Source organism: Danio rerio, chromosome 19 (assembly GCF_049306965.1).
Source record: "Danio rerio strain Tuebingen ecotype United States chromosome 19, GRCz12tu, whole genome shotgun sequence".
NCBI classification, from domain to species: domain Eukaryota; kingdom Metazoa; phylum Chordata; class Actinopteri; order Cypriniformes; family Danionidae; genus Danio; species Danio rerio.
Window position 1 is genome coordinate 8204255 of NC_133194.1, and position 130746 is coordinate 8335000.

General features: G+C 35.6%; 5 protein-coding genes across 44 annotated transcripts in view; 2 read left to right on the forward strand and 3 right to left on the reverse strand.

The window, feature by feature from the left end:
- Positions 1 to 3089: 3089 nt before the first annotated feature.
- Positions 3090 to 21291, forward strand: brd2a (bromodomain containing 2a). Of its 10 annotated transcripts, none has more exons than XR_012394461.1 (13): positions 3090 to 3741; positions 7588 to 7882; positions 8718 to 8855; positions 9037 to 9181; positions 9662 to 9864; positions 11482 to 11970; positions 12051 to 12179; positions 12769 to 12855; positions 14070 to 14291; positions 14408 to 14670; positions 16752 to 17074; positions 19550 to 19678; positions 19780 to 21291. XR_012394461.1 is itself a non-coding variant. In XM_068215022.2 (12 exons), the coding sequence occupies exons 2-12, from the start codon at positions 7610 to 7612 to the stop codon at positions 19908 to 19910; spliced, it is 2457 nt and encodes an 818-aa protein (XP_068071123.1). In that variant the 5' UTR covers positions 3090 to 3741; positions 7588 to 7609; the 3' UTR covers positions 19911 to 21291. The 10 variants fall into 10 exon arrangements, 6 of the variants coding, with proteins under 6 accessions (XP_068071123.1, XP_073786597.1, NP_571275.2 ...); XR_012394462.1 differs by having other exon boundaries at positions 14070 to 14303; positions 19780 to 19928; XR_012394459.1 differs by lacking the exon at positions 3090 to 3741 and adding an exon at positions 5113 to 5256 and having other exon boundaries at positions 14070 to 14303.
- A 3195-nt stretch (positions 21292 to 24486) lies between these two features.
- On the forward strand, positions 24487 to 30307 carry hsd17b8 (hydroxysteroid (17-beta) dehydrogenase 8). The gene is given in 9 exon segments (NM_001005292.2): positions 24487 to 24550; positions 24959 to 25161; positions 25250 to 25366; positions 27241 to 27336; positions 27463 to 27548; positions 27966 to 28050; positions 28521 to 28563; positions 29960 to 30034; positions 30157 to 30307. Coding segments are annotated over 9 exon segments (771 nt in total). The 5' UTR covers positions 24487 to 24504; the 3' UTR covers positions 30177 to 30307.
- Positions 30308 to 30357: 50 nt separating this feature from the next.
- col11a2 (collagen, type XI, alpha 2) lies at positions 30358 to 76108 on the reverse strand. 15 transcript variants are annotated; one of them, XM_068215158.1, is made up of 67 exons: positions 75825 to 75995; positions 75600 to 75713; positions 67227 to 67388; positions 65057 to 65267; positions 64226 to 64388; positions 62411 to 62533; positions 60139 to 60255; positions 56265 to 57035; positions 54994 to 55122; positions 52538 to 52759; positions 50178 to 50231; positions 49946 to 49987; positions 49596 to 49658; positions 49408 to 49482; positions 49145 to 49231; positions 48389 to 48445; positions 48187 to 48240; positions 47970 to 48023; positions 47796 to 47849; positions 47574 to 47627; positions 47383 to 47436; positions 47215 to 47259; positions 46975 to 47028; positions 46451 to 46495; positions 45692 to 45745; positions 45565 to 45609; positions 45414 to 45467; positions 45174 to 45218; positions 44943 to 44996; positions 44302 to 44346; positions 44121 to 44174; positions 43922 to 44029; positions 42955 to 43008; positions 42815 to 42868; positions 42656 to 42700; positions 42439 to 42492; positions 42293 to 42337; positions 42148 to 42201; positions 42006 to 42059; positions 41874 to 41927; positions 40873 to 41070; positions 40648 to 40701; positions 40431 to 40538; positions 40240 to 40347; positions 40096 to 40149; positions 39923 to 39976; positions 39687 to 39794; positions 39449 to 39502; positions 39275 to 39328; positions 39115 to 39168; positions 38963 to 39016; positions 38725 to 38832; positions 38588 to 38641; positions 38380 to 38433; positions 38248 to 38301; positions 37998 to 38051; positions 37800 to 37907; positions 37662 to 37715; positions 37346 to 37507; positions 36934 to 36987; positions 36769 to 36804; positions 36615 to 36668; positions 35930 to 36209; positions 35726 to 35838; positions 35272 to 35340; positions 33710 to 33946; positions 30613 to 32101 (listed from the first exon to the last, which is right to left on the reverse strand). In XM_068215158.1, exons 2-67 carry the CDS (start codon positions 75679 to 75681, stop codon positions 31955 to 31957), a joined length of 6183 nt encoding a protein of 2060 aa, XP_068071259.1. In that variant the 5' UTR covers positions 75682 to 75713; positions 75825 to 75995; the 3' UTR covers positions 30613 to 31954. The 15 variants fall into 15 exon arrangements, with proteins under 15 accessions (NP_001315194.1, NP_001073461.2, XP_068071259.1 ...); NM_001328265.1 differs by lacking the exon at positions 56265 to 57035 and having other exon boundaries at positions 30358 to 32101; positions 75825 to 76108; XM_005159443.4 differs by lacking the exon at positions 60139 to 60255.
- Positions 76109 to 95717: 19609 nt separating this feature from the next.
- Positions 95718 to 123901, reverse strand: rxrba (retinoid x receptor, beta a). 16 transcript variants are annotated; one of them, XM_021467983.2, is made up of 15 exons: positions 123768 to 123901; positions 123080 to 123216; positions 121318 to 121366; positions 120878 to 121107; positions 119350 to 119376; positions 118766 to 118919; positions 116254 to 116433; positions 113961 to 113984; positions 111364 to 111524; positions 109220 to 109349; positions 108915 to 109047; positions 103743 to 103784; positions 103185 to 103276; positions 101187 to 101292; positions 95718 to 100859 (listed from the first exon to the last, which is right to left on the reverse strand). In XM_021467983.2, exons 4-15 carry the CDS (start codon positions 121022 to 121024, stop codon positions 100712 to 100714), a joined length of 1344 nt encoding a protein of 447 aa, XP_021323658.1. In that variant the 5' UTR covers positions 121025 to 121107; positions 121318 to 121366; positions 123080 to 123216; positions 123768 to 123901; the 3' UTR covers positions 95718 to 100711. The 16 variants fall into 16 exon arrangements, with proteins under 16 accessions (XP_021323658.1, XP_009292297.1, NP_571350.1 ...); XM_009294022.3 differs by lacking the exon at positions 121318 to 121366; NM_131275.2 differs by lacking the exon at positions 119350 to 119376.
- Positions 123902 to 126940: 3039 nt separating this feature from the next.
- The window catches only part of sdha (succinate dehydrogenase complex, subunit A, flavoprotein (Fp)), a 16274-nt gene continuing 12468 nt past the window's right edge, over positions 126941 to 130746 (reverse strand). The window contains exons 13-15 of one of the 2 annotated variants that reach the window (XM_073930652.1): positions 130488 to 130618; positions 130087 to 130200; positions 126941 to 127544 (exon numbers count right to left, since the gene is read on the reverse strand). In XM_073930652.1, coding sequence (XP_073786753.1) covers positions 127458 to 127544; positions 130087 to 130200; positions 130488 to 130618 — 332 coding nt within the window. In that variant the 3' untranslated portion in view covers positions 126941 to 127457. 2 annotated transcript variants of the gene reach the window in all.

The following is a 130746-nucleotide window of genomic DNA, read 5'->3' on the forward strand; positions in this document are numbered from 1 at the left end:
TGTTCATCCTGATAAAAGACAAGTATAAGTAAAAACTATTAATAGCAACAAGAATTACTTAGTAAGAATAATAACTTGCTAAAACAGATGACCTCTTTTCATTCCCTCCATTTTATGCAAGATTTTATAACGAAAGAACGATTTTATAATGCCTTATAGATTGTTTAGATAAAAGATGCTTCCTTTTCTGATGTTGTCTGATGGTTTAACGAATTATTCATGTAAATGAACAATATTTCAGTTAAATAATCTTTAATAAAAGCAAAAATAAAAAGAGGCTTTTATGTTTCAATCAGAAAATGATTTGCTTCTTGGTTTTTATTATTTTTTTAAGAGATTATTTAAAATGTGTAGCTGGATTTTTTATTGTACTGTGATGATAATACTGTGATAATGCAACAATGCCTCTGAAATCTGCATACCAACACTTCACACCTGTGCTAAGCGAAGTCGCAGGGTTCATTGTGTCTGGGTTCAGAATAGAAGTGCAAATAGCTGTGAGAATCACTGTTAATAGCTCTACAATTATAGCATGATCTTCACAGATACGCCTATAGAGGAGCTCAAAAGATTGCAGCAGTTGCAGCAGAATGGCGTTAAGACACACCTTCTTTAAAAGACTGAAACTGAATCTGCAGAAAGGAATATTTATTGAATTAACAATTTAATTTATTGAATTTCATGCTTCAATTGATCAACAGGAAAACCTGTTCAATTCAAGACATTGAAGATATAGAAAAAGCCAAAAACAAACCCTACTAAATATTTAAAAGGGGTATTTTAATTTAAGGGAATATAGTTCACATAAATAATATAAATTCCATAAACTTGAGTTTATGTTGAATGCAAAAGAAGACATAAAGGATCAATCATTTCTCAACAGGCCGGAAATCCGAACCATTAGAAACACTTATTCTTCCTCTGATTCAGCTTCACTATCACTGTGGAGCTGCTGCTATATCGAACACAAAAGAAGATTTAAAGGAGATTGTTGGAAACCAGCTGACTACCATAATATTTATTCTCCTATGGATGTCAATTGCTACCAGTTTCCATCATTCTTCAAAATATTTAGATTTGTGTTTGACAGAAACAACAAACTTTAGCATTAACATAAATGAGTATATTTTACTTCTGGGTAAACTATCCCTTTAAATATAGATTATCAACATGAAACATTAACCCAGTAGTCAAGGTAAGAGTACATTTATATTTTTATTAGCATTCTGAGATGAATGTTTGCTGGACTAGTAACTTGAAATTACTTTAAAACACCAAGCATGTAAATATCATACACAATATATTTAATGTTTTTTGAGAGATATAAGGTTACACCAGGTATCTATAATTATTTTATGCATTTAATAGTTTGTTAAATTATAGCAAATTATAATGAAATTAAGTGACTCAGTTTAGGCCTCAAATACAACTAGTCCTTTGTACTATTATGTGGTCTTTAAAGGCATACAAAACACAAATGCAGTAACAAAGTTTTTTAACAAGTTCTTTTATATTTTATGTTACAATAATGTTAGATTTCAAAGTGTTAATGAGTATTATTTTAAATGCTAAAGCCTTCAAATTATACACAAACATGTTCAAGCATTGCCATCTAAAGTAAAGATGATAAAATACCAAAAATAAAACTACCCAAATAGCAACAAAAAAGTAGATCAACCATCATGCAGCTTTGTAAAAAAAATGTCCCCTTCAGCACAGCGTCTAATGCCAAGAAAAGCTTGCTTTTAGGAAAAAGAAAGAGAGTGTGAGCGAAGCCTCCATAGCAACGGTTTCCCCTGCTGGCCAAGTTGCCTTGTGACGCTGAGTCAGACTGGGTTAACGTTGCCTGTTTGGTTGTGCAGGTCATGAATGACAGCACAGGCTTGTGTTTTGCTTTCTGTTGTGCTGCTGATGTTGTTTTAGTACACCATAGTCAAGTTACTACCTGACCACTACCTTATATTTTTTTAGGTATATTATCTATTTTGCATTTTTAAACTATAAACTAACCTCTTGAGGCCTAAGCTGTTTTTTATTTCTCTTTGCTATGTGGGCTTATTGGAACCTAATGAGAATAAAACCTAAATATCAGCTTTTGATATGATGTGCTTTTAGAGAAAATGTATGTCCATATATGTGGACTTTTGGTCTAAATTTTCCATAAAACACAATATAGTCCTTTGAGTAATAGAATAAAAAACTCTTTATTTCTGCCTTGAACACAGCAGTTTTTTTCCTGACTGTTTTTAATGCATTAATAACACATACATATATTTTGAAAATGTTTGACTATCAGTAAAAACAACATTTTTGTCCATTTCGGACAGTTAAACGTGTTTGGGACATTCCATATGCTGCTAAACAGTTGCAGGATGACACTGTATGTATGTATGCAACAAAATATAAACCATAAGACATAAGTGTGAAAATGTCTTGTACACATTTGTGGCCACTAAGCCCAAGGATGTTGAGGTTGAGATCCATAATATGAAGATTTCTTTGGAAAAAATGTTTAAATGTGTAGATACTCCCTTTATCTACGTATGTAAACATTATTTTGTCTAAAAAAAATCTTCATATTATGGATCTCAACCTTAATTTATCTCACTCTAACCCTAAAAATACTGATGTAGCTGTTCAAATAGAATAATGTAAAAATATTAGTTGTTTTTATTGCAAAATAATGGCAGCAATAATAAATAATAGGTAACATACATTACCAATTTGCTATTTTAAGAATACCTAATAATATTTGACTATCAAACAACATCATAGTTGGGTAACACTTCTTTTATAAGTAATTTATTACAATCCTAAATAATTTTTTATTAAGTAAATGTGTAAGTTAAATTTTAAGTTTTATTTTTTTTAAAGATTGGTATATTCTTTATCTTAATATATTACTTTTTTACCCAACACTGAACATCATAATGATGTATTAAATATGTTCCCAGACTTATACTAGGCTATTAGTGTAGCTATATTTTGCAATAAGTAAAAATAATTATTCCCAAGAACAAATTTCTCCTTTTAGCTCACATTTGTCAATTGTGTGAAGTTTCGAGGGGGAAGGGAGCTGAAGAAACTGCACATGCGCAAAGGATTACATTCTGGGCAGATGAAAGCTATTGATTACATGGATTTCTGGTGCTCCTAATAAACTTTACGTCGCGCTTTTTGCTGAACTGAATTTTAATATTCAGAGCATTTGGAAGGGAGTCATATGGAATCGGATTACACTGTCCAAGAAGATAATCTAGGCGAAGAAATAATCAGGTTTATTTTTTGCGATGGCGCGATGGTTTGCGAGACACGTGATCGGCACTGTCCAATCATGGCGCGGCAGCGATAGCCATGTTTTCTTTGTTCTGGATTTATGAACATTGCTGATTAATTACGCTTTTACATGTTATGGATTTCACTGAATCAAGTCTTTAATCACTATGGGGATGCTCTTGCTATACAACGTATTTCAAAAAGAAGACGTGTTTTCTGGAATTCCCGCCTTAAAACCGGTTTTAAGCCACGCGAGTAGTTGTGTGGGTTAATCACATGACTCTCCCTCCCCCCACTTCGATCCAATGACGGGGGAAGAAGAAGTCGGACATGTTTGAGGGAAATGTGTTGAATAAAGAAACGTGGCTGAAGACAAGAAGAAATTCAGGATTTTTTCCCAACAATGAGGAGTTCGACATGTTTTGTTTTTCTTTTTTCTTTTCATTTCACTTAATCTGGATAGAGGTATATGTTAAGTGATACAGATTTATTTTATTTAGCAAAATTCGTTTTTTGATAAAATAGTAGTATTTAATGGTAAGCGTTTAATTTGAATTAATTTATTAATTACAGACGATTTGGTAATGTATTTTCTTCTACATTGTATGACATTGTTTCAAATCTGTAACCTTGGAAGTGGGGGATGGGCGGCTGTATATTCTTCTAAAAATGTGCTGTTTTACACCGTTTAAAGTTAAAGCTCGTTTAATTTATACGTTATTTAACTTCATCTTTTACATTTAAGCGTCTAACATCGTTAATATATCTAAATAAATTAATTTGATATGCGCAGCACATTGCTCTCTAAAAACACGGCTGTAAAAACTCGTTAAGTTTAAGTTGTTTTCTTCGTTTAGCTAGAAATATGGCAAAATCAAGCATATTTTAATTTTTGTACATTTATTTTGGGAGTGGTTTAAAGTTCCACGTTGGCTTTAATACACTCTTCCTTATTTCGCGTTGAAGTCTGTATATTATTAACCTAATTCGATAACTTAAATGATTTCTGGTCACTTTATTGTCTTTTGTACACATTTGTCTCTTTTATCGTGTTTTTACCAATGTGAGTCGTCGTTCGAGGAACCAAAGTTGCTGCGTCATTTCATGGCGGACACTCCTTGTAGGCCATGTTGAATCGACATAGAAGGACATCGCCTTTTCGCTTTGTCCTTTTCACTTCGTGTTGTTGGTTTTCTGTATGTTGTCAGTATAGTCAGTTTATATGTGATTTAAAAAAAAAACTACGTTTTTTTAGGTATCGGGCTGTTTTTTGTTCGGGAGAAATGTTGTATGTACTTATATCACGACGTTGCCTTTAGTCGTTAAGAGTTTTTGTCTGTTTTTTTAAAGTGATTTTTCAGACAGTCCATGAGGGACATGCTTAGCGAGCTGATCTGTACGTGTGTGTGCCGCATTTGTCTGTTGCGCGTGACTAATCGGGTGAGCCAATGGCGTGTTTCCAACCTGCACTGGATGATCGCGCCTTAGTTTTAGGGAACCAATCAGCGAAGCCTTCTGACGTAACACAGAACTCTTGAGAAACGCTGCATTTCTTGCAGTGTTATCGCATCCTTAGGTGTTCAAAACTTTTCACGAAATTGTTTTCTTAAATATTGGGTTCATAACTGAAGCAGTTTTGTTGCATAGACAAGCGGTTTTTGCTTGATAATCTAGCTTAAATCCGAAAAATCATGCTCAGGGAAGTGCATGGGCGTGGCCTGTTTGACTGACAGCTAGATTGGCCTGTAGAATACGCGTAGGCGTGTACGTATGGCGTTACAGCAGCCAATGGAGCCGTCGATGGGTTTATAAAAAGTCGGGCGGAGCCTCAGCGTCGCCATTTCATTGTAGCTCTGAGCTGGAGGATAGAGGAAGTCAGAAAAACAAGGCCGCGAAACTCGGATATTCGAGCGAAACCGGTTTATAAACAGAATCCGGATCCATCCCGATGGAAACGGCTCTTAGCCCGCCCTTTGACAGGTACCAGTTGGACTAAATGACATTACACTTGTTCTGTGAAGGAAAAATGTTGTTGGAGTATTGTCCTAATTCGGCATCTTTTGGAATTATTTTAAATTAATCACTTGTGACCTGTCGCAATAGCATCAGATGAAATGCCGGAATATTACACCTCCATTGACTTTTATTTTCAGGTGTCTGTGTTCTTGAGGGGACTAAATGTAAACAGCGTCGGTTTGGGATAGTCTTGAAGTTTTAAAGTGTGATTTTTAACGAGCAGCTGCCGCCTGCCGGTGTTTACTGCGCAGGCGCGTTTTCGCTCACTGACACGGCTAGTGGATAAAATGACGGCTATTTTGTTGATGTTCAAACTGACAAGTTAGACAAATACAAAGCCAGTTATATCTCTCAGATAGTTCGAACTGTAGTAACGTCTTGTCTGTCGTAAAACACGCCGGGATAGTGTGCGAAAGAGAAATTAGCATGCTTTGCTAAAGCTATCAGCGACCAGTCTCTTATACAGTCTCAGCAGTTGCTGGGTCTTTATTAAATACGAGTTGATTTAATATTTGTACAATTTTCGTTATCCGAGTGAAGGTTATGATACAATGCCTCCAATATTTCTTCCTCGACTGTTTTAGTTACTGTATTGATGTGAAGTTGGAACTTGGAATGTAAAATAGGTTACCGTTACCTTTAACGTTAGTCATTCTGAAACCCATGTTGAGTTGAGCTTCCGCCTCATACCACGTGGACTTTTGTCAACATTTAACGCGCGGAAGGCCGCAGCTTCGTGCTCGAGCCTGTAGATCGCATCTCGACTGCTTTTGTTTTCGACTGTCAATGATTTGTGAAATCTAATGGCACAACGCTGAATAATAATTCGTGTAATTGTTTCGCTTTTGGTTGCTTAGCAACGCGAGTCGTTAAACGAGCCGCATGAAGCCTGCCATCTGCCCCCTCCCAACCATCATAAACTAGAGACAGAGTAAATTAGACGTGTTCAATGTTTCATTTATTCAAAGATTGTTTGTAAACCAACATTTTTCTTGACTGAAAATAAAACGTTTTCTATGTGAACTGATTGTGATTTTGTATCATTTAGTAACTTTTTAATTTAAAAGAAATTGCATGTTTTAACTTTATTAAAAATGTGTGATGGATATGTGCAACTACAAAAGTGCAACAGCCTGTCTGCATTCAGTATTCTTCAGTTTGTTCTGTGTTCATCAGTCCTTACTGGGGCAGGTATGCAACTGTCTGGAAGGCATGAGAGCAGTAATATATGCAGCAAGAGTGAACATCTACCTCAAGTGTTGTAGTTAATTTTTACATTTCTAAACGTTATGTTTGCAATACATTTACAATTATTGCATCAGTATTGCTATCAGAGCAGTCCCAGTGAACACTGAATCCCAAAAGGATGCACATGAAAGATTGTGATGTGATATGAAGTTAAACAGTTAGGCTTCAGAAGGTAAGTTTACAGAGGAAAGAAGATTCTGAACGCTGGGATGTTGGGAAAAAAGCCAATACACTATGCTTTTGTTACTAAAAGGTATTGTCATTTTACATTAACAGTAAAATGTAGAAAGGGCATTTTAACTTCCTTTTTGATGCATTACTGAATATGTGAACTAACTTAATTGCAATAGCTAATTTCCTCTGGTTTTAAAACTAAAGGTCATCATTTTAATTTTAAATCTATATGCTTATACGAGATGTTTAATGCAAAATCAAAAGTTTGGGTAGATGTAAGACGAGGGTATTTACTGTCTTTAAAGGAACAAAGTAATGTTATATATATATATATATATATATATCTATATCAATATCATAAAATAAAACTCTTGTTTTGGTGGAATTGTTAGTGAAACTAAGGCTTCAGGGAATTGATTTGTCATTCATACTGTTTGTTTTAAAAGCCCACAGTCATTGGATAATGCCTCAGATAAACATACAAACACAACCCGATCTGGGTAATTAGGTCTATTGAAGGTCACGCCCCCAGTTTCCAGCTGAACTGTGGCGTATTGATCTGGAATGTTTCTCAGCAGAACTCATCCATGCCTGGACAGATAAACCGCTGTAGGGCCAGCTCACTCTTCATGGTTGTTGCTTGTTATAAGACAAACATGATTAGTCATAACCTTTGAGATCTATAAAGAGCTGCCGATCAGAGATGACTCACCAAGTTTCACATCATTAAATCATACAGCTGCTCTATTTATTGTTCATAAGTTCTATATTTATGGGTATACTTGGTGTCGGTATGAAACAATATTCCAATATGAATTATATACTCTTGGGTTTTCTCCGCGTGCCTCATCTCCATGTGCCCGTTCTCCACAGCTCCCTGGGCGGGTGCGACGGCATGCAGGGGCTCACCATGATGGAGCAGACCATCTCTGGACCCGGCAAACGCATCCGCAAGCCGTCGCTGCTGTACGAAGGGTTTGAGGGACCCGCTCTGCCACACATAGCTCAATCTGGACCCCCTCAGCCCGCTGTGCGGGACCCCTCAAGGCAGGGCCGAATGACCAATCAGCTGCAGTTCCTCCAGAAGGCTTTAGTGAAGACGCTGTGGAGGCATCACTTCGCCTGGCCTTTCCACGAGCCTGTAGATGCTGCCAAACTTAACCTTCCTGTAAGTTGGTTGTTCCAGAAAAATGGACTGTTCAGGGGTAGTTTGTTTGAATGATTTTAAATATTTAACAAGATGATGCGAGTTATACCTCAAGTGTCTGTGTGTGGTGGAGCTCATTTCAAAGTTTTAACCATAATAGTGAAAGTTTATCATTTGCATGTGTTTTTAAAGGGACAGTTCACTTAAAAAATGAAAATTGTCATTTACTTAACCTCCAAATTCCAAACTATTTGTTCTTCTGTTGAAAGCAAAAGAAGATATTTTGAAAAATATTGGAAACCTGTAACTATTGACATCCACAGAAGAAAAACTTAAACCATGGAAGTGAATGGTTACAGGTTTCCAACATTCTTTAAATATTTTTTTTTGTGTGTGTTAAACAGAATAAAACTAATTGTCAAACTGGTTTGTAGTAAGTGAACTGAGATGAAATTTTATTTATATATATATATATATATATATATATTTATTAATTTACTTGAAAGTAAGACACAAGAATATAACAATACTGTTTTTAATCATTTTATGATGAAGACTGTCTTTACATTTTGTTTATTCAACTCAACTCTCCAGAAAACCATAAAGCACAGTTTATTTCTTTAAAACACTCTTTAATTTTAGTTTTTAATTTATAAATATGCGCTCATCTACAATATCAAACATTTAAAATCATTCTAGAACAGTTAACTAAACAGAGCTGTTCAAGAATCTGGTGAAATCTGGTGTGTTCCTATAATTTAGAAAACCAACATATCACAATGTCAGTTTCCGCTACACTCTGCAGCTCCTGTGTGTGGTTTTTCTGCCATATTAAAGCCTCTTTTATGTCACGCAGGATTATTATAACATCATTAAGCAGCCTATGGACATGGGGACCATCAAGAAGCGACTGGAGAACAATTATTACCGCAGTGCCAGCGAGTGCATGCAGGATTTCAACACCATGTTTACCAACTGCTACATCTACAACAAGGTCAGTCGGTTAATTTCTGTTTGGATAAAAAGTTCTCAGACTTGTTTTGGTGCAGCCCTTGGATTTGTTCCATTTTAAGTCGCTCAGGTCTTCTACTCGGCCTGTTCTGGTGCGAGTTACATGCATCAGTGGTATTGTCTAGAGACTGTCATGTGATCTAAAAGTCATCTGTTTATTAAAGCCCACAGATGATATCGTCCTGATGGCTCAGTCTCTAGAGAAGGCTTTCCTGCAGAAGGTTGCACAGATGCCTGAAGTGGAGGAAGAGATTCCTGCACCTGTCCCCAGAGGAAAACAAAGCAAACCAAAAAAAGGCCAAAAATTATGTAAGGATGTGGTGAAATTACCAGATTATATTCTTTCTTTACATTCAGTTATATTCGATATTAATTTAAGGTTTCTATAAATTTTCCTATCTATCTATCTATCTATCTATCTATCTATCTATCTATCTATCTATCTATCTATCTATCTATCTATCTATCTATCTATCTATATCTATCTATCTATCTATCTATCTGTAGTTCTATCTGTAGTTCTATCTGTAGTTCTATCTATATCTATATTGCCTAATTCTATTTATGTTGTTCTATCTATATCTATCTTGCCTAATTCTATCTATCTGTCTATCTATATAGCCTATTTCTATCTATCTGTCTCTATCTGTCTGTCTATCTATCTTTTTAATAGTGTTAAACATTCATTGTGTGTTTTTAAGAAGATTCATATGAAATTGGGTCAAATGGTGCTGTTTGTTTATGGATGTTTGCTTTTATTTTTATTTTCATGTTTTGTCTCTGTTTTAGTCTCAGGTGGGATCACGACAGCTCATCAGGTTCCTGCCATATCTTCTCTCTCTCAGCTGGCTTACTCTCCTCCAACTCCAGACACCCCAGACTCAGTGCTTTCTACGCCACCACAGACGCTTATAACCAAGAACTTTCCTCCTCCTCCGTTACACAGCACGCCTGCGCTTTTGGGCCTCCCGCCTACACAACCCACTGCTAAGGTAAGGTTAACAGTTTCCTTTTGAATGCAATATAACGCCAACATGTTACAGGGTTTCTGCTAGGTCTCAAAGTGTACAATTTCAAAATCAGACATTTTATGCCTTAAAATCCCTTACGCAAGCTGAATGATTGAGTTCTAGGTCATTTTAAGGATAGTTCACCCCAAAATGATCTCCTGCCATCTGGTTTTAAACCTCTAGTGTAGAACAGAAAAGATTGAGTGTTGAACATGAAGGCAGATATTTTGAAGAGTACTGGCTGCTGACACCAACCAACTTTTATATTGGAAAGTAAGTTACTATGGATGTAATTTTTGGGTGTAATATTACTTTATTTCTGTATATTCATATTTCTATTGATATTATTGCTGAACAAAAGTTACTCACGTCCAGAATAAAAGTTTTTAACATGATTTAAATGTGTATATATGTATATGGAATATATGATACAAATTATATATAAATTTAAATATCTAACAAAATTGGTTTGTTTATATTTTTAATCACATGAGTGTCTGTGGGGTCTTAAAGTATTGTAAGTTGATAAATCAATGTAAAAAAAAAGGCCCTTATAAGTCTTAAATATTATTTTGCAAGGTGTTATATCATTTTTGATCATGCAATATGTGGTTGTATGTCAAAGTTTGCCGGAAAGAAATCTGTGAATATCAGGATGCTGTGTAGTTTATGAATCAATGAAATCCTGCTAGATTTGACCTCATGCTGATTTATTTGCTACAGTAATCAAGGCAACACCATTATTTCTGCAGATCTATAGGCGCCAACCTGCTGAATAAGCTAGATTTAATAGATATGTATTCAGTATATGAATAACCTTTTAGTTTTGGATTAGTTTCTAACATTAATATTCAGTAAATATACTGTAAGTTAAAATTGAGTGTTGAAAAGTAGTTTTAAGGTCTCAATGTATTGAAAGAGTTTTAAAAAGGGTCTTAAAGGTATTAAATTTCACTCTCTGATTCCTGTGCAAACTCTGCACATGTACATAATATATATATATATATATATAAGCACTACTATATACCAATTTATCTAGTAGTCATGAAATTCTCCAACAGCATGCTCAAATGATTTATAAGAACAGTAAACCACAAAAAGCCATATTATGACAAAATTAAACAAAGCACCTAAAATTATATAATGGCATTAAAACATTATTCTTCCGCTAAACAAAGTAGTTCCTCAGAAACGGTGGTTGTGGTTGCAACAAAATGGTTAAGCCATGCAGGCACTGCAGTATGCTCTGGTGCAGCAATGCTGATGTAATTAGGTCACAGGTGTGTGTTTGTAGAATATTTTACAACAGCTCAGTCTGCAGCTCAGCCAATCACGATCTAGCACTGGAGCTGTCTGTTTTATAATCAATTTTAATGTTTTGATTCTGTGATGTTTTCAGTTCTTTCACTATTTAAAGTATAGTTTGCTTTATTAACTCTACAAATAAGAAAAACAATGTGAAGCATGTCTGCAGTTTCATTTATAAATGATACTGTTTTAAATTTGACTTATAAATAAAAAAAAAATAAATAAATAAATAAATATTTAGAAATCATGTATTAGATGAGTTGAGCTAATCTTTCTCCATCTTTTCAATAGAAAAAAGGCGTTAAACGCAAGGCAGACACGACCACCCCCACCACCACAGTCATGCCCCTCACTTTGGGTGTAGGAGGCATGGGGATGGGTATGGGCATGGGAATGAGTATGGGAATGGGCATGGGGATGGGTCTGGGTGGAGACTCCCCACTCACCCTCTCCAATATGGGCATGGATTCCAAACAGAGCCTGTCCCTCAGCCTGGGCATGTCTCTGGAGGACAAAGTTCCAGCCAGGCGAGGTGGCAGTGGCCGGCCCATCAAACCACCTCGGAAAGACTTGCCCGACTCGCAGAACCAACATCAGCCAGTGCGGCGAGGAAAGCTGAGCCAGCAGCTCCGATACTGCAGCACCATCCTCAAAGAGCTGCTGTCCAAGAAGCATACGGCCTACGCCTGGCCTTTCTACAAGCCAGTGGACGTGTCTTCACTGGGACTCCACGATTATTACGATATCATCATGTATCCCATGGATCTGAGCACAATTAAGGTGTGTGTGTAAAGAAGTCTGAGTGTGTTGTGATGTTGTAAAATGAATGAGATGTTCATGTTTGTTTGTCAATCTTGCAGAGGAAGATGGATCATCGGGAGTACAGAGATGCACTGCAGTTTGCTGCTGACGTCAGGCTCATGTTCTCCAACTGTTACAAGTACAATCCTCCAGATCACGATGTGGTGGCCATGGCCCGGAGACTGCAGGTAGGGAGATTTGCATTTACAGCTGCATGATTGAGTTTTAAGTCTACTACACTCAAGATAGTTTATCATAGTTACACTCATTTGAGAAAGGCATTTCAATTTTTTCATTGTTAGCACAAATTAAGAAGGCTGGAATTATTCATATGATACATTTCTCTTAAGGTTCAATAACTATATAACGTGATAAAAAAGAAATAAATTCTGTAAATAATGTCTGTACAGATATAAACATAATGATAATGATAGGCTGTAGACATTTTTATTCAATATGGATCATTCTAGCAACACAAGCATGCCAACAGCCAGTTAGTTCATCTTGGTAATAAGCTTTCAGTACAACCCTTCTAAATAAAAACAAATGATTTAACTTAAAGTTCTGCAACAAATATATATTATAATGTACCTGTTTAAATAAGAAAAAAAAAAGTATTTTTCAGCAAGATGATTCATTATCCATTTTTTAACAAATGTATGCAGTTCTTTGAGTCATTTATCTAATAAAAATTTGTAATAGCATTTTTATTTCATTACATTTTAAAAGATTGGTTAAATTGTTTTAAAGCTTTATTCATCGTTTCATTTGATACAGTTCTGCTGATAAAGTTTTAATAAGAAACCAGAAAAACTGAATTGGAAAACACGAATAAATGGATTTGATGGGACCCTAAATTGAAAGGTATGCATGTAGAAACCATTTCCTCACGCATTAATTCTAAAATTATTATTGGAATAAATATAAATACTGGGGCGAAGCAGTGGAGCAGTAGGTAGTGCTGTCGCCTCACAGCAAGAAGGTCGCTGGTTCGAGCCTTGGCTCAGTTGGCGTTTCTGTGTGGAGTTTGTATGTTCTCCCTGCTTTCGCGTCTGTTTCTTCCGGGTGCTCCGGTTTCCCCCACAGTCCAAAGACTTGCGGTACAGGTGAATTGGGTTGGCTAAAATTGTCCGTAGTGTATGAGTGTGTGTGTGGATGTTTCCCGGAGATGGGTTGCAGCTGGAAGGGCATCCACTGCGTAAAAACTTGCTGGATAAGTTGATGGTTCATTCCACCACTAAGCCGACAAGAAAATGAATGAATATAAATACTGGATCATATGAGGAAAATGTATGATCATATTTTAACTAACTTTGACCAGATCTACAATCATATTTAAAAAAAAAAATCCTTTAAATCTTAAAATTGTAAACATATTTTAAATGTTAAAACACTGATATTGATTCCACAATTTGTTAACACTTTTTATTATATAAAAAAGGCAGATTTAGTAGCATTTGCTTCATTAAAACAGAATATCAAATGCAGGTCACTATGGAAAACTATGTTGTGCATTGCAAAAATAGTGCTCATTTGCTTCGTTGCCAGATTGAAAAGATTAATAAAACACACTGTGTAAAAAATACACTTTAAATGGACGAACAGCTTTTACTGTAAATGCAGAACTTATAAATGCTTCAAAATATATTAGAATAAATTCAGTAAACTAGCAATGGGGGCTACCATACTTAATTGACAAGGCAAGTTTACCTCTGTAGCACATGGTAATTCAAAGTGCTTTACATAAACAGGAATAGACAAAACATAAAATACAAATATAAGAACATAAAAAAAGAATAAAAATTATTTAAAACTGATTTAAATGTGTAAAAACGTTTTAAGGGCATGAAAAAGAAAAGAAAGACATAATGGTGCGATCTGTGGGACATAGCACAGTGCTCATCCAGTAAAGGCACAGCCAAACAGATGTCCTGACAAAGAAAGCTTGAAAAAGTTGCAACTAAAATCTGATTATTCAGGCAGCTGTAACTGCACTTCTATTTACACACATTTCAAACTGCTTGCAAAAAAAATCTATGCAGACCGAACATTAAAAATGTCTTCCCTCTGTAATTCAGGACGTGTTCGAGTTCCGCTTCGCCAAGATGCCTGACGAGCCCCTGGAGTCTCTCCCACCTGCATCCCTGGGCGGCGGTCTAGGCGGTGACTCCTCCTCTTCCTCCTCCTCTTCCTCCTCGTCCTCAGAGAGTGACGTGAGCAGCGAGAGTGAGAGCGAGAGCAGCCCGAGCTCTGACAGTGAGGAGGAGAGAGCGCATCGCCTGGCCCAGCTTCAGGAACAGGTGTGTACACAGGTAGCGGCTGAGCTTTCTTCCAGCACACATGGCTTAATCTGAGCGGTGTGGTGGCCGCGGGTATACAAACGCTCACTGACTCGATCACTCGCTTGTGTGTGCAGTTGAGGGCCGTTCATGAGCAGCTGGCGGCGCTGTCCTCCACGCCCATCATCAAACCCAAGAAGAAGAAGGAGAAGAAAGACAAGAAGAAGAAAAAGAAGCCGGAGAAGCATAAGCGAAGCAGGAGCGTGATTGAGGATGAGGTGGTCATGCGGCCGGCCAAGATCCCCAAACTCCCCAAGACACCAAAGAGCAGGAGCAACAGCAAAGCGGCGACGTCAACGCAGAGCAAGAAGAGCTCAAACAAGAAGAGCAACAAGAGCAAGTACGTCTCCGTTCACCCTATTTACCAGGGTTTTACAAGTCCGATTCAAGAGTAAAAATTTAGGCCTTCATTTTCACTGAAGTATTGTGTATAGGCAGTGGTGGAAAGGGTACTGAAAAAGCATACTCAAGTAAAAGTACCGTTACTTGCCTAAAAATGTAAAGCGAGTAAAAGTATCTATTGTAAATATTACTGAGTAAAAAGTAGAGCTGTCTAAAGAACTCGAGTAGTGAGTATTACACTGTAAAAAGCTGATGCGTTTACGTAATTTGTGGATGTGTAAACGTAACATTCTATAGTGCATTTAGTGTGTGCTTGCTGGGCAATAAATGTCATAAGACATTAATATTAGGTTAGATTTAGGTCATGGCGTCAGATGAACGAAATTCATCGTCTATCCAATGTCTATAGACAACATTATTTTGATGTCCAATAATTAAATCAAATGATGTTGATATTTGTTTGATTTTAGGTTGTTAGAAAGTTACTAAAATCCAACATTGAGCCAACATCTTAAACCAACGTCGTATTGATGGCAAATACTGACATTTACTTATCAGATACGACAACCAAAATCCAACATCTAATAGAGGGCATAGTGGTAACATCCACACAATGTCAAGCTGTAACATTAGTCGTTGATATTTGGTTGATTTTAGGTCGGACATTGACGTCGGCATGAAGTTGGGTTTTGAGGTCAACTGTATTTTCATTTCCAAACAAAATGCAACGTCTCTACTATGTTGGGGTACAATGTCAATCTAATGATGTGTGTCTGCTGGGTGTTTTAGGCCATTTTGATCATCATGCAGTAAACACTCGTCATCTTCTCATCAGTGATATGCTTCCAAACAGTTTCTAGGTGAATGTGTGCAAATCTTCATGGACACCTTTAATTCTTTCAAACAGTTTGCTGCAATTATTAATCGCACATTTCTTGAGGTAGTTCATTAAGATGCGATTTACCTTCCATGTGCTTATTACAGTAAAACTCGATGGTATAGCTGAGCACAGAGGAATTGTATATCAAATGGAATTTAATGGGTTACATTTTATGGAAAAAAAAATAACGTTTTGATTTATTTCAGGGGTACATCTTGCATTGTTTACTGATATTTTGACCAATTAAATTTAACAGAAGGCCTTTCAGGCTCATTTTATAGCAATAAAGAATAAGGTCACTGACCAGTGGTGCTGCAAACCCACCAATGACTGTTTGTTGCAGGGACATACAAAAGTCTAACTTAAGAGAGACGTTCTTTTGTAAATGTAATTGAATAATTTAGGCCACATTTTTATGCAACCAAGCAAACCACATGCTTATTATATTAATCAAGGCCATAATGTTTGCCAATAAGTGCAAAGATAATCCAGATGCCCCGAATATGAATCAGGCGTAATACTCAATTCTCCAATTCTCAAATTAAAACCTGCAGAAAGCCAGACGTGCTGAAATTTGAGTTTAGACATTTTAATCATAAAAATGTATTCAAGCCAGAACGAGAGTATAGTGCCTTGACATATCAGCCTAAAAAACAGCAAAACTTTTAATTGTCTGTCTGTCATGGTACACAATGTAACTACAGAAGAATCAGATTTAAATATTTAATAAATATAATTTTTAAAAAAATATTGAAACTCAGACATTTTTGAGTGAGATGCTAACGGTCTAATCTGATTCAATGATCTATGATAAGCTAAGCTAATAGTTCCCCCGCCAGATCCTGAGATCAGCTGAATGGGAAAAAAATGGTAAAACTCTGTTGTTTAACTGGGGGGCTGTAAAATGAGCCAATTTTCAGAAAATCAGGTTTAAGACTCCCTTAAATGCCCCAACAGTTCTTTAAAATATTCATTGTCTGAATATGTGTTGTATATATTGAGATGTAGTTTGTTTATTAGTCCAAATATACATTATTACAACTACAAACGAGACTAAAAATGTAATTCTCAATCTCAAATACTATTCATAAATAAATAAAGTTTTAAAATGGACTTGGTCAAGCCTGCAGAAACCCAGACTTGCTGAAATAAGTCAGTTTAGAAATCTTAATCACTAAAACTTATTTCTTTTTCCTCAGGTCATCAAAGAAAGCTCAGCCCACGTTTTTCCCACCGCCACTGAGCCACAGTGGCCTCACACCTCACTACGACTCCGAGGAAGAGGAGGAAACCAGTCCCATGAGCTACGACGAGAAGCGGCAGCTCAGTCTGGACATCAACCGTCTGCCGGGGGAAAAACTGGGCCGCGTGGTTCACATCATCCAGTCCAGAGAGCCCTCGCTGAGAGACACCAACCCTGAGGAGATCGAGATCGACTTCGAGACCCTCAAACCATCCACACTGAGAGAGCTGGAGCGCTACGTAATGATGTGCTTACGAAAGAAACCACGCAAACCCTTCGGTAAGAGTCAAATCCTTCTTGTGAGAGGAAATACAGCAAGCAGAAACACACTTTGGGCTTTTTGGCCTTTCATAACAATAGAATGACATCCATTAGAGGCAAAAATCTCAGAGCTTTTTTTTTTTTTTTTTCCAAACTAAAACATCCATTTTTGTGCCGCTTGATCAATTTGTGATTGTAGATTTATTTTACAATATATATTTTTAGAGATTGTTTATTTTCCTCATTCATTAAACTTTAAACCTCCACTTCAGCTGCACCAACATAAACCAAACTTATTAATGTCTAATATTCTGAAGGTTTTACAAAAGGGTTTGATCCTACAGAATTCACCAGATTATATACAGCTCTTATACTGTCTGTTTTGAAGTATTTTCTTTGTTTTCATTTATTTCTTTGTGATAAGTAGATTAAAGAAAAACTGATGTAAAAAAAATTAACAAACTTTATCCAATGTTCAGATTTTTGTGCTTAATCTATGCACACAATACATTCTAATTAAATGTTTCATCTGCATATTTAAACAAACCTAATGTTAGAAAACTAATGTAATCCATCGGCTGGGAAAGTATGTGGATAAATATTAGTTGTTTTTTTTACTCTCTTCTCCTGCCGTGTCTTGCCTTTACTGTATGCTTGATTTGCTTAAAAGGCTTGTTTGAGAGTTCTTAAGACGCTAACAGTAATCTAAAACTAGACTTTAACCCATAATGCACTGTGCTGCCGCGCCTTATGCTATTCAGCACACTTCACACTTAGATCATCTGCTCTTTACTCTTCCTGTGAACAAACACAATACTCTTCTTTCATTCCTTCACTGTGTGACTCACACATCAACATTGACTAGAGGTTAATTATATGACAACAGGAGACAATATGATGGCTTTCATAAGCCTGCACTTACTAATCAGAAGTATAATAAAACTGACAGATTTTAAAATGCTGATAAGAATTATTATTTTTTTTGTGTCACATGATCCTCCTTGGTGCTTAATTTTTTAATTTTATCTTATTGTGAAAAATTGCTTATTTTTTGGAATAGAAAGAGAGCAACATTTATTTAAACTAGACACCTTATATTAGTGTAAGAATAACTACTGTCTGTTTTGCTCATCTCTGCTGAATTTAAGCGTTCATTATTTGTATTGTTTTACTTTTCATTTTGTGAAACTTCATTGAACCTCTATATTAAACATTTATTATTTGGGTAGAATTCTGATGCTATTTACATGATTTAGATTTATGACCTATTTGTTGTTGTCATTACTCTTTAATGTCCACGTGAAAACAAAATTTACAATGTTTATTTTGCTGGCGCACTTCATTTGTCTCAAGTTTCAGTTCAACAGTTTAGGTGAAATATGCTTAGCCACGCCCCTCTTTAGTTTGCAGCAAGTGAAAGCTAGGAGGAGGAGCACAAAAGTAAAACTCCGCCCCCTACTCAATATTCTGATTCAGTTGGAAATACATCATCAACATACTAAAATTAGACTCAGGTTGATGCGCACTTTCATGTTTGAGAGAAAAAAATCTTTACTCTGATTTACTGCAAATAAAATGTATTAATTGAAAAAAAATTACAACAGAATATGTTTTACTAATAAATATCCACTTGGGTGGTATAATTTTTTTTAGTTGTAGTAGTTGTAAGTAAAGGTTTATTTATAAAGCACCTTTCCCAGACATTGACTCACAAAGTGCTTTACAATAAAAGAAAACAAGTAAAAGAACACATCAATAAAAGAAAATGTGTTAAAACATATTAAAACAAGTTAAAATCCAAATACAGAAACACTTATACTGGTAATTAAAAGCTTGACCAAAAAGATGCATTTTAAAATGTTGAATGTCTCAGTGTTATATTATTATTATTATTATTATTATTATTTATTTATCTTTTAATGTTTTGGGACTCTCTTGATTGGTTCACTGGATCACAAAATATGACGGCAAGATGTGTTTGTGCTAACAACTGTACCTGGGTGCCAATTTTAAAATCTAATTACATTTATTAATCCTTTTTTTGTTTGTTATTTTTTTGTACATTTTGGTACATTTATTGATATAGATTTATTTTGTTGTTACTTTTATTGAATTTTTTTATTTTGGGATTATTTATTCTGTTGGCTAATGGTGACATAACATACAGCAAATAAGTGGGTCTATTTAGTTTTGTAAACATTAATTAAAAGCTAAAACATATTTTATATATGAAGTTTTTAGTTGCAATACTCCTAAAATCATTCCGCATAAATCCGCAGATTTTTCTTTTACAAAATTCTGCAAAGTAAATGCAAAAAAAAAAAAAAAAATTGGCATATTCGGTCTGGCTCTATTTATGGATGTCTGTATTGTGAAGATTGACTAAATGGTGACATACAGCACTTCCAACAATATAAATAAAAAATCGACACTAAACCCTAGACACAGCATGGTAGATTTGACTGAATGTGTCTGTGAATGTGTTTCCTCTAGTGGCCATAAAAGGCTCTGCAGGTAAATCTCGTGAGGAGCTGGCTCTGGAGAAGAAGAGAGAGCTGGAGCGGAGACTGCAGGACGTCAGCGGACAGCTCAACTCCGTCAAGAAACCACAGAAAACCAAAGGTAGAGCCCCAGAAGATGAACACACAATCACTCACACACACACTCATGATCATGTTTAAAGCAGAACCGTGAATGACCTCTTCTGTCTTTCTGTATTTCAGCGGAGAAGCCGTCAGCGGTGGAGCCTCACGCAGTGGCGTCACGTCTCAGCGCCAGCAGCTCCAGCTCAGACTCTTCATCATCCTCCTCCTCTTCCTCATCCTCTGACACAAGTGAATCAGACTCAGACTGAGCAGATGATGATGATGATGATGATGATAGAAAAAAAAACATGCACTCCATCCCAGATCACGACATGCAGAGAGAGACAAATAAAGAACAGGCTTTCTCTTTACAGAGAATTCTGGGAAAAATAAAGGGTGGAGGAGGAGCTGATGGGGGAAATCAGAGCAGGGTGTTGTCTGATTGGAGACTGGTTTCCATTAGTTCATCCTCCTCCGCTCTGTGTATATACCTGTATAAAGATATATAAATATCTATTTTTCTTTTATAAAGAAGAATTTTAAGCAATTCCCTGGTAGGGAAGACAATGATTTTCTTTTTGTGAATCTTTTATGTTGCTTTCTTTCTCTCCTCCTCTTTTTTTCGTGTAAACTATGAATTATTTGTCCTAAAGAAAACAAAAGGCTTGGAGTGGAAACTGCTGTCACTTGTGTTTGCATGAGCGAGAGAGAGGGTGGGTGTGTGTGTGTGTGAGTGAGAATGTGACATTGACACCAGTGCTTTTCCTGGTGGATTTACACACACTGCACATACATGGATGTGTTGTGCATTTGAATAAATAAAAACAGAAGCTCCACCTATTCAAATGAAATCATCTGTAGTAATGGAGAACAGGGCATTAGGTGACCTGTCTCTTTTACCGGGTGATCTGTTGGCTTCAGTGGCGTTTTAAAACTTGAATCTGATCTCCATCATCCAGCCTGCTTTATTCTGAGTTTCAAAATCTTCATTGTTTCTTACACAAACTTGCCGAGTCTGGCTCTGTGAATCCGCCGGGCCACATGAGCGTCTGTTTTTCTGCATACATAAATTATTGGAACGGTCGTGTGGTTTCGGTGCTGGATTGCGGAGCAGATGCGAGTGTTAGATGCACTATCGGACACACAGCTGAGTCACGAGCTGTGGAGATCAATACTGTTCTGTACATCTTGCTTTTTGACTTAGGATCTGCGTTTTGTTTTAGTGTTTATAATTATTTGCTCTGAGAATTCATGCACAGATTGAGTTTTTTTTACCCTCATAAGTCAGAATTTCAATACTTGGAAATGTAGGTTCAGTGTCATAAGACATGCTGTTACAACAACAAAGATTTCTCGGTCTCTTTTCTCTCTGGAGATGTTGTACATATGCACCAGTTTGATGAGCTGATCTGTGTTTCCTGCATTAGTTTGTCTTGTTTACATCGGCCTTCAGCTCTTCTCTTCAGTCTTGTGGCTGGTTTTTCCACAGCTCGTTATGGTTTAAGACGATTACAAAAAACAAAAACAAAAAAAACAGAACGAAGTGAAACCTCATGCTGTAAGCATCGTCTCAACAGATGCTTCATGCAACCATAATTCTCATCTGAAATACGTCACGTTAATAAAGGGGGTGAGAAGTCCTAAAACAACTTTCTGGCTCTGTGTTTTCTCTACAGGATGCTTCATCAGCACTTTATTTTACAGCACAGTTCCACGTTCAAATGATGGACTTTTTAAATAAATGTTATAAATATACAATATGCCTTGTCCTACCCACAGCCCCAATATATGTACATACGGTAAAATAAGACTCAACCCATATTTTTATATGAACTAGCTCTACAAATTGAGAAATTGTGGTCAACTAAATTTAAAAATATTAAAATCTAGATTAGTTATTTTTCCACAAGTAATCCTCAAGACCACATATCTTATATTTCATATACAGGCACGTGCACACATAGGGCTCAAGCTGTGCACATGCCCTTTTTAGTGTTGAATAGAAAGTGCCCTTCCAAAGTGATCTGATCTGAATGACCTAGTATTTATATATTAGTATTTAAAATATAAAAATAACTAAATATAAAATATATTACTAATAAAACTAAATAATGAAAAGTATTCATTAAATTAAAATAAAAAATATTGAATTAAATATAATTGAAAATAAATTCACTTAATTTTCATGAAAATTTTCTATTTGTTTTTATTTCTATTAAATTAAAGATTATTCAAAATATACAGGTGAAATAGAAGGTTTAAAAAGTCTTATTTGTTATATTGCAGCTAGAATAAAAGCACTTTGAAATTTTTAAAAAACCATTTTAAGGTGAAAATTATTAATCCCTTTAAGCTTTTTTTTCGATAGTCTACAGAACAAACCATCGTTATACAATAGCTTGCCTAGTTACCCTAGTTAAGCCTTTAAATATAACTTTATAAGCTGTATAGAAGTGTCTTGAAAAATATCTAGTAAAATATTATTTACAGTCATCATGGCAAAAATAAAATAAATCAGTTATTAGAAATAAGTTATTAAAACTATTATGTTTAGAAATGTGTTGAAAAAATAAATCTCTCCGTTAAACAGAAACTGGTGAAATAATAAACAGGGGTGAATAATTCTGACTTCAACTGTGTGTATAATGAAAACCAATATAAATGGAAAAACTAAAAACAGCATTAGCTAAAAAACTGACTGAACATTAATAAAACAAACTAAAATACTAAACAAACAGTATAAATAATATTAAAATGTGACTAACATTGCATTTGAACAACGACCCAACAAATTAGTAAAAATAAAAACAAAACAATTAAAAGCCAATTAAAATGTGAAGAGATAACAGGCTTACATTCTTATAATGTCTTTCTGCTGCATACATCTATTGCAAAAAAGCACAGAAGTAAACATCAACCATTAATCATCCTATAATAATGAAACCGTAATCATCCAGGATAAATCTAAAAAGATGTTTTTCTTTTCTTCCTGCAAGATTAATTTATCAGAAGGACTTTATGAAGTGAAATATAAAGCCTTAATGTACTCTGCTTTTGCATGTGTGGATATTTATTTCCCCCTGGTGTTGTTCATCACTGCTGATCTTAATAAAGACTTAAACACACAACTTACCTATGATGATCACCTCAGACTCATTACACATCAAAGACCAGACTCTAAACAAAGACAAAGATCATCAAAATGCAAACTTACAACACAATATCAAAGAGAAATTGATGAAATGTGTATAAACATGCAAATCTACTGGGATTTACTGACAAATGCATTTGAATTAAACAGTGTTGAATGATGTCGGTGCTGTAGAAAAGATGCAGAATAAAGCACTGAGGCTGTGTTTCCTGAAAGAGCCACCAGAGACCGTGATGAACTGCTCTCTTCATCCCCCAGGCGCAGCAGCAGCGCTGGGTTTAGATTTCACAGCACAGGTGCTCTGCGGAGATCATCTCAGACTCTGATAAACTCACTCTATTATCAGTCCTCTCTTACAAACCGCTTTTGTGTGAAAGCTTTTCTATCAAGAGTTTCATTAGAGCTCGTCTGATTTGATCTGCTGCAGTTTTAGAAATAAAGCACAAGCTGTCACTGGAGTGGTACCACATTTATACCTAAAGGGTTTCTAATGATTCCTTAAAGACATAGTTCACCCAAAAAATGTAATATACTCACTATTTACTTTTTACAAGTGGTTCCAAACCTTTATCAGTTTGTTTATTGTGTTGGTCACTGAAGAAAATATTTTGAAGAAAGCTGAAAGCCTGATGTGGGGGAGATTTTTTTTTGCCACACTTCTATTTAAATGTAAATGCCACAAGGGCAGGCTTTTGGAGTTTTGTTGCTGAAGATGCCGCATCCAGCAGAATAAAAGTCAAATCTCACAAAACTGGTTTCTTGAACATGACAGTGAGTACACTAAACTTGTCTAGTATGACTCAAAAGGCCTACAATTCTGCCCTCTTGTGGTCATTTACGATATTGACATTAATTCCTGACCAGACCTTGTGTGTTAATAATGCTTCGTAAAAGCTGTTTAATTAAATAATTTGCTACCTACCTACTTAGATAAATAATTATCAATCTTTCCCTTTTAACTTCCAGTCTAAAAATAAGAAATAAAAAGCTAGTTTGGTCAAATTTTGTTCCTCTCTAAGATATTTTAATGACAACATTTGGATATGTGGCTATTTAATAAACCAGGTTGCTGAAAGAGCAGAGCTTCAATGTTGTTCAAATGACTTCAGACTAAACAATGTAATGCAGTTCTCAATCATTTTAAACAATTTACTTACGTTTAACTCTCTTAAATTTGTTTTAAAAATGACGCTTTTGCTCAAATTGGCAACATATAAATGTCACGTGTCATCATATACAGACCAGTAATTCGTCTGTACGAAATACTGTCAAGTAGGGCTACAGCTGTGTGTTGAGTGTTTTGAGAAAATTAATAACTTTAGTCTATCAGAACTAGCTATGTGTGAGTGTTAAGTGTTTTGACACAATTAATAACTTTAGTTTTATTAATTTATCATAGGCCTACTCTGATTACCAGCGTGACCAGACCTCCGTTTAACAGGAGCTGCTGCTGGACACATTTATTCTTAGGAAGCAACAGCAATGGACTCTCTGAACGACAAATATGCAAGCAAAACCAGTTTGATGTAACATTTTTTACCAACTCTTTAGGAAAACGCAAAACGTGCAAAATACTTTTTCCCTTTTGTAACGTTCAATGTTAGCAAAGTCAGAAGGTCGCGACCATCCAGTGAAGTAATATATAAAGTATCAGCGGTCTTTCATTGACCTCTAGCGGACACATTGGGTACTACACTACACTACAGCCCATCATGGCGGCGTCCACTCGACTCATATCCAGGTTGACGTTAGTCACGGGTAAGATTTATTACGTTTCATTCGTCTTGATGGCCTTGCACATGTCTGTTAATTTTAAAAACATTTTATACTTTGGTTCTTTTTATTATCCAACCATACTGCTGGCGTCCATGTCAGGTGCTCGTATATTTGTTTATATAATGCAATACTAAAGGTTACAGATATGCAATATTGTTTTACATTATTTATACATCAAATAAATACATCAGTTAGCTTTAGCCTTCTTTTAACTATTAAAGTACACGACTGGATGTATATACATGTAATTTTAAAGCATATAACTTTTCTTGGAAGTAACATTAAATGCAGTGGAAAGTGCTGGAGTTTTTGTACACATCAGACATTTGTTGTTCAGATGGGTAAATCATGAATCTGTGTGTGTGTGTGTGTGTGTGTGTGTGTGTTCAGGAGGTGGCAGTGGTATTGGCAGGGCAGTCTGTCAGAGATTCGCCACTGAAGGTGCTTCTGTAGTAGTTGCTGACCGCAATGAGGAATCAGCCAATCAGACGCTGGAACTGCTGTCACGTGAGCACAGAGGTCAAGAGCACATGGCCCTTGGGGTGGACGTGTCTTCAAAGGACAGTGTGGAGAAGCTGGTGACCAGCATACAGGTGTGAAGGACACGCTCACTGGCTACTCTAGAGATTTATAGTTGAATATTAAAAATAAAAAGCTCATGTTTGTCTTGTTTTCCTGCAGCGCCGCTACTTCCAGCCTCCATCAGTGTGTGTGAATGCTGCCGGCATCACTCAGGATGAATTCATCCTCAAGATGGAGGAAGACGACTTTGACAAAGTCATTAAAGTCAATCTTAAGGTACCACAGTACAGAGTTAAACTTAAAGGGTTAGTTCACTCAAAAATGAAGATTTACACTCTGTTTACTCTTCCTCAAGTGGTTGTAAAACCTGTAACTGTTGACTCCCATAGTAGCAACAAATAATATGGAAGTCAGTAGTTGCAGGTTTACAGCATTCTTCAAAATATCTTCTTTTGAGTTCAACAGATTTAGGAAAGTAAAACGGGTTTGACACAAGTGAAGGGCGAGTAAATGATGACAGAATATTCAGATTTGGCTGAACTGCCTCTTTAAATTATGACCATGTTATTAAATTATAATGGAGATACATAGAGAGGATCAAAGGAATCATCCAAAAGACTGTAACACTCCTGTTTTTTGTTTTGATTTTGATTGAAATCTCTTTTTCTGCATTGGCTAATGTTGTGTGATATTTACAAATAAAATCACAGTTTAAATTTATTATCTTATATTTGATTATATTTCACATCGGGTGAATTTATCAGCATCATTACTCCAGTCTACAGCAGAGATGCCCAAACTAGGTCCCGCAGTTCAAAGTTGGCCCATGGTAACCTTTGATTTGTCTCGCCATCCCATCTGAGAAGAGAGGGAGAATAATGGGAATCCTTTTGAGATCGTTAATTCAAATATAATGCAACCTTTTGTTTGTTTTATTGTTAAAAGCTGACTGTAATTAAACGTTCCAGTTAAATGGTGTAAATCAATCAGATTGTGTTTAAATGTTCATCCTGACACCTGACAATGCTGAGACTTTGGTGAGCAAATCAAGTCAAAGGCAGATTCTGCTTGACTAGTGTATTCAGCATTGAACTCCACTGTGTTATAAATGTGATTGTTTATGTTTTAATTGCAATAAGTTTTTGTTTTAAAAGTGATTCTGCATTAGTTCATACAATGTAAAGTCATTTTTATTAAGTTTTAAGTAATATTAAATAAATCATTAAATGACCCATGGCAACTTTAATCAAATATAGTTTGGTATATTTAGCTTCAGTCCACGGCTCTCAATGATATTTTGTTTTTGGCTTTTCATGCAAAATAAGTTTGGGCACCGCTGGTCTGCAGCACGGGTGACCGACCCTGTTCCTGGAGATCTACCTTCCTGAAGATTTCAGCTTCAGCCCAGATCAAACACACCTGCCTGTAATTATCAAGGGCTGTTCAGGTCTTAATGAATTAGTGCAGGTCTGTTTGATCAGGGTTGGAGCAGAAATTTGCAGGAAGGTAGATCTCCAGGAACAGGCTTCACAAGGTCACATGACCCTTCAGAAATCATTCTGATAGGCTGATCTGGTGCTCCAGAAACTCTTTTTGTCATTATAATTGTTTAAAAAGTGAATATGAAGAGTTCAGATGCAAAAACCTACATGCCGTCTGAAATTTCCATTGAAAATGAAATCTTTTCTTAGCCTCCTTTGTTTGTGTTGAGATATTTCACTTTAAATAACAGGAAAAGGACTTATTCTTTGCCATAAAAGTGAAATTACTGAACATACATACAGGAGACTGATAAAATTACTAATTGTAGAGGACAATTTCAGATGGCATTTAGAGGTTTTTTGCATCTAAACTCTTCATATATTGGTTGAAAGAAGCGATGCATGTATTTCATTCTTGTTTGAGAGATAGAAACACTTAAAGATAAAACAATATAAAGATCTTTACTCTCACTTACTATCAATCTAATGTTAGTTAGTCAGATCAGTCTAACCAGTAGATTCCCCCTGACATCTGTAAAGTGCTTTGAGGACTCAGAAAAAGGCCTGTATAAACTAGAGGAGTTATTATTAATGTGTTCTTGCTGGATAATACTTTTATTTGATCTTTCTTTAATGACCTCTGTAATGTGTGTATCTGCTCTCTTTCAGGGCACATTTCTGGTGACTCAGGCAGTCTCGAAGGCTTTAGTCTCTGCAGGGTCAGTGAAGGGCTCCATAATTACAGTGGGCAGTATCGTGGGCAAGGTCAAGCATTTATAACATCGTCACAATGAGCATTTCACACTTTATACATCATGGAGTATTAATAAAGCATCAGTGCGTGCACACATTTGCACAGGGTCTCTTCAGAATCTCTTTCTCTGGCTGTAGGTTGGGAATATTGGCCAGGTGAATTACGCCTCTTCTAAAGCAGGAGTACAGGGACTCACTCGCACCGCCGCCAAAGAGCTGAGCAAGTAAGAGAGCACTTAACATCATGAAAATATTTAAAGATGGGTGGCTCAGTGGTTAGCACTGTCATCTCACAGCAAGAAGGTCGCTGGTTCGAGTACTAGTTTTTGGGCCAGTTGGCATTTCTGTGTGGAGTTTGCATGTTCTCCTCCTGTTCCCGAGGGTTTCCTCTGGGTGCTCCGGTTTCCCCCAACGGTGAGCCGTGATAAATCACAGACTGGTCGAAGGGGAAAATGAATGAATAAAACTTTTAAATCCCTGCCGTTTTTTTTAACACTCTGGTCATTTTCTATTTTGCTGTAGTTTTTTTGGTTCTGCTTGTGTCTTATTTGCTGTAAACATGATGCTAATCACAATGAAAGGTTGTGTTTTTGTCATTATTTTTATTGTAATATATTAATATTAGGTGTTGTGCCCGTCAGGTTTGGTATTCGCTGTAACTGTGTGCTGCCGGGGTTCATCACTACACCCATGACTGATAAAGTCCCAGAGAAAGTCATCGATAAAGTAAGCAACAGTGTTTTTTTTCTTTGAAATTGTTTAATTGATTTAATTTTATTATTTATTACTTCGTATATGACCTATTATTGATTTTGTCATTTTTATCAGATGATTTGAATTTAAATGTTATTGTCTGATTTTAACATTGTCAGGTGACTTGGCAAAATAAAGGGGAAGTTCACTCAAAAATGCAAATACAGTCATTTTTTACTCAACCTTCACTTGTTCCTAACCTTTTTGAGTTTCTTTCTTCTGTTGAACATGAAAGAAGATATTTTGAAGAATGCTGAATCTGCTAACCATTGATTTCCATAGTTTGTTTTCATTGTATTCTTCAAAATATCTTCTTTTGTGTTCAACAGAATAAACAGGGTTGTAAGGATGAGTAAATGAAGACAGAATTTACATTGTTGGGTGAACTGTGTCTTTAAAGACAGACCTATAATAACAGCACTAATCTATTTTATTGTGTTTAGATCACATCTATTATTCCACTGGGAAGAATGGGAGAGCCTGCTGGTATGTACATTTTCACTATACAAAATATGTTGATGAAAATGTTTTAATAACTATCATCACCTTGGAATTATAAGGTTCCGTCTGCGTCCTGAATGATTTTAAGATTATGAGGTTTAAAGTTTTTGCGTTCCATAGCAAACAGTATGTGTGTAACAGTATGTGTTTTTCAAATAAAAAGTCCTAAAATGTAAACAACTAAAAAAAAAAAAAAAACGTCTCATAATGTAAATATGGTGTAATTTAACAAGAATATGTCAATAACTCAATTTTGACAAAAATGTCAGATAGAACCTTATAATTGTAAGCTGACGATATATGGATGATCACTACATACAGGTCTGTGTTGATATATCGGCTTTTTACACTTAAAGGGATAGTTTAAGTGTAAAAAGAACTGAACATTGCCATCTTTTATTCACTCTTTACTTGTTACAAACCTGTTTGATGTTCTTTCTTCTGTTCTACACAAAAGAAGATATTTTGAAGAATGTTGAAAACATTTAACTATTGACCTCCATTGTATGAAAAACAAATACTATGGAAGTCAGTTACAGGTTTTCAACATTCTTCAAAATATCATCTATTTTGTTCAACAGAAACTCATGAAGGATTAATACACAGTGTCATTCTGAAGCGGGATGAAGGGAGTCCTGTCTAATCTTTTATCACGTTTATTGTGGTTAATAATTAACCCTGGGTTACTCTGTACATTCCTGAACCTCAGGTTATGAATCTGCTGTGTCTCTCCATGATTGGAAAAATGCAGCATGTGACCCCAGTGCCCGCTCAGTTACAGCAGCAAGTTTTTTCAGTCATAGCCATTTTATATATATCACTTTAAAAGTCTTTTGTGCAAAAAAGCGATTTGAGCAAAAAATTTATCCGAAGTAAAACACAAAGATAAAAGTCTGTACACCTGGCATCTTTAATGAAGGAAAGAACTACAATCCCATGATTCCCAAATGAACAAGTTAGTATGAAAATGATAATATACTACACAATATAGTATATTAAATAATTATCACAAAATATCCACATATATCTATGCACTTTTAGACTGAAGTGAGATGTGCTTTGTTTGCTCCTGCTCTCTAATTGGTGAATATTTCTAAACAGCATTATGGGTAATCTAGTTCTGTAGCACAACATTTGACTACATAAAGTAGGTTAAACAAAACCACATACTATTGATAGACAGTTTCAGAGCCCATAACAGCTCTGTCTATAAAGGTAAATAATTTCTTTCTTTAAAGTATTTTATTGTTTTACCACGGTGCTAATCTTAGTGTGAAACCTTTCTCTGTTCACAATTAAAATCAGAGTTAAAAACGATAATAAAACTGGTGTTAAGCCAATTTTTAAAGCCTTTTCTCTCTTTTTTTATTTGTCTATGCAGAAGTAGCTGACGCCTGTGCGTTTCTGGCTTCTGATGACAGCCGATATATCACCGGAGTCAGCATTGAAGTTGCTGGTAAGAAGCTTGATCTCTTTATAAACCACTATTTCAGCAGAAACGTGTGTGTTATTTCATGTAGAAACGAGCTGCTGTCAGTTTGTTGTACTGATCTACACTGTCCTCTTTAATCCATACAGGCGGACTCTTCATTGGCTGAAAACAGACTGTTGAATGTGACTCAATCGTGCCTTTACCTCAGTCAGAGTGTGTAAATTGTATTTTAATTGCTGTAAAAACTGCGTACACAATATAACAAATGAAAAAAATAAACTCTATATTTATACAACTGAAGAGAGTGAATATTCAATACAGAATTAACCGCACACAGGGAGGAAATGTGTTGATGTGTGGTTTAATGGGAACTTTAGACCAAAACAACAAGAATTAAAACAGATAACAGCTGCAAACCCACACTTATAAAACTGGAGGACAAATAAAATATTGATATCTGAAGAGTTAATTTGATGGACAGACGTATGACGGCTTCATGGAGACATGATATGTGCTGTTTAGATGATGATCTCAGTTTAGCAGATCAAATATTAGCATGTGACGACAGTAAACAACCAAAAGAACAACAAAGGAGTCCAACAGCTCTTTAAATAGATTATATATTACACAAACAGACTTTGAAGTACTTACATTAAAAACGTTTTAGCACCATAAAGACAGATGTTCGTCTTTCAAAAACAACCCTTGCAGTATCGTCCTTGTGAGAAAACCACACAAACAACTTTTCATTCACAAATCATTTTTATAGCTTTTCATTCCCCTCAATTCCTTGTTTTAAAAAACGAAAACAAAAAGGAAATATACATTAAAAACAACAAACCACCATCAGACTCTTCCTCTGGCTGTCCCTTCTCCACTGCTGTCTGACGCTCCAGACTCTCAGCACCTAAAACACACTCTCCTGAACCTCTGGATTAATGCAGCATCATCACCAAAGCATCGCTCAAAGGCAAATATACGTATATATATCATACAGAGAAGGCGGATTTGCTTCTTGGGGTTTAATTTACATATTTAATAGCGTGATGGAAACTACATGAAATAATTACAGATGAATACCACATTGTTTAGTACAGCGAGTGTTGGTTGTTTTCTTGTGAGCACCTGTTTGTTTCACAATTACATAATAAATAGATTCAAATATTTCTGTACAAATGGATTTCTAATGCACCGTTCCAGCATCGTGGATGAGTGAATGAATGAATGCTGTGGGTCAGATCAAACGCAAACATTATAATTGGTTTAAAAAGGTAGTGTGTGAAACAAAAACCAGCTTAATAATTCATAAATACTGGACTGGTAAGTTGGCATGTCTTTAAAAAAAAATCAAGAATTCATACAGATTTGAGTCACTCTATAATAAATGTACAACATTATCAAAGTCAACATCTTTACACTAGTATAAATGGCTTTGGTTTGATTTGATAAATGTGGCTGGTGTCATTCAGGATTAGAAACGTTCCTCAGTTTAATTGTAGCACCTGTGGACTGGAGGACTTTAGATGATGGAGGTAGGAGTAGCGGGACGTCCCGGAAGACAGACAGTGGGGACGGGAGCTGTAGGAGCGAAGCGGAGGGTCAGCAGTATCTGCTCCAACACACTTCTGTTACTGGACACAATCTCTTCTCTCCTGAGAGAACGGCTCTCTCTCTCCTCTTTCTCTTCTTGTGTTGTCCATTCAATGCTGGGAGTGTTTTTCCCTGGGTGTGTAGTTCGTGTGCAACTTTTATTCACAATGTGTGTGTGTGTGTGTGTGTGTGTGTGTGAGTCTATGTGTGTCACTTAATGTCTTGTGTTGGCACATCTGTGTGTGGTTGTATTTGTCGTATATTTAAGTGCATGATTGAGTGTGTGTGTTGTTTGTTTTGGTGATTGTATTCCCCTTGCCCTCAGCATGTGTGTGTCTGTGTGTGTGTGTGTGTTTATCCCAGGAAACAGACAGGTCCTACTTCAAAACCAAATTTCTGATTGTCCTCCCCAAAGTCTGAGATCCTGATGTCCAGCAGAGGGAGCTGCTCCACCTGAGGTGTGTTCACCTCCAGCACCGTCCTGTCCAGACCCTTACGATACTGCAGGACAGAGGAGAAACGATGAAGAGGCACAGAAGAAAATGAAAATATACAAGACCTAATAACAACATTTGCAATTGCAGTTGTTGCTGTACAATAATAGTTAAGTGGTACTAAAAGATTCTATAACATCACACTATATATATATATATATATATATATATATATATATATATATATATATATATATATATATATATATATATATATATACACATTTATTTATTTATTTATATATTTCTATATTTATTTATAGTGTGATGTTATAGAATCTTTTAGTACAACTTGTGTGTGTGTGTGTGTGTGTGTGTGTATGTATGTATGTATATATAAATATATATATATATATATATATATATATATATATATATATATATATATATATATATATATATATATAACCTGTTTAATCAAGATACAAAAAGAAATCAAGAAAACAATGTTAAATTCTTAAAAAATAAGTAATAAAAATTAAAAATAAAATTTAAATATTTACAAATGTTTGGAGCAATAATTATCATGAAAAGCACTACACAAATACATTTGAACTGAATTAAATTAAAATGATCAGCAGAATCAATATATATCAGAACTCTATGTGTGTTCATATAAAGCATATACATTACACACACACATCATTGTAAACTGAAGACTAGTGAATGATACAGAAATTTGATCTGCCAACACAGTAATAAATTACATTTTAAAATATATATTTAAATAGGAAACATTTATTTTAAATTGTAATAATATTTCACAATATTTCTGTTTCTTGTTGCTTTTTAAAATGCATTTGTTGGACCCAAATATTTGACATTCTATATAAAAGTATTTAATGAATCTAATTTAATATGCATTTTACATTCCAAAAAGACCTCAACATGCTTATGCAGTGCAAATGTGCAAACATGTATAACACAAAATCATCCTAGCTGTCTGATTCTTATAGTTGAATCAACTAGTCATCTTAACTTACATCGGTCAAACAGACAATAATATTAAATTTAGCTTTGTATAAGCAATACAAATAAGTTGAAACCTGATGAACTTATTAAAAATCTAGAATAATATAACATTTGTACAAAATACTACTTTTTACAGTGTATATGCATTGAAGTCAGAATTATTAGCCCCCCTCTATATTTTTTCCCCAATTTCTGTTTAAAGACATTTTCAACACATTTTTAAACTTAATAATTTATTATAATAACATTTCTTTTACCTTTGCCATGATGACAGTACATAATATTTTACAATTTTATTTTACTAGATAAGGAAAGTTAGATTAATTAGGCAAATCATTGCATAATGATGGTCTGTTTTGAAGACAATCAACAAAAAAATAAAGCTTAAAGGGGCCAGCAATATTGACCCTAAAATAGGTTTAAAAAAATGAAAACTGCTTTTATTCCAGCCGAAATAAAACAAATAAGACTTTCTCCTGAAGGAATAACATTATAGTAATGTTATACTGTGAAAATGTCCTTACTCTGTAAACATCATTTAGCAAATATAAAAAAAAAATCAATAAATCACAGGAGAGCTAATAATGCTGACTTTAACTGTATATGTAAAAATATATGTAAGAATAAACATGTCAATTCTTACGGAGCAGCCGTCGATGAGGGCTTTGATATATGGGCTAGTCTCATAGCTGATCTCCTCATCATTGGCCCCCTGCAGACGCAGCGCCCGCTTGTATCCGCCGTCGGTGGTTTGGTCAGTCCAGGCCACCGAGCGTTGGCAGTGGTAGGTGAGGTTCTGTCTGGCCTGGACACTGAGCAGCCGCAAGAAGCCCAGCTGAACAACACCCACAGCCTCTCCAACCGAGTCTACATATGAAAACTAGACAACAAAGACAACATCAGTGCATGATTCACAGTGTATTGAACTTCACACTGTAAAAAAACAGCATTCACATTGTGTCTGGATGTGTTGTCACTACAAATCTCTTTCAGTGTAAATGCTCTATTGACATTGTTCTTCACATATGAGCGGATGCAGTCATTTGAATCTTTTTGGCTCGAGATTTCCAGTCTCACTGACTTTTATTAATTTTGAGACGTTAAAAATAGCTTGTTATACTGCAAACTGATATTTTCTTATTCTATTATTCTACTTTTTATGATAAATCATGAACACACTTGTTTGTAGCATAAGTAGTTTGACTGCCCTTTATTCTGGGCCATTTCTCCCATAGGAAACTCAATCGGAAACATGAGAACACTTCTGCATTGTAGAATAAGGTTAATAAAGTCACATTGAATTTGAGTTACAACTGTTCTTTTTTACTTATTATGATTATATAACCCTACAGAAATACTTCCTGAGAAAGAGTAAATGTTCGGTGAGACTTGATTAGTGGATCAATTTAAATTGTATGATTTGGTTTGGTTGATTATGAGAGCACATGAATGAAACATGATGTGCATAGGTGAATAATGTACAATAAATACTGTCACAGTCAATAAAATCTTGGTAAAATAATCATCTGTTGACTGAACTAAGTATTTCTGAGCAGTTTTAAAAGCAACAGCAGCATTATTTTAGAATCAGTGAGATTTTATGGACCATTTTTCACATTTCCAGGTTTATCATTAGCGGAAGTCATCATAGTTTCGTACACTTAGAGTGCAGTGAATCAGAGAGTACAAGAGTACAGAGTTTCACAATCCTATTTGCTGAAATAATCAAAGAAAAACTCCACGATGATGTTATAAAGATTTTTACAAAAGGGAAAAACAACAACGTCAAATGAACTCTCCTGCCCCATAGACACTGCATTACAAACACCTTGAATAAGCTGTAATTATTATTTTTGTAATTTAATGCAATTGTAATTTAATGATACATACATAAAGACATACATGTTCAAATAAAAAAAATCTAAATATGAAACATTTCAAAAACTTGAGATGCTGATGACAACCATAAATGCTTAATGGTCTTGTAAAAACAGTCCATTATAGTGTTTATTAATAATTTTGAAATTTTAAAAATATATTTTCTCTTCAGTTTAACTAAAATATTTTAGTATTTTTTTCTGTTTTAAATTTATTAAAAAAATATCTGTTTTAAATTTTAGCTTATTTTATTTTATTTTATTTTATTTTATTTTATTTTAAGCTTGGCTTCAGTTTTAATGAACTATAATAACTCAATATACTCACCTTGTTGCCCTTTGCAAACTGACTGAACAAGGACCCAGGCTTCTCCTTTATCCAAGAGTTCATCTTTACCTATTATAGAACAAATAAATAACATTCATGTCAACACAGTGTTATTCTGCCGTTCAGACTATGCAATATTTTGTTATGATGCTCAGATTACATCATGGGAAATAAGCATGTCAGACTACACACACTGTAGACTTCTTGACCAAATCATCGTCTATCACTGCATGTGATGTCATTAAGTGGGCGGAACTGTAAACTGACTACCGGAAACAAGAATAACATCTAAACATCATCTGACATGGAGGACTTGCATAACCAATCACTACAATACATGATGCCAAACAGATCATCCTAGAAACATTAAACAGGTTAGATACTGTATAGTCTGAACTTAATGATGTTGCAGGTAAGCAATAATGACAAATATGAATAAAGTAGAAGTTCTTACATTCTCCACTGCTTTGCTGGGATACAGGCAGGTCTCTCCGCCGGCAGTGAAGTTACAGTAAACCTTGAAAGAGTCGCGAGCACAGCCTTGATTTGGATCAATCCAATACTCGCCTAAAATAGAGAGATAAAAGTATAAGAGTGCAAACTGCTTCCCTATTGGTCATGCAATGTGTCAATCATGTAATAACCATGACAACCGTACCGTCTTTCAGATCTGGTTGGCTGAGATGGAGATCCTGGCAGGTGCGGCCGGGGCTCTCCTTTGTGCCCAATGGGAAGCGCATGCTCTCGATCTCCTGGCGCAGGGAATTAAGTGAGCCGAAGATCTCCTCCATTCCTTCATTACCAGTCAGGAACTCAGAGCCAGTGGTGTCGGCAGCCTCAGCGTCAGCCTCAGACAGAATCTTACTGGCGTCGATGGAGCGCTTGGACTTCTTGGGGATCTGAATGGGCAGCGGCTGGATGACATCACCAGGGGGACCCTAAAACAAAAGCAGAATTCAGATGCATTTAAAAGATGCAGGAACTCTGTTTCAAAGTGTTAATTATAGTGTTTGTTTTTAATGTTCATCTCAAAAATATTTCAATAGTGTGAGATTATGTCATGGAAAATAAGCAAGTCAGACTACAAATAGCTTCTTGACTAAATCATCCCTTCTAGTCTTTAACAACATATGCAATGTCATTGAGTGACGGAACTAAAAACTGACTTTCAGAAACAAACAAATAATCAAACCTCGAGTAAACAACTAAACATCATCTTACATGAAGCACTATAATAAAATAAATCAATAATTTGTTATTTTAACTGAAATACTATAAAGCATGAATTATTATGTTTAATACTAATTTATAACATAATGTTGTGGTGTTCATTTTCAACTCACAGGTGGTCCTGGTGGTCCTTGTACACCCTTTTCTCCTTTAGGACCAGCCCCACCCTGTACCACAGAGATAAGATAAAGAGAATTTGAGTCATTTTAGTGTAAAGTGTAATGAAAGGAAGAAAAGTCACCAATGCACAATGCTTTTTTTACTTACACTGGCACCTTTAGCTCCTTTGACACCCCTCGGGCCCTGTGAGAAATAATACATCCATTCAGCTAAGTCAAGTTTCAGTTAAGAAGAATCAGTGCATGTTCTTCAAAAAATGAGCATTTGGTAATTTGAGAAAAACACTGAGACAATGGTAATGTGTTCACTCACAGGCATACCAGCAGGACCTGCAGGACCAAGTGGACCAGTTCCTCCAGATATACCCTAAAATTAAATAAATAAGACAGAAATAGGGCATTAATACAAAATATGGCATTTGATAACATGGTTGTGCATGTGCAATACTGAGCAAAAGTTTGAGATCAGTAAAAATGGTAGTCTTTTATGCTCTCCAAAGCTGTACAATTAACAATAATAAACATATAATATTTTACAATTTAAAACAACTAATTTCTGTTTAAATATATTAATAAAATGTCATTTGATTCTGTGAAGGTAAGGCTAAATTTTCAGATGATCCTTCAAAAACATACTACGCTGACTTTTTTGTTATGTTTACCTATTTTGAGAACACGATAATTTGTATTGTCAAACCATGATTCTAATGTGTGTTGGACTTCACCGTTTCTCCCTTGGGTCCTGTTGATCCCTGTGGTCCTGGCATGCCTCTGTCTCCCTTCTCTCCTTGTTCTCCAGCAGGCCCGATCAGTCCGAGCATACCTGGATGTCCCTTCTCACCTTTAGCACCGGGATCACCGCGAAGACCAGCCAGACCTGGAGGACCCTGTTACAGGAGGGGGGAACTATTTACCCTTCAATATAAACTCAGTTCCATGATGTTACAGCAGTTCACTACACCTGAAGTGTTTCAGGTATCAGTAAATGAATGTTGAATATTCAGTTCATTACTTTATATTTAATCATTCACAAGGTCTTACCAGAGGTCCAGGAGGTCCTTTAGGGCCTGCAGCACCTGGAGAACCTTGCTCACCCTGAATGAAGTTATCAGATCATTATTTTGATAAATAATATTTTAGTTTTTGTTTAATTACAGAAATCACAGAAAAATGTCATACCACTGTTCCAGGCAACCCTCTTAGACCCTCAGTTCCTGGTTTTCCGGGTTGTCCCTGTGGCCCCACAGGGCCAGTTTTTCCGGGAGGACCAAGAGCACCTGAATCACCCTAAAAGAAAAACAGATAGCATATGAGGAAGACTACTATGGAAAGCCTGTTTGTTAAATATTGTTGAGCTCTCTGGTTATATAGTCTTGCCTTGCTTCCTTTCTCTCCTTGACGGCCCTCCGGTCCCCTTGTGCCTGCAGGACCCTGAAATACAAACATTATTATATCAAGTATGCCAGTGTAATGTCACAAATTTTCTTGCTTTAGTAGACCAGAGGAAAACCATCATGTGACCTTAATACTAAAATACAGATTGTGTCTTTCAAAATGTACATTAAACAATGAATATACAACATATGGGGTGATAATGTTAAGATGTGGTACATCAAAGTGATCTTACTCTCTTTCCTGGAGGTCCAGGTGGTCCGTTCTCTCCAGTAGGTCCAGGTGAGCCCTAAATCCATGCGCAGACAGCATTAAGTAACACAGGTAATGTTGAAAAACACATTTGTGTAGGGAAATGATAACTCACGGCTTCTCCTTGTTCTCCATCCTCTCCTCTGTCACCCTTTGCACCATCTTGACCCTATAAAGAGGGTCAGAAAGAAAGATTTTTCTTGCACTGATGTATCATGTTAAACACCAAGCGTATGTAATAATAATACATTAAAAGTCTAATTTAATTTAATGTGGCCTTCAAGTGTCATGTATTGTACATAAATGACATTAGCTCTACTCACTCGTGGTCCAACTTCACCAGGGGGTCCAGGATCACCAGGGAATCCAACAGGACCCTTAAAAATACAAATATCAGCTGCTGAAGAGTCACAGTCACATCTATGTTTTATTTCAAATACATGTCATTATTAACACATACAGGGTTTCCTTTGGGTCCGTCATCTCCAGTGGGTCCCTTTCCTCCAGGAGGACCAGGGGTGCCAGGCTGCCCGGACTCTCCCTTCTCACCACGCTCTCCTCTTGGGCCCTGGCATTAGACAAGCAAAACAATGAAGTTAGCTGAGACATGATGCTGCAGTTTCTAAATTAATTTTCTGTGTGAGCCTGTTTGTCACAAGTTCAAAGAATGAATACATAATTAATAAAAACATTCTCACCAATTTTCCTGGCTCTCCACCAACACCAGGTGGTCCAGATTCACCAGGCTCACCCTGGAAACACAAAATTAACAATCAGTCAATCAGAACTGTAAATATTATCAAAGAAATAGACATCATGCATGAAACAAACCGAGCTCATCTACACTTGCCTTCTCTCCTATGGGACCTGGATTACCCAAACCTCCTGGAGGACCTTGGGGACCCTGAAAAACAACGATCACAGAATGATCCATTTTTCCAGTGATTACAAAATAATGAAGTGAAATAATGCATTTTGTAAATAATATTAATGCAAATTACGTTACTTACATCAGCACCATTAGGACCAGCAGGACCACGCGGCCCTGGAGGACCAGGAGGACCCTACAGAACAGTCACCATACCCATTACAATACAACATACAACATCCAATGTCATACACCGTATTATGCAAGCAATGTGTGATTCACTTTATAACCGTCAGAGCAAAGGATTGAGACTCACCAAGGGTCCAACATCTCCTGTCTCTCCCTTTTCTCCACCTGGGCCTGGCAAACCCTAATGAACAGAATTAAAGAATAAGTACTGATTAAACCATCTTATATGGAGACTTACTTGGTAAAGGCCCTGATATATATTGTCTGTGATGGATGTTGGTTTGCCTGGTTTTGTTCATAACACCAGTACGCTCTTGGATTTTTCTTTACATCTTCACATTTATTACAAATGCTGAATACAGTACCTGCAATCCTATGGGGCCAGGGGGACCAGGGAAACCTCTTGTGCCTTCATCTCCCTTGGCACCAAACTGTCCCTGTTGACCTCTTGGACCCGTCTCACCATCAGCACCCTAACCACATATATGAAATGGAAATTAAGCACTTCTGATTTGTTTCTATCAAATATTTAAGTAAAGAACTGTATAACATTAAATATGTGAATATGCATATTCATCAGTGAGATTGCTTTCACACTTACCGCTGCACCAGGCTGTCCAACAGGACCCATCGGCCCAGGTGGACCAGGAGGACCCTGTAAATATGCAAGTAATTGACTTATTATAGATAACAAAACAAAAAAAAATCTAAGCATAGAAGACGTTCACATATTAAGGCTCTATGTAATGTATTGACATTTTGAAGCGTACTCACATGTTCTCCTTTGGACCCTTTAGCTCCCTTTTGTCCTGGCTCTCCAACCTCACCCTACACAATAAACAAAGCAGAGTTAATATTTGACAAGAGCCTCCATCTGAATATCATGACTGTAGATCAAGATATAAGAAGGTCACTGACCTTGTCTCCATCTTCTCCAGAAATACCTGGAGGTCCGGCAGGGCCTGGGAGACCAACTGGGCCTTGGATGCCATCACGACCAGCTGGACCAACCGGACCTTTCTCGCCCTGTAAAAGAAGATGGCTTTAGACGATGGGCTTCTATGCAATCTGTATTAGAGACATGATGCAAACGAAGAGTAAACACTTACTGGTACTCCCTTTTCACCTGAAGTTCCAGGGGGTCCCTGAGGTCCAGGTCGTCCAGGTGGGCCGACAGGGCCTGCAGTGCCAGCACCACCTCTCTCCCCAGATGAACCCTAGAAATTAAGTTCAACTTAGCATATACTTATGAGACCATATGTAATCATCTAACTGAAGTCTACATTCTACTCTTAATATTTTGAAGACTTGTGTTTTATATCATACCGCAGGACCAGGTGGTCCAGCAGGGCCTTCATTTCCTTTCAGTCCTCCAGAACCCTAAGAAAACAGAGTCAGATTATAGTTATGGGGTATAAAAAACATTTAGGCATAGTTATAAATTGGTGTAAATCAGGTATAAATCAGTAAAACAGTTATAAATTTTAGTTTAACAATTGTTAAAGTTTAACATTATATCATTCACAGAGCAGAATCAGCAGGTCTTATTACTGGAGTTCCTGGTAGTCCTCTCTCTCCTGGGAATCCTCTAAGTCCAGGGGGTCCATCTTTACCGGGGCCACCAGGAGGACCGGGATCTCCTTTGGTTCCTTCTTTACCAGAGGAGCCAGAAAGGCCTTGCTCACCAGGTGGTCCTGGAGGTCCAGGGTGGCCACGCTCACCCATCTGACCAGTCTCACCAGAGGGACCCTAAACAAAAACTTGACTTGAGTAACGCTCGCATTGCTCACTGATTTGATAGATTTATTGATCTGAGGAATTTTATAACATTTGTAGAAAATATAATTCTTCTTTTTATTTTATTTTCTCAGAGTTATTCTTGATTCTCTATTAGTATGGTGTGTATGCTTTGCCTAAATAGATGTTAAATCATTTACCTTACCGTCATTCTTTACTCTATATTTTTATATATTCTATACTATATTTTGTATGTTCTGTGAAATTATATGCTAACCTAAACTGGCCTTTGAGGAGATGTATTTTGCATACTAATGAGGCATTTCGCAGAAGGAGCTATCTTGGACAAGAAATATGCAGCAGAAACAATAAAAATAACATGTGTCTCTCGCCTCTGATTTCCTGTGAAAAGTATTGGAGCCTATGTAGGTCTCTAAGCATGTGCATTTAACTGGTCTTCTTCTTCTGTGCAGAAAAGAGGAACTAGAGATGGGGCCGAAAAGCTGACAGAGACAACCCGCCTTCTCTTCCTTTTGTGTATAAAACTGGGTTTCTAGGTACCGGGCGGTGCAGAGTACCTGACGTTAGTCCCGGTTAGCATTGTATAACGGTTAGACTATTTTGGTGTATGCCCAGAGCTCTGAACATCGAATTATTCATTTGTATTCAATAAATTACTAATCTTTTAAGCAATAAACTATTTCTCCTGAGTTTGAATTGAACACGCATGGAATAGAGGAAAATATTCCAACACATTTTATTAAATAAGAAATCCATATAGGTTGTATCTTTAATGATAAATGCTAAAAACTCACGTGTGGGCCAACAACTCCAGGTGGGCCAGGTGGTCCAACTTTGCCTTGGAAACCCTTTGAATGCAAAAAGGTTAATGTTGCTGCGCATTTAATCATGTTCACAGATAATACTGTAGTTTAGAGGGTACATACGACTTCGCCTCTCTGTCCAGGGTGTCCAGGAAGTCCATCTTTCCCTGGAGGTCCCTTCACAATACATTTGAGACATCAGTAAGCAATAGAGACAAACTGGACCAAATTAATAATTAAACTAACTAAACTAATAATTCCTTACGGGAGGTCCCTTTGGCCCAGGGAATCCATTAGCACCCTGAGGTCCAGTTAGCCCCTAAAACAAAAACAGAACCATAAAAAATACATTAAAGATGAAGAAAAGATTAGAAGTTATTAATTGATTGCTTATTGTAAAATGAACATACTCTCTCTCCTGGTGGTCCAGGAGGCCCGTCACTTCCTGATCCACCCTAAAACATCACAAATAAATTGGCTATATGTAAATAATATTTAATCATTGGTATTGACCAATATGTTATTGAGATTAATTAACCCTAAATGATGTTCATACCTTAGCACCTGATTTCCCAGTTGCCCCACGTGGTCCTCTCTGCCCTCTAGGACCCTAAATACATAAAAACACTTGACTCAGAAAATCATTGAACATCGTTTTACAAATCAGCAAAGTGGGTTTGTTCTCAAATCCAATTAAAACTACTGCTGTGTGGGACAGAGATAAGACATTATAGGGTATGACATGAGATGATTGATTTATAACTGGTCCTTACTGTCGGCCCTCTTTGTCCTCTTGGTCCAGGTTTTCCAATCAAACCCTAGAAAGAGAAAACACAATTCAACTTTTACTTAAAATGTGACAGTTTTATTCCTGTTGAGTTTTACCCTGTTTGTAAGCACTATTGTAAAAGGAAAATATCTGAAAGATTCACCCTTGTGCCCTTCTCGCCATTTGTACCAGGGAATCCTGGGAAACCAAGGGACCCCTAAAAAACAAGAATTACACTCATTATATGTGTCTTCAGTTTGACAAAAATATTATTGCACATTACATGAGTATATTTTTGTTTACCTTTATTCCTTGACGTCCAGGATATCCAGGAAGTCCAGGAACACCAAGTTTACCCTAGAAGGACATTATTTAGTAAATATTTCTTACATCTTCTAGACGAAAAAACACATTTTACACATTTATCATTACAGTTAATGAATATTATATAAATAGTATTTACATAAATACTTGTTTACATCATATATTGACTTTCACTGACTGAAAAGCTGAGTTTCCATGATCTATGAGCACTGAGCAGATAAAAGGACAATATATCTTTAATTGCAGGTTATCCAGTCATCTGTTTAGGACAGTGCTAAAGCCCAAAGCAAAGCTGGACTGGAAGTTAGACTGAGTTGCCCTACTTAATTTGAGGGGCTTGTTAATCTTTTTGAATAGATTTTAACATCAACACAACATTGATTAATGCATTAAATAACGATTCTTTTACACCAATCAAAAATTATAAATGCAGTCAAACTTAACAATAATTAGGTTGTAAGCTTATATGTTCATTTTGGTGAGTGATAATTTATGCCACCTAATATAAGTTACACTTAAAAAATAATTATAACACAAAATAAATGTAACAATAAAAATTAAATGATACATTATGTTCAATTTAAAATTAATAGCAAAAACACATACGATATGGAAATAAATACACATGCTGATTCATAATATGCAAATAAATGATTATTGATTGATATTGATTAATAAAGCAAGAGAAACTAAATCTAAGCATATAAAATTTTCAAATTGAAGGCTCACTGAAATGGCACTTATATGTTGACATATTTTGATATATAAACATTGTGAAGGGTTTGTTTAGGAGATGGACAGAAAATATAAAAAATTTCCTGATGTTCAATGTCTGGATTACTCCTTTTAAAATTACACGATATACCAGAAATGACCCATAGAAACCCTGAAAACCAAACACAGCTAAAATAATATAATACAACTATACAATTTACACCAAACTAACCTTCTCTCCCAACAGGCCGAGGGGACCAATTTCACCAGGGGGTCCGACGCGACCCTTTGGCCCCTCAGGACCATCTTCTCCTCTTGGGCCGGGCACGCCCACCTCTCCCTGTTAATGCAGTTGAAATGGGTCAATGCAGCCAATGCTAAATCACATGCATATCGAAAATTCTCTATCCACTGGTGTTGTATGTGCGTACCCTCTCTCCCTTCACACCAAAGTCTCCTTTAATTCCTGGGAATCCATCCTCTCCCTAAAAAAAAACAAAAAAACAGTTTATTTAACACTTACTGTTGCACTTGCACTTATTACAAAAATTCATTAAGATTTCAATAATGATAATCTGACTAAAGCAAATGTATTTAACCAAATACTCTCACCTTCTCTCCTTTATGACCTTTCAGTCCACGGATACCTTGAGCTCCCTGTGAATGTAGCAAAATATTCAGTCTGTTATCTGTCTGAGTAAATATGAACTATTAACAATTATTATTACAATTTTATTACATACAGATGTTCTTAACAAACGGATCATTTAGACAAATATATCAATAACATTTCCATTTATCTAAATTTCCACACTGATAAAATGGATAAAAACTATTAAAAATGGATATTATGGCTGCAAAATATATTGCAAACCTATTGTTATTGCAATAATAGCATATGCAATAAGTGTATTGCAGCCATGTGTGATAAAGCACATTTATTTTAAGCATTGCTTGTGTTTTAATACTAAATGTTTGCAATGTTGTTTAAATTAGAATTAATTATATCTGAAAAATATCCTTTAAAATATGTTCATTTTATTATCATTACATAAATAATTTATCTAAAAACATAAATAATAAAAAATGTGCCCATATTTGTAGGGAAATGCCTTGCCGTTAGAAATATTGTTATTGCAATACTCAAAAACAACAATGCATATTGCATATTTACCCAATGTTGTGCAGTCCTAATAGATATCCATTATTCTTTCATTTTAAATATATCAGAACAATTTATATATATATTGTACCTTCAATCCCCGAGGGCCAGGATAGCCAATAGAGCCCTGAGGACCATTAGGACCCTAAATATGGAGAGAAAGTTAAATAAACAGCAAAAATATTAACACACTACAAATTGAAAGTTATTTGTGATTGCTGATAACACTAAATAAAAAGTATGTAAATAGTTGTGTCAGATATTACATTTAACCTATGAAGCTACACAGAGAAATCTACTTAGTATAATGAGACGTTCTCACTTGATTTCCTTTGGTTCCACCAGGACCTTCCTTCCCGGGATGACCCTGTGGGACGAACACAGTTAAAACATTCATTACAACAGCTAACAATAGATACATGTTTGTTTTGCCATACACTTATGACTGTTCAGTTTTTCATTCACAATCACATGAACTGAAAGTCAGCACAAAAACATTTCAGTACTTTGGATATAAAAAAACAAACAAGAATCACTACAAAACATCATATCCAGTACTTACGGGAGGACCATCAGCTCCTGGCATTCCTGGTAGACCTGGCTTTCCTGTGGGTCCCTTTTAGAAAACAGAGAAAATGCCATTAAGCACATTCAAATAATTAAATATTAGTTACAACTGATTTTTTGTGCTGTTGAATCTTTGCAACACTTACTTTCTCTCCTGGTGGTCCAGTGGCACCCTGTGGACCTGGCATTCCCTGTTACACAGAAAAAACATGAATATTTTTTATAATTTTGTACATGTGTCATTAAATTCCTCATTTAATTGTAACTGTTTACCTGTGTTCCTGGAGCCCCCTGCTGGCCTGGAGGACCGGGCTCTCCTTGTGGTCCCTTAAAGGAGCAACGACAAGGTAAATGAAAAAATTTTATTTTTTACATTTTTATTTATTACATGGTGTTCATATGCTATCATTTTTTTCTTTTTAATTTTAATATTGCAATAATTATGTCTAGTCTATTAGTCCAGGGGTTCATAAACTTTTCAGCACGCGACCCCTAAAATAACAATACCAGTGACTCGCGACCCCCAATATCCCCTGAGGTGATTATAAATACAGAAAACTTGCATGCAATGGCACACACACACACCAATAGACCAAAGTCTATTCTTTGTTTAATTTTTTAAATGTATTTCAGTGCTGTAAATGGGCCAGAAAGTTTAACCTGGTGTTATAAAATCAATCTGCTGCATCTGACGCTATTGCTGTGTCTTTAATATAATGTATTTACCCCATGGGTCGCAATCCAATAGAACAAGTAAATAAGCTACTATAGTAACTATAAACGACTGTTTTTTTCTCTTCAGTTGGTTATGGATAAAATATGGTAATTCTTATGGTCTAATAATAATAAGTAGATTTTTGGAAATCACCAGGCGACCCCCCTTCATTGTTCTGCGACCCCTCAAGGGGTCCCGACCCCCACTTTGAGAACCACTGTATTAGTCGATAGTCTATATTCAAATAATGTTTTATAATTTCAAATGGTTTGAGAATTTGCAGCAGAATTATTGCCAGAAAACTGAGATATACTTACTAAGTTTCCTTTTGGACCATGTGGACCATCATTTCCACGAACACCCTGGCAAAACAAAATGGAGAAATGAAATAGGGAATAATCTAGATGCTAAAGGCATAGTTCACCCAAAAATGTCCCTAAAATGCACATTTTAATATCTTGATGTGTTGAAGATGGTAGTTGTGTGGCTGCGCAACCACAGCAAATGAAAAAATACGTATATTTGAAGATCTGATTAAAAGTGTCCTAGTTATACTAATTTAAAGATGGCTAGCTTTGTCTTGGAGGTCTTTGTTTTCCATGCTTCTGAAGTCCAAGGTACAAATAATTTTCAGAAACTATATTATTTCCTAATAAATCAGTTCACAAAGAGCTTTTTGAAAAATTATTAAAAGACTTGTTACTTTTCCCGAGCCCACCTTGCTCATAATTTAATTTTACCTCCAGAAATGTTTAAAAATATTTGAAAAAGCATAACAGAGATACTTTAACACTTTACTATGTGGTTTATGTAGCTGATGGAGCTTTTAGTAAATACTCACAGGAGGTCCAGGAAGTCCAGAAGGCCCTTTAGGCCCCAACAAACCACGGGGTCCCTACAAAAATGAGAAAAAGGCTCATCAAAATACATACAATAAAATTCAAGCAAAACATAGAGCTTTACAGATTTATAACAAAAGGGCAAATCAAGGTTGCATATGTCTATAATATCACAGTCAGGTTCTAGAGCCTTGCTTAATTCTGACCAGATTGTGAAATACACACTCAACAAAAACACTCACAGGTTCGCCAGGAAGACCTCTGGGTCCAACATCTCCATCATCTCCCTGATTAATGTCAAGAGGGAAAAGGACAATTAAAATGCAAGGTTTTTTATGCATTGCAAAAATGATGATAGGTGAACGATCAAGAGTATATTTAGACAAAATGTAAAAACCCCTGAAATGTACCCTCTCTCCGTCCTCTCCATGTGGTCCTGGGGGTCCCATTCCTCCAGGTTGACCCTGCAGAAAATGTTAATATTATTATACATCTTCAAGTTATGCTTCATATTTCAGATAGTAAATCCCTTCCTGTCTGATTTGTAAATAATTTTTTTTAGTTTTAACATGAATAATGACGTAAAAATTTGTGTCCTTACCCGATAACCCTTGTCACCAGGCAAACCAGGAAGGCCATCAAAACCACGGTCACCCTAAAACAGAAATAAACACATACACAAACTGATTGATAAAACACTTGGTTAAATTCAACATGACTGCAATGAGGTAAAGGTTTAGAAATGGAAGATACACATAACTTAAAAACAAAAAACACAATGAATCACACACAAATCACAACTTTAACAAATCAAATATCTGACCTTAATTCCAGACTCTCCTGGCATCCCTCTGGCTCCATCAGCACCAGCGCGACCCTGCAGGAAACATCATGTATCAACAATTAGTTTATTACACTACTTGAGAAAAGCATATGTAGATGTTTCGAGGATGTAACAGTGTTTTTGGTAATCTCTGTACTTTATTACTGTACTCACCCTCCGACCAGCTTTGCCAGGAGGACCAGACACACCCTGAGGACCTCTAGGACCCTAAAACAAAATAGGGGTGCATGATAAATGTCAGATTTAAGCAGATGGTCTTTTTACAGTATAAATAAGATATATGTATAGGTAAATGTCACAGCATTACAGGATGACGCAGTGTGTGGCTAATGTCACGAAAAGTTACAAAAAGATCAACACAGGGCAGTACCTGAGCACCAGGGTCCCCCCTTTCTCCCTTAAAGCCAGGACTTCCAGGTGTTCCCTATTTAGGAACCAAATAAGAAAAAGAAACAATATCACAAAAATATCACAATGATAACAACATAAAAATAAAAGCACATGACAGGGAACAAATATAACACATTTTTTTGGATGAACAATTTAAGTATTTGTGTTTAATTTTTTTTTACCAAAGGTCCAGGACGGCCAGTGAAACCCATTGGCCCGGATGGTCCTTTCAGGGCAAGCTATGCAGAACAAATTGATTAAGTTAATTAAAGATGTAAATTAGGATGTGTAAAGTTAGTGCCCGATCACACAAAGCACAAAAACCATAAATATAATGATAAACATATATGTGTCCACACTGATGAACAGTAACAATCTGTTTATTTTTAGGTACTGTTTTTTCGCATTACTCCCTTGCAACCAGTAGATGTCCTCAGTGTGCTTCTAGCACATTTGACCAGTGAATCCAGCTTGTGTAACTTAATCAAACAGTGAATTTAGCAATCATAGTTCTTGTAGTGGAACAAAAACTACATAAATTATTTCCACCTCATTATTTTCAAAGGACAAAAACACAAAGATTCTGATGTTAGCACTGAATACCTGAGCTACTTTAATTTTTATGCTTTAGTTTGCTAACCTGGCTTGCATCTATTTTTAGCATTATTTTCCATGGTACAACCAATTGTTTCTGAGACGGCTGTTGCTTTAAACATATTTCATTGGATTCTGACTGGTTGTTTTATCATTTATCTTTATCATTGTAGCTGTGGTCTGAACTGCTCTGAAACTGTTGTTTACATTCAGAATGATTTTTAGAACAATGTCTATAGTTATCATTATAGTTATTGTGCTTGGTGTTAACAGGCCTTCAGACCTGAATGTGAAAAGTAATAAATCAATGTTAAGCTGATTTTTATTTCATAGTTTGGACTAACCCGAGCTTGAGACAGAATGGCTTGAGCTTGGGCTTCCTGTGCAGAGGCAACAGGTCCTTTCTCTCCAGCGCTCTGTCCAAAGCGGAACTGCAAAAACAGAAAAGGAGTGTGCAAATTAGTTCTTTGAAGCACTTTAGATGTGGGAGCTCAGAGGAAGCTGTTTGGAATAAATAAAAGCAACAGTTTTAACTGCGATAATATATTATGGTGGCATCTAGTGTTAAAATGACTTTCTTAACATTGGCATAAAGAAGAAGACTCACAGGAAGCATGACAGAGGTTCCTGGAGGTCCTGGAACACCATCTGCTCCAGGTAGACCAGCCTTACCAGTAGGACCCTACAAAGACAACCAGCATGATGCTTTTATTTATGAATATGGAAAAACTTAATGAAACAGCAGGAAATACGATGCATATTTCAAACTAGCATACTACATAAATGTCTACGCACCCTCTCACCAGGATCACCAACAGAACCAGGTTGTCCTTGGGGGCCAGAGGGGCCAGGGAGACCCTAATGAAGAGACACATTTAGAGTGTATAATCTACATAAACCACAATCATGAAACTTAACTTTTGCTATAACGTTGTAGCTAGCATAGTAAATATCAAAATATGAGGAGAATCACTGTATCAGTAAACATGTCATTGTTAGATGAATTCATTTGCCATTTGCAAAGCTCAGTATGGATGTTGTAGGAAAGGAAGTTTTGCTTTACAGTCAAAAAAGTATAATTTGATCAAGGACTGGGAGCATAAATTAATAATAAATTCACACAAAAAGTAACAAAATGAACATACTGCTGGTCCTTCTGGTCCTGGTGGTCCTTCAATCAGCATGCCCTGAGTGCAAAAATGATGCATTTAAAAAATACTTACATTACACTGACATTTAATCAATAAAATATACTTTTTAGTTATTTGGTAGCACCCCCTGGTGGTCTGGATGAACTACAGTTGCATTTTAGGATTTACAATTGTCAACCAATGTCATAATATTCAACTAATAATATTAAGGAAGTATGAAGCTTACAGGTTCAAGGACAGCAGGCTCTCCCTTCTCTCCCTTAATGGCTCGCACTGAGGCCTGAGGAAAACAGATATGTAACCCAAAACAGAGCACAGTCAATATAAAAAAGAAGAAAGCTTCAGTCCACAAGAACAAGAGTCAGATGCTGGCTGAGCAATCTACACTCTCCTACATTACAACCCTTTTTCGTCACTTCCTATGAACTGAATATCATTATATGCCTTGATTAACAATTTATCATTAAAATAGTAAATACTTGGCTGATGAAGAAGGCTTAAAAGTCACTTATCTGCTGCTGTGAGGTCATCCATCTAAATGCTGCACATTAGACTTACGTAAACCTTAATGATTATTTTTCACAGGTCTGCTGCACAATAATACATACTGAAGAGCTTTGATGTTGAAGTCAAGAAACTCTGGGGATGCCCCTCCAAGAAGATACTGCAGTTCTATGCTGATCATGATTAAGGCTGGTCTCAGATCAGCATGAGAGCGGCTGAGTCTACCAATACTGATGCTGCTATACTGAGCTAGGCACTCTAAAAGACTTGCAGAGGAATCTTTTGCAGATGGATCAGTGTTAAAATACTTTGAGAAACAAGGTTTGCCTACAGGGGAACCATTTCCTGTTGATGTCATAAACTTGCTAGCCCATTACTCTAAGTAAACTTGACTTGGTTTTAGGTAAACATAGACTAGAAATGAGCTGAAAGTCTGTTTGAAAGTGAAGTTCTCATCCAAAACCTAGTGAGCCTTGCTGCCTTCCACCAAACAGTAATGAATTTATAATAAAATAACAATATATTACACTTAAAAAAATTAGAGCAGTCAGTAAATTTAATATAAGTACTAACATGACAAGAAATAGAAATTAATACAAATGGCAAAATCATTAAGATTTTTAATTAATAAATACAAAATAAATATTATTTACTACACAAATAATTAATAAATTGATATATGATAACTAATGAACTCAATTGAAACAAATGATACGGAGTTTAAAGTAGATTAAAGTAGATTTAAATATGACTAATTCAATATTCAGATTTATTATTAAAATATAAATGTGATTATTCACAACATATTTTCCATTATTTTATTAAATGTTTATATATTTATAATAAATTGTTTTTAATATATTTTGGCTCACTTGTCATCTTTAAGACATGCCTTTCAAATATGGATGAAACAAGGTCTCTTAAAAGGCAGCATAATTTTAGTTAAAATCAAAGTTTAAAAAAACTTAAATATGCGAAAATCAAAAACTCCAAAAAATTTCAAACAAAAAGGTTTTCATCAGTAAAATTTGCTGCTGCTATATATATATATATATATATATATATATATATATATATATATATATATATATATATATATATATATATAATTATTATTATTTATATTATTATTATTTTTTTTTAAGTTGAATCAAATTTAACTTTACAAGACACTTCAATCAATTTAACAGACTAAAATAAAGTTGAAACCTAATGACTTTAAATAAAATAACTTAAAACGTAATTTATATAATCAAATGCCCTTGTGGTTTGGCATATTTATCTGTAAAACAAAGTGTTGTCTAAAATTGTGTATTGCCAATAACAGAAATAAAATACATTTGAATAACGAAAGAAACCTGATTGCGGTTCACTTTATTGCTATTAAACACAGTTTATCAACTCTGTATTATCTAAGTATTGAATGAATAAAAGCATGGGGTGGTAATATTAATGAAATCTTATTGCAGAGGAAAGCTATTTACATTTACACATTCAATACTCTTTCTCTAAAAGGTTACATTTGGAAGATCTTTAAAAAGTTAACATTTTAATGTGTTTTTTTGTTGTTGTTGTTGTCTTTGTCGCATCCATTTCCTCAAGGGAGACAGGTCTCGTCGACCTGAACCATACCATCGGGAGCAGATGTAGAGGGGATTGTTTAGAGGGGGGTATATCGTGTGAAGGGGCAGCAGTGGATAAAGAATTGGTTAATTGAGAGGGAAAACTGAAAAAATAATATTGAATTAATGAAGATTTTTACATGTACACATTTAATACTCCAAAAGATTCAATTTGGAATTTGATTTTTATGATTTCTGAGTTTTTGTTTTTACTGTATATACCAATTTTTCATACCTTATGGGTTGATTGGATAATTAGTTTAATGAATTTAATTAAACGTCTGTACTAGTAGGCAGACAACTAGATTTTTGAAAGCAGCTTAAGTCAGAAAACCTCACTTAGCTGGTCTTAACATCCTCCTGCTTGATGCCTCTGCAAGATTCAAAGCTGAAGCGAATTCAATTTAAGCCTTTTTCAAAGCTTTAAAATGAATTAGCTGGAAAGCACAAGATAACTTACACCCCCCTCCTCTGTCACAGCGGACAGGGCAGGGCCTAGAGTGTCCTCCGTCTTGCTCTCAATGATGGGCTCATTGTAGTCCTTGTAGGAATAGTCATACTCCTTCATCCCAAAGTCGCTTGTAATGTACTCCTCAGTGAAGGGCTCTTCTGGCGTTTGAGACGCCACCTCACCACCTGTCTTGGTAGCATCCATTTCCTCAACGGGGACAGTCTCGTCGACCTGGACCGTACCATCAGGAGCAGATGTAGGGGTGGAGGGGATTGTTTGGAGGGTTATATGGTGTGAAGGGGCAGCAGGGGATTGGATAATAGAGGGGGGAAGTGGAAATGAGAGGGCAAAGAGACAGAATAATCAGAATAATAGATCTTACCTGTTGCAAAACAGATCATGAGAGAAGACCATATATGAAAAGACATGGGCACAGGTTTACAGACACACACACATTCATACAACACAGGTGAACTCACCAAAACTTGTCCTCTCTTTTAAAACTTCATTGTCATTTAAAAGCCTGTTCACACAAGAATATATATAGAAAACTCTACTAACGTCCACACTAACATATGATTACATTCTGTTAGCTCAGACTACTCAAGCTCTTTATAGCAGTGTTTCTCAATAACATTACTGGAGGACAACCAACACTGCATGTTTTGGACGTCTCCTTTGTCTGTCACAGCCATTACGGGTGGGTCTTTCATTCTCTGTTAACGAGCTGATGATCTGAATCAAGTGTGTTTGGTTAAGGAGACATGGAAAATGTGCAGAGCTGGTGGTCCTCCAGGAACGTGGTTGAGAAACACTGCTGTTAAGTCTGGTAAATTCTGATTGGCTGGTGAATGCTGCAATTATTCATCAGCTAGAATAAAATGTTTTTCCTTGAACTGGTTCCAGAGTTACTGCTCCTACAGTAGGTGACACTTTAATATGAGCATTAACGCCGCACCTTGTTGGCCTTCGCACTAAAGGAGTAAGAATGTGTTTTTTTAGGTATGACTGCAGATTGCGTCTATGCCACCAGGGGGCACAAAGGGACGGGATGCGAACAGACAGAAATAGCCTATTCATTGGCTGTAAATACTGTGCTACTTGTAAATAAAGATAAACAATGTACGGTTAAAGTCAAAATTATTAGACCCTCTTTGAATTTTTTTCTCTTTTTTAAATATTTCCCAAATTATGTTAAACAGAGCAAGGAAATTTTCACAGTATGTCTGATAATATTTTTCTTTTCTGGAGAAAGTCTTATTTGTTTTATTTCGACTAAAATAAAAGCAGTTTCAAAATTTTTAAACACCATTTTAAGGACAATATTATAAGCCCCTTTAGGCATTTTTTTTTTCGATAGTCTACAGAACAAACCATCATTATACAATAATTAACCTGCCTAGTTAACCTAGTTAAGCCTTTAAATGTTACTTTAAGCTGTATTGAAGTGTCTTGAAAAATATCTAGTCAAATATTATGTACTGTCATCATGGCAAAGATAAAATAAATAGGTTAATAGAGATAAGTTACTAAAACTTTTATGATTAGAAATGTGTTGAAAAAAATCTGCTCTCTGTTCAACAGAAAATGGGGGGAAAATAAACAGAGGTGCTAATAATTCTGACTTCAACTGTATGTGTTGTTTGCTAGTCTTAAAAATTGGAACAAATATTAAAACTTTATATAGTTATCATCCTTGATGTGAAAGAGCTTTTCTTCTCCATCATCAAGACGAATAGGCAAAATGTATGACCATAATTATGAGGATTGTGGCTCAAGATGAATGTGAGTCCATGTTTTTTTATGAGTATAGTTTCCAATATTGTTGTAAATAAATAATCTAGTCCAAAAACAAGACCACAGAATCACTCAAGTCTACAAAATATAAAGCAAACTCTAAAGCACCACAACCTAACATTCTCTTACCATTGTATTGTTGACTCTTTCATTTTACTTTTTGGCCATCATGTAGATTGTCCATTTCCAAACTATTACTGTACATAATGCTTGGTTTCTTACATACAAACCTGATCCAAACGTCTTTCCATAATCTATCTCACCTATTTACAGCTCACTAACAGTAAATGTATATGAAATAAATCAGACTCCCGAACATATCTTACTCTCAAAATAAACTGTCCAGCAATGAATGCATGGTATTCATTCCATATTTGCACCATTTCTTTTGCGATCTTTGCTCCTCAAGATTTCGGTTCTTATGTCAAGATGGAGTTTTGATATAGGAACATGAAGAAAAATCTTGAGGCAAGCGGAAATAAAAGAATCACAAAAGAATTTCTGATAAAATGGATGCAATGCATTCATTTTTGCAGATAAGCACGGCACTTATCACGATATAGCACTGTTAATTGTCAATGTAAAATATACACAGGCTGGTCTCACCTCCATTGTGATTGTTTAGAGTAATTGAGAGCTCGTCTCAGCTATACATGGGTGTGGGTTACCTGGTTAATGCTTTCGTCATATCCAGTCAGATCACTCTCTGGCTGTGGAGCCGCCTCTTCTTCTACTGTGTAATAATAATCGGTCTCTGTGGGGGTGTGGTCAGCCTCTGAGTAAGCAGGATCTACGTCCTGATTGGAGTAGGCCGAGAGGTGGGTGGGGTCAGGGGTGGAGGTAAGCAGATTTGAAGGAGAGAGATTGATTAGTATGAAACGAGCTCGGTTCTGATGAACTTGTGACATGCAGAAAGAAGAGACCAATGTGCTTTGCTGATAGAAGACGTCCTCTGGCAAAACACCATTGCTCTCGTGTCACAGTAAAATCAGAACTGAATCAGATCAATTAATCTTGGAATAAGCCTTTACGTTGTGAAAGGCTTATTTTGTTCATCAAGATTTGCTGTTCCTGACAGATTTGTAATTTGAACCTGATTTGGATTAATTAGCCAAGTAAATAACAGGTCAGGATGGGTCAAAAGTTGACTTTGCGGATGTTGACATCAGTCTCAATGGTCTTCAAACCATTTAAACACAGTTGTCAACAATGATAAACAACTTTTAGACACACGTCCATGATTTCACAGGACAGATCTTCAACAAAGACAGAAGTGAGTGCAGCATCACACTATTGTGAAGCTGCTTCTCTCATGTTTCATTCACATATAATTGACAGGACAGCATTTCACAAACAACACTTAAAAGAAAGAGAGAGAGAGGCTGAAACCAGAATGTGAGACGGAGAGAGAGACTCGTTGTGTCATGTGTAACATTGAGCTCTATGATTTAATTGAGGGATCTTTTGTTTCTGAACTCATCGCATGCTCTACCTGGTAATCGACTTTCTACAGATTGAAAGGTTTGGAGTGAAAGGAAATAAAACAGAAGACAGACAGTCTAGACCGCTTATCATATCCTTTCAATGATCAATCGGATCATTTTGTATATGAAAGGGTGGAGGAGATCCAGTGAGTCTGTATGTCTCCAACCTCACACCTGGTCAATGTTTCCTTCATGGTTTTAAACACAGTGTTTTATTTAAACATTGATGTATTTTAAATATAACTTAGACTGAAATGTTAGGAGTATGCATGAAAAACCTGAAAGGTAAGCTGTACGTACACATAGGAGATCCGTGTACGAGTTGTATCTGTGAACATCTTCAATGAAGATGAATCCCAGACCAACTTTCACTCTTGTGAATACAGCACTGAACCAGAATGCTGAGGTTGGAACTACAGCTCTAGGACAGCCATGGCGGGCTCTTGATTTTGTACCTGTTGGTAACCATTGGTCGGTTTCTTCTTGATGGTGGTGGCACTCACAACAGCCTTGTCGAAGGGTGGGAAATTTCTGGACATTGATTTGACGTTATTGACATCGAGGATGGTTTTTGAAGGTCGAGGCAAAGGCACGGGGGTGGGTTTGAAAACAGCAGGTTTTTGAGTGACGGAGGCTGCTTTGGCTTTGGTGTCTTTTGGTTTTGCGGGGGACGCATTGGCTTTCGTTTTGTCTGTCTTGCTTTTGGTTGGTTGTGCTTTGACCTGCGCTTTAGGTTTTCCTGTTACAGTTTTCGTAGCGGGTGTTTCTGACTTCTTGGCTGATGCTACTTTGGTCACAGTCTTTACTGTTTTCGGGCCATTGCCATTAATTTTAGCATCTCCGTTTGTTTTTTTTCCATTGCCGTTGCCGTTGTTATTGGGTTTACCATTGCTGCCAGCCTTAGCCTTCCCATTAGTGTCTTTACCATTTCCATTGCTCTTGCCATTACCATTTCCATTTACTTTAGTTTGACCATTATTGACCTTTCCATTGTCGTTGGTCTTCTTTTTGTCATTCTTTGGTGCTGGAGTTGCTTTTGGTTTAGCTGCTAGTTTAGAAGCAGGAGTAGGTTTTATCTTTGAAATCAATAATTGTGCTGCTGTAGGTTTGCTCTTTGCTGTTTTGGGTGCTGGTGTTGGCTTGGATTTAGCTGGTTTAGCTGGAGCAGGCTTTGCAGCTGGAGCAGTTTTTTGCTTAGTGACTTTGCCATTGTTTGCCTTGCCCGCCTATTTGATTTTTATTTATATTGTAAAGTGTAAGTGTCGAGTCAGCATTTATGAAAGGATTGAATGAGAGATGGGAGGATAAGGGATGGGTGGGATTGAAAGTAGTGGGGATGGACAGAAAAAGAGGGAGAGAGAGAGAGACAAAACAATGAATTTAAGATCGCTGGCACTTAAATTGCTAACTGAGATCTCACTGGCATTACTGGATACAGTATAATGTTGTTTAATTTAATTCTTGATGAGTTTAATTTTAGTAAACTTCATTTATACCTAAATAAATACAAAATGATACTGTTTTCTCCAATAATGCCAATCTCCACATTAAAAAAGCAGCATGTTGTGCGCATGGGGATGTAACGTTGTGAGGCACTGGGGATTAAGAATGCTCAAAGAGCATCTGCTGATAAAACTGATGCATGGCTGGTATACTGTGCTGCCCAACAGCACAGATAGAGAGAAATTAAAGTAGAGGAAATGAGGTAGTCATATCACATCATTCATAATCCCCTTAAAACATATCAAATTACTTGGTTGAAGTGGAATATTACTAATTATATTAATCAATTTGAAAGGAATGAATGGTGTGGGCTACCCAGAAGCAAAAGCACAAACTGTACAGAATCTACTCTAGATGTTGACACATAATAGGCTAAATTATAGTAACTAAGTGATCTATTCTCACAGTGAAGGACAACATTCAAGTTTAGGTTTAAACATTGCAATAAGCACTCAAGATACAGACATGACTGTCCACAGTGGAAGAGAAACAGCACACAAAGTGAGAATGAGTAAGAATACAATACTGGACAAAGTGAAAGTAAACGTTGGAGAGTGTAGAGATGGATTTAAATACACACATAGACACAGATGCTCACTGTACATATTAACAGTTCACGGTGACACAAGACACAAGAGCTTTTACAGGTGAAACACAGTATGAACACATGCAAATTCACAGAAGTATAAAACAAAGTTAAAGGAATGGAAACGCCATGCAATTAAGAAGAATTAAAAGTGGCTTCCTTAAAAACCTGAGCTATTGTGGTAGCCTCAGACCATTAAGTTACAATAACCTTGTTTATTTACACTTGACAATTCGTCTGGTCAACAATTAATCTGAATAAATTACTATGCAGAATTACTAAATTGTAGTAAATAACCAGAATCTGTATGTTACTTGTAAAACGATTCAAATTAAAAATTTGTAATATATACTAATATATTACAAAAAATACTACTAATAATATATAATTCATACATGATCAATAAATAAGCTTGCTCTTATTTAGTTAACAATTATTTCTATATCCAGCCTGATCTCTTGAGGAAACGTAACTATTTTACGTTTTGTCAGTTTAGTGGGTATTCGTATAAAAATGTAAATATTTTAAATGATTCACCGCCTCTAAACCCAACCGTCATTGAGGTGATGAGCAAGTCGTAACAAATTGTATGAATGAGATTGTACGAATTAGCCACTAAATCAAAAAATTATGAGCTGCTGTGAGATAGCATTGCTATCTCTCTTGGTTTGACACAGTATGGCCATGATCTGTGAATGACGTGTGTGTAAGTGTATGTGTGTGTGTGAGTTGATCTTCCAGTGCCTCTTTAAAGTCCACATACACACAAGCATGTACTGTCCAACAAATACATTCTAACGCTATTCAGGAACAAATATATGACAAAAGACAACGTGTAAATGACACAAGACACATTAATACAGTGTTATGCAGTGTGTGAGGGATGAGGTGAAACAAAGTGGCGTACGAAAAGAGGACGGACTTCACATGATGACGCAAAACAGGAGTCAACAGAAAAGAGAGGATGAGTCAATTTAAAGAGACGGGTAAGTTATCATTGCATCTGTGAACTTTCATTATGGCTCTCATTTAACAATAAAACTATACATATATATATATATATATATATATTTATATATATATATATATATATATATATATATATATATATATATATATATATATATATATATATATATATATATATATATATTTTAGTATACACTACCTGAAAAAGGTCTTGTCGCCTATCAAACTTTTAGGAACAACAACTAATAACTTGACTTCTAGCTGATCATTTGGTATCAGAAGTGGCTTATATGAAAGGCGAAGGCATCTAGATTATGCTTATTTTACTAAAATAAAATATGATCATGCCTTGATTTTTAATTGTTTAATTAGAACAGTAAGGTCTGACTTTGCTTAGACAAAAGTCTTGTCACTTAACAAAAATAATGTACATTATAAAGTATAAAGTCATGCTGCAGTGGACATCTCTGCAATGACTCTAACAACTTTTGAATAAAGTCATCTGGAATAGCAAAGAAAGTGTTCTTGCAGGACTCCCAGAGTTCTTCAAGATTCTTTGGATTCATCTTCAATGACTCCTCCTACACTCTTAGACTTGCTCATTAATGTTTAGATCTGGTGACTGGGCTTGCCAATCCTGGAGCACCTTGAACCTTTCAGCGATTCAACAGAATAATCGGAATAATCTACCTTCTGCCACTTTTACAAATGATCAACTATAAGTAAAGTTATTATTTGTTGCTCTACGACAAGACTATTGTCAGGTAATGTATATACTAATCCTAAAAATATGATAATATTTGGTATTGTCACAAATAATATTTAAAAATGTAAACAGCAACATCGATTTTATTGTAACATTTGCACACTAACTTTTTAAAAATATTTCAGATTTCTTAACTCTAATTTTTTTAAAAACTCCTAAACTAAAATAAACTTTTTCTTCTAAATTATGTTCAAATACCTAAACATCTATAAAATAAACAAATATTTAATATTTTGAGGCTTTGTAAGGTTTTATAAGTGTATATTTAGCTTATCAGTTTATCTTGTTAAAAGAATAAGCATTTTAAACACAATAATAGGGATGTTCAGGTGTTTTTATTGCAAAATGAGAAAAATAAAGTTGAAAATTACCCTGAATATGTTACTTTTAACTCCTGTTATTTCCTTGAGAAAACACAAATCTGTTTTTTTTTTTTCTTAACTCATGCCGTCTCTTTCTTTTCCTCTCTTTTCTGATTCCCTCCATAGTCGCTCTCCCTCTTTACCTGTTCAGTGAGTGTCTCGGCTGGGACGGAGGGAGGTTTGGATGGGGAGGGAGGGACACTGGTAGTTCCTTCATAATAATAGGGGTATTCATAATCATCCTGCTCTTCATCAAAGTGCTGAGAGACATGTGGGGGAGAGAGAGGAGGAGTGAAGCCAGAGGAATGCAGAGGAAGGGCACGTGAGTGACAGCGAGGGAATGAAGCAAAAGAGATGAGTGAAAAAAGGAGACTTTGGAAAGAGACAGTGATAGAGGAGAGAGACATGATGGATGAGTAAAGTGAGATGTAGAAACTGGAGGTGAAGTTCACAGCAAAAGTCAGGATGAAAGCATGATGGGTTTATCATTTGCTCATCAGACTCATGGGTTTGAGTAACACTTGGATATTACTGCAAATCACATTGAGAATGAACAACAAAACAAATGCATTCATCTGAAAGCTAACACAAGCGTATAGTTTAGGCAGTAAAAAAATAAAGCTCTTATATGCAGTTCAGCCTGTAGAGATATAAAACTAACACAGTAATGGCCAAATGTATTTCCGGCTAATAAAGGTTAATTTATGTACCCTTTATTTAACATATTGATGCAGATTTTCAAGTGTGTTGTGTAGTTTTGATTAAAGTGTTTACATTTTTTGGTCGGATTAAGGTTTGATTCTCACTGTTAACAATTTACTTTAGCCTCAATAAACTTTAGCCTCAATAAACTCCTAATTTGCTGCTTGCTAATAGTTATTCATTTTAGGTATTGGGTAGGATTTGGATGTAGAATAAGATCATGAAGAATATGTATTATCAGTATATACTAATAAACAGCCAATATCTTAATAAGAGGCAGGTGATAAGACACTAGTTAATAATGAGAATTGTTCCTTGAATTAAAGTGTGACCAAATGTTACATGTGCTCAGCTTTTAAATTGTGCAATTTGTGATACTGCAAGGAAATATGTTCATTATGGAATGCACAGCAGAGCGGCTGCCAAACAAAAGTGACTGTATTTATTTATTTATTTTTTTGGCTAATAATTTTATTACAATGCATTAATAAAGTTAGGTGGTTTCCGCATTCAAATATTGTACAATCAAATATTGTGGAGAGATCTTGGCCATTACTGTACTTCTGGACCTACATTCAGACTGAAATACCTTTGCTTAAGATACCTGGAAAAGTAAAAATTGTCCAAAATAGCTGTGTTGATTTATACAGTATTCTATAAATCTTAGGCAGTATATATATATATATATATATATATATATATATATATATATATATATATATATATATATATATATATATATATATATATATATATATATATATATATATATATATTTTTTTTTTTTTTTTAAACACCATTTTAAGGTCAAAATTATTAGCCCCATAAAGCTATATTTTTTTTCCGATAGCCAACAGAACAAACCATCGTTATACAATAACTTGCCTAAATAACCTCATTAACCTAGTTAAGCCTTTAAATGTCACTTTAAGCTGTATAAAAGTGTATTGAAATATAATTAGTAAAATATTGTTTATTTTTATCATGGCAAAGATAAAATAAATCAGTTATTAGAAATGAGTTATTAAAACTATTATGATTAGAAATGTGTTGAAAAAATCTTCTCTCTATCAAACAGAAATTAGGGGAAAAAATAATAGGGGGGCTAATAATTCAGACTTTAACTGTGTGTGTGTGTGTGTGTGTGTGTGTGTATATATATATATATATATATATATATATATATATAAATATAGGCAACATGCACTATTGAGAATCTGAGACTGCATTCAGATAAAGCACCTTTGATGATGTGGAAGAGCTTGTGGGTGTATGACAATGGATTTTAGGGAGATGATATATATACTGGGCTCCAAATATTGTACATCAAATCTAATACTAATGTGTTTTAAAACATAAAAAATGTGCATGACTTTAAGAGGTATGTAATATGTAAATATCCCTGGCATTCTGGTGTGAGATGCATTTGTGAGTAACATTTACAATGTTTTAATTGGTTCATATATATCCAAGCAAATACAGACACAGCTTTTTAAAGACGTGATTAATGATGAGATTTTACTGCAAATATTAGACAAAATCAAAAATATTTAACATACATCAGTGACTTATAATATATTGAGAGAAGAATTGCTTGAATAATATGAGCTGAGTAATGTTCACTGATAAATTAGACAGTTTCCACTAGTGGATCTCTACATATCTCACACCAGGATGCCGTGGCTCACTTTAAAAATGTGTTGTGGTACTCACATAGGTGTTTGGGTCCTGGGACTGGACTTTGGGCAGAGGAGAGTCGCAGTCAGGGCTGTAATGCTCACAGAAGTCATATGCGGCCTGAGGGTTGGATGCGATCAGCAGCTGCTGGATCTCACCCTGAAGAAAACCAAAGGAAAAGGAAGAGATGTCAAATGATTCTCCCTGAAAATTGTGGTCAGAATCAGGCCACCTGAGATACTATAGCAGTTATTATGTGCAAATTGAAATTAAAGTAAATATTATTAAATGAATTGCCTTTTCACTTGTGATTCACTCAGTATGTCTTATCAAAGTTATGCTGTCTTTATTTATATAATGATTTATACTGTATGGATTGTTGTAAAGCAACTTCACAGTGATAAACAGAAAATATAACATAGTCAGTGATGCAAGTATAAATGAGAGGCAAACTCAAATTCAGAAGTCATTATTCAGCTCAAGACTGTAAAGTGTTGATTACCTGTTTTATTATGTGGTCACTATTGCTTTGTCTGCTATTACAGGTCACTTTATACTGAATGTACTCATTATTTATGGCTTATTAAGGATGTTTGCTTTAATAAATATATGCTTTGTATAAACAGCAATATACGTGTATTGAATAAAAATATTTAAACATGGAAACTTTCAGTAAATCATATCAGTGTGTGTTTACTTACTGGTTGACAATCCACTACACCTGATTAAACTGTGTTCTGATTACAGGATAAAACTGAATGTAGCTAATAAATTCTAAATTATGATTTAATGATAATGTACAAATCTTGATATCATTATACCTCACAGAACAGTACAAGATATTGTTAAAAATGTATTAAGGAAATTATTAGAGTTTGTAAAATCCACATAATTACTGTTGCACTATATAAAGAAACTAAATAAAATTGCCATTCTTGTAACTTCAGTTTCTTATTAATAGTTTTCAGCAATGTGACCGGTTCGGAGACCTGGCGAGCAAAAAATAATGTGTGGTACTGTCAGCTACACTGGAATCTACCTAGAAACGCAGCACAGACCGGTCATATGTCCACCTGTTTCAAGCTATGAATACTTGGATCACATATCAAAATGAACAAAATCAAACTGAACAAAATAGAGATGTGAGTAAAAACTGTACATTGGGGGAACTTGCAATCCATATACTGCATCCGCAACCATTAATTTAAAACCATCATATCCCTTTCAGAGCATTGTTATGGGTCAATGATGCTACCATTCGGCACAAATCCATAAAGTTCTCCTTTCTGGCTGTTCGTTCTTTGAAGGAATTCTGTAGAAGGACAGCTCAGGTTTGTCTCCACGTCGGTTGGTTACCTTAAATCTATTGCACAACAATTATCTGGCTTTTTAGCAAAAAAGAGAGAAATTATTCCAACAGTATTTGGATGCAGCCTTTATGATGCAAGCTGAGACTGCATTGCTTAGAGATGCAATGTCACACACAATGCACTCAATGGAGCTAGTGACATCACTGTGATGGGTGGGGTTAGAGGCGGGGTTAGGTGAGAACATTAAAAAGCATTGGATGCAGCTGAGATTGCATCTGCACCGAGTCTGCAGCCAGACCCCTCTCAATTATTCAGCCCGTGACTTGGCGGTCATTGGGAATAGTGAGGTTTTGCCCACCAGTGGGGCGTTTCCCTAATGGTGAGACAATATGTGAAAACTATTAATGGAATCACTATAAATTGTAGTTATTTTCTGCACACGAAAATTAAATACATTTATCATCACTTTAATTGTGATCAATCAAACACAAAATGTGCACCACACAATTTCTAACTCATTGCACTCGTTGCTAAAGCAGACCTGGAAAACCTCCTCATCCAGGAGACGGGCTCCAAAAACAGTGATGCCCTTGGTGTCCAACACTGGGTTGTTGCTCCTTGGCAGAGTTTTGGTGATGCGATTCTTGCAGTCCAGGATCAGAGTGATGTTCTTCTTCTGCACAGAAATGGCAATGCGGTGCCACCTATAGGACACGAAGAGGTATTGAATGTTTCAATGAGAATCAAGTTCCTTTACATAGTTTGTGGGTTTGCTAAAAGACTGTAAGGAACCTTTCATAATGCAGAAAGTGAAGTTTACTGTTCACCAGCGGTTACACTTCACATTGCTTGAAAACTAACAATATCATGGCTCCGTAATTCAAACAATATTAATATATGTGACCCTGGACTGTAAAACATAGGTTTAAGTATAGTTTGGCATTAGTTTTTATTTATTTATACATCACTAAAATCTAAATAAATAAGTTTTCCATTGATGTATGATTCGTTGGGTGAAGACAATATTGTGCATTAACTATTTAAACATCTGGAATCTGAGCAATCCAAAATAAAAAAATTAAATATTGAGAAAATCACAACTAAGCTTGTCTACATAAGGTGCTAAGCAATGCACATTACTAGTCCCAAATTGAGTTTTCATACATTTACAGTAGTAAATATGCAGAGTATCTTAAGGGAACATGATTTTAACTTAATATTACATTGATTTTTGAGAAAAATGAAAAATCTATAATTTTGCTATTGCCCAAAATATACTTGTGCAATATAAGACATGAGACTTGAGGTCCAGGGTCACATATATAAAGCTTTTCTAGACACAGATGGGTCTCAGCAGGGGTTGGTTACTGACTTGCCGTCAGCCAGGTTGACGCCTTTGAACAGTGGGTAGTCCTCTGGGGCAGGTTTGCGATGCTGGTCCTCATACAGGAAGATGGGTGAGCGTCCCAGCTCCAGCCCAAGCTGCTGCACACCCTGCTCATTATAGATGGACAACAGGAAGGCTTGAAGACCAGCCTTGGCCTTTACCAGAGTCATGATGGAGAAGTTCTCCGGGAAACGTCCTATAGGCAGGAAAAAAACGTAAAAGATTATAAATATGAAGATTTGAGACAACAAAGTAAATTATTTTTGGCACAGATGCATTGGCAGTCTGGGATAAACCTGTGATTCATGACTCAACTTGCAGAAATTGTGCTCATTTTACAGACACTAGGATTCAGATTTAGTGTTAACTATGCAAGCATCTCATTAGCTACTGAAGAGCTCTCATCCTGCTTTAGAGGAGTAATTGCATGTTAGCATCCCAAATGATTTTCAGCCAGACCCAATAATCTTTCTAAGCATTATAATACAGTCTGAAGCATTAAAAAAACACAGTCTTTTCTTTTTTGAATTCCTTCATAATTCATATGCGTCATTTAAAAATTGCAGGTGTATTGCAGGTATATTTTGTGTCCCCAAGATAAACTTTCTACATTTCAAAAACATTCAATTCATTTAAACAGTTATTATTTTGAATAATAACATACATTATATAAAGTATTTCTAAAAATAATGCTTGTGTGTGTAGTTAGGGACATTCTGTCTTGATATATATTGACTTGACTATGACTAAACCCATATTTGCCTCCTGAATCATACATTCAGCTTTAATTATCATGAAATTTTAAATCTAAGTTTCATCCTATTGTGTGTTTACTCTACTACATTAACTAAATCTTTGCATGAAACATCCATTTTCTGTTTTATCTGTCATTCAGTTATAAAAAATACATTTTGTGTCTGTTCACAATACATAAATACATTACTGTGCTCCAAGTAATGTCACTTACTCTAGCAGGAACCGCTAGAAGGCATTGAGGCCTGTCATTATTCTTCTCTCATTCATTTTTGCTAAATTATTTAGGATACACCAATGGTAAATTAATTATATTTCAACTCTGTTACTGTAATATTTCAGTGAAATTCTCATTAGTTTTTACAAACAATAATATGATAAAAATGAAAAAAAAAATCTGTTTTAGACATACCATGTGCTATCTGGTTTGAGGTTAGCATCTTCAGCTAAAGCACAAAATATTTGAACATGTCAACTCTGTTATGGCTTAAAAAGTTAACAATAAGTTATACAACAATAACTAACAGAATCCAACGTTCTTGATCACATTTAATCATTTTGCTTTATTTTACAATATTAATTCTGTTTATGAATGGAAAATGCTCTAAATAAGTGTATCCGCTTCCCAGAGATGTGTTGCAGCTGGATAAGTTGGCGGTTCATTCCGCTGTGGCGACCCCGGATTAATAAAGGGACTAAGCTGAAAAGAAAATGAATGAATGATAAATTTATCCGCAATTCTGTAATGAGCCAAATACTGTCATGATATAAACACTTCAGACACACGTCACTGTAAGATCCATTTGCTGTTTTTTTTTTAATGAACAATACATAAATGTGTATATTTAAACACAACAGAAGTCATCAGGTTTGGTTTATATGATTAATTTTTATTACAAAATTATTATTATTATGCCCCTTTTTACAAGATGCAAAGCATCTCTGTTGTACCTAAAGTGCGTATGTGAAGTTTCAGCTCAAAATACCCCACAGATAATATTTGTAACTCTTTAGGCTTTGATCCTAATTGTGCCATTTAGGTAACTGTTGCTTTAAATTCAAATTCAAAAGAGGGAGGAGCTACAAACGCCTGTGTGTCAACATAGTGGCAGATTCCAAGACAGGACTAATATCCTATGCTAATGAGGGAGAAATCATCACTTATGGGCTGGGCTTTGCCCCTCTGATGGCATGTACTAAGGGAGCATGTCAATCAAAGTGTTTCTGCAGACTATTTTAATGCAGTGTGATTATAAAAAATAAACGTAATAAATTTCTATTATTAAAAGCTGTTTATATTCACAGACTGACTGTCGCCACACAACTGTGTTTACACCCCTTAAAATAATTATTTTTGCATTATAGGTCTCCTTTAAAGCAAGCGGATATTGAAAGAACCTACCTGAGAATAGCTGTTTGGTGGGGGCAGAGATCTGGGCTTTTTTAGTGATGCGGTAGGCATGATCAGGAGTCCCAGACAATCGGGAGGTACAGAAACCCGGAACCTTCTGCACACCTTCAGGAAGGGAAGGCAACTGCAGCACCCGCAAAACATCTACTGGATCTGTAGGAGTGCAAGAGATTGGTCACATTTTTCATATCATTAACATGGCCTACATTTTTATTACATGATTTGCAAAATAATGCGTGATTTTTAGACTAAATCAATTTCAGTGAACACAAAATAATATTAGCCATAATGATTTGGAAAATGGAGTTCAAAATAGATGCTGAATCCTCCAGCAACAGGCCCCACACACAGCCAGGTTTGAACATTTCATGTCTTGTTTCCATCTTCCTATTGCTTTTGGCAGCTCTGATGCTCTTTATGGGATTTCTGCGAATCCCGAAGCCATCTGCTCAACCCACAATGTGTACTACATTATTAACTGTCTAAAACTATGCTAAACTCTCTAACGAGCCTTAATGTATTGGCAGTACACATTTGAGGTTGAGCATGTTTGGCTCTTGCATTTTTTCTAGCGCCTGACAAATCTTTTATTTCCTTTATTTTAGTGCTGCTAGTTTTCTCTGAAGCTCTGCCAGTGTTTTTGGCTCCTATAACCACACTGACCCAAATATGGTCTATGTACTTACCACAATCAGCAGTTAGGTCATTTTGTATTTAGCAACTAGAAGATTCATATTGCAGAGCAGAAATAGAGGATTCTTCAAAAGTAAACTAATTAGAATGCATGCACACGGTTAGTCGAGTGAAGAAATATAAAGACAGGGCAACAGCATATAAAGAAGTAGTGTACTACATACTGTGAGGAGCCTGGAAGTGGTTCAAGAGGGCAGGAAAACCTTAAAATGGAGCTTCTAGCTAAAAAGCAATGCTTCCTTGATTCTCTTAAGGTGAAGCTATTCAAATGCTGGGAGAAAGAGATGAACAATAAAGAGAAAGTCTCTGGACACTGGATCGGTTTCCAGAAGAGACAACATGCACAATGTATAGACTGTTTGAGTCCACTATATGTACATTTCTGGTTAAATGAATGAAACTAAGAGGGAGAAGCCTAAAAAGTCCCAAAAAGTAACATGTACAGGTAAAAACTAGGCTGGGAGCAATTAAGAAACATTCAACCATTCAGATTTATATGAATACAATTACATATTGTAAAAAAAAAATAACTGAATGATCACTTATCTTAAACAAGCTTACAAAAGATTCACTATTGTACATTATCTATTGAGTGGATATTAAAACTGCAAATGACACTCGACCACAAAACCCCTTAGAGGAAATGTTGTTCTTTTGAAATTGAGATTAATACATTACATGAAATTTTAATATCGTTTAGTTTTATAGTTTTAGTTTGTTAGCAAAGGAAAACAGTAGTAGACAATAGATAATAGAGGAAATTATTTTACTTAAAAAACTTTATGAACATCTGGAATCTGAGGATGCAAAAAATGAATAAATGTAGGTGACTCGGTGGTGCAGTGGGTAGCATGATCGCCTCACAGCAAGAATGCTGCTGGTTCAAGCCCCGGCTGGGTCAGTTGGCATTTCTGTGTGGAGGTTGCATGTTCTCACCGTGTTCGCGTGGGCTTCCTCCGGGTGCTCCGGTTTCCCCCACAATTCCAAAGACATGTGCTATAGGTGAATTGGGTTATCTAAATTGTCCATAGTGTGTGTATGTGTGAATGAGTGTGTATGGATGTTTCCCAGTGATGGGTTGCAGCTGGAAGGGCATCTGCTGCGTAAAACTGCCGGTTCTTTCCGCTGTGGCGAGTCCCCAGATAAATAAAGGGACTAAGCCAAAAGAAAATGAATGAATAAATAAATGAATTCATAAAATATATATATATATATATATATATATATATATATATATATATATATATTTTGTAAAAAGTTGTACTAAACTATATTTATTACTAACAACATTATTACTTCAATTAAACCAACCAAAGTTCAAGACACACATCAGATATGTTTCCATCCTAAAATGCAAACTTTATTTGTAAAACTGAAATATCGCATAAAAGACGTGCAAATACAGTGGCGCTTCCATTCAACGAGTCAAAGAGAGCAAAATCGTCACTTCCTGATTAACTGGTGCCAAATATCAAAATTAAACACGAAATTTGCTGCGTTAGGAGAAGCTGTGTGAATCTTTTCCTCATTTAATAATTGACTTGCGCCTTAGAAGACAAATGTTGACACAATGAATGCGTGGTGGCGTTTCAAGGCATGAGATGAGAAGCACAGATGCTCTTGACAGTTCTGGAGGTAATTAATTTTATACTGAAATGGTGAAGGCATTTTAGAATGATAAAAACAACAATTTAGATGTTTTACAATGTGCTCAGCCTGCTGTTTTTTTCCATTCACACACATTTTACCATCACACGATCTCTTATAACAAAATCACATGACCTTTTTAAAGGTGTTTTTAGTGTTTCCATCATAGTTTACGCGCATCTTTTCTTATCGAATAAAAAGTTTTTCCTACTCATTTATGTGCATACGTTTTTTTAATGCACATCTTGGTGTTTCCATCAATCGTTTTTTTATGTGCATAACCAAAATGCGCATAAAAATAGGTGAATGGAAACGTAGCTATTGAGGACAGAAAATCTAAAAGCATGTTTTGTACATCGTAAACACATCTTTAAATGTTTGAAACCAAGATAGATGCTTTTTACAATGCGTTCACACAAACAAACACTGTGTGTTCACACAAACTGCAAACACAGCAGCACACAAAGACCCTCAAAGAACGAAGCAGCAAACATTCCAATACCATCCAGGTCAATGACAATCAAGGTGACCCCAACATCTCAAACCAACTTCCACCACAGCTCCGTCATGACCGTGCAGAGTAAATGAGAGAACATTCCAGAAGATCCAACAATGTGATGTTCTCTCTTTGACCCTTGCTGCTCCACTGTTTTCTGTTTTCTGTGCTAAATACCAGCAAGACGTACCATCTGACACCTTGACCTTTCAACTCTCACCTTTACTGTCTCACAATGACTCCCTTGTTTTGAGTAAGACGTAAACACTTGTGGATGTATCAAACAACTGCTACGACATAACCGCAGATTCAGCTTCAAAAAGATGCTAAAGACATGAAGATAAATCCATCAAGCCGTCTGGATCTGTCTGGTCTTCCCGCCAACCGCAACAGTTAGGCGTGCATGTACAGGCCTGCCTGGAGGATATAATTTAGATCATAGCTCCCTATATTTATGATTTATTTATAATATGCAGACAGCTATGCCATCATACCAACTCGTGGCATAATGTGGGGTTGCGGAGACGTGCATAACAAACGAGTGTTTAATGTTCACAGATTGCCAAGTGTGTTAGTGTGGTTGATTGTGTCTTGGTCTTGATGAAAGGTTAGACAAATCTTAAGGTTTACACAAGTGTATAAGTCTGACTACTGATGATTTCTTTTAAGGATGTGAAATTAAGACTATTTTGAACGAACTTTAATGAAACTTTCAAATAAATAACGTTGTGACATATGGGGTTAGTTTACTCAAACTAAAGGGTTAGCTTTAAAGGGTTAGTTCATTCAAAATATTGGCCAGCATTTACCCAATTTTGACTTGTTTTAAACCATTTTGAGCTTTTTTTGTTCTGTTGAACCCAAAAGAAGATACTTTGAAGAATGTTCTTCAATATTATTTGCTTTTATTTTACTATGGAGATCAAGGGTTAAAGATTTCCAACATTTTGTGTGAACTATCCCTTTAAGACAAAACACAACATGAATGCATCTATAAGCAAAAGGCTAATTTATATTGTTGTAATAACTTATAATCAATTCTGAAGCAGAAAAGTTTCTAATCTTGACTAATTTTAAATATTCTCCTACCCTAGAGATGAAATCCTTCAAAGATTGATGTGAACAGCATTAAAAACACACATTGCTTAAAAAATATCACAAACTGAATATACATTATGATACTATAATATCATATCTTATATATAAATATATATGTCTCCAGTGGCATTGTGTTGTGAGTCTGTGTGGTTCAGTATGAGTCAGTGTGGGTGCAGAGAGTGCCTCTGCTTGGCACTGCCAGGATGGACAAACTGACCACACGCCCACTATATTAAACATCATGTACGCTAAAAAAGATTGAGCGTTTATACAGACTCCCCACAGCTACTGTATACACCCTCCACTGCAAACCAAAGCATGCAGCACTCAGGGTAAAGTTTATATTTTGTGGAAATACCTTAATACAAAGACAAATGAAAAGCAATCTAAAATTAAGGCTCATGTTTTGCAAATATTCTGAAATTTGAACAGTGAAAATAAAGCACAAAATTGTTAAAACTTTAACCTCGACTTTCATCAACTAAAGAAGATGCAGCTATTAAATCATCTGACACACAACATTCCCTTTAATAATAATAAAAAAGTCAGACTAAAGGATGAAGGTGCTTATTATGCTCTGAGTGAATCTTTCAGATGTGGTGCTCTTCAGTTTGAGCAGTGTTTTGGGCCCTCTTGTGGCCAGTTGCTTGAATCCCACAAAGCCTATTTTAAACCTGCACTGAAAAACAGATCTTTTGTGAGATATAAAAACTGCTGAAACAATTTTATTGCACGTTTGTATTTTTAAAGATGTTTCCATAATCCATAATATAAGAAACATGTCAGGAAGAGTGATCAAGTATATTCTACAAGCTAAGCTAAAAAAGAAAAGAGGGAAAAGATTGTGTGGACTGAACCTTGAGGACATGATGAATATCTATCTCTCCCAAACATACCGCAAAGCAGCGCTTCTCCACCAAGAGGAACTGTATTGTTGTCAACAGAGTCATTTAAGGCTTCTGGAGGCCCTGTTGTGGTGTAAGTGTGGAAAAGTTCCTACAGCTGGGAACACTGGGACTGGATGCAAACTAATAGCACAGCTCACCACAACAATTCAATTAAGCAGCATTCATGCTAACTACAAAGCTATACAGCAAGGGTGTCCAAACTCTGTCCTGGAGGGCCGGTGTCCTGCTGAATTTAGCTCCACCTTGCTAGTATATCTAATAAAAGCTTGATTAGCTAGTTCAGGTGTGTTTGATTAGGGTTGGAGTTAAACTCTCCAGGTTTGGACTATAGGCATGGGCCGGCATAAGATTCTGACGGTATGATAACCTGGATAAAAATATCACGGTTTCACAGTATTGTGATCACTGCTCTAAAATATCTACTTTTTAAATGTCTGGATTAAAATCTTAACTTTTTTTCCATTTTGAACACAAAATATTTTAATTTTGAGAAACATTTAAAATATTTTGGAGCAGTAAACATGTCAGGCTGAATAATTATAATAAATGATGGACTTCTGCTGTCTTCATTAATTTTAAAAACACAGATTTCTTTAGAAATTTAAAATATCTTTGGATATCTTTTCTACTGTTGTCCTAAAAAACAACACAAAAAGTAAATAAAAAATCTTACCTAAGGAACGATTTAATAGAAAATTTTGACTGTTTAAAAACCTTGACTTTTCCAAACCTGCGCTATACCTTGAACACGGTTATCATCCCATGCCTAGTTTGGACACCCCAGCCATACAGGATACAACTAGCTACAATAGCACTATTTACTTGTTTAATATTAAATATGCAAAGCAGTAAGAGCAATATTAGTCTATATATATATATATATATATATATATATATATATATATATATATATATATATATATATATATATAAATATATATAAATATATATATATATATATATATATATATATAAATATATATAAATATATATATATATATATATATATATATATATATATATATATATATATATATATATATATATATATATATATATATATAGTGAATAGTGAACTTAATATGACGAAAAAAGTTGAATGGGTGCTCTTCAGATGTTAAAGTAATGCATGAATCGTTTATATATATATATATATATATATATATATATATATATATATATATATATATATATATATATATATATATATGTACACGATTCATGCACAACTTTAACATCTGAAGAGCACCCATTCAACTTTTTTCGTCATATTAAGTTCACTCATAAAATAAAATGTATTACTACTTTTTTTTTTCTCCCTCATGTGACATAAAGACTGTGGTGAAGAAGCTGGTTGAGCTTCTACCAGCAGTACCTCCACAGCAGGTAAAAACAAATTACAATGGTTGTCAATGTGAACCAGCATTTTTCAAAATATCTTCAATTGAGTTCAACAGAGACATGAAGGGTGAACTACATTTTTGGGTGAACTATCCCTTTACATGTTGCTAGTTGACAATGTTGAGTTAGTAAGAGCTAAAAAGATTATGAATGAAAGTAACACACAATGACATGCTGCTTTAATGAAACTGTCAGCAATGATGGACACACCCGTGAGGACAGTCTTTTCTCATATGCTGCGAATATACATGTGAATATTCCGGGCATTTCCTTCACACACAGTGGCTCCATTCACTCCTCAGCACTGCGTTTGGTTGAGGGTGTTTTGGTTAGCAGAAGTCAGACAGACTGTTCTTTGAGAGCTCGCTGCCTTTGAAATGAGCTCGAAGGAACATCCATGTTAAATAAATATTCCCCACCTAAAATCACTGCACTTTCATAAGTCAGATTCAACAATGTGGAGCAACAATGACTGGTTTTAAAGCAGCTAGCTGGAATGAATCAACATAGATAATAAAGGGTAAACAGACAGTGGCTTGGTTTCTATTTTGAACCATTTAAACTAGCTTCTTACTAATATACACCATACAAAATAGATAGAGAAATGCTCACAGTGCAACATTCACTGAGCCTGCATACTGTGGAAAATCCACTAAGTGTAATAGACGTTTACACAAATATCACTGAGCTCACACGTACACGGAGACACTAACTCATTCACTACATCTCTCTGAACCACAGGGCAGAATAATAACCTACTCATACGAGGTACAAATATTCAGACTTCCTCTAAATACACAAGGGAGGGAATGGGGAGAAAAAAAGGAGAGCGATCAAATCAGTAATCTGGAATTACATCCATGCCTTAGGGACTTTAGGTGCACATAAAAAAAAAATGCATGGTTACTGACTGAACTATTCATTTGGAAGGGCAATAAATCTGAATTTAAATTATTTAATAATACATTCTCTATTTATTGCAGATGAATGACTTTGTAAAGCAGCTGAATCTCGAGCGCCACTGAATAATAGTGGTGAACATAGGAAGTGCAGGAGCGCGGACCACATTTCTACGCGAAAAAAAAAAAACATTTAAAGAATCATATAGGCTCCGTCATATGACAATATAAACAATACAAAATATATATTTAAACCATTAAATCAAATGCAGTGACAATTTTATATTTAATTCTAAAATAAATCACAGTGCAGATGGTTTTCAGGCTACATTAAAATGAATAGCCTAACATCAGACAATAATTATGGAAAACAAACAGGAAAGACGCATCAGGAGATCCTCAAAAATTTTAGATCACCCTGAAGGTAAGTTATTTAGTTGTTGTCACATATCAAATTACCAATGATTATTTATTTAAAGGGATAACGAAAATAATAGCCTACGAGCATATATTATATATCATTAGATGAGCCGTCATTTATAAAGTGTTATAAGACAACTATTCAGAAATAGCCCAGGATATTCGATACTGGAATGCCAATATCTGACCAATAAGAATCAATAATTTTAGAAAGCTGTGTGATAAATAAAATTGCTACTAATAATACTTTTTTTGAAATAGATAAAAACAAAATTAAAAATCGTTTAAACGTGTAGATAATAAACCGATTATATGATTTATGAGGTAATAACAACATACAACAATCCCTTACTGCTGCATGCTGAATTAAAGTTGGAACCAACACCTGAAATCCTGTCAGTGAAAGCACCGTCTTGTCCTATGCCCCCGCCGGGGATGCCACATTATGCGTGCCAACGCGGCCTCAAGCGCACGGGCCTATTCACGCCTCATCAATTAAAAACCCTGACAAGGCAAATTAACGATGACGACTGAAGAGACACAATTAAGATACTGAAGATAACACAATTGTGAGCTTAACAAAAGTTAACCCGCTAATAAACGCGTCCAAAATGACGAGGAACGTGTGGAAAACACTCAAGCATCTTCTTGGACAGACTCTTCTACATGTTATTTAGTGCAATGACACATACTCTTATCTGCTCTTCTACATGGACTGCACGAAAACGCATCAAAACTGACACTTTCATTGGGGTATAGCGAGCATAAATAATGTCAAACACCCAAAAAGCAAAATGCTCACCTGCTTGTGCCATAGAAAGGCACAGGAGGAGCACAAACGAGGTCTCCATGCACCACGGCCTCCGCTTCTTCCGAATATCCATAGTTCCCAAGTTTTTTGACGGGTTTGGTTTGACTACAAGGCGGGACAGTTTCAGAAATTAGCCTTTTGGTTCTTTTCTCTCACAAAAACTCAGTGGACTCGGCTTTAAGAGAGCCTTTAGAGACGTCGTAAACGCACACCCACCTTGTTCTTCAATAAGTTATCTGTGCTATGTACAAAACTTAAATAGAAAGAAGGGTTCGGGTAATAAATATGTAGTTTTACAGCTTGAAATCCCTTTTGCTAGAGCCCCATTGAGTCTGAGAGAACAGAAAAGCGGAGAGAGCAGAGAGAGGCTTCAAATCACTCTCTCTCAATCTCTCTCTTTCTCTCTCCCTCTTCTTACTTTCTCCCACGAAATGCAGGGGAGCGTGTGTGTGTGTGTGTGTGTGTGCGTGTGTGTGTGCGTGGAGAGAGAGAGAGTGAATGAGAGGGTAGAGAGTAAAAAAGAGGGAGGGAAACTCATGCACACGGATGCGAGCGCATTTCTATACTCTCGTCGACAGACTTTACTAAATTACAAAATGATCTATATGACCCTAAATATCAGCATTCATCAACTGGGATGTTTGATGTTGACGTGCCAGTAATTGGCATGTAGTTCAGTCCGTTTATTTCTTTCTATTTATGTCTATTTTACAGCTGAACCATGTAGGACCGATGGGTCCGTAGACAAGAAGAGAACTTCGGCAGCCAATCAGATCATTATCCGTTCGTGACGTCACATGGCTGCTTCTAATCCCTCCCCTTTTCATAGTTTGGTCCTACAGGGTCAATTAAAATGACCACGACAGCAGGTACGTAACGAAATGACCGTTTAGCCCTGTCAGCAAAACTTCATTTTAGATCACACGCCTTTGAGGAAACTCAGCTTTTACTGAGTATTCAGAGTTCCCAATTCTGCTTGGATTATAAGGCAGGACAACTTAAAAGTGGCCTTTCTCGCTCGTTCTCGACTCGGCTTTAGGGATAAATTTAAAATAGGGGAGAGCGGGGACGAAAGTGACATTTTTCATACAAACAATTTTTAAAGATAATGTTTTAGATGTTTTAGGAGATGTTTTAGCAGAAATAAATATTTGCTGTGGTTAATAACTCAGAACGAGTGCAAAATCAGCTGTTGTTTTATATCAACGTGGAACAACTCCAACAGCCTGTAACTTCACCTGAAACTGAAGTTGTACATTGTTACTTTTGACCCCATCAGCTGGCATGAAAGTTACACACGAATGGGTCAAAGTAACATAAAAATATTTGCTAGATTTACTGGCTTAATTTTGTTTATTTTAAATATACCTGACTATGACCTTGTTAATGTTCACTGCTAACATATTTTGTCCTTTATTTTTGCAAAAAAATATTAAACAGCATTTTCATTTTAAATTTCAGCTCCATCAAATGTTTTAAAAGCAAGCCAACAATGCAAAATGTTAAAATTTATGACAATTTTTAAAATCTTTTTTATTATTATTGGCAATATGCATATATTATAAATATAAAACCATCAAAACACTGGAAACTCTAATGTGGAAGTAAAAATAAGGTTTATATTAGCAGTGGGATATAAATAACACTTTCGTCCCCACAGGAACTCTTGCCATTTAAACCTGATTTACTTTTATACTGAAACACTCAGAGATTTCAAACTCAAGCATGTGTCATTGCACTAAATAACCTGTAGATTGATCATCACTGTGACACATAAAAAGAGAAACACAACATGTAATAAGGAAAAATGAACCACTAAAATAATTTACTTTTTGCACTTAAAAACTGAAATTTGGAGCTAACCGCGGGACACGTTCCCAAAATCAGCTGATATTTGGCAGCTCCATCAAGGGTTGCATGCTGAATGTGCTGTTATAACCTGAAAAGCAAATGTTGTCAAGGCTTTGAGAAAATTGCAAAATTATTTTCGTCCCACGTTACTTTCGTCCCCCCTCTCCCCTAAGCTACGAATAGAAATGCACGCTCACTTTGTTCTTCAGAGAGTTCGAAATTGACCACGCCAACAGTTAAGAAACAAAATGTATGTCTAGCATTGTCAGCAAAGCTATAATTTAGTGAGTCACACCGTTATTAATGAACTTTTCACTGCATATGCAAATTAATTAAGCTCCTTATTTTCTGTTAGTCATTTTTGGCATACAATTTGCTAAGGTTGGTCATTTTACCAAGACATTGAGCATTCATCATCGAAAACAAGCACAATTTTTGGCGATTTAACGTATCATATATACTCTTAGGCCTATTATTACAAGTTTTATCGACCTATGTCAACTGATGGAACCCTCATCCAGCTTACTGTTGCTATAGTAGCTAACCGAGTCACATGGCGAGCATATGTTTTAGTGGATTATTCTGATGTTGCACTGGATTTTCATACATGTTTATCAACAAAATACAGTCCCTAATATTTTTGAGGTATGGAGAAAGATAGAAGTCTAAAGATAGGATATTTTAGTAATGAACTTCATAGATAAATTCTCTCAAAGTATTCACATCTGATAAGGAAAAGTATAAATGGTTTAATGAATTAATTATTTGGGTATTAAAGCATATTTATTATGCTTAATTTCAGCTTTTAGAAAAAAAAGTTTCCTCCAGGCCAGAACGAACTGGAGCGCGTTATGAGGTTTAGTTGTTCATAAAAGTCATCATAACTCTATACACTCAAATAACCCTTAGGTTTTTTACTTAAGTGAGTCAGAAAGCAATGATTAAATGTAATCATCTGCTCTCTCATTTACTTTTTGATCTCTGATACACCACAAGAAGCCAGTCCATTTTTGATGTTTCTCCATTTTGTCTGTCACTGCCTCCTATAGACGCTGCAGTTCTTCAAAGTAAGGAATAAAAAAAGGAAACCAAGTCATTTATTTAAGGTTACGCCTGTGTTCTGTCCAAGAACTGTTATAAGTGCCTGTGCTTTTGAAGAAATAACCTAAGAGTACTGTACATTCCTGAAATGAGTACTATATTTTCATTTTGTTTTTATCTCTTTTAAAAAAGATCCATAAATGTATAAAACTTTTATATTCTAATGAAATGCCAAACTGTCATCAGCCGCTAACCACCAAATAACCTGCACCGAAATGACCTGCACTTATGAATATACAATATCTCCAAATTAAGGAGCTGATGAGAGCTTTTGCCCTGCAGGGAAATTGTAACTTGCAGGATGAAAAGTGATTCAGACCAGTGCTTCTTTTTATGGTCTAAAGGAGACAATCCATAACAATCATGGTGTGTGTTTTTGTGAGGCATCTGGCTGGTGCACTCTAGCGTTTCTATAATAAAACAGGATAATCATACGCTTTAAATCTGTGGTGTTCCCATCGACACACAGAGGTCAGAGGAGAATGTCAGAAAGAATCAAGGTATTTTTACAAATCTGAGAAAAGATGATGGAAAATGAGGGATGTGGGAGTCAGGTGAACTACATACTGCTGAATATAAATGATGGCATATTTGAACTGCTCTTGTGCCACCTAAAAGAATAAAAGTATATTTAAAAGCCTAATATAAAACTAAATGTTACAAGTAAATATATAATGAAGAAACAAATGGACTACATACATAGACATACATACAGTCTGCGCATGTTTATAACAGATTGTGTGGGTTTGAAATTTTCTAATGATTGTGTTTTTTTCTAATTAGCACTGAAGCTAAAAGTAACTGCTATGCTGAGTTGGATAAAAGAGCTGTGAGCTGTTCATAATTACAATCTTATCCTGAACAGCATTAAAAAAAAGGATGTGAAATCTTAAAGCTCACATTAAGCAGCTAAACACATTCAAATTCCACTCATTTGCTTTGTCTGAGACCCTAAAATAGAACAGGAACAAGTGGTGTGGTTGCATTCAGACTGATGACTCGTTACCCAATCAAATGACACAAATACATGTAGTTACTCAGATGAAAGTATGTAATGTTTGTAATGTACTATCTACCTGACCCATAAAGCCTTGCATAAATAATGAAACTAATTTCTTTTAAACTGTACACAATCATTGAAGCCACTGAATATTAAATGCAAACTTTTTTATATTAACAAATAACTCTTAGCAGACCACGGATAACCCTAAAAACCTGAAACAAGCCTTTCCATCGCAATATTATCAACATGTTAAACATTATTGTACTTTATGGCATACAGAAAAAGGAGAAAACACTGAAAGATTCCACTGGATTCCACACAATTTATCCATATTGTCCAAACATAAATCAGTTAAGTTAACAGATTTAACAAATTTAATTGAATTAAACATATAAAAGTTAAGTTGTCCCAACTGAAGAATTTTGTTGTTTCAGCTCATTTTATGTAAGTTTGAACAAGCAACTTGTAAATAATCTATAGGAACACAGATTAAAATAAAAACTAGAGTATAAGACAGATAAAATCATGACAGATAAAAGTAAAGCACAAAGGAAAACACAAATTATTTAGATTTCACAAATTTGCAGCAAACTTACTATATAAATTAATAAATATGTGTCAGCAGTATTTTGATTGGAAGTTATCCAAACCACAAGTAAAACCAATAATTAAAAAAAAATGTTAAGATTTATGCATCAGTTTTAAGTAGCTTGTTTGTATAAAAATGCTTTAAATAAATATACGTGTTCTTAAAGTTTATTTATGTTTGGTGAAGCTACAACTGATAATCTAATAGATGAGACATTATAAAAGAAAAAGACTTTCTGTTAGGCATGGGTATGATACACAATATATTATATATTAAAGGTCCCAGGAAGTGCTTTGAAATATGCATTTTATTCAATGTTTACGTAATCTCAACCAAAACACAAAGAGAGGGTAGGACATAATAAAAAATAGCGTTTTGTTTTTACCCCCGCTCTGCCAGTGATGCGCTTCAGTGTATCCAAAAAAAAAAAGCGTCTTGAAGGGGGTGGAGTTTGTCAGATACTAGAGATCATTTGATTGGTTATGATTTGATGAGAAACTGTAGTTTGAGGTGATGTAAAAAGTGACAAACTACAAGCTTCACATGTTGATATCAGTTTTATTATCAGTCATCAGTTTAATTCTTGTAATTGTGATTTTTTGTCACTGTTTTGGAGCACACTAGCTTATAGATATATTAAAAAACTATAACAATACAGATACTAACATCTAAAAACTTTATTTTAATTTCATGGGACTTTTAAAGTAAGTTTTAAATAATCAGTAGTTTTAAATAATCAGTAATAATACTACTGATTATTAATAGCAACCTGTCGCTCATCACGTTTTATATTAGTTTATATTGGTTATGTGGCGGACATTGCGCGCTCTCTCTCTCTCTCTCTCTCTCTCTCTCTCTCTCTCTCTCTCTCGTTAACATGCTTACATATATTCATATATTGTAACATATACACTTGTTATCATGTTTATCTATCTGCACACTACTGATTATTAATAGCAACCTGTTCGTATATTCATATATTGTAACATATACACTTGTAATCATGTTCATCTATCCCTGTACATATATTCATATATTGTAACATATACACTTGTTATCATGTTTATCTATCTGCACACTACTGATTATTAATAGCAAACTGTTCATATATTCATATATTGTAACATATACACTTGTAATCATGTTCATCTATCCCTGTACATATATTCATATATTGTAACATATACACTTGTTATCATGTTCATCTATCCCTGTACATATATTCATATATTGTAACATATACACTTGTTATCATGTTCATCTATCCCTGTACATATATTCATATATTGTAACATATACACTTGTTATCATGTTCATCTATCCCTGTACATATATTCATATATTGTAACATATACACTTGTTATCATGTTCATCTATCCCTGTACATATATTCATATATTGTAACATATACACTTGTTATCATGTTTATCTATCGGAACACTACTGTTTATTAATAGCAACCTGCACATATATTCATATATTGTAAATCTGTTCATAGCTTATCCAACCTGTATATAATGTTCATAGTACATCCATCTGTAAATATCACAATAGTTTTCTATAACAGCACTTTATAACTTATTCCTGTATCCTGCACTTGCTGCTATTGCACTGCTGGTTAGACCTAAACTGCATTTCGTTGCATTGTACTTGTACATGTGTAATGACAATAAAGTTGAATCTAATCTAATCTAATCTAAAGTCACATTTTCAGTTTATATTTAGAAATAATTATCTTCTGAAAAATGATGATGCCACTTTAAATTGCTATCATGTGAAGAGGCTTTCAAGTAGAATGACAAATTTTTAATGAAGATTAAAAATCACTGATTGCACCTTTAGTTTTTTCTAATCATGTTTGTATTATCAGCTCATGTTATTTTGATGCTTTGCTAAAACAACATCAACAATATTTTAATTTTTATCTCTTGAATCCATTTGGCATCCATTTGTACTCATAATATAGGTAACACTTCATTTTAAGTCACAATTCATTTTTAGCCTAATAAATTACTATTTAGCTGCTTTTTGTTAGTAGTAGAATTTGGGTTTAGGTTTTGGGTAGGTTTAGGGATGTAGAATAAGATCATACTTTAAAACTGCTAATGAACAGTTAATAACTTAATAATAGGCATAAAATAAGCCAGTAGTTAACTTGAATTGTAACCTAAACCAAAGTATTAACATAATACCTTGTACTTTAGAGAGTAAACACTGAGATCCACCATATTTCACCATATGTCCACTTACTCTCAAATGTCTGACACGAGAACACAGACATCAGAAAATGTCCACAACGAAGCAGAATTTGACCTCCAGGTGAACACAGACCTTGAGAGGAAATAAAAAACAGCTGGACTTGAAATGGCCTGCGACCAGTTTACATCTACACCTCAAACACTGCGAAGTACCTTGAGAACATTGACATAAATAGCCGACTGACATAATGTCCTGGCACGTGTACAAGCCATCAACAAGGTAAAACCGAAAGCAAAAAAAGGTAAAAAGCCACTCAGTCTTTGAAAAGCGAAATCCTCATGACAGACGTTTCCCACCTACAGCTGTTGGGATTAATACAGCCTACTCATTTGTCCCTCAGTAATTTCAGGGTTTGACGATAGGCCGTTAGCCATGTGGTTGTGTAGGTTTTGGTTGGCCACCCATGCTAACAGGTTTTATGACAACATCTGAGGGAGCCAATTCAAATCGCTGTGAGAAAATAAATTATCTGCCGATATACGGCTACGTGCTGGGCATGGAGCCGTACAATGGGGGGGCACACGAAAGCGAGCTCAAGTTTTCCTTGGAGACAGACACGGCAAGTGCTTGCGGACAGCCTGGTTATTTCCAAAATGGGGACCTTGTAATTACAATAAAGCGACCAGATTATATTGCAGACTTCCTTAAAAAAGTCTGTATTTTACTGGGCAGGGCTGCAAACCGCGCACACACACCCTAGCCCACTACAACGCACCAAAATAGATCGGAGAAGAGGGGAGGGAAGGAAATAGATTGGCATGTGTGCGGAAATGGACTGGGTTGGTACAGGGTTACAGCAGGAGCATTGAGGAAAAAAATGTATGTAGCTCTGTTCTATGCTACACAGAGCTCCCAGTAAGAGATTCAGATTATAGAGAGAATGGCTCAGTGATTTTGGAGACCGGCCTCATATATACGCCCAGATCAGACTGGGAAAAAGGGAGGAAGAAGGTTCATAAAGCTTAAATGTGCCAGATCGCACATGGTATAAAACCATCAAGAGTTTTGAGCGGATCAAATAAATGTTTGTTTGTTAGTTGTGAGGATTATTTTGGTATGTGCGAGTGTGTGAACACTATATAAATTCTCTGTCTGATTTATTTTTTCTACATGTGGCCGCTGAATACGCCTCAGATCATTTAACACAATTATGCACCATTAAGTTAAATTAACGGCTACTTCTAGGGAATGTAGGAAAATACATTGAGAGTTCATTTAATGGAGATTTGAGAAGTGATATAGGATCATTTCTCCTAGAAGGCAATGAGATTAAATGGAAGTAAAAAGAGACTTTGTGTTGGTTCGTTCATGTCTCCTTTAAGCTCAGCACAGATCTTAACATTAGCTCAGATTTGCTAAAATAAATAAATAAATAAACAAACTGAAACCAAAAGACTCATTTTTAACTATTCTTTTTCACCCAAGACTGATCACGGTGTCTAAATTCTTTCAGTAGCATAAACTATTTGTTTTTTAACGCAAGTATACTAAACTTTTATTTCTCTAATTTTAGATCAGTTAAGATAAAAAAAATCAGTTGAAACATCAATGAAATATAATTGAATCTAATGGAACATAAGTAAAGTTTTACAAACTAATTTAAAGAGGAGCGTGTGATATGATTGATTGTGTCTCGTTCCTCATCTGTAATTAGTAATAATCCAGTCAGATTGATCCAAGTCTACAATAAACTGACTGATTTCACCCTATAGCTTTATCTTCATTTTAGAAGAATCCCCCCTTCCACCCCATCTCCTTCTTTACCAGGGGGAGTTCTCAAGACCTACCTGACCTTGAACCCCCTTACATGCTAATTGACCAGGTGGGAAACCTGGGCTCAATCATATCTAAGCTTAGGGTTCTCTCCCTGGACAGCGTGCCAAACCTGCTAATAGCATTAAGCAATATCTTATTGTGAAATCTAAAAATAATAGATACATTCTCATGGCTTGAAAATAACCTTTTGCCTTGGTAGCACTGGTGCTCCAATTTCATAAATTGAGGAGCACCAGCCAAAATTTAAGGACATCACCTAAAATTAAGAGCACCACTACTATCAATTTTATATAAACAGATTTAATATATTTGAAACAACACTAATCAATACTAACTAAACAACAACAACAATCTGCATGCACATACTGGGACTGCCTGACGTATAAACAAATGCTCCCAAATATATTTGGACGTTGCATATACTGTAAAAAATGCAGGGTCCCACACTATTCCTTCATGTTGTTTAAACAAATTGTCAGAAAAATTTAAGTGGATTGAAAATAAAACAATCCCAGCAGAAACACAACATCATAAAGCGTTAATATTAGCTTAGATTTAGGTCGCCAGCATCTTAAGACAATGTTATTTTGACGTCCAATAACAATGTGAAATGATGTTGATATTTCGGTTGTGTTGGGAAGTGACCAAAATCCAATGCTGAGCACACATCTTAAACCAACGTCATATTGATGTCCAATTTGTTCGTCAAGTATGGCGACCAAAATCCAACATCTGATAGACGTCATAGTGGTCAAGTGCACACAACGTCAAGCTGTAACATCATTAGACATTGATATTATAGGTTAATTTAGGTTGGATGTTGGGTTCTGACGTCAACCCAATTTTATTTCCAAACAAAATGCAACTTCCAACGCTGTTGGTGTACAACATCAATCTGACGTCATGTTGACGTTCTGTGCCTGCTGGGATTAAGTTGTCCTTAAAAAAACTAGATTCAGCTAAAATAACTAGTTTGTACAAGCAGCAAAAAAAAAAAAAAAAAAAATTTTTGGAATGTAGATTAAATTTCGCGCACATATGCGACCAAAACAGTTGCAATTTTGAAAAGAAAATTAACTAGCATGTAACATATAACATTACTTATATTGAACATTGAGATAGTATTATCTTGCAAAACATACTCAGATAAGATCTGTTTTAATGTTCATTACTATTCAATGTTGAAAAAATATGTTCACAATCATGGTCAGAATGTTTAAATATAACATTTGCGATTGTTTCTTACTAAACTATTGTACTTGCAATTAGCTTTACATTTCTCCTATTGTAGTGCAAACAAATCCAGGGCAGCATTAGAACAACAACAGGGCATGTAGTAAATAAGGACCCCCCTTTTTAACCCCTTTTAACCCTATAATGATAATTGTGACAGAGCTATCTACATTTATGCAAAACAGATTAAACAAACAAATATAGGAGAATGATGGAGACTAAATGACTATATGGAAAGAGATAATGTGAAAGCAAGAGAACAGGTACTGAACTATTTGAGAAGTCAAGGAAAACTTCACGGAGGGAGAAAAAAATCACTGGAATGAATAGGGATGTGAGGGGGTCCAATGGCATGCAGCAGGAGAGAGGGAATGAATGAGGTCTATTGATGGAGGGAGAGAGAGAGGGATCAAACAGTATTTACAGAGAGAGAGAAAGAGAGAGAGAGAGGTGAAATGGGAGGGAATGGTGAGCTGAAGAGAGGAGGTGGATTCATGACCCACTGACTGAAGTGGAAATTTGGGGACATACTGATGAGTCAAGAGAGGGGACGGTGATGGAGAGGACAGAGAGAAAGCAAGAGAGAGAGGGAGAGGATGTCATAGAAAATTCCTGGATGTATTACAACATCTCATTTGACACATGGAATAAAAAAGGATCAGCCAGTTTTGTAGTTGTAGTGTGTAATGTTGTTGTTGTTGAATAAACTCAGACAAGAATAACAAGACTCAAGCACTCTGAAAGAGTTTCATTCGCAATAATAATTAATATAAACTCATTATTGAAAGCAGATATAATTCAATTGACAGAAGAAACAATGGCAGACTAGCACATGTTGCAAATGTAAGATTATATTGTATATGCTTGTTATCTTATAAATAATTTAAATGTGATGTGATCGTTCAGGCAGGAGGATGAACATTGCAACAATGCAATAAAGTAGTGATTCAATTATTTGATTACTTTGATTACATTCTTAATACAATCAACCAACTTAATACAAGATATTCAGCATTAACATTGTCAATCAGCATCGGTACTGATGAGTGTTATTGCAAAACCATACCTCAAAAGTGTTGTGACAGACCAATCGGAAGTATTCCGTTAAGCTGTGATAAAAAAAAATCATTCGTTTTAGCAGTTAATTAAGATCATTATTAATAATATGCATTTTTAAAAATAATGCAAAACACAACAGGCAGTAAAAGTCCAATTATATGTATATATATATATCACATGACTAAAATTAATGTAAAAAATGACATAATTTTAAACAATATTAAGAAAATATCATTTAATGGAAAAGAGGTTTGGCTATAGCCTGCATAAGCCATTATAATTTTAACTTGGTGAATATTCAATATCACTGGTGGCATTCAGATGAAAAAAGACACTGGAATAATAATAATAAAAAATGTTAAAATAAATGTCAAACAGGATGGCTGGTTATTTAAGGGAAAAGGCACTGTGGGTAAACTTGCCATCAAATCTGAATCCACCCATGGAGGCTAAACCTAAAGACTTTCCTCACAATTCATGCAGGAGGAAAAAGTAAACTAAAGGCAAAGTCACATTAAATATAACATGATCATTTTGAATGAAACGGTGCAGAGTTTGGCAAAGAAGCCGGCAGGATTTCAGAACAGAGCTTATGTTATTTAGGAAAATGTTTTACAAAAACAAGCATTTTAGAAAACTCTAATTGCAGGAAAACCGCTCCCAATCAACCTATAGGGCTGCATACGTCACTCCAGCACTGATGAATGACCAAAACACAGATGACCATCAGCTAAACCTGAAGGAATGTGGGGGAGTGAGTGAGGATTGTTTTGTATTGACATTGCTTTCAAAATTCAATCAGAATAACCTACTGGGATCAGAAGTGAAGAAGAATATGGATTCAGACGTACTTTAATGCCTTCCTGTCTGCCATATATACAACCATGGAACAGCATCCCTTCAGAGGCAGCTTTTTAACATTGTTGAATGCAATCTATGTTTCACTCAAACACATAATGAACTGAAAATAGATTAAAACTGAGAATTTTCATGTGGTTCAATAGTTTTATATATTACAAAAAAATTAATTCACATAACCACATTACATGGGGACAGATTTGTATGCGTAATATAGTGTTTTAAATAAGCTGTTAAAGATTTAATAGGAGATCTAATGGAGAAAAAGATCAATAGGAGAAAATGCTAACGTTAGCCTGATAGCACTGGAAGCCTACGTCCAACCCTACAAATCACCATCCAAAGCCTCCTGAACACATGAACACACATTAGACAACTTACAAGAGAGAAAACTACATAACACAATTAGTTTTTACAATACCAAACCTTAAAAAAGGTGCGTTCTTGACGTTTATCTACCATTTTCCGCTGAATTACATCCATGAATGTGCTTAATGAAATCCTTTCTGCATAAGCATGATCCAAAGAGGTGTGCAATCATTTATTTTAACGGGCGAGTAGAACAGCCTATCATAATGTTCAGACGGAACGTTTTGATTGGTCTATTTTACACCTTTATACTGAATATTAAACACATAAATGCATTTGGACCACTTTATTGATTGCCATCAGGATGTGAAGAGACTTTCAACTAGCAGAACAAAAATAGTTTCTGAAGACAATCACCTTTGAAATTTGCATCTTTTTATTTGATGTTTGACGTAATCTCAACCGAAACATGAAGAGAGGGTGGGACATATTGTAGCCCCTCCTCTTTTTAAAAAAACAGCCAATAGCGTATTGTTTTATCACCACTCTGCCAGTGAGAGTGGTTTAGTCCAAGCGCATCAAATGAGAAGTGTCTTAAAGGGGAATAAAGGGAATCAAACCGGTGATCTATTTAGGCAGAAGTGACAAACTACAAGCTCTACATGTTTATATTAGTTTTATATGTTCTAAACGCCAACTTTGTCACTTTTTGGTGAGCACTAGCTTATAGATATCCTAAAAGTGAACAATACTGATACTAATAACTATAAAAGCTTATTTTTAATGTCATGGGACCTTTAACAAGTGCAAAGTTATTACAACTTCGATTGTAAACATGAAAACGATCAATCCCAAACTTTCCAACATTAGTACTTGGACAGCATTAGTCAATCTCAGTGCTTTCTGTCGTGTCGAGACAGACAAAGGTCTTAGCGTTACGCTGTTGTCTGTTCAGTGTGTGTGAAGCAGCAGGTCAGTTTGTGCTTCACACGTCAGCTTGAGGCGTCTGAGGCACAGACTCTACTGTAATACTGCAGCTTTGAGATGGACTGAAGCTAAAGGTGAAGAGCTCCACAATGAGGGAAGCTTGAGGAGGAAAGGGAATGTACCACTTGGGTGTTGAGGAAGGGTGTGGGGCGCCGGGGTGAAGCGCGCGGAGAACAGAGGGGGCTTTTGTGAGGCAGGAACGCAGAGACACGCAGCGAGCGGGAGGTACAGTACAGGACTGAAGAGACCTGGAGGAAGACCAGCAGAGATGGAGACGTCTAAGACAGCCAGCGTGACTCCTAACAAGAGTTTTATACAGTTAACACATTTATTTGTGTCTTTAAAAATTCTGTAAAATCTATAGTAGAATTTTACCATAAAAAATACTCCAGTACACTACAATATTTCTTTTATTTATACTCTTATACACCAATGTTTTGAAGGACTAACATCTACACATCATGTCACTGTTTACACAGACAAAAACACAACCGTACACATCTGGGGATGAGAAAGTCATGATGAACCAATGCTCATTACAAACAGCTTAACCCTCCAGCAGAGAAACCTACTAATACAGCAGTTCTCAAATTATTTTCATTAAGTACCACCTCAGAAAAAAAGTGTCTCTCCAAGTACCACCATAATGACCAGTATTTAGTTTCTGTTTAAATGAATTGAGTGTTTAGGTTTTAGTTATTGTTTAAATGAAATGTTTTATGAATTAAAGCAGATGTTGAGTCAAAACAATGAATGTTATAAATGTAACTGAATACACAATAAAGACATTGCAGAATCTGATGGAATATCTCTAAATTTCATTCATATAATACTGTTTTTAAAAAGTATATAAACTAAAGTCAGAAAAGGAACGTGTTTTTGTTTTACATCAAATTTTAAAAATCAAAAGAATAAATAAAGATTCAATACCTTAACAAAACTCTAATAGCACTTTAATGATATTAAAAAAATATGCATATTTTGGTGGGCTAGGCAGTGGCGCAGTAGGTAGTGCTGTCGCCTCACAGCAAGAAGATCGCTGGGTCGCTGGTTTGAACCTTGGCTCAGTTGGTGTTTCTGTGTGGAGTTTGCATGTTCTCCCTGCATCCGCGTGGGTTTCCTCCGGGTGCTCCAGTTTCCCCCAAAGTCCAAAAACATGCGGTACAGGTGAATTGGGTAGGCTAAATTGTATAAGTTGCATTTCATACAACTAAAGTATATTAAATATACAATAATATATCACAATAGTACATAAAATAAAATATTCATTCATCTTCTTTTCGGCTTAGTTCGTTTATTAATCTGGGGTCGCCACAGCGGAATGAACCGCCAACTTTTGCAGCACGTTTTTACGCAGCAGATGCCCTTCCAGCTGCAGCCTATCTCTGGGAAACATCCACACACACTCATTCTCACTCATACACTACGGTCAATTTAGCCTACCCAATTCACCGCATATCTTTGGACTGTGGGGGAAACCGGAGCACCCGAAGGAAACCCATGCGAACAGAGGGAGAACATGCAAACTACACACAGAAACGCCAACTGACCCAGCTGGGACTCGAACCAGCAACCATCTTGTTGTAAGGCAACAGTACTGAAATAAAATATTGCTAAATATTATTTTTATTTTATCTCAAAAGTCTTCTATTTTAACATTTTTCTAAACATAATTGATTTTTGTTGGGAAAGCTTTCACTATCCCCATTCCAGTCCTCAGTGTCACATGATGATGATGATGAAGATGTCACAAAATTACTTTAAAATAGAGATTTAATATTATAAGTTCAGACCCATTTATTCAGAATTGGTGTTTGTTCGCATTGTAACAGCTGAAAGCTAAAGTTCAATCATATTTAACAAAACATTATTTTTTTGCACAAGATAACTAAAAGCGAACAATACAATCTAAAAGCAAACTCTATATTCTGCATTAAATTAGCATTTTTGGGGGTGAGTAGCTTGTTGAAATACCAAATTACAGTGTTTAATGTATCCCAATGTTTACTTGTTTTTGCTCTCCGGTGCTTTTATACAAGAGAAAACTTTACATTTCCAAAAAACGTGCTTTAAATAGCAGCATGTTATGTGAGAAAACAAAAGCCTGGTCATCCACACTGCCACACAATGTCCCAGAAGCACACACAACAACGTTTATATATTTTAGTCAAAAGCAAACACGCATTCCTTTGCTTCTCCACTGCAACACCAAGTAGAAATAAAACTATTGTAAACGTCAACAACTATAAAAACATATTTCATGCACAGATCTGCATAGAGAAAAATATCAATAAGTATAATCAATAAAAAAAAACATTTCTCATCACTCATTTTCTTTTCATCATTAGTCAGGAAATGAATAATAGGGAAGGAAATCTAAATTAAAGTCCTTGTATTGGACTCTTGTTTTCTTTGAAATAAGACTTGAAGTGTCTGTGGCAAATACACTGCAGTTTGGGCAGCCATTTAGCCCCTGAGAAACTTTGTTAGTTTGCCTCACGTCAGGTTTTAAACTCACAAACCAAAGTGCTAATTTGCAAACCTCTTATGGCTGATACATACTGCTAATTTGCAAGAACCCTCATTTCTGCAGCTCTAATTTACCAGATGCACATTAGCTAGCCTCCATTACAGTATACACTGATCTCAGCATTTCTGTCCACTTCACAGTTTTCACAGCTTAAACATTCCCTGGCAAACAATTTTAGTTTAGTAGACTTAGATCAGGCAGGTCAAATTATTATTGCAATTGCTAAATTTAACAATATTTACAATGTGAACAAAAACATAAGAATTAAAGAGATATTTAAAGAGAATTTACTCACCCTGAGCTGGTTGCAATCCTTTATGTGTTTCATTTTTTTTTGTTGAAAAGTAAATACATAAAAAAAATGTTAGAAACGTTTAACCATTAAAAAGCAGATACAGATTTTTATTTTTACAAAATAACTTTGTGTTCATAAGAAGAAAAAAAAAACTGAATTGTTAGTTTTGGGTGAACTATTTCTTTATCAAATAATAGTTTGATAGTTGTTTTACCACGACTACTACTACAATTAATACATCTACAATAAAGGCCAATTATATTGGAATGCACAGTGCTCAGCATAATTGAGTTCACCCTGAAAATTAATATTTTTATGCATTTCTCGGTGAAAATAGGCAATGTATTTTGGTGCATTTAAACAAAACAAATTTAATAAACAGATATATTTATCAAAATACTTCACTAAACATATTTAGAAATTGAAAGATGATACAATTAAATTCATGCTAAATATCACAAAAATAAACTACAAGCTACAAAATTTCAACAGGCAACGCTGTGACGCAGTAGGTAGTGCTGTCGTCTCACAGCAAGAAGTCGCTGGTTCGAGCCTCAGCTCAGTTGGCGTTTCTGTGTGGAGTTTGCATGTTCTCCCTGCGTTCATGTGGGTTTCCTCCGGGTGCTCCGGTTTCCCCCACAGTCCAAAGACATGCGGCACAGGTGAATTGGGTAGGCTAAATTGTCCCTAGTGTATGAGTGTGTGTGTGAATGTGTGTGTGGATGTTTCCCAGAGTTGGGTTGTGGCGGGAAGGGCATCCGCTGCGTAAAAACATGCTGGATAAGTTGGCGGTTCATTCCACTGTGGCAACCCCAGAATAATAAAGAGAATAAGCCGAGAAGAAAATGAATGAATAAATGAATGAAAATTTCAACAAATTTGTTTTTATTTTTTATTTATTTATTTTGCTTCTCTTGATTTTTCCTCCTTGTTAAATGTGTATTTAATATTTTTCCTAGAACATAAATTTGGGTGTAATAGTTTTTGGACCATTATCATTAGTTTTATGTTAGATTAGCTCCAGATTTGGCTTCACTACTGACTGATCTAATGTACACACGCAACTTTAATATTGTATAGCTTCCTATTAAAAATATGAATTCAAAAGAGAGATTTGTGAGGGGTGTACTTGTATATGCTGAGCACAGTATATCTGTGACCTGACATGAGGTTTACTTTGCTGTGAAATTCCATGTTAAGGAACAGTAATAGTCATTGAAAGAGTATTTTCTGTCCTTCATTCACCTCACAGCAGCTGATAGGTGGAGCTGCCTTATAACTCCACCGATAACCGAGTCCACAGTTACTAAACCTGGCGTTTTTAAGGTTTATAACAACTGTAAACGCGTTGTCCAGTTCTACTAATGTCAACACAGCCTCAGGGAACCTATACTTTAAAATACTGCCCAAAATAGGTCAGTAAGTCTATATAATCTGCTGAATCAGTCATGGGAATAAATAAACCTCTCGACATTTGAATGACTGGATAAAAGGTGGAGTTAAGAGTAAAAGGGTTTGTCTTGCCTTTTCTGTTGTCGTGAGATGTGACAGAAACGGGTAATGTTGCAAACAAAATTTACAAATGGGTAAGGATTAGGTTTTGGCGTCAGTTTCAGGACTCAGAATGTTTACCGCGCAAACATAACCGCGAAAATATGCTGCCCTCATCATTCCAGCACAGAGGAGTCATTGTAGGAGCTCTACCTGCCGGCGAAGAGAGGAACTGCAGGCGCACCTTACACAGTGAAACGGGCTTTGATGGAGAAAATGCACGACGTCGCATGTAAGAAGCATTTTAGCTGTCAAAATAAATACATTACAGGTTTTAAGTCAAATTAATTATTTGGTTATTAACTAAATAAGCTCCACACTATCATAAACCGCACCCAAGCCAAGATAAGGAAGTATTTGTTAGCTAGATCCAGATTTCTCGTCAGAACATTATATATTATATATATATATATATATATATATATATATATATATATATATATATATATATATATATATATATATATATATTAATCAGTTAAACCAGGAGAATTAGACAGCTTGCTGACCATTTTGCTTGTGTCTTCTAGAATTTAGAAAGCTGCAAGCAATAAGAATGGAGGAGGAGTCAGAGTTGAGTCAGAAAATACCATTGGTTCGTTGGAGGAGTGACGTACAAGGAGCGCTCCCTCTCGCGGCCACGGCGCGTCACTGAAACCCCAGCATCGGCTCAGGGCCCGGGGGTCCTGCTGGACTGAAGACCAAACCAGCTCACCTAAGAGCCCGAGGGACCCCAAAACTAAAAAGACTCACCCAACTCACAAACGAAGAGCTTATTTTAGAAAACACAGGTGAGAGAGCAATTTAAAATGTAAACTATGGCGTAAAAGAATGGTATTTACCAGTCTGATAACTTTTACTTCAGGACATTAAAGGGGCAGTTCACCCAAAAATGACAATTCTGTCATCATTTACTCAGCCTTTACCTGTCTAAAACTGTTTCTTTCTTCTGTTGGACACAAAAGAAGATATTTTGAAGAAATAACTATTTGACTTGCACAGTAAAGTAAATAAGATCAAAACCACTTAAGGGTGAGTAAATAATGAGTAAATTTTCATTTTTGGTTGAACAACCCCTTTAAGCTTGGTTCATCTCAATTAATATTGTTAAAACAACCTAAAATTGTAAATAACCTGGAAAATCAATGAGGTAATGCAAACTGTTATATTTTGTTTAATTGAATCTGTTGAGTTTACATGTCATTTGAATTTAAATGTTATTTTTGTCATTATTAACATAAGTGACCACACTCTCAATATCTAAAATATATAAAAATAAAAAATAGTTGTGTAAAAAGCAACAATTATTGCTTTTCAAATTTAATTAATTTTCAAAGGAGGTGAACTTATGTTGGACACTGGATGTCTGTCGCATTAGTATACTGCGTGAAATATAATATCAAGTGTTTACATCAGGGCTGCACAGTATAGTTTCAGTATCGATATCGCAATATGATCATTTCGCAAGTGTTTTTAAGGCCTGTGACTGTGGGAGATTAAATTAAATTTGATTAAATTGTTTATTAAATGAAGACTATGCAGTATTATTTTACATTTGATTATTCAGTTACTGTATACCTGAATACAGGTTGACTCCTTGGAAAACAATAAAAAGCTGTTTATTTATTTGTACAATTTTCTTTATTTAATTTATCTATGCTTGAAGATTGTTTTTGTTTTATGCACTTGCCTACAAAATCATCCAAATCCATATTTCCAAACGGATATTCAAATCATCTATTAAAATTTTATTCATATTGTAATATATTAGGCATGGATCGATAATCGTGTTCAAGGTATACCGCAGGTGGGAAAGATCAAGGTTTTAAAACTGTCAACATTTTCTGCTATACCATTTCTAAGGTATGAATAAGATTTTTTGGTCACACTACAATAAGGTTCATTAGTTAATGTTAATTAATGCATTTACTAACATGCATTTACTAACATAAAAACAATGAACAATGCATTTACTACTGTATTTGTTCATGTTAGTTAACGTTAGTTAATGAAAATACAGTTCATTGTTAGTTCGTTAACTCATGGTGCATAAACTAATGTTAACAAGCATGGACTTGGATGTTAATAATGCATTAGTAAGTGTTCAATTATGATTAATAAATGCTGTACATGTGTTGTTCATGATTACTTCATGTTAGTAAATGCATTAACTAATAAAGCTTATTGTAAAGTGTTACAGATTTTTTATTTACATTTTATTTAGGACAAGAGCATCTCTAGCAGAAATAATATCCAAAAATGCCATTTTTTAAATTGTAATGAAATCAGCGTTTTTGTGAAGACAGCAGAAGTCAAATGATTTATTTGAATTATTTAGCCTGACATGTTAATTATAATTGAAATATATTGTGTACAAAGGGGAAAAGGGTTTTGTTTTTTACCCAGACATTTAAAAACAATATATTTTAGAGCAGTAATCTCAACACAGTGATATTTATATCTAAGGTTATCATACCGCCAGAATCTTATACCGGCCCAGCCTACAATATATACAGTAATCGCAGAATAAATAAATATCACAATGTTAGATTTTTTAATTATCGTGCAGCCCTAATTTACATTTCTATTTTTTTTTTTAATGCCAAGTATTTTCTGTATTATTCTCACATATTTTATTTTATATAAAGGTCTGGCAGCTGAACTGCATGCGTACATTTCTTAGAGCATATAATAAGCTGACAACAGTACTGTATTAAAACCTTTACTTGCACATGGTACATCCAACAAAACAGATTCAGAATTAATGACAATAAAGCAAAAAGAAAGTTTTTTTTTCTCTTTCTCCACACTCCGTACAGTCAATCCTTTCCACCACTGCTGGAGACAGATTTAAAAACTAGACAAGAAAAATGAAGAGGGAAGGTTGAGGATAGGGGGAAAAGACCCCAAATAACATAACAGTTTACACTAATACATCAGGATACACAAAGATGTAAAGCATAAGAAAAGAGCAGTCAGAAAACATACTGAGAAGCAATATTTTTGTGTGTTTTTTTTTCTTTTGGTGGGAGTAAATTAAGAAAGCTCTTTCAAGTCCGTAATCTCTTAAAGACTCCCAAAAACAATCACCATTTTCATCAGCCCACCCACTTGAAAGTACAAAATCATCTATTATGTAGCCCTCCTTCAGCTGTACATCTATCCAACACATTCCTATATAAAGGAAATCGCACAAAAACATGTCCATGTCACATTTCACCACAAAACCAACAACAACAAAATATTTTTGACATAAGTTCACTTCAGTAATGCACTCCCACATTTAATTATTCATTCCAATTAATCTGAATAGTAATTTCCATTACTGTAGCTCAGCGATTTCAATTTGAATCAGGATAAATAAAAACACTTTGCATAAAAAGTGAAAATGTGCACCTAATGAGATTTTACTTTGCAGTGAAGTATGACTTGGACACATTCTTAAGGTGTTTACATGACAGCCCTGAGATAAAAAAAAGGAAATCTTTTTCATTCCACCCATTTTCAAAATGTTTCACTCCAGAAATACAACCCTTCACGTTGATCAATAGCTGGTGATGTCTCTTTAAGAAGAAACAATACACACCTGTCGAGTTCTCTAGTCCGCCACTGTTGTTTTAATTGTACATGCTACATGACATCACTGTTTTATTTTACACAGAGGCGACGAAAATGGCATCATGTGCAAAAATGTGCGCTTTGAAAACAGTTTCACACTCTCAAATGAGGGTTTGATTAAAGCAGTGGTGTCCAAACTCAGTCCTGGAGGGCCGGTGTCCAGCATATTTTAGTTCCAACCCTAATTAAACACACCTGAACCAGCTAATCAAGCTCTTTCTAGGTATACCAGAGTTCCAAGCAGGTGTGTTGAAGCTAAGCTATTCAAGACACCAGCCCTCCAGGATCGAGTTTGGACACCCCTGGATTAAAGGGATAGTTCACCTAAAAATTAAAATTGCCATTATTCATCCTTCACGTTTCACCTGCTAAACACAAACTAAGACAGTGAAGAATGTTGGAAACTTGTAGCCATTGAACTCCACAGTTTTTGATTTTATTACTATGAAGATCAACTGTGTTTAAAAAAAAAAAAACTCAAATGTTTAGAACCACCTAAATGAGAGTAAACGTTCATTTTTGGGTGGACTATCCCTTTAAATTACAGGTGCCCAAGGAGTTTGGCTCCAACTTGCTTCAACATAACTGCCAGGAAGTTTCTAGTACACCCGGTAAAACCGTGATTAGCTTCAAGTGTGTCTAATTGTGTTGAAGCTAAACTCTGCATGACACCGGCCCTCCAGGACTGACGGCTTTAAATGAATTGAAAAAAAAAATCGTTTTCATTTTTAGCCAACAGCGGTGTCATGTAAACACACGTTTTGTGTAATTCACCTGTGTGAACCCTCCTGACCTTCGCAAACGCTTCCCTCATATCTAACGCAGATCTGTCTTTACATATTCGCTGAAAAACCACAAACGAAGATCAAAGTCAATCAGCTCTCAGACTGTAACGTGCATAATAACCACTTCATTCTCAGGCGGAGATTCATTCAGTTTGCACTGTGCATATTTCAGAGCGCCACTTGGCTTCAAATACACACCCGGGAGGGCTTTTCCCCAACATGTGTGACAAATTGCAGCAACAAGGCCTTAAGAAAAAAATGCACCAACAGAACCCTCTGGATCTCTCTGTCTCTCAGCTGGGTATAAATAGTTGCATTAGGGGTTCTGTTTAGTGATCATCACAGTACACAGTCGACCAGTAGGGGTTAGTTAGGGGTCTCCCGTCGCACCTGTTTGGCAGTGCTGAATCAGTTCAGGTGCATTACGGATAACTGAAGCGTTACTGTCTGCTGTAACAAAACTGAAAATGGTACAAAAAAACCTGCGCAAGGCTTATATATATATATTGTTCATTTCAATGAATGCTTTGCAACCCTAAACTAATTGAGAACTGTTAAAATGTGAGATTATGAAAGAGTTGAGAGGGTGGGGGGATAAAACCTGGACCCCAAAAGAGCTTACAGCGTATGTTTTTAGTAATATGTAGTCAAGCGAAAGTCGATTATGGCAAAAAGCAATCAAGTAATAGGAGATTGGGGCCATTGCACTCCATTTCAAGGAAATACAGTGAAGCGTTTCACCACTTTTGTATGCATCTTTCACATAGACAGGACGCACATACACACACATACCCAAATACACCTACCCCCGTAGGCTGACTGACAACTCTGCCAACACTCGAGTCACCTACGTGAAAGCACAAGCATACAGTGCACAATCAAATGACCTTCCCGCTGTTCCGGTACTGAGCAGACCATCATCGCCAACTGAATTAGCCTCAATTCCTGGATTTATGAAAACTGGGTGGACAAGCATGCAAGAACTCTTTGAGGAGGCTAAACTACTGGGAAGCCAAATTTACTGGACCAGAGGTCAGTTGTTAATCACATTAAAAAGACCAGTGGCCCAACCGAAAACACATGAGGAACAAGTCACAAAGAGGAAGTCTGGATTCAGTCAAATGTCAATGGCTAGCATTACGGAAAACAGTAAAACCCATCAATCCTGTGAACCATCTTACATGATGTACTGCATGATTATACTGGAAAATTAAGCACCTTACAGATGTAAAAAAACACTTCAGATAGCAATATCTGCATATAGCTGGATACTACAATTGATCGTCATGTAGAAGATGGTGTATTAAACAAGAAATTGGCATATCAAATTCAAGCTTATTGAAGAAATTGCATATTTTCACCACAGCTGTGCGTGTCTATTTTGGTGTCAACATTTGTGTCCAAGCGTTGTCATTTTTAGCACCAAAACAGGTGAAACCACTCAATCCATTCTTCTCTATAAAACCTTTAAATACTAGAGTAATTGAGAGTATTTGATCTCAAGTCTCTGCCTAAAAGTACTTTGTTTTATATGCCCATTGGTTTCTGTGGCTTAAACCAATGTTCCCACCATCAACACTGGTGCATTTGCTGGATCTTGTTCAATGGCCTGAATTCTCTCCCTGATGCATGATCTCGATCATTCTCGCATAAATGCATAGATGTTGTGACGGATGCTGGTTTTGACACTTCGCCCTTTCGCACCAACTGCACAACTCCCACAGAGCCCTGCACCCTCATTTCCTGCTGAATAAGACAAAATGGCCGTAGTTTTGAAGGAGGCGACCTGAACAGATGGAATGCAGAAATACATTATCTAGAACTTTTCAGATAGTTTAACAAAAACCGTGCATCACAAACCAAATCAGATTATCCAAACAAAACCAACTTGCACACACACTTGTGCCACAAAAACTGTGTTTTAAGATTGGCTCAAAATATCAAACAGGTCTCGATAATCAAAGACGTCTGTGCCAATCAAACACCAATTTTCCGTGCAATCAGTCAACTTTGACAACAATCTGCAGACTGTCGTTCTAATTCAGCAACAAGCATCGACTCCTCTAGTCTAGACTGTAGATAACCCAAATTAGGCAAAGTCATGTAATGCATCCCCAGCCTTTACACCAAATCAAGATCACTTTTTGTGGTTTTAATACGCCAAAGTTAGTACCAGTTAATTCCAAAGGAGCCTGATGACAATCACAAACGAAAATAGGCCTGCTACACCGAAGACATGGAAAGGGCAAGAGTGGTTGGACATACTTCACAGCACACACACACGGTTTATAAATATTTGTCTACTGGGGGGTATGGTGTGGTTCCATGGTGTGGATTTGGTTCCCACTTGGTGACAGAAAAATGCATCAAAGGAAGGAACTTGTGGGAATAATGAAACGGCAAAGGTATAAGGTCCTCTAGACGGTACCGAAACCAATACCAACACATTTGCTCATTTAAAAACAACACAAAAATAACAAGGTCATCCCTCCTATTGCCACCAAAAAAGCAGGATTCTCCTGCGAGATTTAATCTGTGCCTTTAGGCCCTCCATGGATCATGATCAAAAACTCATGTCCAACAAAACCTCCATACATTTATTCACAAATGTAAAACCCCGGCCTGCATTTCATATGGGCCAGATGCAGCAGGCCAAGAATTTCCAATGCCTTTTATAAATTGGACTCATTTCATGAGTACAGTACAAAGTGGGATCTCAATGTAAAAATCCCAAAAATAGCATGTTAGCAGTTTTCCACAGTCAAACACAAAGGGTCAGGCCTGCCGCGACTTGATTCGTACCAGCCAAAAGGCTTGCCGGATTCTCACCCCAGTCACACATGCACTGTAAATTCAGCCGAAGGGCTGTCTAACTGCAGTGACCCCAAAAACAAAACAAAAGAAAAAAGTACAGTTCGTGCATTCAGAGTAACATAGAAACCAAAACGACACACTGAGATCTCTAGAATCAATACGAGAGTTCTAAAACTGGAAGCTGAAGTCTTTAAAACAAAGCTTTTGATTTAGACCCTCCAGGGAATTCGAAAAAATAAGATCTCTCTGGACAGCTCATACGGTGTAAAACGTTACATGGAAAACATCTCTTTTTTTTCAGACAGCTTAAGAGTCTTTTTTGTGGCTGTACTGGTTTGAAGGTGCGGCAGGGAGAATGTGGAGGAGAGGATTGTGGGGGGGGGGAGGTGTTATTGGGAAGTGAGACACAGTAAAGCCCCAGAGTCCAGGGGGTACTGCGATACCCTGGTGCAAACCGGATTGAATTGGATCGAGACTGGTCCAGGTTAGGTCAGCTGATGAGGCGCTTCAAGCATTTCCATTAAGAAGGTGTCGATTGGGGTGTCTCCAATCAGCTTGAAGAAGAACAGGTGCTCCAGGCACTTGAGGCCAATGGAGCGCAATGCTGGCAACCGGAGAAGAAGCTTTGCAAACCTGAAAACAGAGCGACATGTACAGAAACTGCATTCAGCTACAATAACAGCAGGACATTACAGTGAAACAGTAACAACTCACTTTCCACCACGATTTACCCTTTAAAAAGTATAATAGATTATTTCTTCTGTCATTCAGTTGCTACTGGGGTTATTTAATTATTTATATCAGCAGCTATATATTGGCTATATTAATGGCAACATATGTACTAAATATTCAATATATAATTTATAATCATAACCACTTCTAAATCATTTGTTGCATAACAAAAACATACAAATTACAATGAACTGGGGTTTCAGAAAGGAGAAAAATCATGTTGTGCACCTTCCCTGCTGGTCAGGATATCTCTGTTTACAATAGGCCTCCAGCGATGCATAGACCTTCTCTCTTAGTAACTCCACTTCACTTGGGCTTGACAATCCCTTTGCATCTGCATATAAAATAAAAAGCTGCCATCATGCATCATGAATACGCAAACATTTTGCAGATCAGCAAGAATCTTGTATAACAATAAAGTGGAATGTGAAAGCATAAGAACTTAAGACTTGTGGAATTGTAGTGTTTCACTTGTGTCTTGATCTAAATATAGACTCACATTTACATACTTATATAACACGCATATATAAGTATACAAGAATACGAGTAAAAAATTTGGTTGAACTTTGACTGCTGTAAAGTCTGTCATTAAATTCTTCATTTCAATGTCCAGACGAGGGGAACTAAATGATTCACATACTCCATAATTGTACTTCTCAAAGAGGGAGATTATGTTTCTGTTGCATTCGCATGACTACGGTTTGCTTAGTCAGGACATGTCATTTGGTTTAAAAATATTTTTTTGTTATTTAAGTTAAAATACTACAATACTAAAAGTACCAGATAAAATTACCTTTTAATTTGTGTAACTGGCCAAACATTGATTAAAAATATTTTAGTTTTAAAACAATAAATAAAAACAAAACCAATCAGTGATGCACCAAAATAAAAATTATATACAAAAATCAACAATTTAAGAAAAATCTGGCCTAAAATGACTTGAAATTAACCACTCTTAAAGTGTGTTAATGTTACATTTAATTACATGTAAAACATATTAAACAAATACAGTTCATTCAATAATCTATGAAACAAAAGCATTTTAGACAATATTGCAAAACACTGCGCTCTACATTTGTAATGTGCAGAAAATGGATGCTAAACAGAGCCAGCAGAGAAGTTATTTTAACATCTCTTTGTTCAGGTCAATGATTTTGGTCCGCAACTAAAAATAGCTGGTTTCAGCCAAAATGTTGACATGCAAATACTTTTAGCAGATCCCTAAAGCGAACTAGCACAATTCACACTCTCTTGCCTTCTTTACACAACAATCCTAATAGAATAAAACAAAAGACAACAGTCAATACACAAATATTCAAAGTTTATTTGTATAGCGCTTTTCCCAAAAATTATAGTTTCAAAACAGCTCCACAAAAAGTGTACATTATTGCATTCCAATTTAATTCTGAAAAGTTAAGGTTATTTCTAATTAACTAGTAACTATTAGCTTCATTTATTCATTCATTTTCCTTCGGCTTAATCTCCATTTCAGAGGCCGCCACAGCGGAATGAACCACCAATTATTCCAGCATGTGTTTTACGCAGTGCATGCCCTTTTAGCCACAAGCCAGTACTGGGAAATAACTAATAGCTTTTAACAGAATGTTATTATATATAAACATAGCTAACCTGCAGTTATACAGCATATAGGTGATGCCTATGTACATGTTGAATGAAGTGTATTTGTGTATTAACCTCTTAAGGCCCAAGGTGTTTTTTACATGCATTTTTGATTTCTTTTTGCCATTTGGGCTAATTGGAACCTAATTAGAATAAAACCTAAGTATATTCTTTTGATATGATGTATTTTCAGAGAAAATTATGTCCATATATGTGGACTTGTGGTCCAAATTTACATAAAACATTTTCCCCTAAAGTTCATGCATATATAACAGAAATTTTTTTGGAACATGTTTTGAGTATCAGAGAGTAAAAACAAAATTTTCCCCATTTTTTTACAGTTAAAAATAGTGTTTGGGACATTTCATATGCTGCAAAACAGTTGCAGGATGACACTGTATGTCTATAACAAAATATAAAACATAAGTATTTTAAATAGCCAGTTAAGAGCTAAAGTGTGCCGTCCACAGATGTGGCCTCTAAGGAGGTTAAGTGAATATGTTGTAGGAAATATACAAAAGCAAGGGTTTGGGGGGGATATAGATATTTTATAAAGGCTAACAAGAACAAATATGAGCTTAATATTTACAACAATGGGGTTCTGACCTGGGTTGAATAGGATGATGGCTCTGAGGCATCCCAGCTCCGTTTTATCCATCTGCATGTCCCTCATTTTGCTCACCAGCTCGGTCAGCACCCTGATGCCATTAAAACAGGGACAGGAAAGAGCGAGGGATGCCAAGCAGGAAGGGAACGTCAGGAGGAGGGATAAACAAAACACAGATGATTCACGTTAACATCTGAAATGCAACAAATCAGGCAACAGAAAAAGCTCAATGGAGCCGTTTTCAGAGCCACATTTCAAAATACACAAAATCAAAAAATAACACAACAGACTTCAGAATTTGTCTTAAAAGCAAAACAAAACAAGCAGAAATGCAAATGAAAAAATAAAAAACAAACAGCATGCCATGTAAAACATCAGTCATTCCTGTTAACACTGTGAGTACACGCAAGCAGACACACAGACAAGGTCAGTTTACCTGCCCCAAACAGCCCCAGACATATAACTATATCCAAAAATAAACTGTCTTAAGCTACAGGCTTTTCCTGACTGCTGCTGTTTTTTTGTTTTGTTTATGGCGTGTGGCGGAGTGTCATTACCTGTCGAATATGGCCCCAACCTCTGCATTGTGCGCACTCTCCCTGTGTGTTCAATCACAACGTGTTATTCAAATGTCATTACACATTTCACTGTTATATAATGTCTCCCCGCTCCAGAAAGGCCCAGGCAGAGACGTTAAAGACTCCACAATGTGTTGGCGGTAGGCCCAGTTCAAAGAGTAACAAGCTACAGGCTCTTGTTGAAAGGGGAAGGCAGACGGGCTCATGGGGCGGCAGCAGCGAAGCTTGAAAATGAGAATTCCCAGCACAGAACAAACACAACATAACATGAAGGGGAAAAAATATAAATAAAAATCAGGATCAAACATCAGGGCTCAACAATAACGATGGATGCTTTTAGAATTTATTCACGTAAATGCAACATTAATCTTTATTTTTGAGCAGTGTTTGAGCAGTGTTGTTTGCGAACTCTGGTGTAAATTTGTAAGTAATAATAATAATAAACAAATAAAATAAATTAAGCATCAGTTTTTCAATTATTTCCAGCAATGACAAAAATTCTAATTATTTTATTTATTTATTTATTTTTAAAAGGTAAAAAAAAAATTTACTTTTAAAAATATATTTTCATTTCAGATTTCTACCAGTGAAAATCTAGGAATAAAATAAGAATTTGTATTTTAATGCCATATCAATAGCATTAGCTGTAATCATGGCAACATCTAGTAAATATTTAATATATAATTTACAATCATGACTTTAATCATTCATTGTACAAAAAAAAAAAATACAAACAACACTGTTAAAAAAAAATCATAAAAGTCACTTCAATTTGATTAATAACAGTCAAAAATTTCTCCAGAATAGGGATGCCATGATTAACTGGTTTCTCTATTAACCGCGCTTTAACTCGTCAGGCTTAATCGTAAAGACTTATTAACACCGTGTTTCTGTACAAAACAATACTACTGCAACTTAGTTACGTGAACTGTGCGCTAGTTTGAAGTTCGGAGCTTGTACACAGAAACTAATACGCACACACACTGAATTAATGATAGCTGAGGTTATAAAAGTGCCGTAGGTGATTGTCTTCAGAAACTTTTTTTGTTGTGCTGGTTAAAAGTCTCTTCAGATTCCAATAGAACTAATTAAATTAAATGACCTAAATGTATTTATATGCATTTTAATATTCTGGATAAGGAAAATGCAAATTTGTGAATCTGTGCATCCAGTTCACTAAGATCCGCCAATTGTGCGTACAGACGAGAGAGCTTTTTAAAAACCTGAATCACTATTGGAGTTATTTTTGCAAGCTGGATGAAGGACGACACCATGGCTGAAGTATTTCTTTTAGACAGGTAATGTTCTGTTTTAAAACTATTTTAATCTCGCAAAGCTTAAATAGATTGTTTTGTTTTACGAATGGATGAAATGCACAGAAGTGTTGTTCAGCAACTGACATCTTCCAGCAAAAGATTGATGTGACTATTTTCAGTTTCATAAGGTCATTTTACAGCATTGATAATGTAGATTTTTTATTTAGTTTAACAACAAAACATCAGTAACTATGGCTATTTTGCCTAGCCGGCTTTACTGAGGTAAAGTTGGTTTCATACTCATATTGGTTGATTTTGCTTCCTGTATTGTTCACCATGCTACTCTGAATATTTGGTGTAAAGTAGCATGAAAGTATGGCTTAGTAATAAATGTAAATCCAGCACACCGTCAGCCAACCACTAAGCATCACTTTAGGACAAATAGTGTGACAGAGTGAGACCAGTGATGTCCTATACATAACACAGTTTTCCATTCAGAATCATAGTATTATAAAATACTATAAAGTTTTCTAACTAACGAATGACATGATCTAGTGGGTTGGCTACTGTCATCTTTAAGGTGCGCGTTCATGATTTCAGGAGGTGTGGCTTTGGAGGCAGGTAAGGGACTGTGTTTAGATATACTACAGTTATGTTTTTGGCATCTTTAACTAAGGGCCATTCAAATATTGCATGTTTTGCGCAAGCAAATTTGTTTATTCTAATGGAGGCTATTAGGATCGACATGCACGTAGCGTGCGAGCGGCGCAACATGCTTACGCTTTCCAGGCGCACCTAGTTCAAAGAATGCCGTAAACGCACCACGAGTCGTGGGACAAGAACTGGAAAAATACTAAATGAAAAATAATAAACAATTTTGTAATATAGTTGATCAAAAGACAAAGGCAAAGACAGCAGCCTTTGACTTAATTTGTTCTCTTTAAAAGGGAAATACTTAGCTAATATGTAGCTTAGATTAACATAAGACAAATACAGATTTTTCAATTAATTCCCTCAAGTCTAAAGACAAAGGGAATATTGTTTGTTTTATTATTATTTTGTGCTGTATTATTTGGCTACTAAGCAGCAATAAAATCACTTTTAGATACAAGTTTTCAGGTGATTATCTAAACTAGTGGTGTTTTTAAATGAATGAATGCATAATAACCCTGATAACCATGATTATTCCTATAATCGGACAACCTAAATCTACAATCGTTGCATCCCTAGTCTTGAAGAACCATTTTTAAACATTTCCCTTAAAATAAATTTAAATCATTATGGTTGAGCCCTGTTAAAAAAAATATATACTATTGAGGAAAATAACTGCTCATTCATGTTATTCATTTATGCATCATTGCTTTAGACTATAATATTAAGCAGATTATTAAAATAAAAGCACATAATATGATTCTGAAGACATAACAGATTTTGCACAGAAGGTTAAACAGCATCTAAAGCATGGGCTGATAAAGCAAAGCAGAAAGCATTTGCAAACACACACGCGCACACACACATCACATGGCACCAACAGGATGACAATGAAGCGCTGCAAAACTCAGGTGAGATGGACAGTGAAGCACAAGCACGGGGAGGAGGCTCATTTCTGAAGCAGAGACATTATGACAAGATGAATGGCAACGAAAGACAACTTCATATATGAACATCACAACAAACTGTAGCACAGAACATCTAGAATGAGCTCATTTTACAAAATAAAACAACAGCCTGTAGCTCATTATTCCTGGATTTGCATGAGACAAAGTCCGGAAGTCTTGGGAGAAATGTATTAAATTTGTTCCTTGAAATAAAGAGCTGCTGTGAGAAACAACCAGCAGACTAAGAGTGACGTAACAAGCGTGCACTCCATTAATCATGTAAATGAGAGTGTGTGTTGAGACTATAAGCAGAGGAGAGCACCGGTGCACATATGAAGTGTTTGCATGTGCGTGTGTGTTTTGTCTGTTTGTGCAGTTTCATTCTGTGCAGTATACAGCAGCGTCAAGACGGCAGGCTGTCGGGAAGTTTTTTTTTTGTCATGACACAGGAAAATCCAACCACCTTTGCAGGCTTAAATGTGTCAAAGCAAGAATCAATGCTAGTAAGATTCAGGAGCACCACAAATCAGGGTATGACGGACGATTAATGGCCTAATCCTTTTCCAGACATAAGCATAGCAGGTGACATGCAGATCTGTACACAACTCTAATGAGGAATAGCTAAAGACACATCAATAACTGATATTTGGACTCCACCAAAATAAAAATGTGATCATGTGCTACCATTCAAAAGCCTGAGGTCAAAAAGAAAATTCTGATAAAAATGAGTATTTATTAATCAAGAATGCATTAAACTGATCAAAAGAGCCAGTTAATACAAATAAAGTGTTGTCTTTTGAATGTAGGGCTGGGCGATAAAAACGGTATCTGTATTTTTTGACCGAACACCAATGTCAGATAAGATAAAAAAAATAGTTTGGTATTAAGTTTGGGTATGTAGCGCTATAGTTTTATTAAATTGTGGCTGTTGAGCGCGCGTCTTGGAAAAAATGTCAGTAGGTTTAGGGTGTAACTTTATTTCAATTCGAGGCACGTGACTTGCACGCACAAATAGGAAACGACGCGCACGAGGCGCGCTCGGATTTTCAGGCAACTTGCACCTAATTGAAAACAGTTAAACTTTTCAGAATGCCGAGAGCGCACCACAATTTATTAATTTACACTTTGTATGGAATATCCACATTACAGTAGTAACCTCAGACAAACACAGAGCACCCAAATGCTGCAGTGCTTTTTTATTTTCTCTATAAGTAAAAACTTGTATCGGAACTGTAGCAATGGTTTGTCTGTTTGTCATCTGCTGAGAAAACGGTTGATGGTCACCTAGTTACGAGAGACGGTGAAAAATGGTGAAGGTATTTGCGCGCTTGTGCTTTTCACTTGCGAGTTTTGGGTTTTGTCAAGGGCACTTCAGGTCAAAATAACATGATAAATTGACAAGTGTCATGACAAGCAGCATGGAGACAGTAAATAGAAAAGGATGTAAGGATGTTACCAGAATGGCTTTTTGGTTTCTTTTCTTGTGCATCCCAGTCACTAAAAATTGTAGCATACGGGGTAATAAAGACTTCAACTTCACAATTTGTAATGTAGCAATATGTATTTTAGAATAATGATGGTTGGTTTATTTACTTGAAAGCTCAGATTTGATTATCATAATTTGTTTTGTTTATAGAGTTTGAGGTTTAACGTATCATTAATACTGACATCTTACAGATGTTGATCTACCTTAAAGTTTGCTTTGATTGTTTAGCATTTACAATTTACCATAGCACACATTTTTTAACATTTTATTTATCAAGTCTCTTTAACACTTATGTTTATTTTATAAGACATACGTGATGAGATTTTTTTGTTTGTTTTTTAAAAATTATTATTTTAATAGTTTATAAAAATATTTAAACTATTATTATATTTATAATAATACTTTAACTATTATAACTATAAAGTGGTTAAATAAAAGAAAAACTTAACATTCTTAAATGTACTTAATAAAATAAAAAAATTATCTATACTGAATGTTATGATACATTATATCTTAATATTCTTTGCTATAATATCACCCAGCCCTGTTTGAAAGTTCAATTCAGTTAATAACTCTTTAAAATGCTAGTTTTCAAAAAACATTTATAAGCAAGTAGAAAATAATTAGAATATTAGTTCTGAAAATTAGCAATGATTTTTGTCAAGCAAACAATTGACTTTTATTGATCAAATGAAGGCAGTCTTGATGAGTTTAAGACTCTTTAAAAGCCCACTGACCTCAAACACTTGACTGGCAGACTAAAGTTGAACACTAGCCTATCCTGCCTGCAGTCACGGGACATGACTATTACCTGTCAAAGATGGCTCCCACCCCAGCGCTGTGAGCACTGTTCCTGTGCACATGGAGACCGGTGGCCAGCAGAATGCCATCCTTCACTGTGATGGAGCGATGAGAGAATGATGCGATCAGCAGTTCATTCCAGCCTGACAGATAAAGCAGAGCATGAGTGGGGACTTAATATTTAGAGATATAAATTATTAACAGTGTTTGCTAGGGGAAGAAATCACTAAAAAAACATTTTGCAGCTTCAGATAAATAATTTAAATGTGCAAAAACGTTACACAGAGTGGCAAAAGCAGAGGTAAATGGGTTTACCGGCACGCAGCAGGATGACCTGGTCGTCCAGAGAGAGCTCACTGAAGTGAGGGATCCGTTTGGCCCACTCCACCAAAGTGAACAGCTGTTTATCAGCGGCCTGGCAGATGTTTGTGACCGGGTCGTTCGGCTGAGGAGAATAAAACATGCATTTTAGGTTAAACGTAACAAGAGTAAGAAAAAAGTAAATAACTGAAAAACAGCTGATTCCAATGCAGACCTGTAAATTTATCTGGAAAAAACACATTAATACTTTGCAGACAAGACCCTCATAAAGCTTACCACAAGTGGACAACACTTTTACTAAGTACAGGTGAAATACAGATGAAAAATACAGAGCTTGTCCGCTTTTGATCCCTTCCACAGATAATTCAAAATGAACTGATCGGATTGCATTTGTACTGCAAATACTCATGTGATCAAATGAATATGATAAGCTAAAAAAAAAACACTTCCTGTCCACATGCTGCTCTGACACATGACCATTTTGGCATGTGTTGTGAAAAATGAACTAAAACAAGGTTCAGTTACTTGTTTTCCTGCTTGTGTCATGTCTTAAAGGAGATCAAAATCATGCCTTTTCTCAGAAACCAAAGCAAAGCATTTAAGACACAAGCAAAAAAAAAAAAAAAAAAAAAAAAAAAAAAAAAAAAAATCACTGCAAATGGGGAGCACTGCAGCTATTTTTATATCTTGACATTACAAATTACTTTTATTTCAAAACTGCAGCCCAAAAAATACAAATTCACACATGCACAATATAAGCTGTTTTGCTAATTTGTGGTTTTAACTAGATGACTGATGTTTGGAAAAAGCATAGTGTGTGTTCTGGTAGCTTGTTTAACCAAATTATTTTGATGGCATCATTTTGGCTCAGGCAAATTAGTTTTGTAAAGTAATTAGTCCACCATATTACCCCATACCTTACACACCTCCTTATTTGTGTCTTTGGGTGCTAAATTTCCAAAATATTTGCATTAAGATAAGGATTATTAGATTATCAGACTTATTTGCAGGAACGAATCCTTCCATGGCAAGTGACAATTACTGTTTTAATGGTGCTAAACGCTGCTTTGTTTGTGAACTGGAAGTTTGGTTTCCCTTTGTAGTATGAAAAAACGGAATACTGCCACCCTGAAGAGCAGAAAGACATGCCAACACGACTCTAGTTTCAGTTGAATTTCATTTGTTTGGTGTGTTAATGTGCAGCTTTTTGGTCCAAGGCGACAACACGGTTGTGTTTAGTTGGTGCTAGTTTTTTGCAGTCTGCTTTTTTGTGTCAAGGCCCTAATAGGACTGACTGTGTCCATTTATCTTCCTTTTTTTTAAGGATCCATGATAGACACAGTGGAGCAAACTCACCCCGAAACCAAATGAGAAATGGAACTCTAGTACGATTAAACCAAACTCAAGGCAGAGTAGACAATGCAAAGTATCTGCCTTAATTGAGCTCACATTAGTTTGGGCATTTTAATATTTTTTGCTCATCTTGCCACTGTAGATTTTTTGGGGGCCATTTACAATTGGAAATTAGAATATCTAGTCTCTAGAGGCGATAGAACCAGATATACATACTAGTATAGATAAATATCGATACTGAAATATTTATTACAATACAATCTTGCTTCTGGTTTATATCGATAATGGGTTTGCTCTCTCGCACTCTCTCTTCTCACCAAAAGGGGGATGAATAATGAATAATAAATAATAATATATTAACATGTTTGTTTTAATCAGAAAGATGGAGATTGTATATTTTTTATTTGTTACCTTTAGACTTAAGGACTGTTGACAAACCTGGTTTAAGCATTATACGTTTTAATTATTTGCTTCCCTTTTACTTTATTTGCATACTTTTAATGTGGCGGGATTTGTTTGTTTTAAGGTATCAAAAAACAAATAAATAATGAAATATTTTCAAGGTGTGGTATCGAAGTTGGAAATTCCAATATCATGCATCAAATCAAAACTCTAACATGAATAATGTTTCTATTCAACTTCCTGCTTTTAACTAATCCACCATCTCACTGCCAATGGGCTGCTACAATTACAGCTCAATCACCTTGAAGATCTCAATCACGTAACAAAATAATCCCAGCACTAAAGGTCAATAATCCTCCTTAACACGCTTATGGGTTACTTACAGAGCTTCCCCCTGAGCTGCCATCAGCATGCAGCTCAGTCTTCTGCTCTACAGCCATCTCTGCCTCCAGAATCTTCTCCACGGGCATCTCCTCATTGGCAGCGCTGGAGGACTCCACCTCTCCATCGCGCTCTTTGTTTCTCTGACGCTCCTCCTGAACGGCTGCATCGCACACAGGGAAATGAGGAAGAGGAACAAGACGGGGAAACGAAGATGAAGGGCAGAGTGCAGGATAGTGTGAGAAAGACCAACATAACGGGGGAAAAAAGAACGTGAAAGGGGAGGGGGATGAATGGGTAAAGCGGTAAAGATGGAAACAGATGTAGAGAGACACAGAGATATACAGATACATGTAGTTCCTGGTTAGTTTTCAACACATTCATTCACACACACGCACACATTCAAAGTCCTCCAGCAACATTCCTTCTTCCATGACCCAGAAAAGGCTACAAAGTTGCCTTATCACACATATTCATGACAACATTCTCACATGACTAATGTTTCTGCTGCATTCTGTCATTGAAAGGGGATCATACCATGTGGAAGCAAAACATTGATGCATAACCTTCAAAAAAAATAATTTAGAGAAACTAATCAGCAAAAAATAAAAACTTCTGCATCTGTCTAATGGCCTGTTTCCACTGAGTGGTACGATACAGGATCACCTTTATCAGTCTTGTTTCCACTGCCAAAAGGGTACCAATGGATTGGTGGGCGTATTGTCTGATGCAAAGTTTTAGTCATCGTCATTTTCGCTCGAGGAAATGTCAACGTAAAGCTGTACGGGTCGTTCACATATCAAATGAGAAGCACTTCTCACAAAACAGATGCTTTATACACAGAAATACTTGTGTATAAATGTTCATTAATAACCTTTCTATGAACATGATTTGATTATAACTGCAGATCAATAATGTGAAATAGCCTACTGTAACATCTGCAATAATATGAAACAAATAAACAACATATATGAACACATACAGACCCTTACAGTCTCCAATACATTACAGAAAAACTACACACAGCATACATTTAGTACTTATTTGGATACAACAGTGCAAACCTCTTATCTGCATCTTTAATCTTCACCAGCACATGTATCCCCTTGTTAGAAAGTTTTTTTGTCATTCCGAGTTCGTAATAGCCCAAAAGGTGATGATAATAGTTAAACATGGCAGTTTGTTCATATTTTAGGTTGCTAAAGGCTAAATTCTTTGTTTCTTTGTTTTTTCTGACTTTTCTTTTGTTTTTTGCGCATCACTTATGCATTTGTCCGTTTCTGAAAGGATCAGATGTCAGAGGTGCTTCAATAATCATGCACACTCTATTATCACCAGGTCAAGAAGTTTGTCATTTTAAATATAGACGCACGGCAAGTGCAAGCGAGAAAGCGAAACCACGCTTCCTTTAGACAGCCTTGTAAACAACTACGGGGCACAGGGTAGTTCTGCTCTTCTTGGCTTTGTGGCTGTTGATCTAGATGATGACATGGTTTGTTTAAGCTCGGGTTAACCATGGCTTGTTATTATCTATTATTACTGTGTAATGTCTCAGCTTTGTATTTAAAAAATGGCGATTCTTTGTTTTTATTCTCCTGGCTTGTGTATGAGTTAGTGACGTATCTCTGTAAACCAATAGCGTTCAGCTGCGTGTCTTTCTCCGCCTTTCTGTACCCTTTTGTTGTGCTAGGAAACCTTTCTAAAGGGTACCAAAAAAGTTGTATGGTATGGTTTGCTTTTTGGTACCTATTGACCGTGGAAACGGCTATAAAAGCGTACCGAACCACACCATTCAGTGGACATGGGCAAATAGAAGACACATGAATGTCAATAGTTCAGATGGGAAAAAGAAAAATGAGTGCATATGGTCATGGTAATTACAAAATGGCAAATGGATATTATTACTCTTAAACACCAAAAATCTAAATAAATATCAATACAATATATTTAAATACATTTTTATATATATATTTATAGGAAGTAAAATGTGCTGTTTTTGTCTGTGTAGTACCTAATTCTCAATATTCATTTTAACATTAGAAATACATGTGTCAAGTTAATTTTTAAAGTCATCTAATATTATATCAGTCTGGCAAAGAAGGAATAGTTCACCCAAAAATGAAATATCAGCCATTATTTACTTATCTTTATTTGTTCAAAAGCTATTTGAGTTCCTCTTCTCTGCTGAACAGAAAAGTTATTTCGAAAAATGCCGGCGATGGTAAACTTTTTCCTACTGTGGAAGTCAAAGGATACCATCAGCAAGCATTTTTCAAAATACAAATGATGGAAAGTTCTTTTTTTGGGTGAACTTTGCCTTTATGGATCATTTGGAAAACAAATGACTTGAAAAACATTGTTTAGACAGTAAAAGGTGGATAAATTAAACCAGCACTCTACGTTTAGCTTAAAAAAATGTTCTAACACTCAAAGTGGATCTAAAAATAAAAAATAAAAGATGAAATGAACGCTTTAATGGATGTGACTACAATTCTACAGAGCAATCCATTCATCATTTCCACATACTCTCTCTCTCACACACACAAACATACATACATACACACAAGCACCCCTCCCTCCCTCCCTGCTTTCTCCTTACATCGTTGTCGTTCATCTTGGACCACTACAGAAGGAGAGGGAGGAAGAGAGAGAACGAGAGGAAACAAAAGAGGGAGAGAGGGGGACATGTGTTAGTGGTGACAACAGCCCTCCCTCCCCCTCTCCTCTCCTCTTCGGTTTGTGCTGTGATGTCTATGATCATGCCCTTTTTAACATCTTATGAAATCTACACGTCTCTGCTATAGCAACTGTTAGAGCTGGGCGATAAAACAATATTGCTAAATATATAGCGCACAATATAGCGTTGATTTAATGTTTGCATAATAATATAGCATGTTTGCTTTAATATTTTCATAATGTTAGAATATAGCATGTTTCATTTAATGTTTGCAAATCACACCAAACCATATTTAGGTTCGTTTGAATGTGCACATTTTTTTTATTGATTTTAAGTCAAGCTCTTAAGAGAAGTGCTAGAAATTAGCAAAGATGAAGGCATGCTAACATTCTCAATACTGCGGACAAACAAAGCACGGCCCCATAAGCAATTCAGTTGAAGGGGATTCCACTGATTTACTGTAGTTTTAGGGCAACATTGGAAGATTATACAGATGAAATTTTAGTATTAATGTACTAAATGAATAATAGAATGAAATACAGCAATTGATGTTTAAATATGGAAATAGTGTATTTGAGTTTATTATATAATGTTTATTTTTATTATTTAGTAGTATTTGGTAGTAGTAGTTTTTATTATTATTAATTAATCTACAGTAGATTATTTATTAACAATAAGGATTTAAGCTTACTTGAAAATATTTTAAAACATAAATATTGCACCTCAAACTTGTGATTATACCTGTGTTCATGTTCTGAAAATAAAAAAGGTAAAATAACTGTCTGGTTTGACCAACTTTTATCTAGACCAGAGATGCCCAAAGTAGGGCCTGTGGCCCATTGTAACCTTTGATTTGGCCCACCATCCTATCTGAGAGAAGAGTGAGTATGATGAAGAGGGTTGGGGCGAATGCTTTTAACACAGAGACCATCATTTCTAATTTGACAACCTTTTTTGTTTGTTTTGAGCTACAAAAAAAACAACAACCTGAAATTACAAGTTCCATTCAAATGTTGCAAATACAGTCACTTGACAGGTAGAAGACTATGCAGAAGACATTGGTGAGCAAATCAAGGCAAAAACTAGTGTAATTCTGTTATAAACTAGACTGTTTTGTTTTTACTGTATTAAGTTCATTGTATTACTGTATTAGTAATATAAAGCAGTGTTTTCTAGTCATTTTTAAACATCATTAAATAAATTATGAAAGTATCTAACTATTGTGAACTATATTGATCAAGTTTAGTTTTTGGCCCTTCAAAAGAGAAAGTTTGGGCAGCCCTGATCTAGGCAGACCAAAAAGTTTTAAAGCTTTGTGTATGTCAAATCTTTGTCGTAAATATGTTGGTCCATCTTTGTCCAAATTAACCAAATTCTGCAGCATGTAGTTGCATGGGTAAAAAGCTTATTATTTTTCTGTTTCCAGCTTGCACCCATGCATGCCTAATTTTAAGAGATCTGAAATTCTACAACAATGGAGAAATGATTCAGAATTGTTAGAGAAAGAAGAATCGCAATGCTTCTGTGAATCACTTCTTTTTTTTGGTACATCCACCGCTAAAATTTAAAATATAAATATAGTACCTCAGATTTGTGATTGTACCTCAGATATTGTCATGTTCTGACAATAAAAAGTTAAATTAATTGTCTGGTTTCACCAAATTCTACCCAGACATAAAAAAAAGTCTTTAAGATTGGAAATTTATTGTTATAATTATCAATAATGATCTTTTTTTTTAGTTCATATCGCCCAGCCCTACCCGCTTTTGTGATTACTGTTTTGATTTGGCTACATTTTATTAAGCATTAACCCCTTATTTATCTCTCTTAGTGATGGACTAACATTTTGGCCAAGTTAATTTACATAAACTAAATAAAATAAATAAATACATAGATTTCTGCAGGTTTTGGCTACATCCACATTTCCATTAAATCCTACACACTAATTCTCCTATCAAACACTATCACTGCACCACTACATCACAGCAAAACATATTTCACATTACAAGTCTTTCGGCTGCATCATATTCATGTTAATACAAACACTGTGACCGATGTACTGTGATTTACAAACAAATGACTATTAAACACAGGGCCACTCATGAGGAAAGAAAACACTGACATCACCCACTTCAAACCCCTTATAGGTCACCACCACCACCAGTGAAACTCCTATTGGCGTCTAATATGTGTATGTGTAAGGTTGTCTTCTTACCTTCTCTCTTCATCCCCATGGCCAGGCACTTCTGGTAGCGGCAGTACTGGCAGCGGTTCCTCTGGCGCTTGTCCACCAGACAGTCTTTATTGTCTCTGCATGTGTAGCTAAGGTCCTTCCTCACAGTGCGCTTGAAAAAGCCCTTGCAGCCCTCGCAGCTGTACACTCCATAGTGCTTGCCTGGAGAGAACAGACGCCAGGTCAGTTTGTCGAGGTGGAAGATTAGTCACCAGATTGGAGAGACCCAATTTAGACAATTTCATAATGTTGTTGTTATGTAAGTGTTACATCATGAAATAATGTAAACGAATCAAAGACAAGATGGACGATTTTTTTTGCAATAAATTACTCGATGTGGGAATCTTTAGAGAATTCAGATCGTGACTTCCAGAATTGGATCAGATTATGATTCCAAAACAATCCTTGACCTACATTTTCCCCATTTTCTGGGCTCTTCAAATTGACCTTGACTTTTTTATTTTTAAAAGAATTATTTTTGGGGGTTTTCAGCTTTAAAAATGTATAGAACTGTAGAGCAGGGGTTTTCAACCTTTTAGGACACGTGTAAATCTTACACCTTATTTGCGGATAATCCTCCGGTTTGTCACAGGAGCATGAATGTTCATGAGTGAAGGTGAAACTGCCGAACTGAAATTACATGAAACTCTTACATGAAAGCACTTCACGTAAACAACTTAATTATATTATTGTCTATTAAGGCAAATAGTGATGTAATAGAAAAAATTAAATGTAAGCGTAATCAGTAGTGTCTCAAGTTAGTGAAAGATCTGAAAGGGCATCCTGCTGATTTTATTCAGATGGCTCACCAGTTTTACTTTCATTCGCCATCAATCATTTTAAAAAGCACCAGGTCCTTTTTTTTGTTGTTTATGTTTTACTCAAATGCATTAACTCTACAGGGGCCAGATAGTTAGATGTGCAGCTAACATTAATCAGATTCACTCTTGTGAACGCGTTAAAATCGTCATCATAATTTCCTTGAGTGCACGCCTCAAATGTCTCACAGCCCCCTTAATAGGTGCTGGTGCCCCACAGCTTGAAAACCCCTGCTGTAGAGATTACAAACAGGAAAGTGAGGAGAGCAGAGAAATGGAAAGGATCAGCAAAAGACCTCAAGCTGGGAATCGAACTCGGGTCACTGTGAGTACTTCTGTGCTATATGTGGACACACGAAACACTAGGCTGTTGGCGCTGACAGATCTTCACCTTTGAATCAGAATTTGAGTTTCAATGCTTTTGATTATAATCGAAATCTGTTTGACAGCACTGCCATTACAAAACATTTTATTTTCTTAAAGCTATATTTAGCATGAAGAAGGTCTGAATGAAACGGTAAAGGGCCAAATCACAAAGAGTCATTATAAAGAACAAACCATTGTTAAATTTATATAAATAAAAAAAGCAAGAGCTTTCTTTTTTGCAGTTTGTTAATAACCTTTTAAACTAAGTAATGCCAAAGAAAAAAAATATATTTAGGAATTGTTTTTGTTTTTATAACATTCTTTAGCAATTCTAAACTGAAGCTAGTTGCACAATGGATGAAATGTGCAGCGTCTATAAAATTCTTACATTTATCCATCTTTGTCCAATTGACGCATGTTTAGCAGTATAGGTTTATTATTTTTAATGTATATTATTATATATATGTATTATATGTTTATTATTGTTTCGAGCATGCACCCACACAGGCTTAATTTGAAGAGAACTGATTCTGAAGTTGAGAATTATTCAGAATGGTTGAAGAATCGCAATGCTTCAATGAATCAATTTTGTCTCTCAACCCTAAAAGTTGCATTCAAAAAACAGATTTTATACACACAGAAATATATTAAAGTGTTTACATCATAGTCTTAAAATAACTTCTGTGAACAAAATTTACCAAAAAAAAATGGCCGAAATCATGTTACATTATTATAACACATGTACCTGATAAATGAAATGTTAAAATAAATCAAATTAAACGACATTCTTACTAACTTTTATTTTAAAATGTCTTCTTGATTAAAAGGTAATAAGGCTGCACTGTAATAGAAGTATGAAGTGAGTCAGCATTTTTTTATTAAGTAGGTGTTTTCCGATATAAAACTTCCGATTTCACAAACCCAAACTGATGATACTATTGACCTTATTCTTCACATATGAGCAGGTGCAGTCATTGGAATCTTTTTTGGTTCAATACTTTTGGTCTCATTCACTTCCATAGATATTTAGATTCTGAAAGCAGCTTGTTATGCTGGTTGACATTGCAAACTGATATTTTCTGATATATTATTGTACTTTTTTTAAGTATAATAATAAACACAATTGTTTGTAGAGCTAGTAGTCTGAGCGTTTTCTGCCATGTTATATTCCTAGTCATCTAAAACAATTGCAAAAATGGGCACATTTCCGCTTTACAGAATAAGGTCAATTCCTTTTTAGGTTTGCAATTTAACTCAGTAGCTAAAAAGAACATGTTCATGTTTTATTCAGAATGCTTAATGTGATGTACCAGAGGAGCGGTCTCCACAGATGGCACACAGGCGTTTCTGTGAAACCATGGGTCCTGGACTGTGAGAGGACAGCGGCTTCAAACCAAAGGGTGGCTTCACGTCATCGGAGCTGCTGACGGCATGCAGACCTGACATGGACACGGTGGAGTTGATCTGAGGAGGATGATGATGAGACGTCAAGACGAAAAACAGACATAAAGTGCCAGAAAAATTGCATATTAAATTATAGATAAATGACATAATTCTTACATTTTAGTTAGTGTTAAAAATCAAACGATAACAGAAAAATACATGTTAATTTTTTTATGATAATTAATTAACTGATCATGACCAGACATTTCTCCCCAAATCATTCAAGCAGCATTTCATCTCAAATAAAACCCTCTGAACACATGATCAACTTTTTTGATTTTATTTTGATGTAATCTGAACACAGCCCTTCACAAAAAGATGATATTTAATTGTCCAAATTGAGCATTTACCAGCAGTAGTAAAGAGAAAAAGAATATGCAAAAGAAAAGCGACTAGAAAACGAAAAAGAGCATTGGAGAGCGAGGAACTGAGCGAGGGTACAAGGTCTCACCTCTGCGTTTCTGGGAAACATGTTCATCTGTGAAGCAGAAATGCAGTGATAAGGAGCGCACAAAAAAAGCTTCTGGATTGAGGGTTTAGCTGCTAAAGAATCACTAAATCCACTATGAAATTTAGTTTGTTAAGAGTAAAATTTAGACTGCCAAAAAAAATCTGGCTTAGATCGGCAGAAGCATACCTGAGAGACTTTGGAAATTAAGGTCAAAATACCAGAAGCTCTGTTAAAGATTAACAGTTTTAGAGGGAAACGCTACAATTATCTTGGTGAATAAACTGGGATTTTTTTCAATGAATTTGTTCGCATAAATAGAGAAATTTGTATACAAATGCAAGTACTGAAAGACAGTAATTGTGAAATTTGTAAAAGCTTATTTCATATAGTTCAAAATATAATTTTACAGATAAATTTAAAGCAGCTGTTACTCCTGTACTCAGTTTCACATGATCCTTTTAAAAAAAACATATTAATATTAAAATTTGTGCTTCATTAATATAAGTATTTATTCTCAAAAACTTTCTGACCTTAAACCTTTATACTGTAATATACATCGCAATGCTGATAACTTAAAGGGATAGTTCACCCAAAAATAATTTCACTCATTTACGCTCCCTTGTTTAAAACCGGCTTGTGTTTCTTAATTGTTTTGAACACAAAAGATGATATTTTGAAAAAACCTGCAACCATTTACATCAAAAGTATTTGTTTTTACAACTATGGAAGTCAATGGTAACAGGTTTTCAGCATTCTTCAAAATATCTTCTCGTGTTCAATCGAAGAAAAGAAACTCAAAGACTTTTAACCACTCAAGGAGAGGTAAATGGTGAGTTAATTATAATTTGAGTGAACTGTCTCTTTAACTACCGTGCAGCTTTCTGACTGTCATCATCATCTAAATAAAATAACATGACATAAATCTAGTACTATCATGGTATTATCATGGTATAAATCTAGTATTATAATGGTAGATTTACATTTATAACCGCTTGAGGGATATTAAATGAGTAAACTTTCTTTTTTGAGTGAACTATGCCTTTATCTACAGTGCAGCTTTCTGACTGCAATCTCCATGATATAAATAGAAAAATAGACTTTAGTATTATCATGGTAGAAAATCTAGTATTATCATGGTAGATGAAGATATACAACCACCTGAGGGGGTGTAAATGAGTTTATTTTTGAGTGAGCTATCCTTCACCTACTGTGTATCTACTTTATTATCTAGATACAAAACATAGACATAAAAATCTAATATCATCATGGTATTATCATGGTAGAAAATCTAGTATTATCATGGTAGATTAAGATTTATAAGCACTTGACAGGTTATTAAATAATTTGTTTTTCATTTTTGAGTGATCTACTGTGCAGCTTTCTAACTGTAACCTTTAAAAAAAGAAAGAAGGTGACTTAAATCTAGTATGATCATGTTCTAAAAATATCCTGATGGCAAAAACAAGCTGAACTCTTTTTCTTTGAGTGCCCTCCACACAGAATGAAACCCTGCTGAAAAGCTGCTCACCTGTGGGCTGCTGATGGGGCCGTAGCCCACCGAGGGAGTTCCAGGAAGGCAAGGAGACCCCAGGGATGAGCTGATGACCGAGAAGGGTGAGCCCATGCTGCTGATGGGGCTGTTCACAGCCGAAGTGATGGGTGGGAGAGAAGTCATGGCGGCAGCTGACGGGGCCAACGGGGGCGAACGCTGACCTGATGGTGGTGAGGAAACGGATGAACTGTCTGGACTACGAGAATCTGTGAAGACAGACAAAAGATTATACACTGAATACAAACTGGACAATCAATTTAAATAGATGATACATGGCTTATTTTAATTTACTCTCCCTCGGGCCATCCAAAAGCATCCGTAGATTAGAACAACACAAAAAGATTTTAATCTGAAATTGTGACCTTTTAGTGATTCATTAAATGAAAAAAAATTATACAGGCAAACAAAATAAATACCTGAGGCTCCTGATGATACACTGCGGTCTTATGAAGCAAAACGATCAGCCTGTGCAAGAAACTGAATATTATTTATAGAACGGCTAGGCGATAAAACAGTAACGATAATGTATCGCTACATAATTTCGCCCAGAAAAAGCAACAGTATTCCTATTTATTCTTAATATATTTGACCAATCATCATAAACACCAAACCAGTTACATTTCAAGATGGATGATATTAGATATAACAATATTTAAGATTACTAAAATCAAGCACACACACTATTTAAATATTTGATCATGTTTGTTTTTATTTTACTGAACATAAATTCACATCTGCATTGTGCCTTTTAAGTCAGAAAACAAACTGTTATAGGATTTGATATAAATATTAGAACATGCTGAAATTAGGAAAATCATTTCTCTTATAAAGATTTTAAGTTAATATTTATACATTTTATAAATACTGATACATTGCAAGTCAGATTTGTCAAATGTCTATCTAGTTGACTTGTTTGTCACATTTTTACAATATAAGAGTTGAAGTAAAAATGAAAAATCTGGTTTCTAAAACTCACACTCAAAAGCAAAAATACACCTTTAAATTGGAATGAAATAGAGATTTGACATTTACCTTGACAGCTATTGATAATGACCCAGCCCTAATCCTTTAATCTACAGCCTTGCCACACTACACCATAGTTGATAATGGCAGTCTGGAGCAAGAGCACAAGTAAATACCATTTAGATTAAAAATTATGGCTGCATAATATATCATTTCAGCACAGATATCGTAATGTAATGCATCACACAGTGTGCAAATTTGAGTCTGAATTCTATTTTACCAGGAGCTAAAAAAATGTATTTAATTATTGTATTTATACCATTTAATAAACGAAGAAGAAAAAAGTCTAACTTTAATTTTTGTTGTTTCTTGTCCAAATATCTACATTTTAAAGTGAAAACAAGATTATATTACTTATTCCACTTTGACTTGCTTTAAGAATAAAAATGCTTAATTTTTATTTATTTCTTCTAAAGTTGAAAACAAAACAATTTTTTACTTGATTGAAATTGTTTAGATATTTGGACTAAAAATTTTGGGAAATCATTTTGCATTGTGATTATTCAATTTCTGTCTTCAGTACTGATATGCTTGATAACAATACTATTAATGTGTTCTTTCTCACAATTGTAAACAAACAGCAAGAGCTTGAAAGCAAATTTAACTACGCACAATATATTTTTTAAGCGTATGCTCCAGATTGCCATGTAAATCATTACGCTGTGGATGTAATAATGTTGTAATAAATGTTCAGTTTCTTGCACTGATCGAACATTTCCCTTTACAAGGTCACAATATATTAACAGGAGCCACAAGTGTTAATCTTGTATACCTGTATTCATCTTTTTTAATTCTCAAATTTCAGATACAGTGGCTTGACGTGTATTTTAAAAACATTAGGTTATCACAGTTTTACCTAAAATTAGTCATAAAATATTTTAATGAATAAAAATAAATAAATACACTACACTAAATAGCCAGAGATAAAGATTCCTAAATTTTTGCGGGCCTTGTGCAAAGGTTTGTCTTCTGTAATAGAACTCAGGCAAACAAAGCTATATAAATTAACCACCTTAACAATACTACAGTCATATAAAAATCATATTCTGGCTATTAAACCTTAGAAATGGCAATTAAAAAGTTTACAACTCCAAGTGTAAATTTCACCGCGTAAACATGGAGCCACATGTAGGTATAAAAGCAAAACAGTCTCACCTCTGCTGTCGCCCATGTTGTGCAGCCGGGCTCTGCTGTTCACACCGACTCTCTCGCTCTGATGTCGGGTGGCTGTCGAACTCAAGACCGCGGACTGAGGCCCGGGCCTTTGGATCTTTTACCAACCGAAGTGATCCCTGCAGTTCCCAAAACACCGCGTAAATGATACCAATGAACATTTAAACAAATAATATATAGATATAACTAGTCGTTATGCTTTAAAACATGTATATTACATTTCTATGTAAACATGCCAAAAGCTTTAATTTTACGATCAGTTGCGTGACTTTTAGCAAACAAAAAATTGCATTCAGTGAATTCTGCATGACATTAGTTTGATGAAATAGGACTATTAAAGGGAAACCATGTCAAATGTAATTTTCAGTATCGGCTAGCCGATTAGCTTGTAATGGTAACGTTAGGTTTAATGTACTAGTAAAACAAGTGTAATTTCCCCCTCTTAAACCTGATGAAAGTACATAATTAAAATCATTGATTGCGTTTTAGTAAACGACAGTTATTTATATTAAGAGTGATACGTGTTAAAACACATTTTTATTCGGCTAATCGACTCAGTTAGCATGTTAGCTAAACGCTAATAACTCTGCAAGAACAAATTACAGCTCGCAAACAAACCTCGAAAAAATACAAATACGAGTATTATAATACAAGTAATAACATTATATACCTGTCGGGAAATGTAAACAACAGCAGCATTAACCCGAGTTACGTTAATGCGATAAAGATTTATGTTTAAAATGGCTTATTTAGGGCCGCGACTCTCCGTTCCCATCTCTTCGGTGTGATTCTCACAGTTGCCCTGTTCTTCCTTTCTGAGGAGGAAACTGAAGCTGTTTACGTCCGCGCATCGAAACCGACGCCATTTTGGCTCATGCGATAGACGATTCGAGCCAAAATGTCTAACTCCAAATTTAGTTTTCTGCAGTGAAAGTGCATTTATGTAACAGCCTGAGTCATTCTTTCAAAGTGTGTCGCATTAACTTAACACATTAATATACAACTTAATACAGACGTTGTTCTAAATTTACAGCTATGGAACTGGATCTGGATTTTTTACTCTAAATTTAAAGTAAAAACAATGTTAGAAGATGGGAAATTAATATTTGGGGCAGTATTCTTAATTTTCAACTGCAACAAATTAAAACTATTTGTCATTCAGGTCAATTGTCATTACTTGGGAAAAAAAACATTAATTGACATTATATTAAACACAAATATTGGCTGATGAGATCTGAGAAGAAGCCCTGTCGAGAGTAAAGAAAGGGTTGATAAACTCAAGATGTTAATTAATATAATTTAAAGTTTTACATCGCCTTCGCTTCTCTAAAACCGGATAAAGTAAAACAATTCCCTCTGTATGGAGAGGGGCCTGGCTGCAGACGCAATCTGCATGCAATGCTTTTGAATGGGCTCACCTGACCCCTAACCTTACCCAAAAAGACTATAGAATACACTATATATATATATATATATATATATATATATATATATATATATATATATATATATATATATATATATATATATATAGGGACTTTGTTACCATCACAGTGACGTCACTAGCTCAATTGAGTGCATTGTGTATGACATTTCCTTTCTGACAGATCCAATCTCAGCTTGCATCATTAAGGCTGCATCCGGATACTGTTGTCTGCATCTCCTAAATGTGACAGTTGTGGTGGGGCAGAAGGGACTTTGGCACAATCATTTTGAATTTGTCCTGTTTTGTTCCAACATTTTTGAATTGTTTTACAGTGCTTATAGACCAATATCCAACCTGATTACAATTTGGTTATTTTTGGATATTGTAATATAATAGACACCTTTCCGTTAACCCAACAGCAAGTCCTGATGCTTGGCATGACTCCAGCTAAAAAGATAATCAATTGGAAATCTCCAAAAGCTCCCTGTTATCAGAGATGGTTAAACGAGTTGCTTTATGTCATTCAAATGGAACAACTACATCTTGAAACTTAAAAGCTGAAACCACAAAAGGGCCTATCATTTTAAGTTTGTAAATCTTCACCTTTATTTCTAACCTACTGTATAAATTTATAACACTACACTGGCTTTGTAAAAATGTGAGTTTTGTCATCTCTTTTATACACACACACACACATATATATATATATATATATATATATATATATATATATATATATATATACACACACACACATATATATATATATATATATACACACACACACATATATATATATATATATATATATATATATATATATATATATATATATATATATATATGGTAACAGAGATGATCCCTCCTTTTTTTGGTCGGATTTGGGGTGTTATTTGGTATTGTACTACTTTGTTAAATATTTTATAAATGTTAATTAAAACAAAATATTACAAAAGCACAAATATTAACACTTCCCTCAAACCCATAACTAAGTGCACTCTTAATTTTTCTCATCAAAATTTTCCATCAATTTGCCTTCACAAAACCCATTCATTTCAATGGCTTGCGTCATGCAAATGCCAGTTCGTTTCAATGGATATTTTTGTCTCTTTTAGACATTTTCTTTCTGTACAACCAAAATGAGGCAATTTAAGAAAACAATAACTTACCTATATTTGTAGATCTTATGTGCTATGATAAAGTTTTACTGTAATATCAAATATGTGCAGTTTACAGTTGTGTTCTTGTACAGAAAGGATATATTGAACATATCAAAACCAACAGTAAATAAATGTTTTCATTTAAATAAATTTAAATCTACAGTTTATTCAGTTTATCTACTGAAAAGCAGGTCGCACACCAGAAGCGCCGCTCGGCGCCGCGACACGGCGCGTACATGACAGTTTAAGGTATCACACACCAGACGCGCACATTCGAATGATATTTAACATGAAACTAATCAGATGGCGCTCTGTGGCGCGGCTGAAAAATGAACTGTGTCCTGAGCCGTCGCCGACAGCCGCCGACTTGCGGCGCCGGTGTGTGTATCCTGATAGAAACCTATGTTTAGAATTCTAAAATACATGGCGCTGCGCGGCGCGCCGCCGAGCGGCGCTTCTGGTGTGCGACCTGCTAAAGAATCCTGAAAAATTGTCCAAGTTCAAACAAAAATATAGCAGCACGACTGTATTCATTATTGAAAATAATAATAAATGTTAATTGAAGAGCTCAGTGGTTAGCACTGTCGCCTCACAGCAAGGTCGCTGTTGTGAGCCTCGGCTGGGTCAGTTGGCATTTCTGTGTGGAGTCCAAAGACATGCGCTTTAGGTGAAATGGGTAAACAAAATCAGCCTTAGTGTGTAATTGTGTGTAAATGAGCATATGTATGGGTGTTTCCCAGTATTGGCTTGTGGCTGGAAGTGCACCCGCTGCACAAAACAAATGCTGGAATAGTTGACGGTTCATTCCGCTGTGACCACCACTGATAAATCAGAGACTAAGCCGAAGGAAAATGAATGAATGAGCAAACTAAGCATAACAGAATATATTAAGAACTCTGTGACATTTACGGACAAATTGTTTGTAACATTATTAATTTTCTGTCCAGCTTAGTCCCTTTATTAATCAGGGGTCGCCACAGCAGAATGAACCGTCAACTTATCCAGTATCCGGAGCACCTGGAGGAAACCCACGCAAACACGGGGAGAACATGCAAACTCTACACAGAAACGCCAACTGACCCAGCCGAGGCTCGAACCAGCAACCTTCTTGCTGTGAGGCGATTGTGCTACCCACTGCGCCACCATGACCCCCAATAATTTGTAATATTATTTTAAATATTTTTCCATATTTTCCCTCACCCAAAACTTCTCTTCTACAGTGAATCCTCAAACATTTCAGTCAATATCACAGACGCATTTATTGTCACCCGGATAATCTTTATTGAATTGAAACTGAATCTACGAAACAGAACAAAGCAAGATGTACAGGACTTTACATACAGACAAGTTGTGAGCATATTTGCAGATGAAAGGCCACCAGGTCGAACACATGCGAAACCGGATATTCAATTGCACACAAGCTGTTAAGTTGAAGAGTTTACTACTGTGATAGTAACTGCTACTTGACAGCGTTATAACAATCATTCAACACTTAAATATTAAATATTTCATGATTTACTTGCCAGCGCAGTTTAGAGCAAATGTGATGGATGCATTTCTGAGAATACACACCAAAAAGTCGCATTTTTTGTCTGAAGTTTACAGAACGGTTGAATCTTTAACATGAAGTCTGACTGGAGTAGTATTTCACTGATATTTCTGCAAGTGCTCATGTTTAACTGAAGCGTAGCCTGTTAAATGCAGGATATTCATTTTACTGGCTGATTATAAATAAAGAAAAGGGCGGAGTCAGCTTGGGTGGGAGGGGAGGAGTTTAATAGGAACGGATTGCAGGAGGAATGGCGGCGCAGTCTTCAGCGTCCAGAGAGCTGTCGATCACGGGTCTGTACTCCAGAGTTACCTGAAACACACATTATTGTTAGCTCATTGATAGCACTGTATGAAGACTTGCATAAAGGATTTAAAGCAGGGATCACCAAACTTGTTCCTGGAGAGCAATGTCCTGCAGATTTTAGCTCCAACCCTAATCAAACACACCTGAACAAGCTAATCAAGGGCTGTTTCTCAATATGCGCTCTTCTGCGGTCTTGCTTCCTCGTGTAACGTCATCATCAGCTGACAAAGTTCAGTTCCAATACTCAAGACTGTAAGAATGGAGGCCACGTGAAACTTCCAGGATGTGTTCTTGATATTGAGGACGCACAGATGCAGACTTGAGCAACGATCTCGCTCTGGAAGTCCCAGAAGTCATTGCGACTGGAGGTGTGAAGCGCAGCATTTTATTTAGATTTATTACTAAAGTTCAGAGTTATCATTTATTTACCTCAGGAGCTTCCCTAAATGAAACAGTGAAAGTAAACATCACCATGAACATCTTAATAAAGGAATAAACACATTAAGGGTGTTTGTTTGCTGAAATTCCTATTAAAATCTGTTTTATTTATATTGCGCAACGTATATTTATTATGTTTTATGCAAAGTATATATTTAAAAAAGGGGAAAAACAATAAATCGTTGAATGAATGCTGTAATGTTTAAATCATTTACTATTAAAACGCGTGAAGGTCATGTGACTACCAGGAAGAACACAGCATCTCATTCCTCAAAGGACGCGTTCTCTGCCCTCGCAGTCTCCTGAGTTCGCTCTACCGAGGAGATCGGTCAAGACCTGTCTCCACAAGAACACAAGTCCGTTCTCTGCCTTCATGGAATTGAGAAACAGCCATAGTCTTACTAGGTATACTTGAAACACTCAGGCAGGTGTGTTGATTCAAATTGGACCTAAACCCTGCAGGGCACCAGACCTCCAGGAACGAGATTGGTGACCCCTGATTTAAAGGGATAGTACACACCAAAATGAAAATCATTTGTGATCATTTAATGCCTCTTTGTTGTTCCAAACTCAAAATTTGTTAGTCTTCGGAATACATTTTTGCTTTTAATATGATGAAACAGCAGATATTGACAGAAAATTTAAGTTGGAGAGTGAGAGAGAAGGTGAGTGATAAATCTTTAAAATCAGAGAAATTTCTCTTACTTTATTTTATCTTGGCATGAATCAGAAGTTGCTGAGACTTTTATTTCAGTATGTTGATTTACTTTTAACTGAACGGAATATTTATATGCATCATTTCCTTTTAGCAAATGAACAGTAAGAGGGAAGAGGTTAAGAATATTGTGGCTGAAGCAACAAACTGACAAGAGATGGTCAAATCTTGATTAAAGATTAATAAAATGACCAAGATTAACTTGAACAGATTCATTACTTACCTAAAAAACAACAACATGCCGTAGCAAAATAAACTTTGTCAATTTTGATTTCAAACGTACTTGAAAATCTGTTTGGTTTGTCCAGAACTCTGATGATTACCAACTTAAAAAACCCAAATCAATATGAAACAAGTGGTTTAACCCCTCAACTGATGCCCCCACTTTTTGAAAATATACATGAACATAACATATTCAACTTTAATGATTACCCTGTTTTAGCCCAGAATTGACAGAAAAATCAAAGCTAAATATCTGAACAAATAATATTCCAAAAATATGAAGCTGAAATCTTAAAAGATGAGCTTTCAGGAGGATTGTTTAGCCACAGTACCCAACATCACCACCGTATGACATTCGGTTTCAATCAGTGACCATACAATGTGGCACCCCCTATGCTTTGATGTACATAAACCCTTTTTTCCTTCATACTTTTGACAATATTTTTAATGTTGACATACAATTCTAAAGTAGTATAGGAAGTTTAATGGCATTTGATTTGAATTAAGCCTCTAAAGAAACATCGAAAACTATTTTACATGTGGATTGCTGTAGCAAAGTAATGTTTAACGAATGTTTTACGAATCTGATGAATCATTGTTTCAAATAAACAAATATCTGTTGCTCAGTGATATCTATAAAACAACCAGACATTAAGCTTTAAAATGTCATATGGGTTGTTATGATTATATTTAGACTAAAATATTATGCTTTAAAGATTTTACAATAAATGGTTCCACGGGTTGCATGGTAACAGTCTATGTCTTTTAATCTATTACTATTTTTTTTTCTTAAAAAAAAAAAACAACAATGAAAAAAAAATGTATTCAGAAGTCTTGATTAGATTAGGGTTTAACTGCAAAAAAGTGATCTAAAAAGTGTCACGATTAAGGGATGGTGACAGTTAAAGGGTAAAGTCCTCTGAATAGACACACAATCAATCCTGTTATAAAGTGAACAGATTTAGAATAATGCTTAAAATAATGTTGGAAACCAGGAGCCATTGACTTCCCTAGTAGGAAAACAAAATTCCATGGAAGTCAATGGTTATGGGTTTACAAAATCATTTAAAATATCTTCTTTTGTGCTCAACAGAAGAAAAAAAAAACAGATTTAAAGTATCTCTTTGGCATTGACAGTGCTGCAATGAACCAAAGGATCCATTATATTTTTACCTTTCCTGTTTCGGGATCCACATAGGACAATGTGTGTTTCCTCCAGTGCTGCTCGAAAGGCTTCTTCACTTGTCCCTGCAGAGGCTTGGAATAATCATACTCATCCACACGATCCTAGAAGAAAAACAGATTAACAAAACTATAAAAAATGTGAACATATCATCAAAATGACAGCCCAAACACCAACCCTATAAGCTTTAAGTTGGTAGCCTTCATATTATTGGATTATAAATATTATTCCTCTAAATACAATGCAACTCTATGTAAAAAAAAAAAACAGTGAAACATTTGCTTTACAACAGGTGAGATGCAGTTCATTATGTTAATCAAAATGTACAGGGAAGGAATTATTCAACTCAATTTGTGCATTAATGGATGTGTGTAGTTTTAAGAAAGTCGACCTTGAAGTCCTCGCGGGCATGAGCGCCTCTACTTTCTTTACGAGCCTCAGCGCTGACGATGGTCTGCACCGCGTTCAACATCAGATTCTGCAGCTCCAGCGTTTCCACCAGATCAGTGTTCCACACAATACCTGAACACACAAAAGTTGAAGAATGAAAGACAGCACAGTACAAGAACAATCATGCTGCAGATATAACACAATAAGTTATAAGTTAATAAGTTATTATGGCAGATAAAAGATCAACAGGCTCATTGGCA

Coding starts and splice junctions, on each gene's coding strand:
- brd2a (NM_131200.2), top strand. CDS start 5,225: ATGGAAACGGCTCTTAGCCCGCCCTTTGACAG. Junction 12,180..14,069: donor CCATGGCCCGGAGACTGCAG/GTAGGGAGATTT, acceptor TCTGTAATTCAG/GACGTGTTCGAGTTCCGCTT. Junction 19,679..19,779: donor GAAACCACAGAAAACCAAAG/GTAGAGCCCCAG, acceptor TCTGTATTTCAG/CGGAGAAGCCGTCAGCGGTG.
- col11a2 (XM_068215158.1), bottom strand. CDS start 75,681: ATGGATATTCGGAAGAAGCGGAGGCCGTGGTGCATGGAGACCTCGTTT. Junction 42,202..42,292: donor CTGGACCACCAGGAGAGAGA/GTATGTTCATTT, acceptor TTTTTGTTTTAG/GGGCTAACTGGACCTCAGGG. Junction 38,052..38,247: donor CTGGACCTCCAGGAAAGAGA/GTAAGATCACTT, acceptor TTTGTATTTCAG/GGTCCTGCAGGCACAAGGGG.
- rxrba (XM_009294022.3), bottom strand. Junction 118,920..119,349: donor TGTTTCCCAGAAACGCAGAG/GTGAGACCTTGT, acceptor CATCCTCCTCAG/ATCAACTCCACCGTGTCCAT. Junction 109,048..109,219: donor GGTCATCCTGCTGCGTGCCG/GTAAACCCATTT, acceptor TTTATCTGTCAG/GCTGGAATGAACTGCTGATC.